Source organism: Sander vitreus, chromosome 23, assembly GCF_031162955.1.
Source record: "Sander vitreus isolate 19-12246 chromosome 23, sanVit1, whole genome shotgun sequence".
Lineage (NCBI taxonomy): Eukaryota > Metazoa > Chordata > Actinopteri > Perciformes > Percidae > Sander > Sander vitreus.
Genome location: NC_135877.1, coordinates 17,270,090 through 17,413,656, shown reverse-complemented (window position 1 = coordinate 17,413,656; position 143,567 = coordinate 17,270,090). Strand labels below are relative to the sequence as shown.

The 143,567-nt window shown below is 40.7% G+C and overlaps 8 protein-coding genes across 11 annotated transcripts; 2 read left to right on the top strand and 6 right to left on the bottom strand.

Annotated features, from left to right (window-relative positions):
• Positions 1-30,518: 30,518 nt before the first annotated feature.
• Positions 30,519-38,665, bottom strand: LOC144512245 (uncharacterized). 2 transcript variants are annotated; one of them, XM_078242863.1, is made up of 9 exons: positions 38,486-38,665; positions 37,790-37,992; positions 37,603-37,704; positions 37,421-37,516; positions 37,229-37,339; positions 37,032-37,149; positions 33,690-34,476; positions 33,146-33,204; positions 30,519-33,041 (listed from the first exon to the last, which is right to left on the bottom strand). In XM_078242863.1, exons 1-9 carry the CDS (start codon positions 38,598-38,600, stop codon positions 31,525-31,527), a joined length of 3,108 nt encoding a protein of 1,035 aa, XP_078098989.1. In that variant the 5' UTR covers positions 38,601-38,665; the 3' UTR covers positions 30,519-31,524. The 2 variants fall into 2 exon arrangements, with proteins under 2 accessions (XP_078098989.1, XP_078098990.1); XM_078242864.1 differs by lacking the exons at positions 37,790-37,992; positions 38,486-38,665 and having other exon boundaries at positions 37,421-37,511; positions 37,603-37,682.
• A 501-nt stretch (positions 38,666-39,166) lies between these two features.
• On the top strand, positions 39,167-46,529 carry washc3 (WASH complex subunit 3). 2 transcript variants are annotated; one of them, XR_013503874.1, is made up of 8 exons: positions 39,167-39,364; positions 39,896-39,994; positions 40,146-40,211; positions 41,715-41,852; positions 42,611-42,727; positions 42,840-42,904; positions 43,000-43,185; positions 46,217-46,529. XR_013503874.1 is itself a non-coding variant. In XM_078281554.1 (7 exons), exons 1-7 carry the CDS (start codon positions 39,314-39,316, stop codon positions 43,097-43,099), a joined length of 636 nt encoding a protein of 211 aa, XP_078137680.1. In that variant the 5' UTR covers positions 39,167-39,313; the 3' UTR covers positions 43,100-46,529. The 2 variants fall into 2 exon arrangements, 1 of the variants encoding a protein (XP_078137680.1); XM_078281554.1 differs by having other exon boundaries at positions 43,000-46,529.
• dram1 (DNA-damage regulated autophagy modulator 1) lies at positions 44,928-50,036 on the bottom strand. The gene is made up of 7 exons (XM_078281552.1): positions 49,570-50,036; positions 47,839-47,906; positions 47,485-47,627; positions 47,212-47,389; positions 46,946-47,004; positions 46,728-46,820; positions 44,928-46,630 (listed from the first exon to the last, which is right to left on the bottom strand). The coding sequence occupies exons 1-7, from the start codon at positions 49,698-49,700 to the stop codon at positions 46,592-46,594; spliced, it is 711 nt and encodes a 236-aa protein (XP_078137678.1). The 5' UTR covers positions 49,701-50,036; the 3' UTR covers positions 44,928-46,591.
• Positions 50,037-55,720: 5,684 nt separating this feature from the next.
• gnptab (N-acetylglucosamine-1-phosphate transferase subunits alpha and beta) lies at positions 55,721-79,709 on the top strand. The gene is made up of 21 exons (XM_078242471.1): positions 55,721-56,025; positions 56,644-56,729; positions 57,142-57,261; positions 57,652-57,702; positions 59,075-59,277; positions 59,823-59,887; positions 60,399-60,533; positions 66,927-67,088; positions 67,639-67,818; positions 68,172-68,342; positions 68,509-68,632; positions 68,721-68,933; positions 70,272-71,359; positions 71,444-71,643; positions 71,753-71,972; positions 72,617-72,730; positions 72,851-72,936; positions 73,043-73,141; positions 73,239-73,406; positions 74,676-74,766; positions 78,080-79,709. The coding sequence occupies exons 1-21, from the start codon at positions 55,864-55,866 to the stop codon at positions 78,149-78,151; spliced, it is 3,810 nt and encodes a 1,269-aa protein (XP_078098597.1). The 5' UTR covers positions 55,721-55,863; the 3' UTR covers positions 78,152-79,709.
• Positions 79,710-81,438: 1,729 nt separating this feature from the next.
• On the bottom strand, positions 81,439-95,153 carry chpt1 (choline phosphotransferase 1). The gene is made up of 8 exons (XM_078242515.1): positions 94,700-95,153; positions 92,210-92,357; positions 91,935-92,076; positions 91,364-91,448; positions 90,771-90,902; positions 90,521-90,679; positions 88,257-88,382; positions 81,439-83,116 (listed from the first exon to the last, which is right to left on the bottom strand). Exons 1-8 carry the CDS (start codon positions 94,937-94,939, stop codon positions 83,000-83,002), a joined length of 1,149 nt encoding a protein of 382 aa, XP_078098641.1. The 5' UTR covers positions 94,940-95,153; the 3' UTR covers positions 81,439-82,999.
• A 999-nt stretch (positions 95,154-96,152) lies between these two features.
• On the bottom strand, positions 96,153-132,193 carry mybpc1 (myosin binding protein C1). The gene is made up of 36 exons (XM_078243226.1): positions 132,048-132,193; positions 131,031-131,226; positions 129,139-129,269; positions 128,970-129,007; positions 126,231-126,257; positions 123,054-123,269; positions 120,610-120,654; positions 118,750-118,791; positions 118,176-118,217; positions 117,313-117,423; positions 116,535-116,683; positions 116,313-116,430; positions 116,170-116,221; positions 115,467-115,523; positions 114,656-114,664; positions 112,512-112,675; positions 112,258-112,390; positions 109,704-109,712; positions 108,901-109,025; positions 108,661-108,766; positions 107,531-107,697; positions 107,244-107,409; positions 107,062-107,168; positions 106,830-106,966; positions 106,347-106,506; positions 106,123-106,227; positions 105,852-106,040; positions 105,135-105,269; positions 103,911-104,078; positions 103,610-103,698; positions 103,336-103,531; positions 102,690-102,829; positions 102,438-102,597; positions 101,910-102,046; positions 101,490-101,676; positions 96,153-96,985 (listed from the first exon to the last, which is right to left on the bottom strand). The coding sequence occupies exons 1-36, from the start codon at positions 132,191-132,193 to the stop codon at positions 96,888-96,890; spliced, it is 4,257 nt and encodes a 1,418-aa protein (XP_078099352.1). The 3' UTR covers positions 96,153-96,887.
• A 2,505-nt stretch (positions 132,194-134,698) lies between these two features.
• Positions 134,699-136,101, bottom strand: spi2 (Spi-2 proto-oncogene). Its single transcript, XM_078242679.1, has 4 exons — positions 136,007-136,101; positions 135,792-135,892; positions 135,559-135,700; positions 134,699-135,179 (listed from the first exon to the last, which is right to left on the bottom strand). The coding sequence occupies exons 2-4, from the start codon at positions 135,882-135,884 to the stop codon at positions 134,851-134,853; spliced, it is 564 nt and encodes a 187-aa protein (XP_078098805.1). The 5' UTR covers positions 135,885-135,892; positions 136,007-136,101; the 3' UTR covers positions 134,699-134,850.
• A 634-nt stretch (positions 136,102-136,735) lies between these two features.
• On the bottom strand, positions 136,736-139,533 carry spic (Spi-C transcription factor (Spi-1/PU.1 related)). 2 transcript variants are annotated; one of them, XM_078242977.1, is made up of 5 exons: positions 139,412-139,533; positions 139,153-139,240; positions 138,818-138,939; positions 138,619-138,718; positions 136,736-138,529 (listed from the first exon to the last, which is right to left on the bottom strand). In XM_078242977.1, the coding sequence occupies exons 1-5, from the start codon at positions 139,448-139,450 to the stop codon at positions 138,048-138,050; spliced, it is 831 nt and encodes a 276-aa protein (XP_078099103.1). In that variant the 5' UTR covers positions 139,451-139,533; the 3' UTR covers positions 136,736-138,047. The 2 variants fall into 2 exon arrangements, with proteins under 2 accessions (XP_078099103.1, XP_078099102.1); XM_078242976.1 differs by having other exon boundaries at positions 138,619-138,721; positions 139,412-139,530.
• Positions 139,534-143,567: the final 4,034 nt, after the last annotated feature.

Genomic DNA, 143,567 nt, shown 5'->3' with positions numbered 1-143,567 from the left:
ACAGGTATCTGGACTCCTGTAAATCCTTTATCTGCCGGGCCCACCCCCTGAGAAAGCAATGTTATTGCACCTGAACTAGAGATGGCCCGATACCATTTTTTGCTTCCTGATACCGATTCTGATACCTGAACTTGCGTATCGACCAATACCGAGTACCGATCCGATACCAATGTGTAATATATTTTATTATGTTTTAACAACTGTATACTACTATCCCTGTATGGATGTGATATTATTGTGATATATTTGTTGTCGGTCTGGCTCAGGTTAAACTCTTTGTGAAACATGAACAAACATGAACAATGAATGCTACAGAACTTTCTTTTATTATCCAGTTTGACAGTCAGTTATAAACGGAATAAGAACATAAATAAACGACTTTAACGTAGATTTACTTTAGGGCTTTATTACGTGGTATTGGATCGGTGCATAAACTCCAGTACTTCCAGATACCGATACCAGTATTTTAGGCAGTATTGGAGCCATAACATCTCGCTCTCCGGAACATCTCTAACCTTAACACACATCTCCTCGGTCTCTAAGCATGAAACACAGAAGTGATATCCCCACGTTAAACAGGGGTAATACTCTTCTTTTTTTAAAGCTTTGGGACAGTGTGGTGAAGGTCTAAATAGGTAGAACTGCTTAACAGTTGAAAGTGCTTCTTACTTTATCCTTAAACTAACCAAACAAGTCATCGATATGGTGCGAAAATTGCTTTTTTGTTGTCCAATCAACAGCCAAAAACCCACAGATATTCAGTTAACAATGATATAAATGAAGAGAAAGCAGCTTATCCTCACATTTCAGAAGTCGCAACCAGAGAATGTTGAACAGTTTTGCATGATAAATGACTAACAGAACCATTTAGTCACACTTTTGCCGATAAATGTCCTGTCGATCGACGCATCGATTAATAACCTAACCCCTGATGTCAGAATATGAGCCGTTTTTCAGGTGAATGAGTTATCAGGGGACATGTGCTGATTTCGGCATTGGAAAAATTGCATAATATTCCTCACAAATTATAAAAGTAATCAGCTTTAACTAGCATATGATTTTAAATGCAAATATTGTATCTGCTTCTCTGTTTTCAGACTACATCCCTGAATGTCTTTATGTTTAAAACATATGAAGCTGTCCGCCTAGAATAAAGATGTAAAGATTCACAAGGTGACTGTTTACAGAGCATCTTTGCTCAAGATTTTATCTCCCACACGCATAAATGAAAACACATGGCACCTTACAGCTGCCAATGATTCATGCCGCATTAAAAGGGATAGTTTGGATTCTTTCAAGTGATAACGTGATATCATGACTGTTTATGCTGTGACATTGCAGACTGCCGTCCGCTGTATAGAGCGTAGACATACACACACGGATAGCTCAAAATGCGTACAGATAACACACCACTTGGCTTTAGGAAAGTGGCGTGTCATCTGTACACATTTTGAGCTATCCGTGTGTGTATGTCTACGCCCTATACAGCGGACGGCAGTCTGCAACGTCACAGCATAAACATACATGCCACGTGGCACTTTCTAAAGCCACGTGGCGTGTTATCGCAAGGCTACGTATTATCGCGAGGCTACGACTGGGTTTAGGAACGTCACACATGGGTTGGGATTAGGAAAAGAAGAAGGGGGTTGGGTTTAGGAAAGCAACAAACGTGGAAAAGAAACATCACACGCGGGACACAAAGTCACCCCAGTCTCCTGGGTGAAAGTCCTGCGTTTTATCCATCCTCCACCCCGACCAACATCCCTACGCGGATTTTCTCCCTTTCATACTCCTCGATACGGCGTCAAATCACACGCAATCGCAAGGTGATGTAAGTCAATGGAGGCCAAACGGCGTTGATAAACACGCTAAAAAACGAGTATGCGTCTTGATAACACGCCAATAGTGGCATACGAATTGGCGTGTCATACATACGCCACTTCATGAGATCAGTCTGCAAGTGGGGTAGTATGAGGTATGAAACACAAGCACTTAACTGCCCAGGAGTTTCTGTACCAGCAGACTGTTTTCCTCCGTCTCTTTTCTCTCTTTTTCAGTGAAATGAAGCTGCCTTCAAGTGCGGTCGCCGTACCAACTGATTTAGTCTGAATGAAGCCGTAAACTGATACAGATTTTTTGGTCTTTTAGGTGGCTAAAATATGTTTTGCTGCTGCCCCCATCCACAGCAGAACATTGCTTAGCTTCTGCGTCGGTAGTCCTGCCTGCTCCTCCAAACTGGGGACGAGTCGACTTGACCCGTGCTCTCTGCTGTATAACAACTCATAACAATTATTTCACTATGACCATATGCTCCTATTTTCTGACTTAGGTTATATGTTTCATCTCATTAGCATTCGCCGTTTATCTAAATGGGAAAGAGCAAAGCTATGGCCAGTCACATTTACTACCCTCATGAGTGGCCTTTTAGTTTTTTTTATGACAAACACTCTTTGTGCTGGGAACAATATAGGAAAATGACTCTCATAGGGATGTTAGGCGTTTTGAATAAAGAGGGGCTATAGTTGGAGAGCACATAAGGATGAATGGTTTGCTGACTAAGCAGGTGAAGTCTCATCCATGCTGTATAGGTGATGCTTGTATTCCCTGTGAGTGTAAGTGAAAGTTTGTTTTTGCATGGGTAAAGATGGGTATTCAAGTATCTGAGTAGATGAAATAATGTGTGTGATTCTATCAGAGAAAGAATGGAAGAATGTAACTAAAGCTAAACTGTTCAGAAAGAGCTTCACATATAAAAGAAATGAGAGGGAGTGAAAGAAACAAATGCAGAAAGAGAACTGGCAGCCTGAGTTAACTAAAGTGTCAGGAAACGGCAGCGTTAGTCGAGGCCTGTTGATAGAGCGCACACATTTAGAATAGACTGATCGGTTACGAAAGGTAATCTTTCACCCTTGAATCAACAATACGTTTCTTTATCTACCTCTACCTTTCACTCAAAACCTCAACCCCACTAGACGTCAACACTGAAAGATGTTTGTCCCTATTCAAAAGCCTATTCAGATGGAAAATGTCACTTAGCCTGTGTGTGTTGAGAGAGGAAAGAGTTGAGTTTTTGTTCCAAAACACAGTGTGAGCATGAGTGTGGTGTGCGTAAAGTCAGAAACTACAGTACTTTCTCAGGTGAAGCAATGGATGATTCACTACTATTCATCAATGACCTTATTAAAGCCCCATAAACATGTTGCACAGCTTTTGAGCTAAATGTCAGCGTGCTAATATGCTCACAGTGTTGCTAATGCGCTAGCTGGATTAGCAGGTGTCAATTTAAACCATATTCACCATCTTAGTTTAGCATCATCGACCGAGGAAAGTATCACCGGCCTGTAGGCTTGCCCTTCTGAACTCTAATGCAAGGTATCGACACTATTCTCTTTAGCCATGAAAAAGAAGAAGGTGGTGGGTGTGTTTTCACTTCTTCTATCCAGCATTTCCACTACAACCAAATCATTTAAAATGATGAAATTAGTAATCAAAGTAGTGTGAAATGATTAGTCTGGCTATCACCAGACCAAGCTCAATCTTTTAAGATTGAACATTAGTTTGGGGAGTCTGCTCTGTATTTTCTTCTGCACAAGAGGCGTGATCAATGGGCATAGTTCAAAATGACTCTGTACGCAATTGGATAGTCTTTCAACCAATCAGACCAACGATCCGGGTGACGTAGCAGCGACAGCAGCATCAACAGGTTGCTGCGCTTTGGTGGCCGGCTTGTTGAATGTAAACAAAAATCTGCTTGGTCTCTTCTCTATCGTCATCGTGTTAAACCCGCCAATAGCGCGCCAGGTGGATAAGCCAGTTTGTGATTGGTCCCCTCAAAATTGTAACGGAAGCAGGATAGATAAACGTACAGGTCTCCAGCCTGAGCTGCAGGGCGAAATCAAATCGTCGGCAGATCGGGCTGGTTTTACCCAGTCTATGAAATGATGGCAAACTTCTACACAATCTAAATACAGAAATTGGAGGGATTTTTTTTTTTTTTTTTCCATATTGTAAAAACAAAAACAAAAAAGTCTATCCCCATAAAAAAAAGTTGTCATGGAACCCAGTTTAAACAGACTCACCCAGACACCTGGTAAAAGTTAAAGATTTTCAACAATCTTTCACTGGCTTTTAGGGCCACCAAAGGGCAGACTGTACAAAAAACACTGTGTCTTAATGACACAACAAATCTAGTATCTGATTGAAGGCTCTGTGAAAAGACAAACAGAGAATGAATACACTTTTTCTTTGTCAACACATAGCTGCCAAGACTGTCCAACACTCCACTGTACACTATCTGGCCACATTAGCATCCCTTCATCCTAGATTTTATTTTATTTTTGACTTCTACTTTATGTCTCTGCCTTTATTCAGCTCAGACCTCACTGAGGCCAAGTGTCAGAGGTCGGCGCACTGTATGTCACTCTCATCATACCTCGCACGGACAGAAAGACAAGCATGCCCTGCTGTAGCCATTAAGTATTAATCGAGTGTGCTCCTCGGCAATTTGAAATCCAATTGACTTTTTGTTGCAGGGTGGCAGGGAGTGGGAGATGGGAGTGCTGGCTGTTAGGGGAGATAACTCTGCGGTGAACTGCAGCAGACATCAGTGGAGCTTTGAGACGACAGCAACCCCTGGCGTGATGTAGTGTTCGCCGGGAGCAATTACAGTCTTATATGCCACCACATTTCTGCTCATACTCTTATCTATTATTAATGCTGCTTGGCTTTCGACGTTGATACAGCGTGTCGATGCGATGAAGTTACTGTTCACATCTACAAAATGCTACAAAGAAGCGGCCGTGAACCACGCGGGGAGCGGTTGTATATCGGAAAAGCAGAGGGCTTCAATGTGGCTTTAAATAACCTTTTGAACGGAATTTTAAAAAGTAATAAAGAACATACTATAAAACTTGGACTTCGGAAGCACTGAACAAATAGAAAATGTAGAAAGAGAGTTGTACAAATGCACCTACAATACAGAAAAAAAGACTTTCAGCATAGACTGTATACTGTTCTGACTGAAGAAGGTCCATGGCCAAGACTTTGTCAGATAAGTGCTGCAGCGATCACGTTTTAAGATTGTCTTTCCCTTTTATTTTTAGAATGAATAAAATGTTTTGTATTTGCAATCTGTTCATCAAGCAGATTATTACACCTCTTGACATCTAATACATCTGTATCTATCGATACAGTTTATGTATATGTTTAAAAGCAATCTCAAACTGGCATGTTGCTGGTTAAATGCTTAAATGCTTGCTGACCGTGAGTCTTGACAAATATTTATTTTAAAAAATACCCTCAACTTAGAAACTATTTACTTGCCTAACCATTCCACAATATAAAATGAAAAAAGCAGATGCAATGATTTATCACAGGCATTTCAGACATGCAGGTAGACCCAGTAAAAAACCTGACAGTCTCTTAGCAACATCAGTGCAGGTAGAAATAAATGAAGATCCATGGGTCTGAAAAGAGCCCCTGTTCTCATGACAGAGAGAGCAACAACACGACAGAGAAGAGAATGTGCTGGATCAATGAATTGAGAGGTCAAGAAAAGCTTAAGAAAAAAAGGTAACAAGGAGAGAGGAATGTATCATGATACTGGTTGTCAGAACGAATTACACTGGCTCCTCCACCTGGGCCTTTAGTTGGTGGCCGTGGTTAGAAATGATTCACCAAGCGCAGGGACAGTTTCTCTAATGGTCGTCCTTACCGTCTTATCTACAGGTGCATTATCTGGAACAAATGGCCCGAGGCGCTTATTTATGACCATAAGTCACAGATGAATACTGCAGGGATGTTTTTGCCCTCTGCCTTCGCTGCTGTGCGTCACATCCCTGATTAAGAGCAGGGCTGCTTATGTGCGTGTCTCACATCCATCTGGTGAGAAACAGGAGTGCGATTTGCAGCTTTTCCTCCCCGCCTTTCAGGACATAGCGGGGCTGTTTCGCTGAGATTTGTTCATAAGGGTTGCAGCAATGCGTGTGACTCTGAAAAATCCCCCCAAAACGGTCCCCCGTTAACACAACTTTGTTCGGCTGACTCGCTTGCTCCACGCAAGAGCCACGCATCTGCTCTGCCCTTCAAGTGAATGACACGGATGCAAAAATCTATTGAATCGGAGGAGAACTCGGTCTCTCTCTCTTTTATGTGTCAAGGAGACAACTCCTGTTGCATCAGGTCCTGATTGGCCAAGCAGGGTCCCAGTTGCCAGGCAACCATCCAGCGGTGTATGGGGCCTTAGCAGATAGACAGCTGCTAATGAAGCCGGGGCGGCGGGTAGAGGGAGCGTGCTGCAGAAAAGGGCTATCTGACCTCCTTTCTCATGCCTCACACGTCTCGGGGTCATGCTACACACACACACACACACACACACACACGTACATGACTGTACACACACACACACACACACACACACTTACTTACTTACTTCCTTCCTGTGTTTCAAGCATCATCCCACAGGGGCCAGAGTCAGCTGCTTGAATGCAATCATGTCTTAGACAGCCCCCACCTCCTACACCATCACCATCCCTCTCATCACCCAATGACTAATATTTACACAGCGAAAGAAGGAACAGCATGCGTAATTACTATTCGTGTTCAGAAGGTTTCAGCAAGCAAAGTTACTTTTTCACTCCACTATGTCAGAGGTTTTGGAAAATGCAGGACTCAGAGGTGTAAAGATACAGATGGCATCCACGCAAACACGACAACCACAGAGCCGAGTGTTGATTGCTGTGCATGAGTCACGCTCAGGTCACACATTACAGTACAGATCCTGCAGCGAGCGACCCACTCAATCTGCTTGGACAGACTGGGAATCCAATAGATTTCTATTGGATATTTCCATTTTATTTTCATAAGTTACAGAATTTCAAATCACAAATATTGGCCAAGTAGGATGTTTCCAGTCATTGTGTGTGTGTGTGTGTGTGTGTGTGTGTGTGTTTTTTTCTGTCTGGTGACTGGAAGACAAAACCATCCCCCCAGTGTTTCATTGCACTTTAAGCTTTGTGACATTTCATGCATGTAATGTTGCTATAATGATGCAGTTTTGTACTTTACTGTTTCTTTATTGTTTGTCGCAATGCTCTAGATGTTGCCGTTACACATTTCAGGGGGATGCCTGATCAAAATACACCGTTCACGAGCTCCTAATGTACCCTTGCTATGTCCCTCTGCAGAGCACTTTAGCAGCCACTGGAACAGCGAGGCTGGGCTGCGGGGCCCCCAGCGACTTGCTGCCTCGCCTGTTCGTGGTGCAAATGGGGCAAAACTCAGATCTCAATTTCCACTTTGCTGAAAAATATTTTTACTGGTTAGTTGGCAAGTTTCCAGATAACGGTGGAAGCACTGAAAAGATGTCTGAACCAGGAGGTATCAGTGTCTATACGAATCTACAATATACATTTAGCTACACAGTAAAGCGGTCATGTGCAATTTTTTTCGGCATCAATGGTCAAACATTCCATAATAATCTTTTAGCATATTGTAAGTCAAGTGTTCTGAGAGAAAACTAGACTTCTGCATCTGCTCTTGGCTCTGGTTTCAGGCTTTAGATAATCTAGCCTGTGACGGGAGACTTTGCCCAACAGGTTATTTCAGTACAGTAGCCACTTATAAAGTCCCATATTATGCTAATTATTAAGTTCATACTTGTATTTTGTGTTTGTACTAGAACATGTTTACATGCTTTAATGTTCAAACAACACATGACTATATCATACTGTCTGTCTAAATATACCTACACACTTAATGTCTGGTAACAAACCCTTTGCTTGTAAGCAGTGGAGTGACAAAGGCATTTATACTGTAAACCAGCTATTCAATGAGAAAGGTATGTTGAGTTCTGAAGACCTAAGAGCTAGTTTTGAGGTCCCCAGGACATCCTTCTTCTTGTATCTGCGCTTAAGAGCAGCCCTAAAATGTTATGGAGTGCCATGGAGAAACAGTCTTGAGCTGCACCCAGTTATTAAATGGTTTGTTGATATTCCTGTGAGAGGATTAGCGTCCAAGATCTACGCTAAACTGATGTAGCCATAGGAGAACTCCAAATAGTAAGGAAATGGGAGCAAGAGCTGAGCCCTGAGGGGAACACAATTAATTGGGAGACAGTTTGGGACAACATTTTCCATTGTTCCAAGAACCCAAATCACCAGCAGATCCACTTCAACATATGTCATAGGACATACTAGACTCCTCAGAAGAGAGATGTTTCTAAAGTCATTCCCACTCCCTATTGCACGGTCTGTCAACCTGAACAAACTTGAACTTTCCTGCACATGGTCTGGGAGTGTGAACAGGTGCATTAGTTCTGGAATAAAACATCATCAATAATATCTGATGTGATAGGATGTTGAATTCCTACTGACCCGATTGTTCGGTTACTTAATGAGGACTCTATATTACACCTGCTTGGGAGACAGAAGAAAGTTTGGCTAGCCGGCTCAACCGCAACCAAGAAAATGATAGCTCAACGCTGGTTCCCCCCACTCGCTTTGTATAAAAAAAATGGTATTTTCTAGACATAGTTATGCTTGAGCTCTCTACAGCAAGGATTAAGAAAGCCAAATCATCAACTATAGATCTATGGAAAAACGCAGCACCACAAGTATCAGTCCTAATGACCTCAGCATCACAAGAATTAGGAGAGTGACTAGGCAAGTTCTGTTTTTGCTTATTTGTTTTCCTCTAGACCACAGACGGTGGGGTGTGGGAGATGGTGTTCAAAAATATATGATCTAAAAAAAATATATATATATATATATTTTTTTTTTTTATAAATTTTTTTTTTATTATTATTTTTTTTATATATATATATATATATATATATATAGCTGGAAAAATGCAGATTTACAATTGAATGCTTTCGATCCATTATATATTCTTGCATGTACCTTCCAGTGCTTGTGTATTTCTGCACATTACCTTTGAAGTGCAAGAAAATAGAGTAATATGTAACTAATAAACATTTTAATGCAATAAAAAAATACATTAATAAATGTGGTTAATACCTTGTCTTATAACAATCCTGGATTCAAATAATGCCTAGGACTTTCACTATATGTCATTCTCGTCTTCTTTTTTCTCTTTTGTTTTAAGTTATTTTATTTTCCTGTCTCTACATAATTGAATAAAAAAATATCTACATCATTGTGTCTGTCGGTCCATCTGCCCAGTCCTCTTCCCCATCTAGAAATCGGTGCCACAGACACCCAGCTTGTCGCATCATGTCCGACATCTTCCACATGCAATGAATCTTGTTATGTGGGATAAACAAGACCGCAGGGTCTCTCTGTGGAGAAGGGCCTCTCCTCAAGGTCTTTCCGCGCTCTCTCCAGGCGACAGCAGATTGATGGCGTCCCCATAAAGGTTTTATGAAGCCAATGTCAAAGGGGCCTTGTACTCTTACCTGCAGTGATTCCTTTATGTTTCGGAGGAATGATGGACCACCTGGCTGGTTTATCATGGGAATATACAGTGAGGGAATATGCAGCTATCCACTAAAGACAACATATATTTTCAGTAACAGGAAGTATTTATTTTTAATCTCAAAGTAATTAAAATACAATCTACAACACGCTACTTCTAAAAATTGTCCCCGTGATTGTCTTTTAACAATAACATAAACCGCTAGTAAGTTTTCTCAAGACTGCTTAAACTGCCCGATTGTTTATCCCTAATTACTTTTTCAACAGATGGCATGTATGAAATGCCCGAGTGGCCTCATCCTACAGTCTTCTGAACAATGCATCATTTCCTCCTGAATGTTGTGTGCTCTCTATTTCAAAGGCAAAGTGTCTTCAGCCGGCTGAGAGGCCAGATAGGCAGCAGACATAAATAATTCAAGCGGTATCAAGGGCAGGATACACACAAAGGGTCCTGAGAGACTGGAAACCAGCAAAATCTCACCAGTGCTAGACTGGTTATTTAGGCTGGTGCGGGGGAAGAAGCTTTGACTTCTTCCTCTGAGACCTTTGAGAGGTTTTGACGCAGCATGGTTCCCCGGCTGAAAATGATACCGTGGAGAATCTCTGGAGTTTATTAATGGAATAAGAGATGCCACTACAGTTGAGCCTGTAATTAGCTGGGGTTAAAGACCTGGATGGAGCACCGGTTGGATACTACAAACAGAAAATGGAGCCTGCAGCGAGGTGATTACCTATGTACCTATGTGAGCGAGAGTGCTGCTTGAGGGAAAAGAGGTGCAATGTTTTAATGAGAAGCTTCTCGTTGCTGAACCTCTGAAATGCCTCTCGTCCTGAGGAACTGTGCAAATAGTTTTAAATGAAGGAAGGTCAGTAACATCAAAACATCCAAATGAGCTGGGCAAAAGCACCAGAGGAAGAAGAAAATAAAGAAAAATCAAGAAGAAAAAAAACAAGGATGGAGTGGTGAGTGAATCACTGAATTAATTAAAGAGCTGATAATTGTGACTCATCCACAACGCCAGGGAAGCATTCCTCGAATCCGCTGCCAAGGAACTTCCATTTCCCTCCAATGGACCTAAAAAGTACATCCCTCCTCCAGCATCAGCCACACTGGACACTTTATATTTAGTACTCTCAGACGAAGTATAAATAACACGCCCAGGCAGGCTGATTAAGTCTTCAGGAGAGTGGAAAAGTTTAGAATTAAACAGAAAGGCTAATTAGCCAAAGCCTTGAGGCATGAAATGAGACTGAAGCTCCTGTACGATCTGTGACTCAGTACATGCATGCATACAAAACTGCTGTCGACATGTAATCAAGAGATATCTCTGCGGATGGTGATCAGCAGTGGCAGTGAGCAAACAAGCAAGTCAGCGCTTATCGATGTTTGGCTTGTACGGCCATGAAGACGCCCGGGGGAAAAAAAAAAATCACACCAATTATTCAATTTCGTTTCATCTGGGTTTGAGAGTTCTTAAAGGGTCAGTTCACCCAAGTGGTAATGTATCTACATGTGTGGACTATGGATAGGTGAGTGGACTTTTTTATATATATATATATATATATATATATATATATATATATATATATATATATATATATATATATATATATATATATATATATATACACACACACACACACACACACTAACACACACACACACACACACACGGCAATTTGCGGCAGCAACAGACCAATCCCCGAAGTGGAACGTCGTGGATATAGACTATGGGATAACAGATGCGAGTACTTGATAGAGATGAACGATATTAAAATAGTTATATAGGATGAATGTGTATGTTTATTTATGTTTAACATTTCATTTAAGCTGATCAGATATTAAGATCCAGAGGTTGAGCTTGTTTGTTTTATATGGGGGTGGGGGTGGGGGGGTAAATGTGTTGCTTTGTTAAGATTGTGTGTCTTTTTTTCTACATTGACGTATTGTCTATGTATTGTATGCGTCATTTACCTTGTATGTCACTGTTGTTACACTGCCTTCACTAATAATAAAAAAAAGAAAAAAAAGATTGTGCGTCTTTGTCTGGTTGATGTCGTAAGTGTATATTGCATATATTGAGAAATCAAAATAAAATCTTATTTAAAAAAAGTAATCAGGGATCAATAAAATAATGCCATGCAGGCCCCAAGGCCCACAGAAAGAGGGACGCACACACTTCAAATCTTTAAAGTTCATCCTCTACCCTGGAAACAGAATTAAAGTGATCAGAAAAAACCACGCTATTTGATTGGGAATAACTCAACTGCAAGGTCAAGAGGGAATTTTTAAACTCAACTTTTCACCCAACATGGTAAACATTTAGAATTCCATGGCAACTGGGCAAACTCCATCTGTTGATGAAGGCCATTTGATCAAAATCTCCTGAACAAGGTGTGCAGGAAAAAAAATCTGAACACTGATTGTTGACACTGCTGCCTCAGTTCTAGACAGAAGGAATAACCATAAATACTCCTTTATAACATAAGACACGTTACGTTTTAAAGATGCTAATGAATATTTTCCTTTTAATAAATCTGGTAAAATCACATGCATTGATAGTGTATGTCTGTGCATGCAGGTAATACATGTTTATATCCTCCATTACACCCCCCGCCCCCCACCCCATTACTGTCTGGCCAACAACTGTGATTCTCTCTCCCCAGCCGCCTCTGAATCTCTCCTTGCCGTCTTTGCCAAGAATCTGACAGATACCCTGGACTCAGATTACTGCCTAGGACTCTATCAGTCACTTCCCAGTAAACCCCAGTGTCCCTTCGCCATCAGCCTGGCCCGGCTCCACGGTAGAATTTCTGAGTTTGATTCAATAAGGGAAATCGCCTTTGAGCCACAATTCCCATCATCGTCACCTAGAAACAACGTGTGATTTTAAACCCTTTAAAACAGATACTCCAAAGGGCATCATTCGAACATGGCTGTGGGTGGTCTAAACCTTAGCTCAAGCCATGTATATCTGACAGCATAACGGAAAACCACAACACAAACCACTGACCCAATGGGTTCAATAACTCAGAGGATAGATGCAATTAAGGAGAGGATGACCGTGACAGCAGCCTGCATCCGATTAGAGCTGGGCGGCATGGAGAAAATCAAACATCATGATATTTTTGAGCAAATGCCTCGATATCTACAGTGGTGTGAAAAAGTGTTTGCCCCCTTCCTCATTTCCTGTTCCTTTGCATGTTTGTCACACTTAAGTGTTTCGGAACATCAAACCAATTTAAACAAAAGTCAAGGACAACACAAGTAAACACAAAATGCAATTTGTAAATGAAGGTGTTTATTATTAAAGGAGAAAAAAAATCCAAACCATCATGGCCCTGTGTGAAAAAGTGATTGCCCCCCTTGTTAAAACATACTATAACTGTGGTTGTCCACACCTGAGTTCAATTTCTCTAGCCACACCCAGGCCTGATTATTGCCACACCTGTTCACAATCAAGGCATCACTTAAATAGGAGCTGCTTGACACAGTAAGGTCCACCAGAAGATCCTTAAAAGCTACACATCATGTTGAGACCCAAAGAAATTCAGGAACAATTGAGAAAGAAAGTAATTGAGATCTATCAGTCTGGAAAGGGTTATAAAGCCATTTCCAAAGCTTTGGGAATCCAGCGAACCACAGTGAGAGCCATTATCCACAAATGGCGAAGACATGGAACAGTGGTGAACCTTCCCAGGAGTGGCCGGCCGCCCAAAATTACCCCAAGAGCGCAGCGACGACTCATCCAAGAGGTCACAAAAGACCCCACAACAACGTCCAAAGAACTGCAGGCCTCACTTGCCTCAGTTAAGGTCAGCGTTCATGCCTCCACCATCAGGAAAAGACTGGGCAAAAAATGGCCTGCATGGCAGAGTTCCAAGGAGAAAACCACTGCTGAGCAAAAAGAACATCAAAGCTTGTCTCAATTTCTCCAGAACACATCTTGATGATCCCCAAGACTTTTGGGACAACATTCTGTGGACCGATGAGACAAAAGTGGAACTCTTTGGAAGGTGTGTGTCCAAGTATATCTGGCGTAGAAGGAACACTGCATTTCATAAAAGAACATTATACCAACTGTAAAATATGGTGGTGGTAGTGTGATGGTCTGGGGCTGTTTTGCTGCTTCAGGACCTGGAAGACTTGCCGTGATAAAAGGAACTATGAATTCTGCTGTCTACCAAGAGATCCTGAAGGAGAATGTCCGACCATCTGTTCGTGTACTCAAGCTGAAAAGCGAACTTGGGTTCTGCAGCAGGACAATGATCCTAAACACACCAGCAAGTCCACCACCGAATGGCTGAAGAAAAAACTAAATGAAGACTTTGGAGTGGCCTAGCCAAAGTCCTGACCTGAATCCTATTGAGATGTTGTGGTATGACCTTAAAAAGGCCGTTCATGCTCGAAAACCCTCTAATGTAACTGAATTAGGACAATTCTGCAAAGATGAGTGGGCCAAAATTCCTCCAGGACGCTGTAAAAGCCTCATTGCACGTTATCGCAAACGCTTGGTTGCAGTTGTTGCTGCTAAGGGTGGCCCAACCAGTTATTAGGTTTAGGGGGCAATCACTTTTTCACACAGGGCCATGATGGTTTGGATTTTTTTTCACCTTTTAATAATTAACACCTTCATTTACAAATTGCATTTTGTGTTTACTTGTGTTGTCCTTGACTATTGTTTAAATTGGTTTGATGTTCCGAAACACTTAAGTGTGACAAACATGCAAAGGAACAGGAAATGAGGAAGGGGGCAAACACTTTTTCACACCACTGTATATTGCGGCGATATTGCAGGGTTAAATAAATAATCAATAATCATCAGTACCATGGATATATTGACTAAGCAGGTAAAGGCAAATAATAGAACAGCTACAACAGTCTGGGAAGTTCAGAAAATGACATCACTTTACTGTAATGCAGTCAATTTAAAGAGCCCAGATGCATTCAAGCAATTTAATATCACATGCCATGGATATTATATGCCATAAGACACACATAAATATAACCTCTTAGTTTTGCTGACTGTTTGTGTGCCTCTGTATCAACACTCTCAGTTCGCTGCATTTAATTTAGTCTCCCTACCACAGAAGACACTATTGTCCTCCCTTTGCCTCCTCTCACCTGTGCGATTAAATGGAGAGGTGGGTACACGAAGGATGATGTGGAAGGAGCCGGAGGCGGCGCTTTAAGAAAAGGTTAAGTTTTGCTTTAAAGAGGCTACAGTCTATTATAATATGGCTGCTTTGAAGATACACAAAAAAGACAATTTAATTAAACAATTAACTCTTAAAGTAGACATTTTGAGAAATATGCTTCTTTGCTTTGTTTTTGCCGGGGGTTACGTGAGAATATCAATACCACTCTGTGCGTTAAGTATAGAGCTACAATGTAGAGTCAGAAGGCAGTTAGCTTAGCTTAGCATAAGGACTGCAAGTAGAGGGAAATAGCTAATCTGGCTCTTCCGAAAGTTTAAAAAAACAAAAAGCCTTTTTTTTTTAAAGCGAATTAGAAACCAGGACAGCTTTCAATGTTGTGATTGTCAATTTCAAATTGAGGGCTTAGCGCTGAATCCTCAAGACAATATGGACTTCAAAGACATCTCCTTCAGATGTGGAAGGTCAGGCTCATTCCAGTGGATTTACAACCTCCCACCCAGTCCCACAGTGACCAGACTACATATATGATTGGATACTGATACAAGGTCTTTTACACGTTTTTGGACGTTAACTATCAAACCTCTTGGGCCCCTGTGCTGGCTGACAGAGAACCCCCGAGTGTGCACTGATCCAAACCACTGGCTGCAGTTCATGCTTTCTGGCCAACATTATGCAGGAATCGCATGCTCTCCTATTTCAAACACCTTGCTCTGGGAATGGGATGAAATCGACTTCCTCCTCATTAACAGCAGAATAACGTATGGAGAAGCAAAGGTCAGCTGCAGTGGCCAAGCTGAATGTCAATAACCCACCGGCGCACTCCGGCCCCACAGCGAAGATCCCAACGAAGCCTGTTGAGCACAATCATACACGCCTGGTGGGATTGCCTCAGAACAAACCTTTAAAAAAAAGGCAACTGCTCTCAATCAACCCCTCATAGACAGATCTGGCCAGGTGATCCCATCGAATCAGGGAGAACAAACCTGCACCAGCCTTCTGGGAAAGTCGTTCTGAGTGTGAACTGTAGAAAAAGAAGTTAGCAGATCTTGTTCACCTTTAAACATTTGGGTCCTCATTTCAATTTTTCTTTCATGCTTTGCTGCCCCATGATTTATTCATGACTACTTTCTGGTCAGGCCTTCCTCACAGGCAGGAGGAGAATCAATAGAGGATGGCAAGAAGAAAAGCTCTCCCCTTTCTCTCCAAAATTTATTCTCGTCTCTTTTCTGTAGAGGACTTGTTCCCTAATGTCAACTACCAGATTAAGAATACCGTATCCCCTACCCGTGAGAGCTGTTTGGCCAGTTTTGTGATAACTTTTATGTTTTAAGTGTGCCGGAGATATACTTTTTTTTTTTTTTCCCCAACTACTCATTTGCGTGCCCGTGATGGCTGTCTTGTATATTCTGCGTCCGTTTGGACCGTGGGTTGTGCATGGAGGCCTGTAACAATTATTACATAATTGTCTAATTGTCAAATTTGTTTACATTATCGCGGTTTCTTTGTTGAACCGCAATTACTAAAAGATGGATCCTGGGATTCATTCACAACTTTAAAATTTGTTTGCAAAAGTAATAAATACTTTGAAAATTTGACTGAAAGAGACAATTATATTGTTAATCGCAATTATTTCTGAGACAAATTATAAAGCAAAATTTGGGATTGTTACAGCTCTATGTCCTCAGAAATTAACAATAAGTGAGTATAAGAGAGTATAGAATAAGTAAACAATTCCATTCACGGCGCAGCCGGTTGTCTATGCGAATGCTTGGTTAAAAAGCACGTATATCTCCGGCCTTACAGTAACTGTTATGATGGAAGATGTGTTTGATGTTAAGTAGTGACATCATTCGAGAATGGCTCAAACAATAATCAAAAATGAATGAAATTGGACTATTTCGGTAATCTTGGTAATTGTGTTAGATTTATCTGTGAAGCTCATCCAGTTTCATCCCAATACGCTGCTTTTGGAAAGGGAGCGTGTTGAGGCAATCACACTTCAAATGTGCTTCATGTGAGGAGAAAAATTAGTGTAACGAAGGCACCATATGCTAATTAAGTTTCTCTTTTCTCCTCTATTAATTATATATTACCGGGCATTTTTTTGCAAAATGTTCAATTTTTTTTGTAAATGACATCTGGCACAGCATTTTTATAACTTCATTTTTATTTTGTGTGACTTATATTTTTTCCACCAGTTTTCTTTTTCAGTACGCACATTCACATATTTATTTTCATGCAAACATAAAAACATCAACTAATGAGAGCTATTTATCTGGCAAAAAGCATTTGTGTAGTTACTGACAGTTACTGATATAAAGCATCTTTCATGGCGTCCCAAAACACGATCTAGTCACATTTCAGAGTGCAATGCTGTGGGAACTGTTGCTGTCAATGGGCATTTAGTTATTTAAACTTACAAATGTCTTTGCCTTTTCACAGAAACTGAAAATGCTGACTTCAGGATGGATTAGCTTGAGGAAATAGGGCATTTCATGAATAACTCAATGTACTGGTTATTTCTTCCTTAATTTAACATGGTTAAAGATCTAAAAGGTCTAAAAGACAAAATATAAATCACATTTTAAAGGGGTGGTTCAGAATTTTGGACATAGGACCTCATTTCCAAGTTAGCCAGTGTGTTATTTATCAGTGGAAACAGTTTAACACTTTTCATCCAGTCCTTCCAGTTGCAGAGTTCACTGGTGCTAGGCTAGCGCAAGTCAACAGTATCTGCTAGCCTGCCACTAAAAACAAGTCCACAGTACACCCGAGGCAAATAAATTATAACGCCAGACTATCGATGTAAATGTCTCCGTTGATAGAATAATGTTAGCGGCGGAATTTTACTTTGCTCGGGTTAGTAGTACTGCACCGAAAAGTAAACAAAGAAGCGCACTACAGTACAGCTAGTAGTAGCCTAGTACGTTGGTATTGAAGCATTGGATTGGAAACTAAGGACTAGGCAACATGGTGATTCAGTGTGCATTTAGAAATTGTTTTAAAAACAGATCCAGAAAGGAACCAACTGTGGTTTCTTGCTGCTAGCTTGGACATCAAGGCGGATACTCTACTCAAGTGGCAAATGTGTAGTGATAATTTTACTAACAGACTAACTGTCTAATTGTAACTAACTTTACATCGATAGTCTGGCGTTATAATTTATTTGCCTCGGGTGTACTGTGGAGTGGGTAAGACTGTTTTTAGTGGCAGGCTAGCAAATACTATTGACTTGTGCTAGCCTAGCACCAGCGAACTCTGCAACTGGAAGGACTGGATGAAAAGTGTTGAAAATGGTCTCCACTGATAAATAACACCCTGGCTAACTTGGAAATGAGGTCCTATGTCCAAAATTCTGAACTATATATATATATATATATATATACATATATATATATATGTTCAGGCACCGGCACCGTTTTAAAAGTATCGATTTAGCACCGGTATCGGAAAAAAAACAAACGATACCCAACCCTAGTCCTGAGGAACATGACATGCTATATCTGAAAACAATAATGACTCTTCTCAATAAGACAATTTTAACTACCTCTGCCTCACATTAAGTATTAATAGTGGACACATCTCGCCATCCGTCTGCCAAGCTGTGTGTGCTTTTCCCAGACTGACACTTCGACACAGTAAAGATGGGACAGGTAGACAGAGCCTCCATCAACAAAAGGCGGGGCAGACAGAGATGGAGCTCAAATAGCTGTGTTATTGATCTGAGACTACGGGTTTGGTGACAGCTTGTCAACTTGTGAGACCAAATCTGAGATGGGCAGTGAGAACCCTGTATTTCAGAATCCATTCATCTTTTGACTCCGTGTGTGACTTCCTGTCTTGCCTTGGTAAAAAAAAAGATGACCTTGGCGTTTTTTATTTTACTGCCTCCCCTGTCAAGAAAAAAAACTATTTTCCAACATCAGTGGCACATTAGTCACAATACAACATGTTAGCTAATGATGGGAAATGCTAGCAATGCGTTAAGAGTTTAGCTTGATTCTTAACTGCTCTATTTTGTTAACTAATCTGGCAAACTTTCAGTTTACAGTCCCATTTTCTATGTGCAGAAAGTGGCGATTTAGTAACAAAGAGGCTCTGTGAAAGAGTGAGTCAGCAGCACATGGGGTCACCGTGAGAAAGTAGGTTTTAATCTGCGTAGGCTCAGAGGAAGGCAGAAAGAATTGGAGAGACGTGACAAAACGGGAATTAGGAATGAGCTCTTGGTTGGATCACACCCAGTTTTACACAAATGTAATGAAACGGTTTAATCTCTGGTGCTGCAAAGGAGGATTGAATATACAAGAAATATTTCATTACTCAATCCCATTGATTGAAATGCTCCACTATGTTCCCTAGCTCGGCGCTAACTTTGCTTGTCTGCCATTAGGTGCTGGGCAGCGTACAGTGGGCTTTTATTGAAAAGGCTGCCTGCAGTGGCTGGAAACGATGATGATGAGAGCGGTGAGAGTGAACCAAAACAGTTAGGGCAGAAACATTGTCCACGCAAGTATGCAAATGACAACGCCTGGCCCAGCTCTGCCCTACAAAAGGCAAAAGACCTTAACTCGCCAGAGTGTGAAACTGAGAAAAATGACTTTAAAGTTATCTTAATGTCCTGACAATTGAGTTATAGGTATAATGTTGTAATTTTCAGTTTATACCTGTATTAATCTATCTCCAAAAAGAATTTGAACTCAAAGTTGACCTTTGACCCTTTTTCGGAAGTTACTGCATTCTGCCTTAGCATTGCCCACAAATGCATGCGTGCGTGCAGCGCGGGCAGCGCATTTACAGAGTACCTTAACTCAATTTGAGCATTCTGAAGCGCCATGAAACAAAGACAAAGAACCGTAACTGATGTTACGGTATTCTGCCTTGGCTTCTCTACGGCTTTTGAAGTTACAGCAAAGACAACACACAATTTTCTCCCCAAAACAATAAAATTGACTCAAGATATTTGTCCACACGATAAAGCAGATCTTTAATATTCCAAAAATGACAATAACTCATTTTCGACCAAAACTGAGTTATGGTCTTTTCGCTTTGCACGGCAGAGCTGGCCCGGTGAACATACCCAACATGCGCTCTGACACACCTTTGGGGGATACACATGTCAGTCCTTAAGGGGGCAATTCAGGAGGCGATATAGAGCTAAAACAGAGCGTTTCTATGACTACAGTAGTAAGCAAACATCTGTGAAGGAATGTGTTAGGGAGAGAGACTGATTATCGGCCCTATCCGATTATCGGGCCGTTTTTTGGCAGTTTGCAGATTATCTGTATTGGCGTTTTATTTGCCTGATAACCCTCTGCTTCGGTTTCACTCATCACTGAGTATGTCTTAATGTCCTGCCCACAACACTATCTAACTATCTCTTACTGTGTATTATGTTGAAAGTTTCTAATTTAATAAATTATTGTTTAAAGCATTTAAACAACGTTTTGTGTTGGAATTTGTAACATTCCAAAATGTTAATTTTGACTTAAAGATTTTCATTTTCACTGTAAATGTATACCGGTTCCAAATATCGGTTACCTTACCTACTAATAATCGGTATCGGCCTTGAAAAAACAGTATTGGTCGATCCCTAGAATGTGTACCGCTCTACTTACTGAGCAGAAGGAAGAACAAAAGAAGACAGACGATGAGATGTGTGTCTGACCGCGGTTGTTCTGAGCGGAAGTGAAAACAACCAGTAGGGGTCCGCTTTCTCAGGTTGTTCCATGCTACAGCGCCCCAAGCGACAACGATCAGACCGCAGCTCACGTTGGCGTTGCGTTACGATTTTTAGGTGACACAGCCCATGTTTCTGCCTTTAAGTTGTGGGTCATTAACCAAAACAATGAGCTAAAAGATGCTAAAAAGAGGAGGCCAGGGGAACTCTTACTACTACTACTACTACTACTACTACTTATCCTACATTTTGATTCATTTGATTCATTGTTAATAAAAATAGATTATAGCAGCTTTAAAAAATAAATGCTCTGTAAATGTGCAGAACGTAACCCGTCTTATTATAGTTTATGAGCACATCAGGCTTTTCAGTTTGACAGGAAGACAACAAACCCGAAGGCAAAAATGTTGTTGTGATTAATTGATAATATATCTGCGTGTAAGCGAAGGTGAGCTGGATAACTTCGACTGAGTGTAATCAGTGTTTTTGTTGCTGCAAGCTTCACCATAGATACAGTGATTGTATCTCTGTTATGAGGTGTGTGTTAGATAATGGTGCTCTCTGGCTTTTATGAGCTGAGACCTCTACATCACAAACATATTTCATAAATACTCTCTGCTGTGTCTCGTCTAAGCAACAACCCCCCGTCGCCTGTCAATGTAATGAAGATAAGGGGCTACGGTGGGAATATAGTGGAAATAAATATGACCTCTACCGCAGACCATGTTCAACGATCAACTGTTTGTCTTGTTTCACTCTGATATGCGGTTGGATGTCATTTGATCTGCACTGTGAGCCCCACACAGAAATATAACTGTGGTTGAGTATTTAAAACCAAAACATTTCCGTTTAATTACCTGAAAGCCAGAGAGGAAGTGCGCTGATGGGAAACATCAGGTTCTTTGTAGTGTAAGATTGAATCAGGAAGTCACATACAGTACATGACAACAACAGCCCACACACACACACACACACACACACACACCTCCTCCTACCCATATGTACTCTTTGGGCAAGTTGACTTCAGACCACGCAAACTGCAGGAAAAGCTTTTACTGTAGTTAATCCAGCAGAGACCATTTGTTAGAGTAAACTAACTCCTGCTTCACAACGCAGCATGGCAACAGAAGAAACTGAATGCGCGCACACACACACACAAGGGATAAGGATCAAGTTCAACGGGCAGAAAAAAAGTCACAAGAGATACATGTGTGACTGTATGAAGACAACGGTGAACAAAACGGTGAGAATTGTACACTTTCTCAATGCAGCTTTGACATATTTTGTTCAGCAGAAAACCAGGTAAATATTTCTATTAACAAATCATTCAGTGGTGAGCCATTCACATATGTCCTATGCTGTTTGATAACAATCTGCCCTTCACCTTAACCAAGTAAACCTATTATAATGGAAGAAGTATCACATCATTTAAAAAGTGAAGAAAAAGTTGGCACATCTCAAGTTCCCAAGTTACGGAGGACATAATACTCTCATTTCGCTAATTTAATTAGGCTCACATCATCACAACAAATCAACACTGACGTGTTGCGGCACATAGCCTTCTTCAGAGCGTTTGAAATAATCAGGTTCGATTCAGTGATATACACACAACGGCAGAGTCACCACAGCCGGGAGTTCACTGAAGTAAAAGCAGCAATACCACAGAATACTATACAAGTAAAAGTCATGCATTCAAAATGTTACTTAAGTAAAAATACTAGCGTCAAAATACACTTAAAAGTAGCAAAAGTAATAGTAATCATGCCCATTTCAGAATAACGTAAATTATTGGATTATAATTATTGCTAGATCAATGCCTGTTATCACTTTAATGTTGCAGTTGGTAAATGTGGAGCTAATTTGAATTACTTTATATACTGCTGGGTAGTTAATCAATAATAATTAGTATATACTTAATAAACTCAATATATAAATGAACAACAGTAATTGAATAAATTTAGCAGAGTAAAAAGTACAGTATTTCCCTCTGAAATGTAGTGGGGTGTAAAGTAACATAAAATGGAATTACTCAAATACCTCAAAATTGTACTGTGTCTGCCCGTACCTATCTCTCTGTATATTGTGTTACCATGCAGGCTGCATTTGGGAGACTTGTGGCAAGATGAATCGCCAGTTGATAATAAAACAAGAAAACAGCGCCCCCCCCTTTCATGAGAGTCAAATTTATGTAATACAAGTTAGATTTTCTTGATTTAATGTTACTAAGTAACCAAGGTCGAAGTCACTGAAAAGTCTCTTGAATGATACCCAACAAGGCAATGAAGTCAGGTTGTGCACATTGTGTATACACCACAGATTTTGGGTTCTTACTCCCTGGTTGGGGTTTTTCTTCGCCACCGGGTCAGCTGAGCAGAGATCGAACTTCCAGAAAAAAAAACATTTACCTATTTTGGATGTCTTGCTTGCAATGGATTTATTTATTTATTTTTTTTACAAATGAAGAAAAGGGTAGTGTTTGAAGCTAAATCTGTCACACAACCAAAACTAACTCCTGTGAGACCGATATAATCTCTCTCTCTCTCTCTCTCTCTCCCCCCCTACCCAGAGATCCGCTGGGCAGGGAGGAGGTGTCTCCTAGCAACTGGTTCCCAGCTTAAGCATTTTGGTCAGCCGGCTTTTTCTAAAGAGGAGTACACTGGCACAGCACTGTGGTGGGTGTGAGGAACTGACACAAGGTTAGACATGAATTCAACAAATGGGAGTGGGCAAAGAAAATAAATGAAAATGAATACTGTAATGTTAGGAGACACGAGTAACTCAGAGTTCTAAAAATAGACACAGAAAGACTGGACAAATGAGAGTGTATTTGTATGACTTATGTCTCACTTATTATTCTTGGCAACGAGTGAAAATGGTGTCATTGACTGCATCACAAGCCCGTCAAATTAATGCAGCACAGAAAAGCAAAGCACTTCATCACGTCGGACGTAAATTCCCTGGCCGGACAGATTTACATTGATTGAGCACACTAAGATGAGCTGAACACGCCCCTTTGGGTAATAAAGTGCCACAGTCGATCACCCATCAGACTCTCATCACAGCTGTATCCCTGCCACCCCAGCCCATCAGGCAGGTTTCTCTACAAGCTGTCCAGCAATATGTGGAGCCTGTGTCAACTGAGAGGAATACAAAGACGGGGTGCACAACAGAGAATATGATCAGGGTGCAATTTGCCGTGGGGGGGGGGGAGAGAGAAGAGAGAGCGATTTCACCCTTTCTGGTCTACATATCCCTGCTGAATTATTTTTATTTCCGATGGGAACAAAATGTATCCCCCCATCAAAGTGATCAATGCTACTTCACCAAGAGACCATATATTATATACCTAAAATAGAAGTATTTCAAACTAAATAAAGCGCTGTAACGTGAACAGTCTATAGTGCCATAGAACCAAGGGTGTAATTTTAGTTTGAAAAGTGTGTGTGTGTGTGGGGGGGGGGGGATAATAAATTGATAATGCACAAAACAAACATGCAAGAATGAAAGTGCTCATATTATGCTCCGTTTCAGGTTCATAATTGTATTTAGAGGTTATATCAGAATAGGTTTACATGGTTTAATTTTCAAAAAACACCACATTTTTGTTGTACTGCTCATTGCTGCAGCTCCTCTTTTCACCCTGTGTGTTGAGCTCTCTGTTTTAGCTACAGAGTGAGGCATCTCACTTCTGTTCCATCTTTGTTGGGAGTCGCACATACGCAGTACCTAGGTCAGCACTGCTAGCCAGTCAGAAGCAGAGTATGAGGGCGTGCCACGCTAGCAGCTAGGCGAACATTATAACGTGTGTTAGAAAGTGACGCACGTTCGTCACGGAAGTAAAGGCTGGACTACAACAGAGCTGTTTGGAGCAGTTTCTGAACAGGGGTTTCTGTTGGAGATGGTAAGTCCCTTTGGGGTGGACTTTGGGCTTTTTCACTTTGTAAACCTAGAACATGCACAAAAAAGATATATAACACGATAAAGGACAGGGAAAAAGCCAAAAAGCATAATATGAGCACTTTAAATCCCCCTTCCAATACCATGGATATGGTGCCACTCGGCCAGCCATGCCAAAACACTTATTTATGAGCTTCAATAGTCAATGGAAAGTGATGTCAACATGAAATAGCACAAAGTGGTGTCAACATAAAACACATCGCTTTTAAGCCGGAGAGCGAAGTTCAGTTCACGGCGAAAACAAAATACTTTTCACCCCATCTTGCCCCATCAGCTTTCCCTCTCTCAGGTTAACTCATCCCGACTACAGAGAACCAATCAGTAAGGGCATCCCTTGTCACGTTGCTTAATTGACAAGTGATCCCTGGGAAATGCAGTGCAAAGACACCACAGTAATAAAAGCCACGACGATGAAGATGCCAGAATCACAAAAAAAGTATTTTGTGGTCTATTGTCTGCCTCTCCGTGTGGTCTTGCAGTGAATCAGCCTACTTCTGAGACAAATTACAAAGCAAATAAAACAATATGAGAGGAAATGAAAACTGCTTCTGTACTAAAAGCTAGAAGTCTGAACTAAGTTTAAGGTTTGTTTGGACAGCCAGATTTTATTTCCCTTTGCTAACAAAGAGCTTATCACTGCACGTTTTTAATTGCAGTATTTTACAGTGCACATGTACACCTTGAAATCAAGCCAGATAGCGAACATGATATATAGCTCAATCACCGTAGCTTGGCAGTGGCAGCATGAGAAGAGGTTAGCAGAGATAAGTCTGCCACCCCACAGTCCATCACAGTGGAAGTAATACGATGTAATTACAGTTTTATTCAGACCAAATCAATATCTGTTGAATCAGAATTAGCTTTAACGAGCAATTTATTATGTTGCAATGAAACGGACACTGCGGGTTATTCTCGCTTTCATGCGCTCGTTAATTCATAAAGGAGTCCTCTGAGGAACACACTGCATGATGGGAACATTTCCTTCACATACGGGAGTGCTAAAATTAAATTAGATCATATCTATTTTAAGTATATTTCACATCACATGTAAGCAGTGTCACATCGTCATGAAAGAAATACTAAAGGAATGCCACTTTGACAAAACAATCCCAACTCAAGGTCCACTTCCAGAACTTTTTTTCAACCATATTACACGTTCTTCATGAATGCATGGAGTGTTGTGATAAAAAAATTAAAAAAAATGGATCTGTTAACATGCTGATTACATCCATAACAACTTTTAGGACTTCTCATCTGGGTTTCCGACAGCAGTTGATGAATTGTTTTTAATGTTATTACACATGTACAGGCCATTAACTAGATGTTTGAACTATTTATAAATGTGTTTAGGTATTAGTGTTTGATGCTTCATAGGAAGAGTTATAGTTGAAAAATACACTAATACACACCAACATGTATACAATATTTATGTCTGCTTACAACCAAATTAAAGTGTTTTATATTGATTGTATACATAGTGCTTATGTATGGTAAATAGGAAGGGTTAAAGTGTAACCAAATTCAACAACTCAATTTAGGAAGGGAAAAAGAGGGATGCAAAAATTGTCTTAATGGTTCCGTATCATGCTCATTTTTTTTAGGTTCATACTTGTATTTGGGTTTCTACTAGAAGGTTTACATGCTTTAATGTTCAAAAAACACATTTTTCTCATACTGTGTCTAAATATCCCTGTCTGTTTAAATGCTCCGTTTTAGCGCCTGTCTCTTTAAGCCCCCCCCTCTCGAAAAAGCAGTCTGCTCTGATTGGTCAGCGTTTCCGGGACTTCAGCATCTGCGCTCTCAGCGTCTGTGCACCGTCATTGCAGCCGGGGAATAACTGTAGTGGCACTGTAGCGACACTTTCTAACCATACATAGTATAGTTGTGACATCACAACCGTACAGAAGTCTTGACGGCTCGTTTAAAGGCACCACTTCTGAAAAAACGGGCTGTGTGCATTTCACAGTACAGTATTTATATAGCACCTCAACTTGCTTTATAATCAAAAAATAGGAGACCTTTACTATGTCAATAATAGACTAAAATATAATAATTTAAAAGGTCATGTTAATAGCAGAATGACTTATAGTCACAACAGAGCTGTCAGGAAAAATGGACATGATAAGAGGACACAAATCATCCGCAGGGCAACACATAGTACAAAACATTGAGACTGTAGTTGATTTCTTAGATGACAACATAGTAGTATTGATATGAAGAGCTTGTAGTAATATATAAAGAACATAGATCAGGTAGATGTATCAGTGCCATGCTAAGGTTATATAATTACTGATATAAGTCAAAATAGTGCAAACATTTAGATATAACAATTACAGCCATAACTCAGGGTGCCATTCATGACAGCAAAGTACATTCACGACAAATGAGTGTCGTCAACGACAGCCGTTGCGTAGTGAAAGCGATTCATTATTAATTCTATTCATTCTTTTTGAAGAACACTGACTTGTGCACTTGAATCACATTTTTCATGGTGATAGTTGTATGACTTACTGATACAGTTCTGAAACATCTTTAAGACAAAAGTTGCTATTTTTTTTAAAAAATATTAACCCGAATAAGGTCAGATGCATAATCATAATCAAACCGAGCTATGACTCTCTGTCAGAGATTTCATCGCATTGTGAGACACATGGGGAAATCTAGCTGCCTGTTGACATACACTCTACTGTCTGAGTCACCTCTCATTGGATGAAGAGTATTTCACAGTAGCAACACGACAGAAAGATTTAGATTGAGAATACTGGGCTTTGAGGAAGAGTCAATCAGAACTAAAAGGAATCAAGAGATTTGTTGAAATAAAACACAAAGCAAAGAAAGTGTGTTATTTGCTCCTAACTTTATTTTTAAAGATCACATTGGTGTCGGTCTATATAACAATGGAGACACATGAATTTCATTTTGCACTATTGGGCAGGAAAAATCTAACTTTTTGTCCCTCTGTATACCTAAAATAGAGCCGGATGTGTCAGTGAATTATCTGAGGACGAAATACAAACTAATTACTAATTGGTGAATAAATTGACCAATTTCTTTTAAGGCTTACCTTACCTAAACAACATAGTCTCGCTTTGTCAGACCTTCCTCCACAGCGCTGCAAAGGAGGGTCTGGCTAGTCCACACAGCATTCCGGGATGGGAGAAAAACCTGCTCTGGTTAATTGGCATTTCTTTAAACCAATCACAATAGTCTTGTGAGGCGCTTAGCACCGTGCAGTGCCACGGCGCTGCAAAATAGCCTCTGGAAGGAACTTGTTTTGGTGGAACGTGTGTATGTTCAAAGGTTGTTTTAGTCATGCAACAGAAAACTCAGATTGGACAGATAGTCTAGCTAGCTGTCTGGATTTACCCTGCAGAGATCTGAGGAGCAGTTAACCATAGTCCTCAGAAATCAACCGGAGTTTAAAATTCCAACACAAAGAAAGCGGAAGGTAACGGACATTCGGGCCAAAAAGAGTGAAATCCGGCGGCAAAGAAACAATCCTGGAAGTGGAACGTCGTGGATATAGACTATAAACAACATAACCTGAAATTGGGTTGGTCATTCCCTAGTATTTAGGCCAGTCTTTCATAAAAGAGAAACACACTGTACTGTCACAGAGCCAGATTTCAAAATAATCTACCACACATCCTACAGACGGTATGTCCAGGATGCCAAACACCCAGGATGTGTGTGTCGAAGTGGAGAGAAAAAGGAGAGCATGAAACAGAAAGAAAAAGAGATTAGAGAAAGAGAGATTCTTTTGGGAGTCAGACGAGGATGATGTATTGTTCTCGTTTCTATTTTTTGTTTTTAAACCGGGTTTTTTGCGTCTTAGCTTCTGGACATTGGGGGTCTGTATCACCATGCTACAGAGTCGGTGGTGTTTATTTACACTTCAGATAGACAGAAGACCTCAAAATCCCAAAGAAGGCTTTGAATCGCAGCCTTTGAGCTAAAACCAACCCATGCCGTCAAAATCTGCAGTGAAGCATACCCCCAAAATGCAACAACATGGCTTCTTTTACAGTTCTGTCTCTTTTCTCTGTACGTCTCTCTCGGGCAGAACTGTTATTTCAGAATGTGCTACTTAATTAAACAGAACGCTCCAGTGCTCTGCTGTTACCTGTCGATTGGTTTTACCTATTAAGTATCGCTCAACCCCATCCATCATGTGTAATGCATACCATCTAATGTAATGATCCTCTTCCCCACACACCACGCAATTCATATTTGAAACATTCTGCAAGTGTGAGGTGTGTCGTTGTGGGCTGACGGGCATGGCCTGACTGTACAACATCCTGAGTGCCAATTCAAATCTCACATTGATGTTTTGATGTTTTTGATCATTGGATTTTGATTTATGAAAGCCTAACTTTGACTAAACTTTGTTTGGCAATTTCAGGAGAAAAAAAAAATCAGCACTAAAGCATATTGGTGCTTTATTACCTGATGTGTCATTTTAGAAACAGGATGACATTTAAAAGCCATGCAGTCACATTGAGGAATTATGTAACTCCCATTAAATCTGGATCAAGACTTTCCCTCCGTGCTTATTTTGCAGAAAGTGTAAATCATACTCTTGACATATGTAAATGTCAGAAGTGACACTTAGATATGTCACTTCTGACATTAATATCAATCAATAGGCCTATGTAATTCATTGAACTGGCCTTTACTCCTCTGCAAAAGATTGTTTACTCTGTCCTGCTAAGATGGCAGTGCCTGGTGTGTGTGTGTGTGTGTGTGTGTGTGTGTGTGTTAGTATATACAGTAACTGAATGCTCACGAGTGCTGTCTGTGTATGAATGTACAGTAGGAGTAGTAGTGCAGGGATGGAAAGAAGACTACAAAAATTGTACTATTAGTTTAAAAGACATATAGCCTACCTCAAATGTTATATAAAGATATATGATACTGTTAAATTAAAGAACACTTTTTTGGCTACAAGCTTAATTGCATTAAATGTCTAGTATACACTAGTGGAACAACATCACACAACAGAGCCCAAAAGGTCCAAACCAAAAAAAAAAACATTTCCATAGAGGGCAATGTGTAGCCTGTGCACCCAACTGGTAATCAATTACAAATATGCAACCGCATTCCTCTGTAGCCTCACTAGAATTAACCAGAAAAGAGACAAAACTCAGACAATTAAACAAAAATCACGACTACTCTACACAGACATCACAGCGGGTACAACAGACAATATTAAGCCACCTAAATGAAAGAGCGTGACACTTATAAAATCAACAGCAGAATAAAACATCACCAAAAAAAAAAAAAACGGAGGTGAAAAGGAGAAACTGCAGTTTATCTACGTGTAGAAAACACACGCACGCACCCACACACACACACACACACACACACACACACACACACACACACACACACACACACACACACTACGTTGCTAGCGTGTTGCTGTACTCACCTGTTTGAACCGGTTCTCTTAATACAGCCATGGTTTGAACGCCATTATCGTCAGTCAGCTCTGCTCCAGGTTTGACTTCTCTGCTCGTTCATTCTCAGAGCATAACATAAGCCGTCCACTCGGCCTCGCTGTCGCACTGTGGTTCCCACAAAGTTTTCAAACATTTCGAGCTGGATGAGGCTCTGCTAGAGGATCCACATGTTAGCATGTTAGCCAGACCCAGCCTGCACCTGTTTGTTTGGGTGTGTTTGATTTGGTTCACTTAGCTTGCTGGCCGGGTGGTGCATTACATCAGTGATTAATTAAGGTAATTAAGGTAGATGCAACCATTTGTAAACGATGCCCTGGTACAATAATGGTTAGCATATATCATACCCAATGACTGAATGATTTGGAAAGTAGGCTACTTTTTATTTTTCATAGTTTAAAAATGGTTGCATCTACCTGAATTACCTTCTTTTTTATTTTTATAAATACTCAAAACAATACAACACCACTGTTACAGTAATGAGAATAAATGTTACTTCCACTCCTGGTAATATTGTGTGTGTGTGTGTGTGTGAGAGGGTAATTAATTCCCAGGACAGCTGCACACACACATTCTATGTGATAATAGGGCTCGTAATTGGGGGTTTCAAGACGTATTCCATGCATGTGAAGACCTCAGCTGGCTGCCAAGGGCAATGTCTCAATGAGGACAGTATAGAGGATGACGTTTCTCTCCTTGTTTACCTTGAGAGGGATAATCCATAAGGGGAGAGATGAGCAATGATGTTTTATTTTATTATAGATTCCCAACCAGGGTTCCAACATGTTTTCAAATCTAGCTCTTAAAATCCCAATTTAATCAGAGAGCCATATGTTCAGATTTCAGCTGTTGTTAATATTTAATTATGTATCAAAAGCGTGATGAAACAGATTCTGTGATTAACATGATCATTCCTATACATTGTCTTCTTTGGGATGTTTACTGAGGGAAATCATATTGAATGAAAATTAAACAGTTCCTCGTTTTTCTGTGAAGCCTTCATGTACGTTTACATCCTCAAACTGCACTTTGACCACCAGTGATTTACAAAATGGAAAAGAAATCTCAGGGACCTTCCTGTGAAAGGCTCATGGGGAATGTCAGAGCATATTCCCGTTGTATTCTATGCGAGATGAGCCTATGGGAGAAACAGTGGGGAGTGAGAGCTTGAGGCTGGTTTGCCCTCCACATGACTGGACAGGGATCTTGGGAGGTCAGGTGGAAAACAGCGGAGGAGTTAGGCTCACATCTCCTGGGGCCGGTGTGTGAGCACGAGGCAGGCTTACCTGCTGAGAGAGGGGCTACATTCAGACCTGCCCTGGGATTTCACAGTGCAATGCTCAATATGTCCCAGGGCCTCACCTGGGAGAGATAGGTAATAAGTAACTCAGTGGGACATAATAAATATCTAGTGTGAGATTAGGTCGCCGTCTTCTGGAAGGAAAGCAAAGTGCATCCAGCTTTGAGTAAATGGAATCCTTTAAGAAGTCAAATAGTTTAGTTCCTTCTGCTCGTCAAAGGGATTCCATTTCAAACAAACAATTGCACATGACTTCAAACATATTTTTAACTTACGTGTTGCAAACTTGAGAACTGGAGATGAGAGAGAAAAGTTACAAATGAAAGACTGATATGTCAAAATGTTTGGAACTTTCAGAGTAGTTGACTCAAAGGTTGAAGGATGCAACAGTACCAAACACTCCTTGTCCAAACATGATAGTGAAGTCAGTATAGTCCAGGGCTGTGGACTCGCGTTTCTCTCCTGATCAAAACTATCTGAACTCAAGCATCCTAAAAAAGTGCCACGTATTTAACTACTGAGATCGTCTACATTATTCGTTTAATGATTTGATTCCTCAGGCTGTATAGAGTCCACAGACTGTGCAGCTTCTCCCTCTTCTGTGTGTTTCTTCATGTGTTTCTTCAGCGTGGCCTTGGATGGGAACGTCTTCATGCACTGCTCACAGTACGGCTTCAGCGGCTTCAACCCCGAATGGCTTCGCTTGTGTCGCGCCAGCTCCGACGAGCTCTTGAACTTGAGCTCGCAGATGTTGCAGGGGTACGGCCTCTCCCCCGTGTGAATGCGCTGGTGCAGCTGAGCCTCGCCGAGGGTGAGGAAGGACTTCTCGCAGTGTCCACAGGGGAACGGCCTCTCTCCCGTGTGGATGAGATTGTGTCTGGTGAGTGCGTATGGTTTGGTGAAGCCCTTCCCGCAGTAGGCGCAGGGGTATGGGCGGGCGCCGGTGTGCGAGACGATGTGTTCCTGCTGGGTTTTCTTGCTCTTGAAACGCTTGTCACACTGAGGGCAGGAGTAGGGCCTGTCGTCCACATGGGACCTGTGATGTTTTGAAAGCTCTCCCTGCGATAAAAAGCCCTTCCCACACTGAGAGCAGAGGAAAGGTTTCTCCCCGGTGTGCATCCGCTCATGTCTGGCCAGCACAGACACCAGGGTGAACCTCTTGGGGCAGTGGGAGCACTGGAACGGCCGCTCCCCTGTGTGAACACGGAGGTGTTTCATGAGCATAAAGCGGAGCGAGAAGCGTTTGCTGCACTGGTTACACTGGTAGGGTCGTTCCCCAGTGTGGGTGGATAGATGCCTCTTTACGTCAGATCTCCGAGTGTACGTCTTCTCACAATGCGGACACTTAAATTGACTCTTCACTTGATGCATCTGCCGGTGCTGGGAGCGAGCGAGCAGGGAGTCGAAGCCCTCGTCGCACTGCTGGCAGATGTAGCGTTTGGCGGCGACGTGAGACTTCCTGTGCTCGTGCAGCTCAGAGGAAGTGGGGAAGCTGTGGCTGCAGATGGAGCAGATCTGAGGAAGCTGGCTCTCCTCTGAGTGAGACTTCTTATGGTGGACGGTGAGCGCGCGGAGGTTAGCGAAGGAGCTCCCGCACAGCTCGCAGGCGAAAGAAATGGCCACGCCGTGATGTTTGCTCTCATGTTTGGCCAGATCCCACGAGTGCTGGAAGGTCCGGTCACACCGCGAGCAACAAAACGGTCTCTCTCCGGTGTGCGTGAGCTGGTGTCTCCTCACGTCTGACGACCGGGTGAACGTCTTACCGCACGTTTCGCACGCGAGGGCCTTCGGTCTGCTTTGTGACTGTGGCGCATTGCTTCGATTGTCAGACTGTTCTGCTTTGCTCACCTCCGTGTTTCTTTTGGGGAACAGTTTAATGGATGTAAAAATCTCATCTGTGCTAGAAGGAGACGGTGTAAATTTGGCTCCTGAGAGAGTACTGTACACTTCAGTGCGAACACTCTGCATGTGGAAGTGAGGCGGGCTGCTTTCGTCCGAGTTGTGGAAGGGACACTGTGAGCAGGTGAAGATGATGGAGGTCATCTCGTCCGAATCACCTGCAAATAAAAAAAATAAATAAAATGCATAAGTGTGGGTTAAATAAGTGGATTTTATTTGAAAAGGTCCAAGATCTTTCTCTTTTTTCATGTCAACCTATTACCTTTGTCGATTCCTTTGATGGCTATAACCGAGGGGGCGACTGATACATCGGCTTTACTCCTGGTGAAAATAAAAATGTTGTTGTTGAATCTTTAAATGTAGATTTGACATTTTGGGAAATAATTGTATATATAGTCTCATAATTGTGTTTTGGGAAATGGTACTGTATGTAAAGTATTGATGAAGTATTGATTTTCTCATCTTATTAACTCATTTCCCCAAAACTGATCAACTTATTCCTTTAAAGAAATATTCTTAATGGAAAAAAACGGACACATATCTTGAGACCACAAAAATCACGAGTGAAGCAAAAATGTGAAAAATTGACATCATTCTAGTTTCAAAACAGCAGAACAACAAATTAATTCACCAACAGGAGAGCATGAATGACAAGAAATAGCACCATAACTGTATTTCCCAGACTGTTTTTGTTACTGTAATCATGTAACGTGGCAAATCTCTTGCTAATAAAAATGTGAGTGAGAAATAAAATTACTATCTCAAAAGAGGAAGCAGTTATAATATTACAGTATAAGTTTTTGTACATTTTTGGTTCTTCGCTACTTTCTCTGGATGACCTCTGGATCTGACAGGTCTCCTGCCGACTGGGTGGGGTCTTCATTTGTAGACGAGTGGATCGGCGCACATTAGCCGAACTGGGAGACTGTTGAGTTTCAGAGACTGGGTCCTCACTGGGGACATCTGTCATTTCTTCATGGACAGAAAAGGATTCACAATCACCCTTCAAATCTGCCCAAGAGTCCATATTGCTCTCTACGCCTTCAGGTTGGAAATCCTCCTTCACCTCTTCGACGTTTCCTCGTTTCTCATCAGTTGGGTCACTTGTTTCTTGTCCGTCATGTGTTTTTCCTTCATCTGGTGCATTTCCAAGCTCACCTTTTAGAGACGAATCATTACTCCTTCCTGTCGGAACATCTTGACCGAGGCTCTCCTTCCTTAGTGCAAACGTTTTTGTCAGCGTCTCCAGAGCTTTAGCCACATCCACAGTTTCACTTGTTTCTTCTGCCCTCGAGCTGGTAGCCTCCTCACAGCCGGCGTTATCGGCGCTAACTATCTCCTCTTCATAGAAATCAGTCTGAAGTTGCACTTCGGCTGACTCGATCATTTCTTGATCTACTTCAGACGCTCCAACTTCCACTTCGGTGTAGACGGCAACAACGCTGTACTGGTCCGTCCCAACTAAAGTGACGGGGTTTAGGACATTAGCATAGTTGTGGATTGATTCCAGGCCGACAGAGATGTTTGTTTTTTGCGAGGGAGGAATGGATAAAGCAGACATGATGCAGCTACCGATGGTGGATGAAGGGCCACCTAAAAAAAAAAAAAAAAAAAAAACAGTCACTGGTGGAAAAACTGCACTTTCAAAAGGCACTTACTGGAAACTATACTTAAAAATACCAAAACAAATGCAGTGCTGTACCTAATATATACTTTTATTTTTCTTATTACTTTTATCAATTAATCAGAAATCAGAAAATCATCAGAAAATAGTAATTAATGCTCGTCACACTTTTTTTCAGAACCCAGGTGACATCTTCAAATAGTTTATTAAGACCAAAAGTCTAAAACCCAAAGATACTTAACTAACTGATCTTTAGATTAGATTTTGATTAAGAAGCTCTCCATTTAATGCGGTTCCAAAGGATTCAGTTGCATATGACAAATACAAATATTGCATGAATATAAACACGCTTTTCAGATTGTAATCTGGGAATTTCAGTGTCTTTTTATTCCACAAGTAAGCAACACAGGTGAATATATTACTGCTTAATGTGCCAATTGTAAGCTAAATTGTAACACATTTCCCTATTATAGAAGTGTGGGTCAAAACTGGCAGCCAAGTACATAATACTCTTAATATGTAGTAACCAAGTAAGTAACCAAGTGTACACACAACATTTTGTGCATATTTACACATATTCTCTGAGAAAAGACACGGATGCAACAATCGATTTTGTAATTTTAAGACTCAATATTGGATCGTACAACTGAAAATCTGTGTGTGTGTTTTTTTTTACTCCCGATGATATAACAAAGAAAAAATATCCTTACATTTAAGAAGCTTAAAGGTCCCATGACATGGTGCTCTTTGGATGCTTTTATATAGACCTTAGTGGTCCCCTAATACTGTATCTGAAGTCTCTTTTATATAGACCTTAGTGGTCCCCTAATACTGTATCTGAAGTCTCTTTTATATAGACCTTAGTGGTCCCCTAATACTGTATCTGAAGTCTCTTTTATATAGACCTTAGTGGTCCCCTAATACTGTATCTGAAGTCTCTTTTATATAGACCTTAGTGGTCCCCTAATACTGTATCTGAAGTCTCTTATATATAGGCCTTAGTGGTCCCCTAATACTGTATCTGAAGTCTCTTTTATATAGACCTTAGTGGTCCCCTAATACTATATCTGAAGTCTCTTTTATATAGGCCTTAGTGGTCCCCTAATACTGTATCTGAAGTCTCTTTTATATAGACCTTAGTGGTCCCCTAATACTGTATCTGAAGTCTCTTTTATATAGGCCTTAGTGGTCCCCTAATACTGTATCTGAATTCTCTTTTATATAGGCCTTAGTGGTCCCCTAATGCTGTATCTGAAGTCTCTTTTATATAGGCCTTAGTGGTCCCCTAATACTGTATCTGAAGTCTCTTTTATATAGACCTTAGTGGTCCCTTAATGCTGTATCTGAAGTCTCTTTTATATAGACCTTAGTGGTCCCCTAATACTGTATCTGAAGTCTCTTTTATATAGACCTTAGTGGTCCCCCTAATACTGTATCTGAAGTCTCTTTTATATAGGCCTTAGTGGTCCCCTAATACTGTATCTGAAGTCTCTTTTATATAGGCCTTAGTGGTCCCCCTAATACTGTATCTGAATTCTCTTTTATATAGGCCTTAGTGGTCCCCTAATACTGTATCTGAAGTCTCTTTTATATAGGCCTTAGTGGTCCCCTAATACTGTATCTGAAGTCTCTTTTATATAGGCCTTAGTGGTCCCCTAATACTGTATCTGAAGTCTCTTTTATATAGGCCTTAGTGGTCCCCTAATACTGTATCTGAAGTCTCTTTTATATAGGCCTTAGTGGTCCCCTAATACTGTATCTGAAGTCTCTTTTATATAGACCTTAGTGGTCCCCTAATGCTGTATCTGAAGTCTCTTTTATATAGACCTTAGTGGTCCCCTAATACTGTATCTGAAGTCTCTTTTATATAGACCTTAGTGGTCCCCTAATACTGTATCTGAAGTCTCTTTTATATAGACCTTAGTGGTCCCCTAATACTGTATCTGAAGTCTCTTTTATATAGGCCTTAGTGGTCCCCTAATACTGTATCTGAAGTCTCTTTCCCGAAATTCAGCCTTGGTGCAGAATTACAGCCACTAGAGCCAGTCCCACAATGAGCTTTCCTTAGTATGTGCCATTTCTGTGTCTGTAGCTATTGAGGAGGAGAGAGGGGGGCAAGGTGGAGGGTGGGGGTGTGGCCTTGACCAACTGCCACTTTGCTCGTTTGAAAGCTAAGATGTCGCTCTCTCATGGGCGGGCCAAATTCTCTGGGTGGGCAAAGCAGAGAAAGAGAGGTAACCTTCCTCCTTATGACCTCATAAGGAGAAAGATTCCAGATCAGCCCATCTGAGCTTTCATTTTCTCAAAGGCAGAGCAGGATACCCAGGGCTCAGTTTACACCTATCGCCATTTCTAGCCACTGGGGGACCATAGGCAGGCTGGGGGAACTCATATTAATGTTAAAAAACCTCATAAAGTGACATTTTCATGCCATGGGACCTTTAAACCAGAGCATGTTTGACATGTTTTGTTAATAATTGAGTAATGGAGGGACTAATGGACTAATTATTTCAGTTCTACTCACATGGCATTTTCAGTAGTCCTAAACTTTTGTAGTGTTGGAAGATTAAGCTCAGGTCTTCAGGTGAGGACTGAACACATTCCTCCCACACAGAAGGAGCAGAGCCGAGCCAGGCTGCAGTCTGTAATCACAGTTTGTGGTAAATGGTGCACGTTTTGGAGAAGAAAAACAACCTGAGACATCTGGATAGACAGACTGACCTGTTTTAAGTCCGGTACTGGAAGCAGCTTTACCAGTTTTGAGAGCAGCTCCCACAATAACACGTGCAGAGCAGCATCATATTGTGGCCCATATTCCACTGGGAATACCTCCTGTAAGAGATTATTAAATGTTACTATAGGACTTTATTAAGAGTAGGCTCAGACTAAGAAATTATTTTTAATCCGTCTGACCTGGTAGAAATATGCTCTCTCAACTGGATCTTTCAGCAGGCTCTGAACAAGTGCAATGAAGGTGGACTCTGTCGTTTTTACCTCAGCATCCCTGTACTGCCACAGAAAGGACGTGTCATTTATGGATAGATATATATGTATCATTATTTGTTTTCAAAAAGGTATTCCTTTTCTGCACTTACATCTGTGTTTGCAGAGGCTATTGGGAGTCTATCCAAATAGCTCTGGATCACTTGAGAATCAACAGAACCCCGAGCCGAGCCTTTGCAAAGCTCCAGAATCAACTGAAATATCAACAAATGGTTACTGGACAAAAAATTATTAAAGCGAAATTAGCATATATTGTTACAATACACAACTTCTGCTCACCCTTGCTTTTAGACCCAGAATGAGCTGGGCTCTCTGTCTGTGGTTGATCAGTCCAGGGAATGCCTCTGTCACCATGAACACAAACTCCTGAAGCTTCTCATAATTCATCACATCTTTCTGCTTCGCCAGCTGCCACATGGCAGCAGACAGAAGCTGCAGTGGGGGCACCAGGAGGCGAAGAGACGAAAGAGCTAGGCTCGGGTCTGTAACATAAAGGTGTAATGTGAAAGATGGTCTGTTGAGGGCATCAATTAGCTTTTAATGAATGAGAGCACTTGCAAATACACTCATCTTTAACTTAAACTATTATAACAAACATTTTTTTTTAAATTAGCTCTTTCCCAATGGAAATATCAGAGGCTGGCAAAATTACTGATAAATCTACATTTTATGTGTAAACTACTACCCCCAATAGAACCTGTCATAAGCCTATGAACCAGTGTAATAGCTGGACAAACCTATTAAATGTGAGTTTTAAGACTTGCAACCTAGTATCTGCAGCTGTGCTTTAGGTCTCGGAACACAATGAACTGTATTACATGACATTATTATTTAGAATCGGACTATAACAAGTTCATTTCTAATGCAACAGCTCCAGCTTCTGACTGTTATGATTCCTATAGATAGACGGGTCCCGCTAACTGCCTTACTAGCCTGCTTTAAATTACAGCATGAGCAATTTATGAATATACGTACCGTTTATTTTCTCTATTGACCCGATAACCTCCATTAGAGTTATGTTTCCTGTAGCGTTGCGAAATAAATGTAAAATAATGTTGTTAGATTTATTTTTATTTTTTTTAGCTAACATGCGCTGTTAGTACGCAAGCATCCGTTTCCTCAACTCTTCTCTAGCGTTTCCTCTTTCCAAAATAAAAGTCTCCGCTGTGACTGCCCTTACATTATAATCCAATTTTCTCTCCTATCTTAAAGTTTAAAAATATTACATGCACTTTAATTATACGCGTTGACTTCATTTTACACGTATACACTTTTCCCAGATAGAGTAATTCGTGAATTTGCAAAAGCAGATAGATCCTTCCAAAAACATCTGCAGCACTGACTTTAATAACAGCCCCAAAACACAAGTTTGATCTAAGTTTAAACATTTTTTAATTAATTTAAAGAAAATCTCTGGAAAATAACACTAATAAATGTCTTGTATGTACGTTTAAAAACCACACTGTTGAGATAAACTGTTATTTTAAAACATAATGAAATCTTGTGTAATGTAATCATCAGAAATGTCAAACCAGAGACGCAGCCCATGGATGTATTGACGCAGCCACAAGACATATCCGGATGTTGTTGTTTTCCACAGACTGAAGACTTCAGAATAAAAGCTCAAATCAAACATTCCCCTTTGGCTAACGTCGTGACGTCAAGACACGATCACACAGTCCGGAGTCACATGAAACGTTTCACTGCAGGTTTATGCACCCCTTTCCTGTCATTTTGCAGTGAAAATACTTGGCATTAGTACTGAAGCTGCTCTATAATCTGCAGGAAGTTTAAAAATCCAACATGGACGAGGACGGGCTGCCGATTGTGGGTTCTGGCGTCGATCTTACCAAGGTTGGTAACTGTTATCTAGCTATATCACGTTATATTAGCTAGCGTAAACGTTAGCTAGCTAGCTAAAACAGGCCAAAACAGTGCTCAAAGACAGTTGTCATTCTGTTTAACAAGTCACATGGTAATAGTGACTTTAGTTTACCAAATACTATTAAGCTGTAATCGAAACAAGCCGACCGTTTCATTATGATTAACAAACATCACTGTAATATCCTATAGTAAACTGCCTTTCACATCTAGCTAGCTATATGACAGGCATCTATAGCTTGGAACAAATAATAGTAGGGTGAAGGGAAATGATCTGAGGTGATTTTCAAAAGTATTTAGCCATTGTAAAACCTTACAAGGTGGCTCAGCTGTGGTTGTAATATTTTGCATTCAGCATGTATTCCATAGTTACACTTCTACTATGTCTAATTTAAATGAATTCAATGGGTTATAGTAAACTAGGAGCGTGGAGGCATTGCTGTATGTGTATAACTTCATTTCTTCAATACATCACATCCTGGGTTCTGTCTGGGTTTCCTTCAGGTCCCTGCTATTCAACAGAGAAGAGTTGTTGCCTATCTCAATCAGTTTGTTGTGCACACGGTCCGGTTCCTTAACCGTTTCTCTACAGTTTGTGAAGAGGTTTGTACATCTTCTTGTACTCTTATAATTTGATCTTTTAACTTGATTCTGTTGTCCTGATGAGTTCACACAAACAACTTCTGTAACACGCAGATGATACGTCTGTCTGTGATATGTCTGCTGATATAACTGTCAAACTTCTTTCCTACAGAAACTTGCAAACATATCTCTTCGCATACAGCAGATTGAAACAACCCTGTGCATTCTGGAAGCCAAGGTGAGTCTGTGAGCCTCTCCAGTCTGTAGTAGTATTACACTCTATATACATGCCATCAGTGGTGGAGTGTAACTAAGTACATTTAGTGTACTTTAGTACAAATTTGAGGTACTTGTACTTTACTTGAGTCTTTTCTTTTCATGCCACTTTCTACTTCTACTTCACTACATTTCAGAGGGAAAACTTGTACTTTTTACTCCACTACATTAATCTGACAGTTTTAGTTACTTTACAAATTTAAGATTTTTGCACACAAAACACATAAAATACGATGTTTTATTATAAATGTAACTACACAACAATATATAGGCCTACAAGTACAGCTGAAATGATTAGCAGATTAAACACAGAACTGTTTGGAACGTTTCCAGTTTGTAAAATGTGAGGAATTTTCTGCATTGAGTACTTTTAATTTGAATACTTTAAGTACATTTTTCTGATGATACTTACATACTTTTACCTAAGTAACATTTTCAATGCAGGACTTTTACTTGTAACAGAGTATTTCTACAGTGTATAGTATTAGTACTTTTACCAGAGAATTTCTAATAAGGGGAGAAGTTCCACTCTCGTGATACTTCCGGCTTCTGAACTGGATGCGGTTCCACTCTGGTTCCATATGAGGGCGCTCACAGGCCAGTGCAGAATGAATGGAGGTCTATGGAGCTATACCCCTCAAAATCCACTTTTCTCAGGATATAATTTTTTGTCTAGTAATTTGAATGTTGCATTTGAAAGGGGAGGCTAAGAAAATACACACTGCTGGGTGTTAGATTTTTTTTTAAAAGTCGCTTATTTTGTTCTAAAAAGCCTTTTTTAAAGGTCAATGACGTCATACACATATACGGCCAGAGATACTGCTTTACGGCAAGCTCCGAGTCGCTTCCTTTGTTCTCTCGAGACATCGACAACACAGCTGACAGGTTACGCTCTCCCTGTTAATACACGTGCTAGAAAGAGGTTTGCTAATATTTTAAAGACCACGCCGAAATATTCACTCTGACATTCTGGTTCCGCTTCGGATGCCGTCAAGCGGGATCTCCAGTCGTAATCAGTCCTTCACTGACCAATCAGCATTCATTAGCAGAATGCTAGCGTGTTGTGGGCAACAACGACTCAACCTGTAAGAAATCGAAAGGACACAAGTACTCGTTCATTCAGCTTTCGACCTATAATCCACGTTGAACTTGCAAAAACTACAATAAAATCTGAGATTTCTCAACGGCAATCGGGCGAAAGAGACAAAGTTAGCCGTCTAGCGTCTAGAGTCTAGCGTCTAGAGTCCCATTCATTTTGCACTGGACCGTGATCACCCCCAGTGGAACTCTGGTGGAATTGCAACCAAATTCGGTACAATGGGGCTAAATAGGGAGTGAACAGGCTCTTCGTAGATGGGCTCTGCTTTTACTTAAGTAAAGGATCTGAATACTTCTTCCACCACTGCATGCCATGCCATGCCCATGCACTGATCATATATCAAATGTTATGTTATGATCTGAGCAGCTGTCCTCCATTCCCGGGCTGGAGGACGTCACAATAGATGGACTCAGTCAGCGGCAACCTGCTCAGGCCAATGGACCCACTACTGCCAGTCAGAACCAAACCGATGGTCCACCAGCAGGGACCCTGCCTCCCCCACAGGTCAATACACTGACATGACACAAACAAATATATGGTATTTTTTCAGCGTAAGGGAACAGTTTGAAATTGAGATGTTATGAAATATACTTATACACTTTCTTGCCTATGAGAAGATTGATACCACACTCATGTCTGTGTGTTAATTATAAAGCTAAAGGCAGAAAATGGTAAGCTTAGCCTTGCATTAAGACCTGGGCCACGTTCAGCCCCGACAAAAACGTAGCAACACGTTTTTTTTAAAAGTGAAACGGGTGCTTGAAACTTGACTTGGCTTGACTGAGTCTGATGGAAGCTACCATGCCCAGACACAAGTAGCTCCACCACATAACTCCCTGTAAAACCACAGCTTTACATTTCTGTTTATGCACATATAAACAAATCAGACACAGTGTGCTAATTAGTGGGCTTTAGAGGTGCTGGTAAGTAAGTTATTTTGGAGTTTTGGAATGAGTGAACCAGGCTAGTTGTTTACATTCTTTATGATAAGTTAAGATAAGCAGCTGCAGGATGTGGCTTCATATTTAGCATACAGATACTAACACTCTGCAAGTAAGCACATTTCCCCAAATGTCGCACTATTACTATTCCATAAACATTACACAAGCAACACAAGCCACAAACTCTGCAAGTCTAAAACCTACCAAAGACTACCACCTACTAAAAATTCAAAATAAGGTACCACATTTGATATCCTGTGCCGCCTAAACCACTTGCTACTTCATGCTGTTTTTAGTAATTTCTATATTTCAATGTTGCAGCCCACTCAGACTGCACCAGAGCATGCAACGACACCAACAGCAGAAGCAGCTGCAGAGAATGTCATGACAGTGGCCAAGGACCCACGTTATGCCCGATACCTGAAAATGGTTCAAGTGGTAAATCATCACTAACACCTGCTCATGGACTATAGAGATTTAAAAAAAAAAAAAAATAATAAAAACATAATCTGTATTTTCTGTATCTCAATGCATGTTTTATCTGTCACAGGGAGTTCCAGTTATGGCTATAAAGAATAAAATGGTCCTGGAGGGTTTGGATCCTAACTTGCTTGAGTGAGTGTTTTACCGTTACTGGTGATGATCATATATTAATCTTTCTTTTTTTTTATGAAACTGACCAATGACATTTCCTTCACTGCTGATGACAGCACACCAGATGCCCCCGTGCCTGATAGAGGAGCGAGGAGCACTGAGGATCAAGACGTTGATGTCACCAGCTCTGACAGCGAATCATCTTTCAGTGACTGACATCCGTCCCCATCACCCACAAAGGTTCCTGTAAAGGCCATCCATCGCTACTCTGAGCTTCTGTTGGCCTGTACTGAGAAGGCAAGGTAGGTTGCGGTGTGCCTGTAAGTGGGTGCCAGCGAGAAGGTGCAAATATAAGTGCCTGAAACAGGAAACTCCAAGCAGAGTGATTGTAATTTCAGTGTAAAAGTGTTGAAATAGTTTTGCTTACAATCGGTCAGTGACCTCCTCTGTTTTGATACATTTAGCATTTTTGACTAATTCAAAAAGAGGGAATAATTATCCCTGTTGATTATGTTAGTCATCAGAACATGGCAGTAGCAAGTTGGGTTTTTTTTTGTACAGAAAAATGTAGAACGTATTGCTCTTCTCTTTGGTTGTCACACTACTATCTCAGTCTAATGCCTTTAAGAGATGCACTCGTCAGTTGAAAGTTATTCAAAAATGTATGTTGGATACTTTGAATGTTTAACATATACATTGTAATTCTGTGTGTTAAGACCAGGGAGAAAAATATCACAATAGTCTTTTCAGTGACGATGTATTGTATATCATAATACCAGTTGAATAGGAAGGAAATACACAATGACAACACAATAATGTTGAAGCAAAAACATTTTATAACTCTGATTCTCACCGGGCGCGTCGGTGCTGCGCTGCGGTTTAGTTCCGTCCTCCGCCACGCGCCATACCACACCGGGAGCGTCTCAGAAGCGGAGCGTCTTGCTGCCCGACTCTCAGATTTTATTGTATCTACATGTACTTTACCGAACAATCGCGTGTTTATTAAGCTAGATCTACCTTCCACTCCAAGTACTCCTGCAGTTAAAGTGCTCATATTATGCTCATTTTCAGGTTCATAATTGTATTTAGAGGTTATATCAGAATAGGTTTATATGGTTTAATAAAAAAAAAAAAAAAAACACCATATTTTTGTTGTATTGCTCATTGCTGCAGCTCCTCTTTTCACCCTGTGTGTTGAGCTCTCTGTTTTAGCTACAGAGTGAGGCATCTCACTTCTGTTCCATCTTTGTTGGGAGTCGCACATGCGCAGTACCTAGGTCAGCACTGCTAGCCAGTCAGAAGCAGAGTATGAGGGCGTGCCATGCTAGCAGCTAGGCGAGCATTATAACGTGTGTTACAAAGTGACGCACGTTCGTCACAGAAGTAAAGGCTGGACTACAACAGAGCTGTTGGGAGCAGTTTGTGAACAGTGTTTTCTGTTGGAGATGGTAAGTCCCTTTGGGGTGGACTTTGGGCTTTTTCACTTTGTAAACCTATTACATGCACAAAAAAGATATATAACACGATAAAGGAAAGGGAAAAAGCCAAAAAGCATAATATGAGCACTTTAAACTCCATGCCTTCTCTTTTCTGGAACAAAAAAATGAAATCTGAATAATTCCCTTGTCTTATACAGAAAAAAAAACTGTCACGAATGAAAGATAAATGATGAATAGTAATGTATTCACTGGTTGTTTTGCCAGGAATATCTATATATATATTACACACTAACCTCAGCTGGAATGAAGAATAACAAACTTGCACTAAGAGGTAAATCCGTGATAAACACCACTTGTCAGAACATGTAAACTGCAGGGGTTTTGTGTTGCTATGTCGGTTGTATCAACTTATCATTACATTGATCAGGACTTGTGACTACATGCCCAAAAAATGTAAAATAATAATAAATGTAAAAAATAAGTATTCATAAGATTTCTATGACCGAATATTACACTATAATGACTGTGAAAAATCTGTGGAGAAGTCTGGAAAGCACTTTGTGTACAAAAGCAAGACATTTTGGATCTGTAATAAACTCAAACAGTTTGCTTCAATAAAAAGTGTATCTTTATTTTTCAGCTCAGCAGTCAAGCAAAACAATACCAATACATAGTAATTGAATAAAACCAAAATCTCCCTTGTAAATACAGTATCTGTAGTGGAGGAGTTAATAACCGGTGTTCATGTGATCATTACAGCACAGGACTTTCTCTTTGGAATACTGTATGTCAGTCCCGTCTACTAATCACCACTTATAGACAAAGATCTATAAACGAATGCTCCAATGGTACTGGCTAGTGAAATCTATCAGCTGATATTAAAATGTGATCTTTAACTTGGCAAATAGCAAGAGCCAACACTATGCCACAAACCTTCTCAGCATGTAAGAGGAACACATTAAAGGTAGTTATAAACATCTCAAGCAGCCTGAAACTATGTCAGAGTATTTATTTACTTTCCCATGTGTCAAGTCTATTTTATTTATTAATCACAAAACAACAAATCTGTCTCAGAGCTCAGGCGTAACAGCCTCTACTCTTGTGCCCTTGGTTTTTTTTACTCATTGATATCACTTAGTAAATAAATAACTAGAAGAGCGCTTCCTTCCTTCCGTTCTTCCGTTGCCCATGCTACACCCTTCCACCTCCCAAGTTTCATAAAAATCAGGACAGTATTTTTTTTTTATATGTGAAATGCTGGAAACCTTTGCATCTTCAGGCCGCTGACAATTCTACAAATTAAACCATTTAATTTCTATGGTCGAACCGCTTCAAACTGTTCGCTGCTCTGAGGCAGAGAGAAAAAGGCTTTATTTATCTGACTGAAAGCACATTGAAAACTTGTCTTTAATTTTAATAAGCTTCAATTCCTTGTTTACTTTATTACAGCAATTTAATTTGGCAGTTACTGAGCAAACTAATAAATGAAATTACCTAATTCCCATCATATTATATGTCTACAGGCTGTGGACCTATGCAAAACCTCATCCAAAGCTGCACTGTAGACCCATGTAGCATTATCAGCTGAAACCATTTAGTATATGAGCACCATATAGTATATCAATAGAAAAAGTTGTTTCTACCTAATTGGTAGAGAAAACTGCTAAAACATGGAATACAACTTTGGTTAAGGAACTGGCAGCATTTGAATGATAATCCCTTAAAGTTCATATTTCAGGTTTGTGTTTACTTACATACAGTAACCGTATCGGTGTAGTTTAACATCAGCCACCATGTGGCCACACACTAACGTGTTAGACTGGTATTCTCATTTAACCATGTGTAGCTATCATGTGTTCACTGTGTGACAAACGTCTCTTATTACTGGTCACAGGTCTGACAGGACGTGTCATGCTGGTGTGGAAACAGTCAAGAGCAAAGTGCAAAGTGTGAACACCGGATGCAAAGAGTACACTTATAAAAATGATTTGAGTTTGCATAAAAAGTATAAAGATACAGTCTGTGATCAGCTTTTTCTTGTATAACTTTACAACTGACAGCCAGTTATTTAAGATGTATAAATACTACTGTAATCTACCAATACATTCAGTCAAGTGATACAAAACACAAAATCTTATAAAAAGCTTTGCAGTGCAAATTGCAAATGTACAAAATATGTGCATAAAAGCTCCACAAAAACAAATGCAGCACATTTTTAAAATGCTTATATTCGTACAAGGTTTCGCTGGCAGTTTCAGATCCATCAAGGCTACTGATCATATTCAGTTTTCACCCGTAAGGTAAACAGCTGTAGGAAATTTTAAAAAAGGGAGAGAAATAAGAACCTCTTTTCAGCCGGAAACTAAAACAAAGAGTTTTATGTTTGATGGTGTGATGATACTCACTTTGAAATCTTCGATGTAAGTGAGGAAGAAGCAGATGAAGCTGAAGGCAACGATCCACTCGCATACAGCGCTGGCTACATGGAAGGGATAGTCCTGAAAGAGGGACACAGACGATCAGTACACATTTATCATGTTAGCGTTGATGTCAAATGACGCACTACAATTCAAAAAGACAAATGATTAATCAATTATCAAAATAGTGAACAACGATAGCCCACCTTGTCTCCTGTGTCTCTGTGCAATGTAGTTTGTTTCACAAAGTACGCACAGATGACAGCTGAATTATCCATGAAGGAAAATGGCATTCATCAATGGCTGTCACTTGTGCATGTAACCGTTAATGACTCCGAGGACAAGAGAATAATGTTGCAATCATAAAGCGAAGTTCCTGGTTAAACGCATGTCATGTTGGCACCGCAGGAAACCAAACATATAGATGTTTTTTTTCTGTATTTTAACAGATTAGACCTCTGTGAAAGGATACTGGGGAAAAATGCCAAAACAGCCAGGAGGGCGATAGCCAAACGTGCTCGACACACACCCAAGGAGGACCCAAATGGATAGACATGATAAGATATAAAGGACTGGAGGATTATGTATAAGACACCAGAGACAAAGAACAGCAGAGCTCCTATATCATGAACTACTGTCACTATTGTTTCCTGCAATCAGAAAGTAGAAAAATACGCCATTAAACATGACACATAAACATGTCATTTCATGTGATCAAAACGTGCACCACGTGTAAAAGACATACCTGGAACGTTGCAACAACACACATGCCCAAACAGGAGAACATCCCAACCACAAGAGCAGTTTTATTAAGATGTGGGCTCACCACCCGTGTGTCCGCACTCAGTTTCTCCACCAACTTGTACCTGGCATATATGGTGGCTATTCCTGTGTAAAGGTAAAATTGTGCATTCACCACAACGTCTTGTGAGACTCTCACATTACACCGACTACATTCTGCTTTCATTTTCGTGAAAAAAGGGAAACGTGACTAATATTTACTTCTTAAATCTTGGTTCCTCCCTTTGGAAAGCCCAAAATTGCCTAAAAGAGTCAGAAGTGACATTGCAGATGTTCATACTGATGGGAGTGAAAATACCTGCGCATGCAGAAATGAATGTCATCAGGCCAAAGATGCAGCTCTCTGGGGGGTTTGCACCTGTGTCACTGAAAAGGGAAAAGAGAGATCTGCATTTTAGTTCTCACATTACAGACGTGTGTTGATGGTCAGTGGTAGAAAGAAGTAGATTTACTCAAGTTGGTACTTTACTCAAGTAAGGTACTTGTAGCCTTCTATGTATTTCCATTTTCTGCTACTTTATACTTGGAGGCAAATATTGTACTTTTTACTCCACTTTATTTGTTATCTTTTTTTTTATAAAGTTACTTTGTAGATTCAGATTAATAATACAAAATAAAATCAACAAATAAATGATGATGTTGTATTATACAGTAGGTCAAGTGGGTTTTATTGTCATTTCAGCCATATACACTGTATATAGTGAAACAAAACAACGTTTCACCGTGGATCAAGTGGTGTTACACATTTAAAATATATAAAAACGACATTATATAAGATAGATAGATAGGCTTTATTATTAGACTCATGGTCCATTTAGAAAAAAAACAAAAAACAACACAATTAAAAAGGACAGATACAAAAGAACAGACACCAGTTAAACAAGACAGCTATACCAGTAATCCCATAAGGGTGACTGGTATCGCACAGCACTGAACCTCTGGTCAATCAGTTGTAAAATGACAGAGTTACAAGAAGACCAAAACATTTATACATTAGATTCCTCAGTAAAGCAAAGAATGTAATAACTCCTGCTTGACAAAACAATTTACTTGCACTACACCACCTTGGTTTTCTGAGTAGTATGCTCAAACAATCATTATAAGCAACCTGCAGCTTATTGAAGCTTAAATAAACGACATTTGAGACAGGCTACATTTTGTGCACACACAGTATTGACCCCTTGGTGAAATTGACAAGCTCCCCTGGCAGTATAGTACAACATAAGATCCACCTTTACCAGATGTAATGTTACAAAGGGACATTTTAATCCACTAATGTAACATATTAGGGGTAGGGATCACCAGAGGCCTCACAATACGATATCAGCACAATACTTATGTCTAGTTATGATATTATTGCCATTTTACATTCAACATTCTGCGATTATTTTTTATTTTGTATATATATATATTTATTCTATATATTTATTCAAATTTTGCCCAATTTCAAATGATGTCCACAAAAGGAACCTTTGTCAACTTCTGTTTTATCTAAAAATATACATTTCTGTTTGCTCATCTCACTTCAATTGTATTGCTGCAAAATGGGATTGTCAAGCAGACAAGCTGACCAACACACAGATAATAATAGATACCGCGATGCTATGCTGTATCGACTTCTTCCCCCCACCCCTAGAATATATACTGTTCTAGTATGAGCCATTCTGCATAATGAGTATTTTGGATCTTAGGCCAGTTTTTGTTATGCTAATACTTTCGTACTTTTACTTGGGTCAAATTTTAATTTAATTTAATTCGTCTCTTCTTCACATAATGGTCTAACTAACACAAGGGAGAAGTGAAAAGAAGAGGTCTCAAGCTGCACAAATAACAGATGTGTATACGTGCAGCTGGAGTTTGGGTGGCAGCTCGGTTACGGAGGAAAACGAAACTAAACTCACTTAGGTTCTCAGAAATCACTGGAAACAAAAGAAATCGACATGCGCTTTTTTATACACCTCACATTTTAACTGAAGATTAATAATAACTTTACAAAAAAAAACAACAACATATGTAGAATACAACTTACCTTATATATGGAAATATGATGTCGACGTCATGTCTGAAAAGCGCAATAAGGTATGAAATAATGAAAGTGCTGGAGGACCAGATGACCAAAAACGCTGGTAGAAAGCACAGTCCTTGCGTGAACCAAAACATCTCCGAGAGTTAACGGCGGAACTTCCAGAAAGGACTTTTCACAGTGATGAGTAGTCAAATAGTGCCATGCAATATAGCATCCACGTTGAAATGCTAGTCCAGGATCAGTGTTGAGTCTGCTGCTGACCGTGGTTGCTGAAGTCTGTCTGATGAAGTTACCGACAGTCACATGGTGGTGTGTTAACAATAATGAGCTTAGCCTTTGCCAATCAGTCGATATACAGTATACAGTAACCTCTTCCCCAAAATCGACTCCCCTTGTGCCGGCCCACGCAAATAAAACCAACCGCTATGATTATCTGGTGCTTCCTTCTTTCCTCCCTTCATCTTTTTTTTTCTTCTGTTCACACACAAAAAACTCGATTTCTATTGTATTCCTACAAGTCACTGCCAGTAATCACCAGCTATATGGAAATATTCAGATCTTTCACTGACATATGAGTAGCAATAATAATAATAAATAATACATTTAATTGATATAGAGCTTTTCATGGTACTCAAAGACACTTTACAGTAAAACCAGCACATATACACACATTAAAAACAGAAAAGCAATAAAACCAACACATAAAACATAGTAAAAGCAATTAAAAAACAATAAACTGTAACTATCAAGTGAGAAATGTAAGACTATTGTATGTGGAAAGCTAATCTGAAGAGGTGTGTTTTGATAAGTGATTTGAATGTGTCCAGGTCAGTACAGTCACAGATGTGTATATGGGTAGGGAGTTCCAGTACCACAGTATAAAAGCAGTGGTGTTGTGGCTTAAGTAAAAGTACTAATACCACTCTGTTACAAGTAAAAGTCCTGCATTTAAAATGTTACTTAAGGAAAAGTATGTAAGTTTCATCAGGAAAATGTACTTAAAGTATTAAAAGTAAAAGTACTCAATGAGTACTTTAACTATCAAAAGTATTGGTCAGAATGTTTATATTAGCCTGTTTTCATATTATTAGATTCTTCTTATTAATAATTTTTAGATGCATTGCCATGTAAGCAGCATTTTTTTGGAGATGCTATATGATGTTGGGTAGTTTATCTGTCACAGTGCATTACATAGAAAATCGAGTAAAAATACAATATTTACTTCTGAAATGCAGTGGAGATCAGGTCATTTGTAAAATAGAAGTACCTGAAAGTTGTAATTAAGTACAGTGCTTAAGTAATTGCCTTCCACTTGCAATACTGACCTTATAGAACTTTATTGTCATTTTTGTTTTCAGTCTTTTATTTACTTTTTACAATGTATACACTGATTTCTTAGCCCAGAAATCTAGATGCACCCTAGCGGCAGCAAATATAATTCGCAGCCATGGGGGTCTAGGCACTCTCCGTTGGCTTGCGAGCTGGAAAAACCAAACTCTGGTCAGGCCAATCACATCGTGTATAGAGTCGGAGCGTCAAAAGGAGCCAGTTGAGGTGGTTTGGGCATCTGGTAAGGATACCCCATGGGCGCCTCCCTAGGGAGGTGTTCCAGGCACGTCCAGCTGGGAGGAGGCCTCGGGGAAGACCCAGGACTAGGTGGAGGGATTATATCTCTAACCTGGCCTGGGAACGCCTCGGGATCTCCCAGTCGGAGCTGGTTAATGTGGCCCGGGAAAGGGAAGTTTGGGGTCCCCTGCTGGAGCTGCTGCCCCCGCGACCCGACCCCGGATAAGCGGACGAAGATGGATGGATGAATGGCTTATGGCTGCTGCTGCTGCTGGGAACAGCGGTCTTCTGGAATACTTGGAGTTAAGCTTTTCTTTGAGAAAAGAACAAAGAACAAAGAATGTAAAAAGGAAGATGTGTTCGGAGTTTTGCCGACCGGATACGGCAAAAGTTTAATATATCAACTAGCTCCGCTACCTTCTTCGTTGCGCTATCCTATTGTATGCAGAGGGAATTTGAAAGACAACCGTTTATCCCGCCCCTCGGATTGAGCCCTGCCAATGGTGAGTTCCCAGACCAACATCTTGATGTGGGTGTGGCTTGTCAGGCTACTGATTTCTAGGTCAGTACCTGGATTGTTACCTCTCTGGCGGGAGTGAAACGTCAGTACAGTTTAGAAGTACTAAGCCTATATTTCCATTTTATGATACTTCATACATCTACTGCACATTTTAGAGGGATATATTATAGTTTTTACTCAACTACACTTTTTTTTTTACAGCTGTATTTAGTGCTTACTTTGCTTCATACATAACACATTGTTATAGATTAACACCCAGAATGTATTCCACCTGACCCACTACAACAGGGAAATGCTAATACACTGTATTAATACACAGCATTAACAATCCCAAAAAATATAATAATATAATACTTACAGTGACCATTTTACTGCATTTTAAGCTCTTTTGATACTTATACACGATGCTGCCAATACTTCTGTGCTTTTACATAAATAAGATTTTGAATGCATGACTTTCACTTTAAATTGAGTATTTTTACTACATTTTGGTATTGGGACTTGAGACTTGAAAAATACAAATAAACACTAAATAAAGAGGCAAGAAACCGTCATTTGCTCAAATTATTACAAAGTCATTGCCACACAGTAAGTCTTGGGCTTTTTCGGGTCCCTGATACTTTGGATAAGTGGCTGTGCGTTTTGAATACTTGGGTAAATGGGGGGTAAAGCCAGATACATTGTGGGTGAACCTGGAACATCTGGTGGAGGCTCACGTCCAGATGTCTTTTGGCTCAAACCTCTGTAGAACTTTTCTTATATTTTAAGAAAAGCGTAGGGACACAGAATCCAAGTGGAGCCAGTTCAGAGCTTTACTTGTTGATGTGGCTATTAAGGCTTGCCAGTCCCTGATTTGGCAGCAACCTTAAGAAATTGTTGGTTGAAAAGGCCTTTTTTTCACTGGCTTGGTGGGACTCATCATGACTCAGCAGAAAAGAAAGGCTACTGCAACCTGCCTGGTCTCAGAAGAGAAAACCATAGAGAAGCACTTTTTTAGGCCTTTATTCGATAGGACAGCTTAGACATGAAAGGAGAGAGAGAGGGGGAATGACATGCAGCAAAGGGCCGCAGGTCGCAACCAAATTGAGATGTTGATTGTGGGATTTTAGAAGAGATTTTGAAGGGAACAGCGTTCAACCTGAGAGGATAAACGTATCTTTCGAAAGTGTCAAGACGGCTTCTTTATATTGAGAATCTCAAAGTAAATGTTTAGGCTATTCTTTTTTTCTCTTTAACTTTGTAATTAGAAATCTTAAAGCTGCAGCTTGAAAGATAATGATTAGGTGAAGGGATTATATCTCTAACCTGGCCTGGGAACGCCTCGGGATCCCCCAGTCGGAGCTGGTTAATGTGGCTCGGGAAAGGGAAGTTTGGGGTCCCCTGCTGGAGCTGCTGCCCCCGCGACCCGACCCCGGATAAACAGACGAATATGGATGGATGGATGGAGGGCGGGCTTATGGCTGCTGCTGCTGCTGGGAACAGCGGTCTTCTGGAAAACTTGGAGTTGAGCTTTTCCAGCAGTACCTGGATTGTTACCTCTCTGGCGGGAGTGAAACGTCAGTACAGTTTTAAAGTACTAAGCCTATATTTCCATTTTATGATACTTCATACATCTACTGCACATTTTAAAGGGATATATTATAGTTTTTACTCAACTACACTTTTTTTTTTTTTTACAGCTGTAGTTAGTGCTTACTTTGCATCATACATAACACATTGTTATAGATTAACACCCAGAATGTATTCCACCTGAACCCACTACAACAGGGAAATGCTAATACGTTATTAGGGACTGGTCTTTATTTACTTAAGGGGCCACCAGAGGAGTTTTGGGACCCTCCCCTCACAAGTAAAAAAGTTTCTATGACCCTCCAAAACAATTTAGAATAAAGACATGACCCTCCCCCAGCAATTTACCAATACCTGCTGTACTGGCGTGCGTTTGGCAAATATGCAGATCCACATTGTTTTTTAACAGCTAAAATGTATGTTCCTAAACCTCTGCATTCTTATCTGACGCATCCCACTCCTCTGTTATGGTGTGGTGGCCATTTCAGTATTTTTACTCACTAACACTGTTGTGGAAACACAATAAGCATGGAAACTAATGCACACTTCCTGCATTACTGCATTACTTCAAATACTAAGTTACTCCTCTAGTAAACTAGTATTCACTTGAAATAAAACAATAACATATTGAGACCATACAGCAAGGCACTCTGGGTAATAGTCAACACACAAACTGGTTGCTATGGACTCGTCACTAGGCTTCATCCACTTCGCCGTTTAAACAAAGTGGAATAAACGTATAAAAGTCCAAATCTACACAAAACCCGCAATCAATTAGTAAGCTGACATCAAATGTGGCATTTGGGAAACCTTTATTGCAACCTTGGCACGGTAAGATGTCCAGACTAGCAACAGTCATTTTCGTTTTATACGTCCTGCTGCTGCCATCGTCAGCCAGGAAATACTTTTTTTTACTAAAGCAGTATATGAAATCTGATGTATTACCTACCACCATTTAGTTGTTTTGTGTTATTTAAGATATTTATAAAATATCTGATCATGTCAGACGTAATTATTCCACTCATTTTTTAAACAATTCCTCCGGTGGTCCATTCCATAAATACCGAACGGTCCCTAACAATCAAATAATTCAAAAATATATTTTTTGGTTTTACTGCCCATAGCTTTACTGTTTTGATTCACACACGCTCATCTACCTCTTTTCAATGAAAAAGACCTGTCCAGTAACAAACAGCACACAGACAAAGTTAACAACTAATCCCTCCCGCTGGGGGATCATCCCTATGTTCCCAGGGCCCTATGTTCCCACGGTCCTATGTTCTCAGGGCCCTATGTTCCCAGGGCCCTATGTTCCCACAGTCCTATGTTCCCAGGGCCCTATGTTGCCAGGGCCTTATGTTCCCAGGGTTATATGTTCCCAGGGTCCTATGTTCCCAGGGCCCTATGTTCCCAGGGTCCCATGTTCCCCATGGTCCTATGTTCCTAGTGTCATATGTTGCCAGGGTCCTATGCTCCCAGGGTCCTATGTTCCTAGTGTCCTATGTTTCCAGAGTCCTATGCTCCCAGAGCCCTATGTTCCCAGGGTCCCATGTTCCCCATGGCCCTATGTTCCCAGGGCCCTATGTTCCCAGGGTCCCATGTTCCCCATGGCCCTATGTTGCCAGGGTCCTATGCCCCCAGGGTCCTATGTTCCTAGTGTCATATGTTGCCAGGGTCCTATGCTCCCAGGGTCCTATGTTCCCAGGGCCCTATGTTGCCACGCCAGGGTCCTTTGTTCCCAGGAAACGTGTGTCTTTCATATACGCTAACATTGTAAGTGATTGGTAAGGGCTATCTTCGCTATTCAATTTGCAAAAGAACAAAGGGAGATGAATGTTTCAAATGCAGTTTGTTTCAACATATTAAACGTGGGAAATATACATTGAACTTTTGACCGAGGGAGAGACATTGCCGGGAACATAAAACCGTTGGAAATGTCTCCTTAATGTGTCACATTAAAAGAGGATTGAGCTGGGGAACATGGTCCTGGGAACATCGATACGCTCCCCTAGTGGGCAAACTAAGTCAAGTCAAGTAATAGCACGTTTCGCAGCACAATGTGCTGACACAGTAATAAAACAAGTGCAAGTGCAAAAAGTGCAGAGTATACAAATGCCAAGAGTTTGCAACTAAGCTAGCTAGCTGGTGAACATAGCTAACGTGAGTAACGTTTGCTAACGTTAGGGCATTTAGCAGCTAAAGACCCAGCTATTTTTCTCAAGAGTTGGTAAGTTAAAGAGCAAAAGAGCTGACAAGAGAATTAATATTGGACTTTATACTATTAATATATTAATAGTTGTCAGCAGGACACAAACACGACACACGACTTTAAATGAATGATTACGTGGCTCTATGTCTTCTGGATGTGTAACCCTAAATAGGCAACTGTTGTTGACCCTGAAGGCACCACGGACCCTGCTCCTCCCCACCAGAGGGCGACAGCCAATTCGAAGCGAACAAGAAGAAGCGGCGGGGGCGGCAGCATGGATGAAGAACAGCAGCGTCACCACCACAGAAGAAGCGTGAAATGTATGATTGTTAAGTGTCATGCAGTCTGGCTGGTGGTCAGCTGACAGATCCGAGTCTCCTGTGATGTTTACTTTCTTCTTTAGTGCGTTAAACCTGCGTTTTTTTCTGAATGAATGAAACGGTATGCTTCGATAAGGAGAACCATGGTAGTCGTCAACTCGGTGCTCAAGCTGTTGCAGAGGCAGACGTACACCTGTCTGTCCCATCGATACGGGCTGTACCTCTGCTTTGGGGGGATCGTCCTCATGATAGTTTCCGCCTTTCAGTTTGGAGAGGTGAGCTTCTTCTATGTTCTTAACTCCAGTGCACTTAATGGCAACCATGTTTGTTTAGCTAACGTTTGTTGCTCGACAGCTGTGAAACAAACGAGGCATCGTCCCACCAGGTTCCACTCAAAAAATCGGCTCTTTTAAAGCGATCTAGCTTATCAGCAAACCTACATTTCCTTAGATATTTAATCCAGACGTGTTATGATTCTTTAGGGTGTTCATGCTACTTCGGCGCTATACATACTCACTTCATTTTACCTATTTAAAAGAACTGATTCCCATGGCTTGCTAAGTGACAGCTCTCCACGTTTTAGCCATTTTTGTTGAGGATGATTTGTGAATATCACGCAATGCTTTTATCGAACTTGGGATTATTTTATTACATGGTTTATTGAAATTAGAATATTTGTTAAATTTAATAGCTAAAGATCCCCTCAGATAGTGTATTAAGTATTATTGTACAGGGTGTATACCTGTGCAGAAAATGACTGAACAAGGAGCACTCCCTGTTTTTCAGTGTGGTTTGGTTTGGCCTTGGCTGTGTGTGATATTGGGGATGTAGCAACATTAGCAACTCCTTTTCCTAAAGTGTTGTATTACTAGTGTCTCCTCCTCTCCATACAGGTTGTGGTTGAGTGGAGTCGGGACCAGTATCATGTGCTGTTTGACTCCTACAGAGACAATGTAGGTGGGAAATCATTCCAAAGCAGGTGAGCAAAGGACAGCATGTATGCTTCCCAATGAAGGGTGATTTAAACACATCAACAAACACAAAAGAAATACATACATTTCACTATTGTGTCACCCCATCATTATGTCCTGTACTCATACACATCATGCTGTCTACAGCTGACCTTGTTCTCTTTGCACTTACAGTAATAGTGCAAAATCTTCTTGGGTGGGCTTTAGAAGTAAAAGATCTTATCATATTTACAAATGTCGATGTGAAAAGTGTGCCCACTTTCTCCAAAAACCTTCCTTTGTGCCACACAGGACTGTTTGTACCCTTTCCTTGAGATAATCTGAAAGAAGGGTGCTGAGGTGTAACCATGCATGAGCAGAAACTAATTCCGACTCGGTAGAGGAAAGTGTCATGAGTGATTTGAGTGTTTCTTTTTGCAGGCTCTGTCTGCCCATGCCTATTGATGTGGTGTACACATGGGTGAACGGCACAGACATGGCTCTGCTGAAGGAACTGAAGACGGTCAAAGAGCAACTGGAGGAGGAACAAAGGGCTCTGAGGTAGCTGTGACTCCACTGTCTGTGCAAATACAGTGGTGCAATGAACCTTGATGGTTAGGTAGAATTAATGTAATGTAGGCGTTTTTATTTTTCTGCAGAAAGCCTTGCCCTGCAGTATATAGTGATATGGTGCAAACACACTCCAGTGCATTCCCATTTTCACCTGAATACAGTCAGAATTGGCATACAAGCTGAGCTGTAGCATTATCATTGTTTTACTCTGATTGGCCTGTTCAGACATTGCCCCGGAGGAAGAGTGAATCTTAGATCAAAGGTTAGAAGGTTATTGGCTCCTACTGACCACTGTAAATAATACAGTGCTGTGCAATGTGGCTGTTCTAGGTTTTATATGTAGACAATCGTATGAATTCACTGTTTTATGGCACACAGGGAACGCCTGGGGAAAAATGCAAGTGAGACAACTGAAGTGCCAAAAGAGAGGTGAGTCTGAAGATATGTCCATGGTGTAGGATGGACCTCATAGGTCACAAAGTTAGAACACGTACTCGAGAAGGGGTGGGAGTATATCCATGAAATCCTCTATCATAGTTTGACATTTTGTATCGCAATTTTGATATATAGACTCAGTTGCCAGTTTATTTTGTCCATTGAATGTCAGTGAAGGTAGGCTAAATAACAGAAACACCTTTCTGTACAGTGCAATACAGTTCAACAGCACCACAACCAGACTGCATGTTTTAGCTTGCCTAATAAAATGGTAACTCTGTATTTATCGTGATATAGTAAATTTCCCAGGAAATAAACAGAGAAACAGTTTTTCAGATGAAGTTGCCATTTGAAATGTCTGATTGTGGTTCATTCGGAAAACTAAATCCCTAACAAAAATCATATGCAAATCCAATATTCCCATTAAGAATTCATATTCTTTGACTTACAAACATTGCCCCACAGAGGCAAGAGATATGAAATGGATAGCTACCACTGTATACAAAGTATTGCAAAATCTATATCGTCTCATTGTATACAACTTATTAGGTACACCTATACAACATAATAAAATCCAGCTCTGCCACATATTCTACCTTTTTATGAAGCTTATAATGACCAGTTTTTGTTTAAACGTATTTAAATATATGTTTTTAGAAGTAATTCTCGGACTCATTGGCATTTCAAAACACTAGGTAATGGCTGTTAAAGACACAATGAAACAGCAGTGTGAGAATTTGATGTTGAAACAGGAAGTTGGGGTGGGTTAAACCACAAGGAGACAGAACTAAAGTGTAAACCGTCTGGATATCAGTTATTTGATGGAGGCAAAAGAGTGCCAGCATTGTTAATAACTGATTGTCAATGATTGCTTGGGATTGTCATATGCAGTATTCTTCCCAGGAAAGTAAAAGCAATGGGATATGAATATAAAATGTACATCATTTTTGGCTTCTTTTTTTTTGCGTGACATATCGAACACGTCCTCGTACATATTGCACTGACTCAAATGGTCAACTTTGGTGGCAATGGGAATTTTAAAAGCTGAAACACAATGAAGACTCGAGTTCAGGCTAGGGATTTCCTGTGTTCACCGCCAAAATGTTAGGTGGACAAAGGGGCCCCATCTCTCTCGTCTGCTCCCTCCCCTCTTTCTGTCGTGATTTGAAACGTTTTAACCACAGACACAAAGAGGAGCCGCGATGCAACATTTCCACAAAAGGAAGCTGTTTGCTGAACGTGTGAACATGACTAATTTCACATCTACGTTTGACCATTTAGTGCAAAACCACAAAGTTAGAGGAGGGGGGTTATCTGAGTGAGAGCACAAGGTGAAAAATGTAAGTCTTGTTTTTTGTTTTTTTAGTGTTAAGCCAGAATGCCTGCTGTCCCACTGCATCATAGCGCCCATGCTGGCCCTGGACCCGGCTCTGCCAGCCAACATCACGCTCAAAGAGCTGCCGTCACTCTCGCCGTCCTTCTCCGCTGCCAAAGAGCTGCTGCTGATGAACAAACCCTTCCACCCGTCCACCACCGTCTCTGTCGTTGTCTTCCATTCGCAGGCTGAAGGTAAAAACGCACAAAAGAATTCCGAAGCACGCGTTTTAAAGAGATCAGAAAATGTCCACACCTTTTTATTTTTTACAGGCAAGTCATTATTAACAGGTTCTTATTTACAATGGTGGCCTGCCAAGTGGCAAAGCCACTTAAGGAAAGGCAAAGAGGGCTAGAAAATGAGTACATTAGAAATGCATATATACAGTTTCCAGCAACAAACAAGGGCAGAATTTATCAGGAAAGGATAAATGATTCCAAGCAGCGTGTGAGTGATTTTCCAAATAATTAAATTAAATAATGAATAGAGTGAAACTGTGAGCTAGGGTTGGACGATTGGATTTTGTTTTATTTGCATAGGCATTTAAACACATGATCTGCTGCTTAATACTGAACCCTGTGAGCAGTGTTTAACCATTTTAATGATCTAAAATGTCCAATACACAGAGCAAAAAATAAGATTATTTTCTTTTTTAAATCTTAAGACCAGCATTAGATTTCTGGACTGATGGTCCTGAAGATTTAGTTTTGCCCACTATTTATTCTTTTTTTTTTTACAGCTGATAAAGCCTATACAGATGTGTTAAGGGATGACCAGAAAGTCTCTGTGTCCAGATGTTACCTGGTGAGTTTATACCTATTGTATTAACTGTTAAATGCATGTTGAACTGTATTAAAATATGCCTGATAGCCTTAACATATCCTCCTATCCTCTTTTGTACATGTCAATTGCTTGATTACAAAAGAAGGCGATTGATGTTCAATTTGCAATGCCGATTTGTCTCGTGGTGGCAAGGACCCTAAACAATACCCAACGTCGCCGCTGTTAAAACATTTGCGTATGAAACAGCTGAAAGAATATGAGTTGTGCATGACAGACAGCAGGTACGGCAAAGGAAGGACAGAAAAGGACAAAAATACACTGCTGTGGACGTTGTTGACTTTATTAATGTGTTTACTGTGTTAATGCACTGAGGATGGGAGTAGGATTCGGTATTCAGTTTCGGATTCGGCAGAATCTTAGCCAGTGGATTCGGTATTCGGCCGAACCCCAAAAATCTGGATTCGGTGCATCCTCACTTTTTTTGGAACATTGAAATGTATCTCTTTGTCATGTGTTTTTTTTTTTTTTGCAGACAACAGATAAAGAGGCTCCAGGTCTGATCCGCATGCAGTCTCTGGCCTACCTCAGCGGCTTCCCGGCATCCTTTAAGGAAACGGAGCAGCTGAGAGTCAAACTGCCCTCTGTCATAACCAGTAAGATCAAACAGGTAAAACAATTTTCTTTATCATAACTTGCGATTCAATTTGACTTATTACTAAGGATTTCCCGGTCCGAGTCCGTCAGTATCGGCCGATCCGATACTTATGTTTTCCTAAATGTTGATTAAATATCCGACACATTAAAATAACAGTTTTAGCCTGCTCAATACTGCCTGATTTTTCACGAGCTACTTGATCCAAATACTGAAATACTGAAAGACTGAAAGAGGAAAAGGGAGGAAAAATGTAAAAGAAGTTGTCGAGGGGGAAACTGTGGCAAGTAGTTGATTATTTTGTTATTCAGAGGAACTGTAAATCTGAAGCGCAGTAGAAGTGACATTCTTGCAGAGACTTTGAGCGTATGAATCTCCTTTTTGTATTTAACATCTACAAGATTCATGCATTGTCTTTTGTTTTTTTGTTGATACTTTTATTTTTTTATAATTTTTTGGGGGCTTTTCCCTTTATTATCTAGTGACAGTGGATAGACAGGAAAGGGGGAGAGAGATGGGGAATGACACGCAGCAAAGGGCAGCAGGTCGGATTCAAACCCGCACCGCTGCAGGACTCAGCCAACGTGGGTGACTGGGTGAGCTAGAGGCCGCCCCTTGATACTTTTATTTTGAAATCATCTTATTTTTTACATCTTCTGCATTTTGGTAAAATACCAGGAAATATAAGAATACGTTGTTTTTTTTCTTCTTTTCTTGTTAGTTTTTCTAATATTATCAATTTAAAGATCTTTTTTTCCCCAAATTTCAACCTCAGACAAATCGAAAATCCACTACGCGTAGGCATCGGACAAGGGGGATACATTGGTTTCAAAACAGCAGGTGGCCGAGTTGCACATTTGAAAGATGTATAGTAGACACTTTTGACATTTAGCTTTCTTTTATTTATTATAATAATAACTAAGTAGATGCATCATTTCACTGACGAGATAAAAGGCACCTTTAACATAACTGAACTTTGCCACCAGATGTCACTCTTACAGTGTGCTATCACAGTGCTGAACATGCTGCTTACTACAGACCTATACTGTATTTCTGTGTGTGCACAAATTAAGATATTTTTATACATCACGGCAGCAGCGTAATCTAAGAAAGGGCTAAACACAAATACCTAACTCACCTTGGAGAGGAGGTTGCGGTGTCCTGCTAAATATGGGCTTCTTCTATTTTAAACAGTTATGTTGCGATGCGGATAAAGGGCCTCTGTTTAGCTCGGCGGCTTGTGTATCTAATAATTTTCTCTAATCAGGAGTCTGCTCTATATTTTGAGAGCGAGGAATGCCACTAACGAGCGTGGATTACTCTGAAATAATCAAAGAAAACAAAACAGCCTGGAGCTGAGTGACCGTGTCAAACCAGCAGACAGGCAGGACAGGCGTGAGTCAACGGTTTGTCCCGCCTTCCCATAATATACTCACATGGCTGATTAGAATGAATGGGTTAGACAACATCTTTTGTAACTTCCTTTTGTGTATTTGAAATGCAAAACGGAGTTGTTATACAACAGCTCTACACTCAGAGGACTCTTCAGAAGCATGAAAAAAACTCCCATTACTGTATCTTAATAGAAATGAAACAATCAGTCAATTCATCGATCAGTGAATACATTTTTATGCAAACATTGTTCTAGCTTCTTAAATGTGAATATTTGCTTGATTTTTAGTCTTACAAGAGAGTGAACTGAACATCTGTATGTCTTGGACTGCAGGTCAGACCAAACATGCAATGTAAATAGTTCAACTTTGACTACTTTCTGACATTTTATAGACCAAATGATCAATTAAAAAAAATATCAGCATATTAATTAATAATGATAATAATAATAACTGTTTGTTGCAGCTAATAGGAATAAGAATATGATCAAAAAGACAGCAGACAAATGTGTAAAAATTGAACTGAACAACTCAAATAACAATAAAAAAAAGTTTAAATACTGAGGGTGCACAGTTTATTCATATCTTTATGTAAGTAATTTCATTGTATTTTAAAACTGATACAGTTCTTGTCTCCATGGGGTAAGTTTATGAATGGTCCTATCATATTTTTAAGGTTTTGGGTTGTTGTTTTTTTATTGCAAATGTATCCATAGAAAGTAGGCTTGGTCATTCTTTTAACCACTGTTGTAAAGTTGGTTATTGTATGCTAATGTTAGGCATGCACTATACAAGAATATACCGTCTTTTTTTTACCCCCTTACACCAGGAAACACATAGGGCATAACAGAAGATCCTAATCAACAAAACATTTCTTCATTTCTTCCAAAAAACGAATGAATTAGACTTTCTTTATTTTAATGGGTCTTCATCTCAATTGCAAATAGCACTAAAAAGATCTCCAAAACAAACTTGCAGATACCCTGATTATTATGACTATGTACTGTACGTAATAACACTGTTATAAACAATGTTTATAATAGTCAAACATTTATAACTGCTTGTGAGCACAGACGGGTGAAGAAGCAGCTTCAAACTCTTACACATATCATCACCAAACCCAGTTGTCCCATCATTCCCTGCATTTGTCTCCAGGTTTTTGGTCGCGGTGTAGCCTGGTAGTTTCATGTGATAATAGCCGGCGGCATTCGGGCTGTAACCTTAGCTGGCGGTGCGGGGGGGTTAAGAACAACTGTTTGGAGTGGCACGGCGCCAGCCAGCACGCTGAAAGGTCACAAGGATTTTACCGTCCTTTTCCTGCACTCTTGGACACACCCTGTCATCTCCATACATGCTTATGTATGCCTGGTTTTACCTGTTTGGAGTCCAGTTTTTTATCTTTTATGAGTGGAACAAGCTGGAAAAGGTGCTGCAGGATTAAAAATGGGAGGGTTTGTGGTGGAAGTAGAGGTGATGGGACATGGGAACTGCAGTCGCACAGAGTCCAGGATGGAAAGTGTGTTTGATGTAAGGTTGGAAGGATTTTAGCTACACAGGCCACCACACAATACACAGTTTGGGTTTCAAGGTGTTTCCTGGTGTCGCCGGGCCGATTCTGTGAAAGAGGGATGGTGTGCATAGTGTGGATGGAGAGGTTCAGCAGTGAGAGACGGCGGGTATTTATAGCTGGTGTGAGACCGAGTGCTATAGTGATGAAAGCTGCCCCACAACCCCGATCATCTGCCCCCAGTATTTGTGGGCAAGCCTGCTGATGTGTTTGCATTAACGTGTATTCTTATGTTTGCGGTTGTCCACGCGGTGTCTCATAGAAAAATGTGCATTTAGCAAAATGAAATGTTTAAGAAAGGGCTGAAACTAGCGATTATTTTCAGTATCAGTTAATCTGATAAATAGAGGGTTACACCTATGCCAAAGTAACCTAGTTTGTCTTAAGATCTTCAGTATAAGCATAATAATGTGACTGAATTGTCATTTTGTGTCACTTCATTGATTCTTTTAATTTGAATTGCTGAACAAATCTGATATGTATCTGATTCAGATATGCGGGACCGTAGTTGTTTTGTCAGGTCTGTCTGATGCCCGCCACTGCTTTTTTGCTATTTAGTTCTGTTAGTTTGCGTTTTGTGGCTCTATAATATTAGAGAAACATGTAATTGTCAAACAAAGTTCCTTATTGGATGAAAATGTTTCGAAATAAATATATTTGAAACAGATATGTGGGACCAGGCTATTTCAATATGATTTTCATCTAGAGTTCTAGAGAGACAAGACAGAAGTGTAATATGTGGATGTTATGGTTGTACACACTCATATCCCACACATCTGTCAACCAAAAACTAGATGGCTTATGGCTTATTTCAAGACTCAGACCAACCTTATAACAACAGGTGACGCAGGAGGCCGCAGCTCTGATGTAACGGCCTATTGTGCTGCACGCCATTACAACATGTCAATCCACCTGCTTAAACAGATCACTCACCACGAGGTTAATTGGTTTGCCCAGTGTCAACTCAGTTTTTTTCTAGACTAATTACATTTGCTGTTGCCTCTGCAGTGACATACAGGCCACAGTGATCAGTTTATAATATGTGGAGACTAAAACTCACACGAGACATGTTAATACTGTGGTGAGGAGTAACTTTAGCTGCATTCAACTTAAATTAATTTGTGGGCCAGACGTAAAAATAAATTCTAAACATGTTGGGGTCTTATGAAATTGTCTCGCAGTCCAGATCTTGCCCCCAGGCTGGCAGTTTGAGGCCCTTGATATAGACAATAAAATGTTGGAAAAATGTCCATCACAATGTCCCAGAGCTGAGGGTAAACCGTCTAAAGCCCAGATATATTCAGTTTACAATGATTATAATACAGAACAAAGCAGCACATCCTCTCATTTGAGAAGCTAGAACCAGAAAACGTTATAAATGATAAATGAACTCGATAAATGATTACTTGTTTTGTCAAGAAGAGAAGTTCATTTCAGTTTTAATTTACATTGTGACCTAGTAAACAAATCATGTGCCATGGGTTATGTATAGAATAGTTTACACATGCAGGCCACCACACGCCTCAGCTTTGTGTGCGTGTGTTAGGGCATTATCAGGACAATAAAGAGAGCTATAATAAAGATGGCAATGTGATCCTGAGGCTTGCTGTCTACTGGCTGCTCCCCGCTGGGTTTATAAGACACAGCTAATCCTCACCTAAAAACAGGAGCAGGGAGAAAAACAAAAGGAGTTGAGGTCATGTGAGATGTTTGGGTTCAGTGTGGGATGATGGAGTGAGATGCGGTGAGTCTTTTTCCTGGCAAGCTTAGAGTTTAAAGAGATGAGAGAGGCGAGACAGATTGTTTGTTTGTGTGAAATGGGGGTATCACACGCATGCACGCACGCGCGCGCATAGAGAGTCCTCCGATGCCTCGCATAGCTCTCCTGAGATCAGACGGAGAGCCACCTTTTATGACCCGCATGGAGAAGATGACATCACAGAATTTTCCGAACTCTCACCTCTTTAAAAACTCAAACACACACACACACGTCATTCTGACTGCAGCAGCCCGCAGATGCCCCCACACAGGCATTATAGCAAAGATTACTCTATAACTTAAGAGAGTGCATTACACACTGCACTGTGGTATGAAAACGTTACACACTTTCTGTCTCCTAAGTGGGCGTGGCCTCGTATGTAAGTGTAGTGAACGTTATAGCTGCATTATTTTTTATAATTTTTGTGCTCACATTAGATATGTTCACAGCCAAAAGCCTTATAGCATTATGAATATTAGTTTTGTTAGGGCGTCCGCGAACAAGAGTTGACGTTAGCTTATCTGTGTTGCCAGATCTCACAAGAGTTTGTTGCTGAGACAGAAACCGATCTCGAACAAAGTAAATTTTCTCCTGAGGTGCCCGTCAGTGTCAGGTGTCAGAATGTTTGGGAGATATGTGGCTTTTTAAAAAAAAAAAAAAGGGTCCAATATTTACTTTGGTGACTATGGGGCAAAAATAATCTGTCATAAAATGTGTTCATGTTCACTTCTCCCATCGGATTCAATACACACAGGCCCTGCCGCTAGTCTCCTAAAGAGGCGGGGCAGTGGCGAAACCGAAATGACTGAGTTGAGCAGTTCTGTCAGAGGTCACCCGGTCAGTCATTTTGATTCCCAGACTTCCAGAAAACTTCCTGTCCCCTTGACAGACTGATAAAGGTCTCTGTCACAAGATGAAGGTCTCTGTCACAAGACTGGCTCAACTGGGGCTAAACCACATTGCTGAGCATGTGACTTTAACTCTGAGAAATTGCTGTTTAGGATGTTCCCACTGTGTTTTGTGGTGATTCAACTTGAAGGGACACTCCTCTGATTTTACATTTGACAGTGAAGTTACTAGACACAGACTCTGGAGGGAACTCTGTCAACTCTTGAGAGCTTTTGAGTTTGGAAACAATATTTAACTAAAAGCAGTCTGGTTCATACTCAAAGTCAAAAGTAGTACTTTGAAATTCTCATTTGTCAGTGGAGGGCAATAACTGAAACACTTGAGCTTGTTATTCTTCTGCACTGTAAACTAATAACAGAGTCTGCAGCCATGCTAGGGGCCCTCTGAACTGTACATTGGTGCTTTGAGCTAAATGCTAACATGCTGATTAGCAGGTAATATTCACCACGTTCATAGTATGTTGGCATGCTAGCATTTGCTAATAAGCAGTAAGTTTAGAGGTATCGGGTAAATAGACAAATGTATTTTTTTGCTAACATGCTGATTAGCAGGTAATATTCACCAGGTTCATAGCATGTTAGCATGCTAGCATTTGCTAATTAGCACTAAGTTTACAGGTATCTGGTAATAAACAAAAGTATTACCAAAGTATTTTTAACCATTCTTGTTATTTAGTCCGCATCTAGTAAGTCCCATCTACTTTATGATAATGCAATTAGAAATCACTGCAGTACTCTTTCAAGCAATTAACACGTTACGGTTTATGTTTATTTGTCCCTCAGTTTGAGTTATACTCTGAGGCCAGCATCGTCCTGCTCCACCTGAAAAGCCCGCAGGATTTCACTGATCTGACCCAGCAGGCTAAAAAGAACCTGACCCTGGATGGAAAAGAGTTAACCATCAGCCCTGGCTACTTGTTCTGGGACCTCACTGCCATCTCACAGGTACGACCGCTTCTTCCTGAAACCCTGTTAGCTGTTCATAATGAGCAATAATAACCCCTGAGATTAAGGGGTTAAGATTAAGCTTTAGTGCGTAACTTTTTTATATTAATGAACGTCCGTTACATTCAAGCCATTGCCAAATGAGTTGATACAAAGCGAACAAAACTCTTCGATTCCCACTGCGATACATCAACCAATGTGTCCCTGAGCAAGACACTTAACCCCTAGTTGCTCCAGAGATGTGTGACCTCTGACATATATAGCAATTGTAGGTCGCTTTGGATAAAAGCATCAGCTAAATGACATGTAATGTAAAGATAATTACCTCTTCTGAAGAGTCCATCATGTTTTTTTTTTTTAATCCTCTGTGTCCTCCTTGGCTACTAGCAATTGCGTGGAGGAGGGGTGGGTGCGCATGCGTGATCACGTAAGGCTTGTATCATGTGTACGTGCCGACAGTGTTGTTGTCATTACTTAGAATTCCTCATGGGAGAATCAGACACAACGCACTATAGCTTTAAGGCTACATATTTATGTTTTTCCTTTCCAGTCCAAACAGGATGAAGATGTTTCAGCCAGCAGATTTGAGGACAATGAGGAGCTCCGCTATTCGCTACGCTCTGTGGAGAGACACGCCCCCTGGGTGCGACACATCTTCATAGTTACTAACGGGCAGATTCCCTCCTGGCTTAACCTGGATAACCCCAGAGTTACAGTTGTCACACATCAGGTAAATTCTAAGGCTCGACCTCTCCAGGTCAGCCTTTTTTTACTGACTCCTAACCCTATGCAATGTCTTAAAAAACAAACAGAAAAACTTTCTAACTTTTTAAATAGGAAATAATCTGGCCTGAACACCCCTGCTAAAACCTAATGGCTAAATTGAACTGATTATGTTTATATTAACAAACTTAATCTAGCACATACAATTATGGATTTATACAGTCAAATCAGCAAACTGATTTCCTGAAGTCTCTTTTCGCGGGACTTAGATAAACTATGCTTTGTATCTGTTGGAACATGTTGGTTACATGTTTAGTTTATATATTAAATGAATGTAAATATGTTTTCTTTGACTTTCAGGATATCTTCCTGAACGACAGCCACCTTCCCACTTTCAGCTCCCCTGCCATAGAGACCCACATGCACCGCATCCCAGGGCTCTCCCAAAAGTTCATTTACCTCAATGATGATGTGATGTTTGGAAGAGATGTCTGGCCAGACGACTTCTACAGCCACTCAAAAGGACAGAAGGTGTGAATGCAACATGTCAAAGTGCTCATTTGGGAGTTCATTTTGAAATGTGTGCTGCAGTTTGCTGGATAAATACAGTGTGCAGACTTCCAAGCAAAATTGAGATGGCTGTTTTTTTTTGACTACACACTGGCCTGTAATCTTTTCTTTCCTCACCTCCATGCAGGTGTATCTCACCTGGCCTGTCCCCAACTGTGCTGAGGGCTGCCCAGGATCTTGGATCAAAGATGGGTACTGTGACAAAGCCTGCAACAACTCTGCCTGTGACTGGGATGGAGGAGACTGCCTCGGTAAGGGGATCAACTCTATCATCTCTCCTGTGTAAACAAGCTATTTGGTTTAATTCATGTCTAATATGTTGTCCCTTATCTCTGATAGGTGCAGCGGGGAGCAGTCGGTTTGTGCCTGGGGTCGGTGGTGGCGGGCCTGGAGCTGCTGCACAGATGTGGCAGTTTGCAGGTGGCCTCGGAGGTCTAGGGGGGACGTCGTACTGTAATCAAGGCTGTGCCAACTCCTGGCTGGCAGACAAGTTCTGTGACCAGGCCTGCAATGTTCTCTCTTGTGGTTTTGATGTAGGAGACTGTGGCCAAGGTGAGTCAAACTATGTTAATAAAAAGACCAACAAGAAAGGCCAAAAAAAAGTAGGGCTGCACGATATTTTGACTGATATTTCAATATGATTCGCGATATTGCAAAGAATCTTTCATTTTTTTGTATCATTATACTACTTTTCATTGAAAATATTAAAAATAAAATAAATTATACTGTAGTGTGATTTTTGCAAGGATCTGTACCAAACAAAAACAATTCCGTTTGTTTGAAGCTGGAGCCTATTTTCCTATGTTTTTGTGTCTAAGTGACTGATGGGAACAACAATCTTTGACATTGGTCCGGTATTAAGCGAGATCGCTGCAGTCGGCAGCGGCGAAACAAGCTACAATGTAAGTTAATAAGTTGTATTTACCTTCACAAAAGTGCTCGTTTTGCCGCTGCCAGGCTCAGATTAATATTCTAAGTGTCTGACAACATTATGGAAAGGATCCCTTCAGAGATATACCTTTAAAACCTCTTTGAGACCTTTTGTGTTTAACCAGAAACGGCTCTGAAGTTGCTAGCGCTAAACCCACCAGACTCCATTTATAAAAGCAATGCTTTTAGCGTGTATAGAGCCAACATATTTTCACATGTAAATCGGTGAACTATGTGTTTATTTCAACCAAAACTAGAGTTGTGATGGTTGGAAAAGTGGAAAGACGACCCAAAACATTACATGGAGTCTGGTGGGTTTAGCGAATGCAATTTCGCGGATGTTTTTATGTTTAAAAAAAAACAGAAAGGTCGACCTCCTTAGGAATCCTTTCCATAATGTTGTCAGACACTTAGAATATTAATCTGAGCCTGTCAGCGGCAAAACGAACACTTCGTGAAGGTAAATACAAGCTGGATAATTGCCCTATTAACTTACATTGTAGCTTGTTTCGCCGCTGCCAACTGCAGCGATCTCGCTTAATACTGGACCAATGTCAAAGATTGTTGTTCCCATCAGTCACTTAGACACAAAAACATAGGAAAATAGGATCCAGGTTGAAAAACAAACAGTAGTTACCTTTTAGATTGTAGGATATGATTTGTGGGCTGGGACATCTCTGCAGCACCACAATATTAATTCAGAATGGTTTGATACATATTTTGCCTTTAACCAATATGGTGTGCCCCCCCCCCAATATGGATATTGCACTAATCCATATTGCGATTTCAATAAAATTGTGATTAATTGTGCAGCCCTACCAAAAAGAAGGAGGCTATAGAGTATTTAGGGACAGACTATTGCAATTTTTGTTTTGGTCTTATCATGGGATTTGCTGCTTATAACTAAAATCTAGAATACCACCAGCCTTATCCTTTTAAATGCATTCATTTCTGTTGTAGAGCACTTTGGTGAGCTGCACCACGTGACCCTGCTGAGGGATCGGAGCCTGTACACCCTCCCAGTGGGTGAAACCAGGCCATATTTCAGCTTCGACGGACTGGCTCGCAGAGTCTCCGAGGCCCACGTCAGCGACAACCCAGCGATTCGCCACACATCCGTCGCCAACAAGTGGAAGACCATTCACCTGCTGCTCCATCCGGGCCACAACGCCACCCAGATCCAGTACAATCTCACTTTCCAGAGAGAAGACCAAACAGAGTTCATAATGACCTTCAGCGTAGCTGTCGACACCCGCGAGGTGCCTCAGAATAATGTGTCCCAGTCCGCTAGCAAAGACGCCGGCAAAGAGCCGAAGCCAACCCCGACTCCAGAGCCACTGGTCCCATTCTCAGACATTCCTGAGGACAAACGGGGCCCTAAGATCCAGAAGAGGCCGCCTGGTGAACCTCAGGTTGTCATAGAAGTGCCTTCACTTAATGTGTCACTTCTACCAGCCGCTGTGCAAAGTGAGCTGCAAAAGCTGGAGGAGAAGCTTCTGATCGGTGACATTACCATGAAGGGCTATAACCTCACAAAGGCTGAACTTCTAAAACGTTACATGACACTGGCTCAAAAGCAGCAGGTTGTCAATTCACATCCAGCTAATGAGGGGGCAGCCAAGGGCCAGGGAAAGACCTATAAAGACTTGGAGGGAGAGCAGTTGGAAGGGAAAGCACCCGTGGAAGAGAAAGCTGGAAATATCGTTCAGAAAAATCCAAACTCAAAAGAAGTAATGTCCATGTCCAAATGGAAAGACACGGCTGTGCAGGAAAAACCTGTCACTCCTCTAATCGCAGTCCACGTTGATGATAAGCACGAGAAAGACTTTGTAACTCCCAAACATTATAATTTGAATGCTGCGATCGAGAGGCCTATGACTTCCAAACTGCTAAGCAGCATTTCCAAAACCAAGAGCGCCAAGAGTGAGGCAGAGCCAGCAGACGCTGCAGGACGAGCTCCAGTCGGGAGGAGGCTCCAACACTTCATCTCCGCAGACAGAGGCTTCCTGCCGTGGGAGAGGAGGAAATACTTCCAGGAAGTGCTTGAGGTAAGACGGGGCAAACAACTTCCACTTTTCTAGTCACGCCTTTCGGTTTCTTAAACTATTAGTCTTGCTGTGTTGACTCTACAGGAAGAAGAACGTCTGCAGAGAGAGTTGTCGTATGAGACTGACGGTGCCGCCACTGGCCGAAGGCTGCAGGACACTTTTGCTGACTCGCTGCGCTACGTCAACAAGCTGCTCAACGGCGAGTTTGGATTCACGTCGCGCAAAGTACCTGCACACATGCCTCACATGATCGACCGTCTCATCATGCAGGAGCTGCAGGACACGTGAGTGTGCTACAGATTGTGTGTGTGTGTGTGTGTGTGTGTGTGTGTGTGTTTTTTAGGTATTCCTGAAGAGGCAACATCTTAAACCGCTCCGCGCTCTTTTCTTCAGATTCCCAGAGGAGTTTGACAAGACATCAGGCCATCGTGTTCGTCACCCAGAGGACATGCAGTTTGCCTTTTCGTACTTCTACTTTCTGATGAGTGCTCAGCAGCAGCTCAACGTGTCCGAGGTGTTTGACCAGATCGACACAGACCACTCAGGCGTCCTGTCCGACCGGGAGATTCGAACCCTCGCTACAAGGATCCACGAGCTGCCCCTCAGCCTCCAGGTCGGTCCTCGCTTCGATATATCTTCTCTCCCTAACATAACTCTGATTCTCCACCGGGCACGTCTGTGCTGCGTTCCGGTTTAGTTCCGTCCTCCGCCACGCGCCATACCACACCGGGAGCGTCTCAGAAGCGGGGCGTCTTGCTGCCCGACTTGCAGATTATGTTGTCTCTACAAGTACTTTACCGAACAATCGCGTGTTTATTAAACTAGTATCTACCTTCCACTCCAAGTACTCCTGCAATGAAACTCCATGCCTTCTCTTTTCTGTGATGTCGTATTATGTTTTTCAATCTCCAAGATGAATCTCCCGTTGTCCGCGGTGTTGTAAAGGAGACATAAAAGATATTGGGGGGGGGGGTTGTCTTTTAGTGAATTGACTGGATAGTCTCGCTGTTTCACTTCCTGCACGGCTGTCTGAACGGCCCACGTGAAAATAGACGTGGAGCGTATCTTTAGCGGAGCGGAGAGCCGCTTCAGGCACACTTCTGGGACGCACCGTGGCCCGGCTGGTGGAATATCGAGCATTGACTTGAATGGCAGCGGTTGCTCGCGGGGGTCGCAGCGCAGACGCGCCCGGTGGAAAATAGGGGTAAGGCTTTGAGACTTGTCAGATACTAGTATACAATATTTCTTGTGGTTTAGGACCTGACAGGCCTGGAGCAGATGTTTATAAACTGCTCTAAGACTCTCCCGACTAACCTGACCCATCTCCACCTGGTGAACCCGACTCAGGAGGCCTACTATGACCCCAGCATGGTGAGCCACACTTGAAGTAAAGAGGAAACCTCAAGTTGATGTTTTATAGCACGTTTTATAGCACGTTTCCTTTCATATGCCTTATTTGACTGATATTCTGTACTTTTTTTCAATCCACAGCCTCCTGTCACAAAAGGCCTTGTCCTCCACTGCAAGCCCATCACAGAACGTATCCAGAAAGCCTTCAGAGACCAGAATAAGTACAAGTGAGATCTTAAGTGCCATTATTCAGTCTGAAAATGTATTAAAATTCAGATAGTCTCCCTGCTTAGCTTCACGGTCGCTGCTGCTAACATGTGCTCTGTTGGACAGGTTTGAGATCATGGGAGAGGAGGAGATAGCTTTCAAGATGGTGCGGACAAATGTGTCCCATGTGGTCGGCCAGTTAGATGACATTAGGAAGAATCCCAGGTGGGAAAGGCTGTAAAATGTGGTGCAAGCAAAGTTCCCCTCTTTACCATACTGGTTAAACTATACTAACATCTGTGTTTTCCTGAATCCCTGACAGGAAGTTCATCTGTCTGAATGATAACATCGACCACAGCCATAAGGACGCTGCCACAGTGAAAGCCGTGCTGAGAGATTTTTATGAGTCCATGTTCCCGCTGCCGTCCCAATTTGAACTGCCAAGAGAGTATCGCAACAGATTCCTGCATATGGAAGAGCTCCAGGAATGGTATGGTGTGAAGTTTAGAGACAGTTTTGATCAGTTGAAATTTGAACGAAAGTTGCTACTGAGGCCGCAACTATTATTAGCCCCAATAGCAATGTATTGTGTGTTTAGTGCTAATTAACAAACGTTAGCATGGTGAACATGGTAAACATTCTACCTGCTAAACATCAGCACGTTAGCATTGTCATTGTGAGCATGTTAGCATGCTGATGTTAGCATTCAGCTCAAAGCATCGCTGTTCCTTAGTACAGCCTGGGGCTGAAGGATTTGGGGGGGAAAAATTGAATTGTGATGTTTCTGCCAGATATCACGATTTGATTTTTTAATAAAAAAAAAAAAATTAAGTTTAGCTTAAGCTCAATATTCACTGTCATGGAGCATTATAACATCATAATGTTAACCATCAAAACTGCTCCCTATTCTTATGTAAGCATGAGAACATGCAACAGCAAAAATAATGCCCATCACAAGTTCCCCGAGACCAAGGGGACATCTTCAGCATGCTTATTTTGTCCGACCAGTAGTCCAAAAGCCCAAAGAGATTCAGTTTACAATGATATAAAACAGAGAAAAGCTGTAAATCCTAACATTGAAGAACCATTTCTGCTTGATAAGTGTCTTCAACAATTTGTAGATCATCAGTATTGTTGCCCATTCATTTTCTGAGTCGTTTCATAAATCAATTGCAGACAGTATAGCTCTAATGGTTGGAAATGACAAATACCAGCACTGTACCAGAGTCCTTGTTGCACGTGACCTGGGAATGTATCAAGCTTCCCCCCCCCCCCGAACAGCCTGAGATAAGAATGTGTGGCTGTCACCACATTGGGCTGAGTGTTGCCAGGTTGGAACAGTGGGAATCCCTCAGGGGCTTTAGAGGGTTTTTGTCAGGGATCCAGCCTCACATAGAGGCTTTAAAATTAGACCAAGCCGCTTCAGATCAGTCACTAGCTGTAAGATACTTGCAAGATCATCACACAGCTGAGCCTCCCGTCTCCACCCCTGACTCCCCACCTCCCATTCTGTCTTTGAGTTAGTGAAATAGTGGGAAGATGGCGTTGGGTGATGTCACCTTGTCACCCTGTTACCCTGCCGCCCTCTGCATACTGTATGTTTCCTTCTTGTTACATCTCAGCACAACTAGCCTCCCCTCCAGTGCCAAATTTAGTTTCTGCAGCTGTACCAGCTGCTGTCTGATGGAGTGACGAAAGTTCCGTTTCTTTATTTAAAACTAACTGAAATGTGTGTTTGTTTGTTTGTTTTTTTTCCCAGGAGAGTGTATCGGGACAAGCTGAAGTTCTGGACTCACTGTGTCCTCGTGACACTCGTCGTCTTCACCATCATGTCCTTCTTTGCCGAACAGGTAGTGTGTCCATCTCGGACCCCACACCGTTTATTTACACATTCAGATGTAGACACACAGGACATTCACTCACACACACCTCTCCGTTTCCATGATTCACACTTGAGCTATGATTCAGGCACTCCCTACCAAAGTTCCACTCTGCGGTGCATCCATCTCATGTGTCGTGCCAGTATAAAGGTTCAGCCAGGACCTGACTTTACACAAATGATGCCGAGCAGTCCTCTTGTCTATCTTTGTGGACTTGGATCAGACAGTACTTGTGTCTGCTTTAACCTTTTGTTGCCAGATAAGTGGGATTTCTATCTGGAAGAACGTTCTAACATTATAGTGAAGAATTGAATCAGGATAGTGGTTTTGGACACTATTCCTGTCAAATTCTTCCCATTTGGTACTTGAAAGAGATTAAAACAAATACCAGGAAATGTTTAACAAATGCTACTCTGCCACGGTTTGACATTGAGCTGTTTTCAGGCGCTTCCCTAATCCAAAGGTTTCCAGTTTCTCCTCAGCGAACCTAAAGAAAGGTTAATAGTTGCAGTGGCCTTAGGAGAATTTCCCCCATAGCAACCCGTGGGACCAGTGATCCCAGTTAAGAATATGTCAGACTTGTCCAGTGTCTCCGTCAGCACACACAAACAGACTTTTGATGTCTTTTTGGCACCAGGTGAGCCTGGCTGTCTTGCTGTTCAAGGTATTAAGATAGAGACCTTTGAGTCAGCTTTGCAGAGTTTAGATTAGAGAGATCAAAAGTGTCTTCTCTCCAGAGGGAGGTGGTTTTATTCTGCTGCCCTACTTCTAAGATTATCTTTCTTGGGTTACAAAAGGTCTGAGGGGAATTTGGTGTCAAAGTCCGTTTGAGTAACCAAATCTTGATCGTCTGAATAGTTTTGGTAAATAGGTTTATTTGACAATGTCAATACCACTTACAGAGGCTTGCAAAAGTATTCATACCCATTGAACTTTTCCACATTTTGTCACGTTGCAACCACAAAACGTAAATGTATTTCATTGGGATTTTATGTGATAGACCAACACAAAGTGCCGCATAATTGTGAAGTGGAAAGAAAATGATACACGGTTTTACATTTTACAAATAAAAAAAACTGAAAAGTGTGGCATGCAAAAGTATTCAGCCCTCCCTGAGTCAATACTTTGTAGAACCACCTTTCTCTGCAATTACAGCTGCAAGTCTTTTGGGGTATTTCTCTACCAGCTTTGCACATCTAGAGACATTTTTGCCCAATCTTCTTTGCAAAATAGCTCAAGCTCAGTCAGATTGGATGGAAAGCGTCTGTGAACAGCAATTTTTAAGTCTTGCCAGAGATTCTCAATTGGATTTAGGTCTGGACTTTGACCGGGCCATTCTAACACATGAATATGCTTTGATCTAAACCATTCCATTGTAGCTCTGGCTGTATGTTTAGGGTTGTTGTCCTGCTGGAAGGTGAACCTCCGCCCCAGTCTCAAGTCTTTTGCAGACTATAACAGGTTTTCTTCTAAGATTGCCCTGTATGTGTTCAGGGTGATTCAGGTTTTCCACCACACACAGCGTTTTGCATTTAGGCCAAAAAACTTCAAATTTGTTCTCATCTGACCAGAGCACCTTCCTCCACATGTTTGCTGTGTCCCCCACATGGCTTGTGGCGAACTGCAAACGGGACTTCTTATGGCTTTGTTTCAACAATGGCTTTCTTCTTGCCACTCTTCCATAAAGACCCGCTTTGTGGAGTGCACGACTAATAGTTGTCCTGTGGACAGATTCTCCCACCTGAGCTGTGGATCTCTGCAGCTCCTCCAGAGTTACCACGGGCCTCTTGGCTGCTTCTCTGATCAATGCTCTCCTTGCCCGGCCTGTCAGTTTAGGTGGACGGCCACGTCTTGGTAGGTTTGCAGTCGTGCCATACTCTTTCCGTTTTCGGATGATGGATTGAACAGTGCTCCGTGAGATGTTCAAAGCTTGGGATATTTTTTTTATAACCTAACTTTGCTTTAAACTTCTCCACAACCTTATCCCTGACCTGTCTGGTATGTTCCTTGGGCTTCATGATGCCGTTTATTCACTAATGTGAGAACAGCTGTATTTATACTGAGATTAGATTACACACAGATGGACTCTATTTACTAATTGGGGGACTTCTGAAGGCAATTGGTTACACTGGATTTCATTTAGGGGTATGAGAGTAAAGGGGGCTAAATACTTTTGCACGCCACACTTTTCAGTTTTTTATTTGTAAAAGAATTTGAAAACCGTGTATCATTTTCCTTCTACTTCACAAGATTTTATGTGTTGGTCTATCACATAAAATCCCAATGAAATACATTGACATTTGTGGTTGTAATGTAACAAAATGTGGAAAAGTTCAATGGGTATGAATACTTTTGCAAGCCTCTGTATAAAGCCGTTTAAATATGAAGCTACACTTCACACATGGTTAGCTTAGCATAAAGACTGGAAAGAGGGGGGGGGGGGGAACTGCTATCCTGGCCCTGTCTGAAGGGAAATGCATCTAAATGTGTTTGTTTAATTTGTACAAAAAACAAAGTGAAAAATGACTGGTTGGTTATGTGCCGGTGTTGCACAGTATTCTACAACAGGGTCATTTCTTGGCTCTGAGCAGTTGCTGGGCAACAACAGAGACTCCTGGAAGCTACAACTGGTCACGTTTTTATTTTATTTTTTATTTTTAAAGGAATATTCCAACGAGGTATCTTTCAAATTAAGGCTGAAGACCTTTCTTTTTGATGTTGCCTTTCTTTAAATAATTATTAATTTCTTATACTGCACTGTCACTTTTATTCTTGTCTTTTATCTAATGGTATTTTTTTATTTTTATTTATTTATTTTTTATTGTTTTTAAATGCTCTTTAATGTTTTATGTAAAGCACTTTGAATTGCCCTGTTGCTGAAATGTGCTATACAAATAAAGCTGCCTTGCCTTGCCTTTAACACTAATTAGTAAGCTTTAGAGGCGCTGTTAGGCAGATTTTGTTACCATTGGACAGAGCCAAGCTAGCTTTTTCAAGTCTTTATACTGAGCTAAGCAAACAGCTACTGGCTATAGCTTTATATTTAACGGTCATATGATTGGTATTGGTCTTTCATATAATGAACTCGCTGCCAGAAAGTGAATAAGTGTTATTTCTCAAAATGTTGAACAACAGCTTGAGGTATAAACATCCCCACCCTTCTATTCGTAGATGAGTCATCCTCTTGTTGACAAACGGCACAAAGCTTTTTTTTGTCTTCCTATCCTTCCCAGTTGCATGCGGTTTCTAATTATGCCATTTTCCCACTTCTGCCTCCTTGCAGCTGATTCTGCTAAAGCGAAAGCTGTTCCCGAGACGCAGGGTGAACACGGACAGCAACCCTGAGCGGGTGTGAAAGAAAGAAAAGTCTTCCCTCTCCTCTCTGCACTTCAGCAACCTCCAACCCTTTCTCTCCTGCTCAGTAGAGAGGATTCAGACCGGGGGACTGGGTGGAAACGGGAATCGGCAGTCCTCTGTGCTTGTGTTGCATCAGCAGCACAGACACAGGATAGAGACTCATGTGAGATGGTGATGAAACATTTTTCATAAGATGATGGATGGGGCTGGCCGGTGAAAGGAATGGCAGCCAGAAAGAAGAAGCCAGTAATTCTTCTATTCCTCCACTGGGGGCATCTGAGACTTTTGTACAACACACACACTTAAACTTACACGTACACAAACACTCCCTCCATACTGCACCACCCTCACCATGTCATTGATTGATGTCCCGTTAAAGTGTAAAGCATTTGACAGCAGCAGGCCCGGAGTGTGTGTGTGTGTGTGTGTGTGTGAGTGTGAGTGTGAGTGTGAGTGTGAGTGTGAGTGTGAGTGTGTGTGTGTGTGTGTGTGTGTGTGTGGGTTTTACCATAACGTCCACAAACTGTTGTGTTTAATGCTCAAATGTTTAGCAGATTAATCAATTTGTAATTAATTTCATAATCAATTATTTGTTTGAGTCAAATTAGCTGTTACCAGCTTCTTTCATGTGAGTATTTCCTCTCTTTTATATCATCGAAAGTTGATTATCTTTGGGTTTTGGACTGTTGGTCAAACAAAAAAGTAAATTAGCAATAAAATACAATTTTATAGACAAAACAATTGACTAATTGAAGAAGAAAAAAGGTCAGTAGATGAAAAGAATCAGTACTTGCAGCTCTGGTTGTGTTTGGCTTTTATCGCTATGGCTTCATTTGAAAGAAATGAAAGAAAAAAGTACATATAGGATGAATAAAATAATTCATTAAGTGTTGGCTGTTATATCTTTGCTGTCTTTAAAAACATGAAACTTGAAGTGCCTTCATTGTTCATTCCTGCCTGTTTGAACATTTTGTTTTATTTTTTTTACATGTCTTCCTATAAATGTTGGCCACATCACACCCTGATCTAGGGATTTACAGTGAGAACGAATGGGATGTAAAATAATTTATATCTTAATATGGTACACATGTAAGTGATTGTTGTAGCTACATGTAAGTGATACTACAGCTTTCATAGCCACCTGTATGCGTGTCCCTGTGGGACTCAACAGGCTTGCTACTGTCTGAAATTCAGACCCCCCCTCAGCATGTTCTGTAACTTATTTTGATTGTATTATTGTAACAGTGAGCCCAGTGACTGATGCATCTGAAGTTGAATGCCGCAGATTGTAAACATAGCCTCAGACAATGCTCGCCAAGACAACTGCTCCAACATTTCCCTCTGAATGTCAGTTTTACAAAGTTCTTTATTATAATGAGAAAATTGGAAGTGACTTCTAGATGCTGTCAGCATTTTACCAGCTGCCATTAAAAGTCATATGACGTACGATGTCAGCAGACGAGGCGATGAGTAACATATCTGTAAAATGGGATTCTTTTAGATTGCATCATTTCTGTGGCTCCTCTGACTAAAATAAAATGTGCTTTGGTTCATCATCTTGGTGTTTTTGTCATAGTGAATGTAGCATTGTACATATACTCAAGTACTGTACTTACAGTAAGTACAATTTTGAGGTACTTAAGTTGAGTCCATTTTGTGCTACTTCATACTTACACTCCATTACACTTCCAAGAGAAATATTGTATTTTTTTACTCCACTACATTTATTTGACCCATTATAGTTACTTTTCATATTAAGGTTGTGATTAAAAATGAGAATCTTGTAGGGACCCCTCGTTACGTTTCAGACGTCTATGAGTTGTTAGCAGTTCCACAAAAGAGACATTAGTTTGATAGAATTCCTACACTGTTTTATGAAAACATTACTGGATTCCCAAACCGGTAAATTCATCCAAAAATCCACGACGTTCCTCCGTTGCCGCCGGATTTCACGGATGCCCGTTACCTAACGCTTTCTTTGTGTTGGAATTTTAAACTATGGTGGATTTCTGAGGACTATGGTTAACTGCTCCTCAGATCTCTGCAGGGTAAATCCAGACAGCTAGCTAGACTATCTGTCCAATCTGAGTTTTCTGTTGCACAACTAAAACAACTTGAACGTACACGTTCCACCAAAACAAGTTCCTTCCCAAGGCTATTTTGCAGCGGCTCCGTGGCTCTGCCTGGTGCTCAGCGCCGGCCATGCCAATAGTGATTGGTTTAAAGAAATGCCAAAAAACCAGAGCACGTTATTCTCTCATCCCGGAATGCTGTGCGGACTAGCCAGACCCTCCTCTACAGCGCTGTGGAGGAAGGTCTGGCAAAGCGAGACAAGCACAACAGTGCTTTGAGCCAAATGCTAACATGAGCATGCTAACAGGCTCACAATATGCTAACATGTTGATGGTAAACCGGTGTAATGTTTACAATGTTCACCATCTTAGTTAGTCATTACATCATTGGTTTTGCAGTATTTTGTCAAATTTGGCATCATTTTTGATACTATGAACATTTTGCTACATCTGTGCTAAATTAAAGGGATAGTTTGGATATTTAGAAGTGGATTGTATTACCTACAGTAGATGGCGGTCGGCACACCCTCTGTTTGGAGAAGCAGGCAGGAGTACCGACGCAGAAGCTAAGCAATGTAGGCCTACTGCTGTTGATGGGGGCAGCAGCAACATGTAAAAAAGCCCACCTTGGGGTGGCCTCTGGCTCGCTTGGTGTTGGCTCTGTCCTTGCCAGCGACCCAGGTTCGAATCCGAACCGAGGCCCTTTGATTCATGTCATACCCCCCCCCCATTTCCTGTCTCTCTTCAGCTGCTCTACATAAAGGAAAGAACCCTAAAAAATATCTTGAAAAAAAAATAAAAGCCCAGCAAAAAATAAAAAATAAATATCCGTTTAAGAACAGAGCATTGATGGATATAACGGCTACAGTTCCCTGTCAGAAAGGGCTGTCTGACAGGAAGGTAAAACGGTGAAAATATTCTAAACATAGCGTACACTTAAACCAATATAAATTTTAGTTTTGCTGCTTCCCCCGCTTAGCTTTTGTGCCAAGACTTATGCCTGCTTCTCAATCTTGGGGCGTGCCGACCGCCACCTACGGTGACTATTGATAAGTACATTACACAACAAAAAATATCCATACTATCCCTTTAAGTAACTTTTTTTAATGCAGGAGTTTTACCCTTAATGGAGTATTTTACACGGTGGTATTGGAACTTTTACTAGTAAAGTACTGAGTACTTCTTTCACCACTGACAATAACAACGCATCGCATGAAAAATATTTTCTTTATTACAATTTTTTCCACTCCGACATTATCTGTTAGTACAAATGTGTTTAACTGTATTATTGAACAGTGCAACATGGTGTTGAAATCAAGGTGGTACATGTCAATGCATAGTTCTAAAGTCCATTGTAAATCAAAAAAAAAATCATCTTTTTAGGACATGCCCGTCTTTAATTTCCTAAAATCCTGCAGTAAGCAGAATCTAAGCGAAGATCATTTTCATTTTTCCAAATAAAATTCAAGAGTACAATTGTCTTTTACCCTTATAATAGTTTATCGGCACTACAGAAATATCCCTTTTGATCCAAATGAACCTGAATAATGAGTCAGTCGGATGACGACTGATAATCCAACAAATCTTCAAGAACCAAATGAATCGCTCACCTTTACATAATATACATTTGTATAAGTGAAAAAACGTTATGAGTGAACAGTTCCAGTAGCGTATTATTCCTATGGTTGCATCTGGTTTGATGACTGTAGTGGAAAACAAAAAAACATACAAAGCTGTTTTAAATATTCACAAGTTAAACAATAATTACAACAAAAATACTTAAGGCGTTTTCAGTAGAATTCTGTACAATCACAAATAATTAACTATTAGCCCTTCAGGGAGAAGAACAGAGAAAGCAGAACAAGTCATGTGTTAATGCTTCATCAGTCGACGGCGCTCTAAAAGGCCAGAGTTGAGGTGTTTATTTTTTATTTTCCAGGACTGAGGATGAGGATGAGATGAATAACAGAATAAGAACATAAATAGAAAGTTATTTGTAAGAGAAGCCTGATAGAAATCCAGTCGTCGTTTTCAGCACTAACACAGACCGTTACCCCGTCACGTCGCGCGTTGACAACTTGCCAGTCCACATTGCAAAATTCATTGGGAATTATTTGAGGTTTTAAAGGTCATCTAAAAATGTTTAATCTGCATTTTCAAGCCCTGATTCATGTCAGATTGGGTCACATTCATTTAATAAATAAAAGCAAAATCATTAAGAGAACTTTCAACAGGTTTAATTTGGGCATATATTAAAGAGATTCACCTTATTGAGCAGTTAGGACTGTGGTATATTTATGCATCTTAATTATATGACAATCCCACAAATTTAAAGCAGATAAAATGCTCTGATATTTGCCCAAATTATAAAGTACCCGTTGAAGAAAACATTTTGGTATTTGAGTTGAATAAGCAGGAAGTAGATGTAAAAATCGAAACTATTTTCTGACAACATGCAATGATGTCTAAATTAAAACATATTGGCTACAACAGCCAATTAAGAATCCAAGGGAATTTTCCATTCAGTAGATCCATGCTTTTCAAAACCTTTTTTCTTCCTTTTTTTTTGGGGGGGGGGGGTTATAGTGTTGAGTTGTTTTTTGTTTTTTTTTGTATTTTTCCATCTTGTGGGAGAGGCAGTTTTAATCAGAAGTGGTCACTTTGTCAAGGCTGCAGTGGCTCGGGGTTGAGGAGGGTCTCTCCTCTTCATCGTCTGCTTTCAGGAGCGGGGAGAGGTCTGCGTCCCCCCCCGCCTCCTCCCGCCGGGCAAGCCTTCAGTCGCGGTGGCCGTGGCTCGGTGGCGTGATGCTGAAGACCCGGATGCGCAGGTGGGAGGCGATCTGGAGGCACACGCCCGTACAGTAGCGCGTTAGATCCAGAAGAGAGAAGACCTGAAGAAAGATGGCAAGGATCAAACATCAAATAATAATAATAAAAAAGTATAAACAGCCGAAAGATTCCGCAGGATGACTCTCTTTTTAGGCCGGATGTCCGTTACCTTCCGCTTTCTTTGTGTTGGCATTCTAAACTTGGTTGATTTGGTTGATCGGTCCAATCTGAGTTTTCTGTTGCATGACTGAAACAACCTTTCAACGTAATCATGTTCCACCAAAACAAGTTCCTTCCCGAGGCTATTTTGCAGCGGCACCGGGGCTCCGTCCGGCGCTTAGCACCGCCCAAGACGATTGCGAATGGTTTAAAGAAATGCCAATGAACCACAGCACGTTTTTCTACCATCCCGGATTGCTGTGTGGACTAGCCAGACAATCCTCCACAGCGCTGGGGAGGAAGGTCTGGCAATGTGAGACTAAGGGCGGAGACTTTCGGACTTTTCAGTTTCATCCGAACCAAAATTACAGGTGTGAAACCTCCGCCGGACCACGGTCCAAATCAAAAGACACAATTTTGGTCCGATAAAAAGAGGTGGTCTCGGTCCGGACCAAACTTGGTCCGGTTCGTTTATAGCGTGAAAGCATTTTTTGGATGGTTCGGACTTTCGGACCAAATACAAGAAGCTCTGGCAGGCTCTCCTCGTGCGACAAGACTGGGGAAAGGTCCTTTAAAGCGTAACTCTCACCAAAATGGAACCTAGGGTCTTTTTGTGAATGTACCCGAGTCAAACTTTCATTTAAAAGCATATTTAAGACGGAATCGCCACTTTTAAGATTTACCGTATTTTTGTTTTTCGGTCAAATGGCCTTTTGAATGGGAGTGCTAGGGGCACTTTTATGCTAGCCTCAAAATAGCTATTTTTAAAACACTAAGAAGGCTCGACACAACATGGAACTTTGCTCGAAGTATGACCAGGGTCTCTACACCTTAACAAAAGCATTGACAACATTGTTTGTGTACCCAGAGTTTACTAAAAAGAAAGGTTTTGAACAACTCACCATAGGTCTTGTTGTTTCCGGCCTTAAATCTTAAAAGTGGCGATTCCGTCCTAAATATGCTTTTAAACGAAAGTTTGACTTGGGTACATTCACAAAAAGTGGTAGTAAATGTACAGTGTAGGTTTCCGTTTGTCTCTGAATCAGCAGTCAGTTGAAAAAACTCCGACACAGAGAGAGGAGACGAGAGGACAGGGAAGCCCGTCTACAAACCAATCAATAGGCTCGTTCGAGATGAGCCAGATCTGCGCAGAATCGATCACCGGCGATCGCCGCCCAATGCATGCTGGTTAGATTTGTGTCCGACTTGATCCCGACTTGCTCGGACGTCATGCACACGTGGGCAGCGATAACCTCATGAGATCAAGGCGGCCGCGGCTGCTCTCCACCGACTGCAAGACCCAGGCGGACCCAGGGCATGCTGGGAAACGCCGGCCTCTCAGCGGATTGGTTGAGAATCGACTCAACATGATGACGTTTTATATCAACTTTTTATTGATTTTGAATTGGAGGGATTTTAACTGCCATTTGTCTGATTTAAAGGCTTATTCTGTACAGAACACATGTTCTGTGGCTGATAGTGACTTTTAGAAGTCAGAGAAACTCAATCTGTTGAGATTACAGATCATCTACAATGTGTTGTTAATTAAAATCAGCAACAGATCACATGTATGTAGAGCATTTTGACAGCTACTCTGTCATAATTAAAACAACTGGAGACTGTGTACAAGCTGATATATGGGTCTGATAACATTTTATTAAAATCGGACCACAGTGTCACTTCCTGTTCAGCCTGAAGGCTGCTGGAAACTTTCCGACTTGACAGCAGATTTTTAATCACCACCCCCGGTGGCTCCCGCCTGCTCTCGTCTACTTTACAGGCGAGGTGCAGTTCATCTCGAACAAGCCTAATTATAAGTATCTGGAGATGCAGCTCACTTATGTGATGACGGCAGGACGTAGTTTTGTCACGTATAGATCTTTAGTGCGCTTGCATAACTGCAGTGTGAAACCAAAGCTTTCCGGATCAAATGTATACAATGTAACAAAAACATGAACCTTGGTCCGGACCTTGGTTCGGATTTTCAGGTATGAAAACGCCCTAAGAGAAATACAACTACAAATCTTTCAGTAAACAAATCTATGTAAACTAGTGACTTTAGGCTTTTATACATTGCTCATTCAAAAAAACAGAGTACACCAGGGTTTGAGCTCATTGGCCAACTTACCTAAAAACACATTTTTATCCACTAATACATTTTAGTTGTAAACCAAAACGCCACCTACACTCCACTAAGCAGCACAGGCATTAATTGTGGCAGTTATTTTATTATCACTTACACTCTTATCTTGTTGTGGGATATTTTATGTAATTCTCTGTACTTCTGTTTGCCTGATTTTCTTTAATGGCAGTGAGGAATGGTTCTTTAGATTTTCCCACGATCCCCTGGGTCCACCCACACAGGTGTTTTCACTTTCCTTACAACTTTAGTCAGGACTGTGTGCACGGCCCGGACACCTCTCTCGACTTTCACCTTTATCATTCTTATACACCTTTTCTGCAGCTGACATTTTGACTTGTCTTAGCAGGAAAGCCAGCACGCACAGTACCAGGTGTAATTAATGTCATTAGTGACACCTGTGGTTTTCCTGCTCTGACTTGAGGTCTCATCAGCCAGAATAACTGGAAACACCTGTGTGGGTGTGCAGGGCCTTTTAGGCCTGCAACACAACCGTAGCTTTTTTTAAATTTTTTATACAAACTGTTCAATAAATCCCTAGTTGTTGGTCCTGCTCCCCCTGACACTATTGCTACGTTTACACGTGGCCGGCTATTTTCATAAACGGACATATCAACCTCTCCGTTTTCAAAAATAACATCGTGCACACCTGTCAGTTTTCAGAAAAGTGTTTGTTTACACGAACCCGTGTATATATGCCGTCAAGAGCATATATATGCCAAACATGCATGCCAAACCTGTAGGTGGCAGTGTAACGAGAAGCTCAAGCCCACGTTAGCCAATCAGAATCCCAAAAATAGCAACCAATCACTTCCTCTCTCTTCTCTTCCTCGGCTGCCTAAACCTCCGTTTGTCTCAGTTTACATGCAAACGTGCAAACAAAGTTTTCCAAAATCTCCACTGTGGCCGGAGTTTTTAGAAAGAATCATTTTCAGAGGCAAATTCTCCGTTTGCGTGTAAACGAAGGGAAATGTCTCCGTTTTTTCAAATAACCATGTATGTGTAAACAGGGTATGAGAACTGCTTATTTCATGCTTATTTTTTCCCTGATGAGCCAGATGAAGGCCACAAGCGGCATCGGTCTAGTAATTAAGTCCTTGCTGGAGTTTTATCTCGTCACACTTTTTACTCTTATATAATACCAGACATATGAATCTGTTTAAAGCTTGCAAATGGTACAAATAGTTGTGGACTTTGTGGTTAAAATGTTTATGAGGTGCCCCCTAAAGCACGTATAGAGTTGTAATAGTTTTATGTTATCCTATGTCAAAGCTGAGCAGTATTAGACCAAAGCCAGCGATAACATGTGTCATGGATGTCAAAGGAACTTTGAACTACAGCTGGAATGAGTGCCTGATGATAAGAAGGCTAAAGTGAAAGTCACACAACTGAGAACCCCACTGTGCTTACGTGTACATAGACTTAGGGCCCTATCTTGCACCAGGTGCAGCGCGGCTCAAAGCCTGTGTGTTTTTGCTAGTTTAAGACCGACGCAGTTGTCAGTTTCCCGTCTGTGCGCCCATGGGTGTGCTGGTCTTACAGGGAGGTGTGTTCAGGTGAATTCTTAAAATAAAACTATTACGGTGCAAATTGGCCATCATAATATGGCTTTTAAAGGGAATGGGAGATGACACTCTGATTGGTTTATTGCATGTTACGCCCAAAACACACCTATGAATTAATGAAGACACTAAGTACAACCCTTTTTAACCATGCGCCTGGCTCATGGACCCTTCTTTCCGCCGTCAAACTGGCAAAAGGGATTTGGACACGCCATAAACGCACCTGTGTCAGGCGCTTCACGGCGTGCGATAAGATCGTTAAAATAGGGCCCTTAATGTTGCTGGTTCAATGAAGTTGTCATGACAATGTAAAGATCGTAATTGAAGCATGTATGCAAAGAAAAGAAGGTATTCATTAATGAAACTGGTTGGTTTTTTCTAGTTGAACGATACTTTTCTCTGCAACAGCCTTAAGGCCTGGACACACAGAGCCGATAATCGGCCGTTGGACAGTCTGGCGAGGTCAGTGACTCGAGTTTGTTCCGTGTGTTCCGTGCCGTCGTCCGTCTGAGGGGCCGTCGGCCTTCATTTTGGCCGATTTGACATGTATAATCGGGAGGGCGGGAACGGCCGGCAGTTGGACTCAAATGACCAATCTGATTGGTAGAGTACCGGAAACGAGGAGCGGAATGAGCGTGACTAGAGTCTCTCAAAATCTGACGAAAATCTTTTAAACTGACCTTTGTTGATCTGAAATGAAGACAGATTTAGCAACTGCACGGCCTATTTCTCGCTTAAAATGTTTTCAGTAAAACACGTTTCGGTGAACTATTTTAGTACAATATGAGATCGTATTCTGAACAAGCCGCCATGACAGTCTGTCTTTGAATTTCCGGAGAAACCAGAACCATGTGACGCGTTTGTCCAATCGGCTGCCGGTTTTCATTTTTGGGCGACAATACAGATTAGCGCCGCCTGCTGTTATGGAGACGCATTATGTCTCGTCGCTTTGGTGTGTTCTGAGGCACACTCGGGGACACTGATCAGTCCAACTGCCTTTTCTGCCGAGGGTCGGCTGTCTGGTCTGTACGTCTGCAGCTTTAAAGGCACGTTCGCTTTGTTTGTTGGGTGAGTCGTGGGTGCAGCTTTATGAAGCATAAATGTACAGTTTGTATTACATCACAGTATCCAAACAGACACCATGGAGAGCATTTTACACCATCAAATAGGGCCTTTTCTGCATTTTGGGCAGCTTTGAATGCAAATCTGCTGTATATTTTCATCACTTTACACATGGTGATTGGTAGTCTACGGGGTTATTTAGCAATATTAAATCTTTGGATAACACCCTTTACGAAAGAAGGAACCGTTAATACTACCATAAATGTGTCAAACACTGACCATGGCGATCCAGAGGACTATGTGCTCATCGATGAAGCTGTTGAAGTACTGGTTGAGGAAGAGGAGGCCGGGGCCTATGAAGGCTGTGTCCGGGAGGTGCAACTCACTCTTGGTCATGTGTGCGACCTACAGAGAAACAGAGAAAACGCTTATTTAAATACATTCTGTACTAAATGACAAACAGAGGGAACATGAGAAAACAACAAGCCTAAAAATGGGTTCACACAGATGCAACAATGGGAGCATCATTTAGGGCGTTTTCACACCGACAGCCCTTAGTTCGGTTGAATCGAACTAGAGTTTGTTTGCCCCGCTGGTGCGGTTCATTTGGGCAGGTGAGAACACGGCAATCAAACTCTGGTGCGCATCAAAAGCGGAACCAAACAAGCGTACCAAGACCAGTTTGAAGAGGTGGTCTCGGTACATTTTCAATCAAACTCTGGAGCGGTTCGTTTGTGGTGAGAACGTGATCCGTACTCGAACCGCACCATCTATATGTACTCCGCAAGTCTGAGCTAAATGTCTCCTGTAGTCAGGTGTGTTTAGCAATCTGCGATGCAGCAGGGCAGCAAACTGTAGCAGCTTGCAGTGTTTCTATCACAGAAATAGACTGCAGTCAAGCTTGCCGTCCGTCACTCGTATCTCCGTGGTCAAACCATGGATGTATTAAGAGAACCAGCTGCCGCTGAAATTGGAGACGGACGCCGGCAGAGCAGAGCGAAGTCTCGGTGACCAGAGCAGACGTAGTCACGTCTCTCGCGAAACAATGTCTGATCATTTTAATGAAATGAGCTGGTTTGACCACTAGACCAGAACACAGGACCTTCTTCCTGTATTTACTTTCTTGCTCCCGCCCCCAGACATATCCGACCAATAAGAGGGCTGGACGTTCTTGCCTGATTTGTAATGACGCATTTTGGTACGCTTGGATTTTTTTCAGGTGTGAAACCAAACCAAACCAAACCGACCGAGGGCAAATCACTCCAAGTTTCCTAACTCACCAACTGATTCGGACCAAAGCAAACAAACTACAGGTGTGAAAACGCCCTTAATGTTAGGACAATTCATTTAAAAAGGTGAATAAAGTTATAATTCTAAAGATAGCCATGAAATCAAACCCCCGTTTTTGATACCATTTATGGTCAAAATGTATTTGTATGTGTGATTAATGTATTGACATTCTGTAATTGCCTCTGTATATAGTTGTTTCCATTGCTGTTGGCGGAGTCCGCCATTCCTGCACTAGATTCAAATTGCCTTCACACGCAGGAGGGATTCACAGGAAATGGTGCAGCGTGTACTCTAGCGTTGCGGTTTTTAATTTTTATCTCAATGATATCAGACTCACTGTTGACTGTCCTACAACTGCATCAGAGCTGAATTAAGATACTGCTGATGCAAAACAAACATTTCAACTGCTGCTTCAAATTAAAAGTGTTTTTTATTGTGAAGCAGTCACAGACTGACGCAATGTATTTATCACAGAGGTTAGTGCGTCCACAAAATAAAACACTTAAAAGAACTTGAGTTTGTTAAGGCTGTTTTATGCTTCTGCGTCAACTCAACGCTGTAGCTACGGCGTCGCTCCTACGGCGTCGTGACCCTTTCGGAGTTCTGCGTCGAGAGTGGCTTTGCATCGCGGTGCACTTCACCACCATAACGCTAGGGGGTGATAAGTCTGAGGTTATTTGCGAGGTGTCTGCCAGAGCCAGTTTGTGTTATGTTATGTTAGCAAGCAAACTTTAGCACAACTGCCCACAAAGTACTGCTTGCTGGCAAAGTGCCAATTTCAAAACGTTACTGACATATAGACACTTTACAAACAGATAACCCCGTCATTGTAAGCAAAATATGTCTGAGTTTATTGGCAAAGCTTGTGTCAGTGAACTAGCATGTTGCTACTCCCCACAGTAGGTCGCTTGAAACACCGACTATCAACACACAGGACCAGCTGACCAATCACAGTCCTTGCGGTCTGCGTCGCCTCGACGCAAAGTTACACATCTTTGGAGGTGCACGTCGAGCTACGGCGGAGGGCTCGCGGTGACGCAGAGGGGTCTGCGGGGGTACGCCGTCGATTCAACGCAGAAGCATAAATCAGCCTTTAGGCTGCACTGTTAACAGATCCACCCCAAAGTAGCTACCCGACAAGTGTTACTGTAGTGTTGATCCACACCTGCGGTTACCAATGTAACCACGGATGTTGCTATATCACCCAGGAGTTAAATCGTAAGCATTACAACTTAAAGACAATATAAACGTACCACGAGCTTGTTGGAGATCTTGGCCATGACCATGCCAAAGGTGAGCAGGTACAGACAGGGGTGGAGCTCGAACAGCTGGCTGGACGACTTCTTGAAAATGATGAAGGCCAAGGTGAGGATGAGGCCGACGTGCAAACCAGGACTCAGCACACTGGTGTCCTAAAGAGAGGGAATTTTATTAAGTATGCCTCACAACATAGCATCTGCTATATAAGTTATACTGTATCTCCAGACTTGTTTGTTGACCTACAGCCACAGTTGAGCCGTTTTTGCCAACGCCTCCATTCAAAATGACATAGAAGTAGTTGTAGCAGGAGTAGAGGGCCCCGCCGATGATGCCAATGATAGGGAAGACGTACAGCTTCAGTCCAACGATGGGCAACTACAGAAACACATACACGTAAAGATTAAAAATGAATGCAAAGACACAAAGCATTCCCCTATATTAAGAAGAAATGTGCTTATATGAAAGCTGCAGGCATGCCGAGGCGTGATGGGAGGGCAAAGCAAAAAAAATAAATACAAAAGGCATCATCAGCTTTTTGAGCCAGATCATGTCCAATAGATGACATGTTGCCATTGCATTAGCTAGCCATATTTACCTTCTCACTTTTCTCATGTGATGTTAAGTCAAGCCTCCAAAGGCAGCACAGAGTAAAAGTAAAACACACATTCTATTTAAGACTAGAATGACGACTAAAAACTAGGAACTGAGTAGATAATTAGTTTGGTGCAAAAACTAATGGAGAAGAAAACTTGTACTATACAAGGTGAAATGAAAATGTTCCTGTGTGTGTGTGCTTCTGTACATATGACTGTACGACATATATCATTCTTAGTTACCGTGCTTTGCCAAAGGCTCACGCCTCCGAAAGCCGACATCACATACATGATCGTGATGGCGACCTGCACCTCTGTGACGTCAATCCTGTGAAGAAAGTAACAGGAAAGAGTGAGATTTATTAAATTTAAGTGACAATATAACAGTTTCATAGTTATATAGGAGCAGAACGGTATCCGTTTTATTACTTGACGCTAGGGCTGGGCGATCAAATATCATGATATTTTTGACCAAGTACCTCGATATCGATACCGCAACGATATTGTAGTGTTGATTATTGGTGCTTTCACAAAATATTTACACAATGAGATTTTTGATAAATAATCATCAGTAATGTGGATATAATGACTAAGTGGGTAAAGACAAATAATAGAACAGTTACAATAGTCTGGTAAGTTCAGAAAATGACATCACTTTACTGTAATGCAGCCTTTAAAACCAGGAAAAGACAACACTGATGTCATATTACGATATCCAAAATCTAAGACGATATCTAGTCTCATATCACAATATCGATATAATATTGATATATTGCCCAGCTCTACTGGACACTACTGAACGTGTGTAACTTACAGGCCAAAGCGGAGGGTCCCGGACACGTAGGTCTGCCAGTGGGCGCAGAAGAACATGAACATCCCGATAAAACCACAGAAGAAGATCCAGTCTGGGAGTCTTCCTATTCCGCACGAAATGCATGTTCCCACAGCAACGAAGACTGAAGGAAGAAAAACACACAAATAATGAATATCTCGTCCTGATCGAATAATGCACTGCAGTGGATTCTTAATAGATTGCAAAACAAAAAGAATAATAGCTTGGGTTCAGGTGTCCAGTGAGCAGTACAGTACCTGTGGATACGGCATCGCAGCCGTGGTCGAAGAGCTCCCCCAGAGCTGAGCTGGTGTTTGTCCTCCTGGCCTGCTTCCCGTCAATGGCGTCCAGAGACTGGTAGATGAACAGACCCAGAGCGCTCATGATGAAGGCCCATGCTGGAGCCTGGAGGTGGGGAGGGGAGGGGGAGATTTTTTTTAGGGATCCCTGCTCACAAGAAGGACCACAGCCTTGTCATCATTTGTTGAAGCAACACACATTTAGGAGAAGCAAGATAGAGCTTAAAGCAATTGGTTGAATAATCAATTATTCAATGGAAAGAAAAACAATGCGACTATTTTGATGATTGATTGATCGTTGACGTCATTTTTTAAAGTTAAAAAACATTTTAAAAATTCCCTAGTTCCAGCTTCTCAATTGTGAATCTTTTGTTGCTTTTCTCCATGTTATGTCATTGTAAATTGAATATTTTGGGTTTTTTTGACGGTTGGTCGGACAAAGCAAGACATTTGAAGATGTCACCTTGGAATCTGGGAAAGTGGGATGGACATATTTCACTGTGTTCTCACATTTTATAGACCAGATGCAATATAATAAAAGGTTGAATAAAATTAAATATATATCTAAGAGTGTGGTTACTTTTTAGGATGCAGAATTATTGTCAAGCAATGGAAATCAGGCTGTACCTGTTTGATAAAACCTACCATCAATGTATGCACAATATTATTTAACTACTACAATAGGTAGTCACCAGATTTTTCTTGTTTTTCTGTACTAACTTGTTTAACTGTATCTTACCACTTTTAACATCTTTTATATTATTTATATAGATATAGAGGTTGGGGGGGGGCTGGTTGAGGGGGGTAATGACAACATTTTGTAATTCTGTTGTAATTGGTCTAAATATAGAAAGAAATTGAGAAATTGCTCATGAAACATGACTAATGACATGGCAACAATGTGCAGGCCCTACTTGTATGGCAGATTGCAGCCCCTCATAACTTACAGTAAAACAGCAACTTATGAGTACTATTACAAGTGTTAGGAAAGTATATTTCAGTTTCTCACTAGTCACCATCCATTCACACCATATGCATCTGTGTGTGTTCTGTAAGTATGGAGAATGAAGGATTTCAGCTGAATAGAGCAGCTCAGTTCCTCTCACTGGGGTGGAGGTTATAGACCATCTGGACACGAGAGCCGGCCAACACTGTGTTTACCACTACAATGTGTGTATGTTTGTGAGTGTGTGTGTGTGTGTGTGTGTGTGTGTGTGTGTGTGTGTGTGTGTGTGTGTGTGAGAGAGAGAGAGGGAGACAAAGATTGTCTGTGTTTTCAGAGAAATCAAGAATCTCATGCTGTCCTAAATATTCAGAGATCCTGCGGTTTTCTTCAAAATCCATGTCCTAAATGCCTCATGGACTGGTGGGGACAGAGTCTGCTTGTTTAGGGTTTAGGGAGCTATAAACTGTGTCTATTGGGTCATATCAATTCCTCTAATATAGGTTTGTTTGCACAGGCATGGGACTTTCATACATTTACAAGTCCATGCCGAAGAGTGGCCAGGTTTTCCTTATGCAATACTAAATAATGAATAGGGAATAATGCACATGTGGAATTTGACAGAAACAGCATGCTGCATGATCTGTGGACTTAGTTGCAAGGTTCTTATAGGTTGGATTGGAAAAGGGTGTAACACACATCTATGGATTTCCTGCTTGGGTCATTGCTTCACAGTAAACCTGCTGACAAGTTAAATGGATCATAGGTCACGGTGTGTTGCAAGGCCTATTAGTGTATTTGAAGTTTTAGGAAGCTGAGACTAGAAATGCATCTGGAGCCATTTCAAGCAAGCACTAACATTAGTGTTAGTAACCATAGTTAGCCTCCTCTCTTATGGCTAAATGAACAAGAACAGCCTAATTCCCTTCATATTACTGTGTTTTACCACCAACAACACCGCATCCTCGGCAGACAGCAACACACAACAACGGCACGTAAAGAACGTGAAAGACCACATGACGGAAACGTTTACACCCGATACAGTTTTTCTGTAGGGGAGCGATATCACACCTAATCAGATTTTTTTTTTTTATCAGACAATATATGTAAGATCTTTCCAGAATCATTAGAAGACGGTCTCTAATTCGGCTTACACTGACATACATAAAACGGGGCATCAACTGTCCGAAGGGATTCTTTGATATTGCCCGAACCTTCTGCTAAAACACAGGGTGACCCCATAAATTAAGTAGACATGTTATTAAAATTTGAGTAGCTGTGAACCTAAAATGTATGCCGAATTAACAAGTTCCCTCTGCTGATTCAGTAAATATCTTCAATTGCGGCTTTTCAGGCATGCGAAGTTTGCGTAAGTGGTCACGCACTTTCATTTACGCAATTCCTGAATGGAGGATCCGCGTTCCTTTTTATACCAGAGGAAGGAACGTAATTGGGGCTAGTCTCTGTGTAGAAACTTTGGCCAAGGTCGCTGTTACAGTACTCACCTCCTCTGTTGCAGTGGGACAATAATACACAAGCACCACCGTGGTGAGGATATTGACCATCAGTCCAACAATAGTCAGAGTGTTTGGTGCGATCCATATCGGAGTTTGCTGGACGAGCCAGTTCCAGTAGATTTGACACGGTGGCTCAAACAGGGATCGACCGGAGGCGCTGTATTTATGCTCCTCCAACCGCTTGAGTTGTGCAGGTGACAGCGGTTCTGGCCACAGGAAATGTGGCATTGTTTTTCTGCCTAGTCACTCGAATTACCGTAACAAACTTTCCAATACTCCCGGGTAGTGGTTCAGACGGGGCTATCTTCTTTCGGCCGACTCCAAAAAACAGCAGCTCATTTAGCATTTATAGGTAGGTGACTAGACGAGAGGCCATTTCCACAGCGGAACCCATGAGATGTCGATACTCACATTTCTGAGCGAGTTGCGTCTCGGCAGGAAGCAAGGATCCGGAAGGGAATAATATGGCTGCGCACCGGGAAGTTTAAATAAAAAATGTGTATATGGCAACTGCTGTTATTACATTCATGGTTATAATACATCCATCCATGCAACTGCGAGGTTAATTAAACCATATATGCTGCATTAAATGTCAAAATTAAGTAAAACTACAAGTAAGCAAACTCGGATGAGAATCCATCAATTCCATAGCTATTCAAATGACAGTAAGTATAACATTTTCACATATCCATGTTTTAATGCCACTCATCCTGGTTTGTAGCGTTAGTACTATTTAGGTTGAAGATGGAATAACGTTATGGTTCCACTCGCAAGATGTAACGTTAGTGATTTTGACAGTTAAGCTGAAATATTTTATGTGCATTTTTTATTTTTTTTAAAAATACATCCATGACATTATTACAGTACATTCTAAATCCACACTCCTTGTTCTAATTCGGTGGATACGGATTCCTCAATTTCTTTCTTTATTGGCTGGAAATACATAAAATGTAAGTCTAAATATAGTCTACTAGAATCAGTATTTCTGTTTATTTTATTTATTAAGGCTATTATTATTAATAATATATATATTGATTTATGTAGTTTATTTTTATGTGTCCCTGCATACATTTCAAGTTAAGTGGAATTTAAAATGGTATAGCCATTGTCAAATTCAGTGTCCAATATGTCCTAAACTTAGCCTATTTTTGAAATTATAAAGATACATATTTGGGAACCAGTTTGCCTAAAATTACAATTACATTCTGTGCATGAAAGTAACATTTACAAATGTAGGTTATACTCTTATCAAAAGTCCATGTTTTGGTACATCATGAAAAATCTGTCAGGTAATTTTCCACAAAAATGAATCTCTCTTTGCAAGCTTCAATTCTTCTTCTTTTGTAGACAGATAGACATACTCTTATAATCCAAACAAAAAGAGTACTCGAAGCAAAAACACATTTTAATTTTTTTTTTTTTATTGTAATCCATGGGTCATAATTACAAAGGTAAAGGCATGCGCACATGACTGAGCATCAATCAAGCATCAAGTCCAATATGAATCCAAAAACATAATGTGTCACGCAGAATATGGAGTGTAAACCTCTACATTTTCTCACTTATTAAACATAAATGACCTACACAGAAAAAGTGAAATGACCAAATATTAATGTGAATCTTAATAATAATTAGGTCTGCACATTCATTTATCCAACATTACTCTATTTTCATTTTTCTTGCCATATAGAAGTTCTGACACAATGTACTAACACCAAACCATTCTTTATACATTCCATTTCCTCTTTCAGACCCTGGAAATAAATTATCACCTTCAACAGACACTCCCAACCAGAATCAACATGTGAATACTGTAAGTGTGTCACTGGCTATATATGTGTTTTGTATATGATTTTTTTTTTTTTTTTTTTACACACTACATGTACTTAACAAAGTTTGAACCAAAACACTGCTGGCATGCATCTGAGCTGAAACCGAGTCTTTTGAACACAAGAGGGTGACAAAGAAGTGAGCTGGTTTATTTTTATGGTAACTATCTCCAAATCTGCACACAGCATGCGACACCACAGACCAGTACACCCTCCCCCACACTCCTCCACCTATCTCGCCATCCATCCAACCTTCAGGCCGCTGACCTCAGTAGGTGTGATGAGAGGATCACTACTGGCGGCAGATGTCTGCAAAGCTAAAGTGTCTCATTGCACTCTGTCCGATTTTACTTCTCCTGCTCGACAATCTTCGTCTCGTTCAAGTACTTGTCAATCAGGTGTAGTGGCACTCCTCGTTGCATGAGTTCACAGAAGGTGAAGCCTCCTGAGGGAGGAGAGGAAAAACTCTCTTATAATATTCTTGGGAAGGACAGAGGTAGATGTGGAGAGTGAAAAACAGAGAGAGGATGAACAAGAAGAAGACGAAAAAGCACAAGAGGAGGAAAGAGCAAGAAGCTGACCAAGCAGAACAAACAGAATGCAAAGAAGTTCACAACACTGGGTAAAGAGTGAGAGGAGAGAAGACAAATTGTCAGAATAGCTCATGTACTCAATGCACACTCAGTTTGTAAATCTGTGCCACTGCTCAGGCGTGCAGAACCAGAAGCATAGTTGATACCACTGAAATAAAATGCAGGTCAAACATCTCTAGAAAATTCCAGATTAATGAAGCAGACACTGTCTTTAGTCATCCACAATATACTAACAGTGGTGGAATTACTGAGATCCTTTACTTAAGTAAATAATTAATACTACAGTGCAATTTTACTCATTCAAGTTTTTACTTAAGTAAAGGAGTATTATAAGCTAAATGTACTTAAAAGTACCAACATTAATTTAAAGTATTTACTTTAAAGGTCCAATTTGTAATACTGACAGCTAGAGTTTAAAATGGTTGCTGCAGTCCAAATTCAAAATATTGGAGAGAGCCTTCTCCCCCGGCCCCATAGAACTGGTTTTGGTGGAACGTGTGTACGTTCAAAAGTTGTTTTAGTCGTGCAACAGAAAACTCAGATTAGACAAATAGTCTAGCTAGCTGTCTGGATTTACCCTGCAGAGATCTGAGCAGCAGTTAACCATAGTCCTCAGAAATCAACCGGAGTTTAAATTTATATGCTCATACTGCCCAACATATCATAACCTTGAAGCTGGCGATCATTACATTATCAACAAGAATATAACATAACATATACATAAATTAATTAATCTGTATAGTAACTACTATATCAGTCAGATAAACGTCCAAGAGTAAAAAATATACAAAACAAAAATAAGCACAATAACTCTGAAATGTACTAGAGTTATAAGTACGTGTATAAGTTTGAAGATGCATGAAGCAGAAATACTCAAAACTTACTTAAAGGAATAGTTAGACATTTTTTTGAAATACGCTTATTCGCTTTCTATTGTAACTTCTAGGATTTTCCTCTAGTTGCCTAGCAACCTCGTGGCAACAAGACAGCAGGAAGTTACTGTGCCCAGCCAAGAGATAGTCCGACATTTAACCACTCATAAAACTTCAGTGTGTTTTTAGCTTTCGTATGGATTAAATAGACATTTGTGTTAATCACTGAGTTTTAAAGGGTGCTGGTAGGTGGATTTTGATACCTTTGGACTGAGCCAGTCTAACTGTTCTCCCTTTTCCAGTCTTTGTGCTAAGCTAAGCTAACTGGCTGTAGCTACATGTCTAATGGACAGACACAAGAGTGGTATCAATTTTCTCTTCTCTCTGCAAGAAAGCAAAGAAGCATACTTACCCAAAATGTCAAAATAGTCCTTTAATTACCAATACTTTCCATCACTGTGAGCTAAGGAATACAAGAGGGACTGCATCTCATCACTCAGTTCCAAACAGAACGTGGAATACCCAGTGTTAGTATGCTTTGTTTGGATCCTGTATGATGTTATTTAACAGCAGAAAAAAGCTATGTAGATGTCAAGTCAACATTACATGAAACTCAAGAGTCCCAGCTCTGAATTTCTCTGTAAATGTTAGCAAGTTTCCAAAAGTTTTACTCACCTTGTTTGTGGCACACAATACATGAGAGGTCTTTGAATTCACTCCATTTCACACCAATGACTATGGCAATCAATTAAAATATTCAAAACAGGGCTGTTAAATTCAGCCAGCAAAGCACAACTGGGGAATAATTTGGCAAAAAGTTGTCATGCAAACCTTGTTTCATTAATGCCTGATTTCTGGGTCCTGCTTTCATGGGAAGGAAAAGCTGCTACAGTCCCACCGACTAAGATAAGCAATGTTACAGGCTGGCTGACAGATGCATAATGAATGACATAAGCTTCATATGCCAAAACCATATGAAAGCTTACCTTATATGAGAACATACATTCACAATTCTTGAGTTTGGACTGGGGGAGAGAGAAGAGAAGAGGGGTTAACAAAATGTTTACATGGAGTTATATGTGTGCACCAGGGAATACTGTTGAGTTATTACTGAACTCTTTTATATGAGGAGTTAACTGTGTGGCATAAAGGGATCACTGGAATCTGGGCAGAATAGTTTTAGGCCTAGTCCACACGTACACAGGGTTTTTAAAAACTGGGTTTTTCCTCATTCATTCTAAAAATCCCGTCCATGCATGCACTGTTTAGAAAAGGGTCCATCCACGTGAAAACGCAAAAAACATAATTGCAGCGGTGTCACGACGAGCATACCAAGCCAACAGGCGGCGACATAACCCCAGTCGCGCAAAGAAGAAGAAGATGTTGGCCAATCAGAAGCCTGAAAAAAAGGTGTTGCCAGAAGACTAACCACCACCTACAAGTCTGACGGTCTCGTCCAACACCGGCCATGTTGGCGGCGGGTTCTGTGTCGTGGCAGTGTTGGATTATGTAGCAGTGAACCTCCGTAGCGCATTCTGATGCCTCTGTTCCAAAATAGAATGGAAAAGTAACTGTACATTCATGTGTAAACATGTTAAAGTCCTGTTAGCAAGCCTAATACCACCACTGGTTTGGCCACTTCTTGCCTAATTTGTGACGCCTCACAAATGAGATACAGGTGCACCAACCTGTTCTCACTCCCAACTCGTAAAATACGGACGCTTGGTCATTGGCTGTCAGCGTCAGATACGACGCAAGCAGGGTGGTTGGGGTGGTGGATGGGTCAAACAACACAGGACTTTCACCCCGGAACTCGGGGTTCGTGTCCAGCGTGTCACAGAAACGTGTATTTTATAACCCCACCCACGATCTTTTCCTAAACCCAACTGTCGTGTTTTGTTTTTCCTAAACCCAACTGTCCTGTTTTTCTCCCGCGTGTCACGTAAACTTTTATTATTATTTTAATTTATTAAACTTTTATAAGCCACCCACGATCTTTCCCTAAACCTAACTGCATCAAAAGCGACAACAATAGTCCTGATCCAGCACGTTTAGATAAAGCGCGTTTAGATCTGACGCTAAAGGAGACTTTTAGCATCAATAACAACGCCAGAGGGACCTGACCAAGCGATGGGAGTGAGAATGTGTTGGCCGCACACTCCGAAGTTACAGTGTTTCTATAAATCTTCACCCTGGCTGGAGTTTACTGTACCAAAAGCTCTGTTTACAGTGACCTAAAATTCCGCTTGTGTGTGGACGAAAGGCCAAAACGCATAGAAAAAGCGAAGTTTTTAAAAATACCCGTGTACGTGTGGACTAGGCCTAGGACAACACAAAAACGTCACAGCACTTTATGTTATGGCTACTGAGGTGTGACTGGTGACAGACTGTGTGTTGTGATGATGAACAAGATGACTGGATGGACTGGACTGAATTGTGTGACAACACAGGGGATAAACCTATACATGTGGTGGTGATGGGAAAGTGTCTGGCCAGATATTATGTGCATTGCACACAAATGAACGGATTATTAATATGTCATTATTTGTCTGTATTTTGAAAATGGTGTCCAGGAGCTGGTTGCACCAACTGTTCACAAGTTCAAACAGCGATTACTAAGTGGAGATTGGCCATCACTAAATTAAAACAGGTTGCACCACACAAACTAGTTCTTATGCCAGGTGTAACTGTAAAATTTTAAATTTCAAAATATTATGCTAATTAAGTCTAAATGACCAAATAACGTAAGCTAACTTAGATCTCCCACCCGCACTTTAAACAAAATGAATGCTTCTAACTCTGACACATATTTCTACATCAATGCATATATGAATAATGTCAAACCTACATTTACTTATGATTGGCAGGTAAGTTTAATATATTGTTTGGCCTCCTAAAACTGTTATTTTCGGCATTTGTTATGTTACAGCTTGTGATGCTTTAGTGACTTTAGATTGCATGGCGCTACAGATGTTTCCTAGCAACCATTTACACATTACTAATGGCTCTACTAGCTAAGACATTCTTTAAGTTTTAATGGTGCAACCCGATTTAGTATATCGCCAGAAACTAGCTTACAGTTTCTAAGAAATTCGAAAGGACTTTATACACAACCATAGCCATGAATTAACGAAGAGCTGGTGCAACCCAATCCAGATACTTACATGTCCACCGCCTACGTAGTCAGCCCTTTGGTAGACTGCAACACACAGTTCAAACACTACGGTACGGAGTTGGTTTCCCAAAGCCACCTTCCTTATACTCGTTAAAGAGTGACCATATGGTTAAAAATGATTCATTTGTTTGTATTTTTTAGAGAAAGAAAGAAAGATTCTTGAATTTATTTTCAGCAGAGGCACTGCTCAGAGGCAGTAGCAATTAAGAAATAAAATTAGAAAGGCAAAAGGCTTTGAGAAGCTAGACTCTCTGATACAGACACGTACCCAGGGAGGCAAACTGAGCTCCCCTCTTGGTCCACACTGACCTTTGACCTCCAGCTTGCAGTCCACTTGGGCCTCTCCCAGGTCGTTGATGGCCTTGCAGGAGTACATGCCGCCATCATAGGGGCTGGGCTTCCTGATCTCCAGAGTACATACTCCCTGGTTGCTAAACATGCGGTAGCGCGGGTCGTCGAGGATGGCGATCTTATTCTTCATCCAGATCACTTTGGCCTGCATTCAGACAACATAAACGTACAATAGTATTATTACCAATAGGAATGACAGCCCAAACCACAACAAATTGATAGATCCAAGTTGAAAATTAACTGGACCCATCCTCTTTTTTTTTGGCACACTAGAACGAGAATCTGTGCTATAATACAACATGATGAACTTGTATATTTACCTGAGTGTAATGCGTAATCTGTTTGTACACTACTTTAACCTGTGGTTCTCCCACCTACCTTTGGGTTGGCACGGACACTACAGTTGAGAGTAGCGTTGTAGCCGGCGATGGCAAAAGTGTTGATCAGCGGCTGCGTGAACTTTGGCGCCTCCTTGAAGTCGTGGTCATTGTAATCGTGCGTTTTTATCTGCAAGCCTGTTGGGGTAAGGGTAAAGGAATGGGGTTGTGCATGATACTGGCGCTGAGCGGTATCATGTGGGAAATTCCCTAAGTGATGAGGGTAAGACAATATTTTTTTGTTTATCATCGGCTGAGTCTACAACACCACTGATAAAGGGCCTGTCAGTCATAGTTTTTTTAAAGTGAGGCTGTAAATAAATTCAGGCTCACTTTAGGGTGGAAAACATCACTGACAGTACCTTTCAGATAACCGCTGTGAAAAAAATAGTCAGCAAATGAAGCAACAACTATTGACATTTTCCACACATGAAATACATGTGATTTGGTTCTGACTTTGGAAGCATTTCCCCCCCACCAGAAATGATTAGTAACCATTCACATTTGCTTATATGACAGTCAGTGTTACCTTCTTTGACGATGAGGGCGCTTTTTTTGGTTTGGGTGGCAGTTTCGCTGAGGCCACACATGTTCTCCGCGAAGATCCTGAAGAAGTACTCGTTCCCTACCACCAGCTCTGTGATTGTGATGCAGGTGCGATGGTAGTGCTCAATGCATGTGAACCATTCCTATAAAGCAGACCGAAGGATGCCAATGTAAATATCAAATACACGTCATTTGCAATTTCAGTTTTGTATATTTTGTAAAATTGATCTTCTACCATTGTCTTCTTGTCTGCTTTTTGAATGGTGTAGCCTGTTATGGGAGCGTTGCCGTTGTCTTTTGGAGGAGTCCAGACCAGAGCCACATTTCCTCCCCAAACATCTTCAATCGTCACACACATAGGAGGCCCAGGTAGGTCTAACAATCAGAGGAATAAATGTGAGCATACACTGTGGTCCTATTATCATTTCAGGTCGTAGTAGCAATAATAATGTTAGTAGAATGGTAACTTTGTTTAAGACTGGGTTGCTGCAGGGTTCACCAAGTTTAGGACTGTTTAAGAACTTAAAGACCTGTTTTACCAGATAGATTTCAATTGAATCCCTTTTTTACGAGCATACCGTCCAAAGTATTAAATTATGGAAACAGTAATTCCTAATTGTATAATTAATTAAATGAATGCAACTTGGTCCTGTAATAATGACATAAAATGGATGGCTAGATTAACCAATTAAAAGTGATTTAAGCTATGAGATGATGAGCGTCCTACAGTAGCTACTGTGGCTATCAGTAGGGATAGTGTTCGCTACAGCCTGCTACGCCCACAATCTACAGTTGCAACAATTCCACTTGTAGTTTATAGGTGTGTAATGTCTCCTGATAGCCCGCAGATACCCTGTAATAGCTGGTATTTGTTCACTCACCCACGATTTGTATGTCAAGAATGGCAGTGTCCACATGATTTTCAACCTGCACACTCATCTCATACTTTCCAGAGTGGCTGCGTTCTGCTTTACGGATAAAGATGATGCTGTCACAATCTGTGTTGCGGATGCTGACGTCGGTAGGCTCTATGGTCTTGCCCTCTTTCAGCCAGGTGACCTTTGGTCTGGGTTTGCCCTGCAGACATCACACACAGAGTTTATTATTCTGCTCAGAGATACAGCGAATATTGATCGATTGGGAGGTTTGCTATACCATAAATGGCACTACAAGGTTGACAGCTTCTCCAACTCTGCGAGTGTATGTCTGCTTCAAGTGTCGGGGGACGCGGATCTTGGGTGGTTCTGAGGAGGAAACAGACCATAAGGGGTGTGATGTAGGAATTATTCTAGATATGCTTTAATTAAGTAAATATCTAAGTGTGTTTCAATCTTTTCCTTCAAAACAGTCAACGTTTAAGTCATGTAACAGCAGAAAGGTGTGTGTTCAAATGTATTAGTAGAGCACAAGCTCATACAACAGCAGTTAGAGTTTCACAGCATTTTTCCGAGCTCACCAATAACCTCTTTGACCAGGATAGAGTGCTGAAGGGTCCGTGGACTGCTGGCTCCGGCAGCATTTAGGGCTTTGACTCGAACTAAGATTTTACACCCTGGAGTCAGCCCAGTGATGGTGTACCTGGTCTTCTCTGTTATTTCAGTGTTGGATACTATCCAATCATCAGCTGTAAGAAAAACTATTTGTTAACAGCCTTCACTGAAATTTTGGTGGGCTATGACAAACATGAACAAACAATGTGAAGCCCCTACAAAAATATGTGACAGCGGTGATACAAGTTCATGGGATGTCACACTGTGCAAGATGGGTGTAATAAAATCTTGTTTACAATCTGAGTCAGACTGTATGATGAGGCATTTCAGATTGTGCCATGAATGCCTGGTAATTTGTAGCACTACAATGTACATTTTATATATGATATATATTTTATATATACTATGTAGGCAGCATGATAAATACACAGCATATATTATGTAAGCAGCATGATAGATTCAAGGCAATTTGGTATTTATGTGTAAATCTATCTATCTATGGGCTCTCACGATGTTGCACTGGCCAGTGTATTTTGTGTCATTTAATGCCGTATTCTGATTCATTTGTAGAAATGGTTCGTAGCAGCCGTCGCATTGTGAAAATTAAGTCCTAAAGGTGCCAGTATACTTCAACCGAAGTACTTTACAGATTGTCCAATGTTTTATGAAACCCCCTGTCTCAATACCTTTCCAACATGAATATTTGGGGGGTTGTGTCCAACAATTTGCCTCTTTTTTCATTCTGTACACAACTACTTCTGTTATTTTTTGTCTGTCTTCCAGAAAATATTGTTGTTAGAGTGTGTATTATCCCCATATTTCAATGAGTATTGTGTCTCACCCTGCTCTATGATGGCAGATTTTTCACCCTGCATTCGAGTGTGGCAGTTAGGAATAGCTATAAAGACTTTTGTCTTTAGACGTGGTCGGACCACATGTATAAACTAGTTCTTTTCAGGCATAGCTATGCATAAAATTTCTTAAAACTTTTACAATTTGAATGCAGGCTATGTTCGGGTGCTAAAGCACTAAATCAGCTGTTGGTGGACGTGTTTCACAGTGTGATGTAGGACCAATAGTTTGGTTGACAGCAAAAGGTTTCACCACGTTTCTCTCATAATTGTCAACTTTTGTCTGGAATAGCCCAAATGTGACACAGTTTGTCTTTAGAAGATTTGAGATTGTCTCACTTCCTTCTATGCAGTACTCCACTAAGTATCCATCCAGACCGGCAGCTCCGATGGTTTCAGGAGGACGCCACTTCACGGTCACTGTGGTGTCTGTCACATCGTCCACAACCAGCATGGTGGGTTCACTGGTCACAGCTGAGTGGAGATAAAGGTTTTGGAGATCAGAAGAGTAATTGCTACCATTTCCTCATTTGTTTTCCAAATATGGGTATGGGTAAAAATCCATTTTGGCAAGTCATGAAGACGTGAGCAAGGCGCCTCTGTCTCTTGCTGGTATTCTATCAATCTGCATGTCAGATCTCATTAGTCCCTGCTCTTTCCATCTATTCTTGTATTCTGAATCATATTTAACTCCTATTGAACCCTCTGACAGACCTGATCTCCTAAACCGCTAATCCACAGATGATTTGGCAGCCATTATAAAGACATATTTAATATCTTCTAAAGCTCCTGCATGTCCAGTGGAGGTCACAGCCAGAATGCTTGGGGTGGTGTCGTATGGGGAGGAACAGCTGCGTCGTCGGGGTACCAAGGGCAGATCACACATGCACTATCACTGGCCCAGTCTTTGAAATTTCCTCCATTATTATGAAACGGTTGTTAGAGAATCTGAAGCCTCTTGTAATACTTTCCTGGACATATTATTGGCAGTAACAGCTCAAAGGCAAGTGTTTATACTGCTAAGTGGATATTCATGGAGACATTTGGGCTGCTCACCAAGGGGAGTAAAGGCTTTGGATGGTTCACTGGGCTTGGACACACCAATAGCATTGACTGCAAAGATCCGCACTTCATATGGCACTCCTTCAATCATCTTCTTGGGTTCGAACGATGTTTCTTTGATCAGGTCAAAGTTCAGTCTCATCCATCTGGAGCTTTGTTTCTTTTTTCTCTCGACGAAGTAGCCTTTAGAGGATGGTCAGAAACTCGTCATTTAACCACCAACACTTACATTACAGCTGCGTAATAAGTAACATGCAATGTTTACCTAATATTGGTGAACTTCCATCATATTTTGGTGGTTCCCATGTCATGGAGCACCAATCACCTCCCACCACTGGGACCAAAGGAGCCTCTGGAGGGTCAGGGATGTCTGCAGACAACACAAAGCCATATTAAGGATTCAATAAACAAATTATTTCCACATGGTCTTTTGAATTTAAGTAAAATAAAACAAAAGCTGTCTTGCCTAAGTGCTTTGTGATTACTTACCTACAACCTTGATTTTGACGCAGGCTGTGGCTTCACCAGCCTCATTCTGCAGGACTATCTTGTAGTTGCCTGTGTCCTCCCGCTCTGTGACCTCAATTGTCAGGCTTGTGTGGTCGCCGTACGTTTCAGCTCGGACACGTTGGCCTGACTCCAGAATCACCTTGAACAAACGAGCAGCAAGTGAGTATTAATCTGCGGCTGGAAATAGTCCCCAACAAATGCACTTGTTTATTCCTGTTTGAGTAACCTTTGATCTACAGTGTGCAGCTGTGTTAGGAAATTACTGAGCCATTCTTTAAAAAATGAAAGTGCATATTTGTGATCAGTTTTTAAAGATTTCTGTCTTTAGTAGGACCCAGTGGGTTTGATTACTGGAGATAGGATAGGGAAGTGGGGAAGTTCTTTGGTTTCAGTCTTTTCCTGGGAATTGTTGACCAGACTTATGCTTTAAAAGAGTTTCAGACTAAAAAGATTGAAGCTCACCCTTTCCCCCTTCATCCACACCACCCTGGGTGCTGGTTCTCCACTGATGGGGATCTCCAAGCGAAGTTTGTTTCCTGCCACAATTGTCACCGTGTTGTCTGGGAAGTTCATGCTCTCCAAGTGCACCCTTGGTGGGTCTAAAGAAAATTAAATCACATCTTGATAGATAATTTTTTTCTGTATGATGTCAACATACAAAATTGTCCAATCCAGTAAATAATAGGTTGTGTACCAATGATGTGAAGTTTCGCGGAGAGGCTCTGTGAATAGCCCTCAGGTACAAAAGTGTAATCTCCTGCATCGTGAAGGGAGCTGCTGGTAATTTCAAGACGATGGACCCTGAAAAACCAAAATGACGTTAGCATTTGTGTGGAATTGGTTTTGATTGAACAGAGCTTAACAGAGGTTACATACTTATTTCTGTGTATGATGTTGATGCGGTCATTGGGCTGGACCAGCTGTCCATTCCTGTACCAACGACCTGGGACATTGCCGGGGGAAATCTCACATTGCAGCTTGATGGGTTGACCCAGCATCACAGTCGTATCCTGCAGGTCTTGATGCACCTTTAGCGGTTTCACTAATTAAACAAATGAGAAGGGTATAGAACAGAATATAATGAATACTGATTCCTTTGAAGAGCATGCAAAATAACAGACAAAGGCCGAAAAAGAAAAGAAAAAGGCCAGGATACTACATACAGTCAACCTGTATACGAGCCTCAGATGTGCCACCGGTAGCCATGACTGAGTATGTCCCAGTGTCCTCCCTGGAGGCATCATCAATCACCAAGAAGTGTTTTGTTCCTTCACACTTAACTCGGTATCTGGAGCGCACTCCTGTTGGAACCTCAACACCGTTCTTCATCCTGAAGGAGGAAGAAGCATTTGAAATTAGTCACATACACACGTCATGGATAAACGAGCAGCTAAACATAGATGTGAATGTCTCATTGTTACATTAACAGTGTTATATTAAAGTGGCTATATGTAACTTTCAGTTTGTGTTGATTCTTGCGGCCGCTTTGGACATTAGCAGTATTCTTCGCAGGAAAAATCAGACCCGGGCAGAGGCATTAATAAAAACTATATTAAAATAGAGTTCTTTTCACTCTAAGTCTCGTTTGCTGTTACAGGTCATTTATGATCATCAGATGAAAAATTACACACTTTCACAAAAATTTAAAAATTACATATAATCACTGTAAGTGTGTCACACTAAGTCTCGTCAGGATCATATGTAAATCTTTATCTTATGGGTTCATTATTTCCCAATCATTTCATGAGCGTTTCCTGTAAAGAACTTTTTAATTTGGTACTAATTGCAGTAGAGAGAAAATAGAGACAAAATCCTGAGATAATTATCAGAGTTTAGTGAGTTGTGTTGAGTTCAGCAGTTGTTGATTCCCAGAAGGACTTCCTTAAAAGAACAGCACAGTTTAAGCCCAAGCAAATATTGATTAATTCGTCATTTATTATTGGAAACTTCATTCCTCATATATGTTGAATTGTATGCTTACCTGTGGACAAAGTTTAAGAAAAAACAACATTATGCTCAGTTGACCTGCAGTGCACTGACTAAAGAAATCTCTAGGTTGCACAATAGTTAACTGAAATCAACTAATTTACAATTTGACTTATTATGAGCACCAAATTACACAGGAAACATCCTAGGAAATTATTTGGAATTTACGAACCTGCAAAATAAAGCTTAATTTAATAACAATCTGTGGTGGCATTGTTAGTGGTAATGTAGAAACCAGTGGCCCCTTCTTTTATTCTGCCAGTCTAGGTTAAGTTTGATATGTAATTTTGCAACACATGAGTCTTACCATTTGACTTGAGCACCTTCCTCTGACACCTCGCACTCCAGCTCAATCCTCTCATTCACCGTGGTCTTCACTGCCTCAATACCTTTAACTATCTTAACTGGCAACTCTATAAGACACGAAAGGAAGAAAAACACTGAACAAGTTTCTTACTGATTGGCACACTAAAACATCTGCAGTATGTCATATGTCATATTCAGTTCTTTATTTAGTTAAATAAACGTAAACAGGTAATCAAGATACCTTTGACAAACAGCTCTGTGGCACATTTCTCGTCTCCCGCAGCTACAGAATAAGCTGCGTCATCATTCATGCTGCAGTTGTTGATGACCATTATCCTTTGTGTGCCTTTATGCTCAAAAATATACCTAAACAGGAAGTCCATTAGTCACTTCACTGGTCAGCAGCAGAAATTGTGCCAATATACAGTAGTTCTAAAATAAGAATGGATGTTATTCCAAGATATTAACTAAAAGAAAGACAAAATTTGCAACAGAAACCAAAAATCATTTATAAAGGGGCTGTACTCGACATTCGGAACAGCAGCAAACAAATATTTGCTATGTATAAATATAGTGGCGTCCTGAGCAGAGAATGAAGTCACACTCCCTCTGTGTGTGTGGTAGTCCCAGCTTCTCTGTTCTTTGTTTTGGTAGCCGTCCAGCTGCGCATGCATCTTAGTGCATGTGGCCATTGTAGAAATATTGGCAGTTAAAAGTTGCTGACAGTTAAAGTTGCATTGTGCTTGTTGCAAAAGGGCTGTGTCATTGAGTAAGTGGTTGTACTCCGTGTGGCAGGTGTATCACATATTGGGGAATGGTCTGTGTGGAGGCAACAACAGTTTTTTCCAGTATTTCAAGTACAGCCCCTTTCAAAATCAAAATGTACAGCAGTGTTGACAAAATAAACAATATACAACATCATTATTATACTCAACATGCAACAAGTGCACTTCACAAACCCAAGGGTCAGTGGTGATAGAGGGGCGGGCTCACACCAAAACACTGACATGGAGAAGGGAGAATAGACTGGACGTATGGACTTACTTCCGTTGACTTAAGGTCAGCAGTGGAGCCAGAATGGGGCCGGATCACAGAGAGTGTACAGGAAGTGATTATGGCAGACAGGAAAGGGCGTCATGATATGACACACAGATAGATAGATAGACAAACAAAGACAGAGAAACGTCATGCCTGGAGGGGTTTATGTTGTCGGCAAATAGTTTCAAAAGAGAGTGTTTTTTTTATAGGTCTTCGGAGCAGGGAGCCCTGGAGAAAATGCAACAGGAGTAGACCAAAACCAGAAAACAGCAATAACCTCCTAGATGGCTTTAACTTTGCATGGCTTTGAACAGAAGTTTCATCTAATGTATGTAAAGTTATCTGTAATCCTAACATCTATTCTAGGATTCTCTAAACTCTGATTCTCTAAAAACTGTCTCTCAGTTCTGTATCACATCCTATTATTAGCCCTATCAGCAAGGGTAATATGCTACCCTATTATGAGATATTATTTTTTATTATAAATTTTTAGACATACGATCAGAAATATTTAAATGGCATAACATTAATATGAGTTCCCCCAGCCTGCCTATGGTCCCCCAGTGGCTAGAAATGGCGATAGATGTAAACCAAGCCCTGGGTATTCTGCTCTGCCTTTGAGAAAATGAAAGCTCAGATGGGCCGATCTGGAATCTTCTCCTTATGATGTCATAAGTAGCAAGGTTACCTCCCCTTTCTCTGCTTTGCCCACCCAGAGAATTTGGCCCACCCATGAGAAAGAGAGAGACATCATGGCTTGCAAACAAGCAAAGCATGGCAGTTGGTCAAGGCCACACCCCCACCCTCCACCTTGCCCCCCCTCTCTCCTCCTCAATAGCATTTAAAGCTACAGACACATAAATGACACATCCTAAGGAAAGCTCATTGTGGGACTGGCTCTAGTGGCTGTAATTCTGCACCAAGGCTGAATTTCGGGAAAGAGACTTCAGATACAGTATTAGGGGACCACTAAGGCCTATATAAAAGAGACTTCAGATACAGTATTTGGGGACCACTAAGGTCTATATAAAAGATACTTCAGATACAGTATTAGGGGACCACTAAGGTCTATATAAAAGAGACTTCAGATACAGTATTAGGGGACCACTAAGGTCTATATAAAAGAGACTTCAGATACAGCATTAGGGGACCACTAAGGTCTATATAAAAGAGACTTCAGATACAGTATTAGGGGACCACTAAGGTCTATATAAAAGAGACTTCAGATACAGTATTAGGGGACCACTAAGGTCTATATAAAAGAGACTCAGATACAGATGGGGGGACACTAAGGTCTATATAAAAGAGACTTCAGATACAGTATTAGGGGACCACTAAGGTCTATATAAAAGAGACTTCAGATACAGTATTAGGGGACCACTAAGGTCTATATAAAAGCATCCAAAGAGCAGCATGTCATGGGACCTTTAATGAAGGCACAAAAACTTGTTATCACGTTTGACCTTAAACCCTGCATCAGATGATTGTTGGGCTACTTGGAGGCAGTGAAAAAAAAAAAGCAGAGTTTCAGTACATACGTTATTGTCGTAAAACAATAGTTATAGCAGTTTTAAAGGTTTAGGCTGTTTGAAGAATATATTAATTTCTGACGGGATATATAAAAATTTGTCTTTGACAAAAGTTTTGTCAAACCACTATTACCAAGGTCAAGAATACATTTCACTCTGACTCACTCTGTCTAGTATTGTTACACCCGTCTTCACATTTATTTAATAAATACCTGATGCACTAAAAAAAAGATTTGCAAAACGTGTAAAACCATTGCTCATAGGCCTATCAAAAACTAAATCATGACGGCTACATAATAATAGGAGTGTTGTTGTTAAGGTTACAGTGGTAATCGCTTCATTAAAGTACATGATCAACATTTACTGCTGTATGTGATTTAGTATGTATTAACTTTGTTCCAAAGCCAGACTTGGTTAAAGACCTGTGAAGGAGGTACCACCTTTTTCCTGTACGGAGGAGGACATATACAGTAGTTAATAGCAATTAACTACAACAGTTTACAGACATGATACACTGCATTTACACCCAAATGTAGCTCTGGGGCCTTTTATATAGCCTTGTGAATCCATAATGTACCTACTATGTGTGTGAGAGATTGTGTGGAAACTGCCTAGAGCCACATTAGAGTCAAGTTATTTGTTCACTAGCAATGGTTCACAGTAGAATGGGCTGTAGGTGGAGTTGACGTAGGTTACAACAGTCTTATTAAGCCACTTTTAGGTTTTAATATATTTCTATATGGGTATTTGTAAAAATGTAGGTCTTTGTGGCACATATGTTTTTAAACTTAAGAAAATTAGTGAAAAGAGGACAAAGACTGAATGTATATGTGTAGTGTAAAACATGTGAACCATTGTTCTTTTGAGTGATGACTGAACATTATGCGGAAACACATAATATCAGAAAACCGGTAAAAAAAAAAGGGCAATGCCACCAAATGAAACCCAATGGTAAAAACATGTGTTTCATTTGTGCCGTGTTGAAGGGGAGAAGACAGAGAAGATAGACTGAAGAAAATGTCATTACATACTTGGGAGAGGGTCTGATTTCCTGTCCGTTCTTGTACCACTTCAGCTCAACTGTGGGGTCGGCCAGATCGACCACCAAGCGGATCTTTCCACCTTTATCCACCTGATATGCTGGTTCCAGCTTCTTTGCAAAAGCTTTGAAAAGACGAAACAAAGGTCACAAAGGAGACACCAAGATGGAGATTCCCTTTTAACCAGACATGAAGACTGATATTCACCCAGGAGCATATCCAAAATTTGGAAAACACTTATTTACCTTCGCTTTTCTTCTCCTCTTTTGGGATCTTCTTCATCCTCTTCAGCAGACCCCTCAGATCTGTGATGCCGTACATGAAGGCAATCTTTTCGTACTGATCTGGACGGGCGTTCTTCAGGATCTCCCACACATCCACCTCTGGAGTGTCATCCTGTTTCGGCTCCCTAGTGGTGCCGGATACGAGGGAACGATGTGAGGGTAGGGGTCATAGGCTGGTGTTTGCAACATGTCCTGAGGAACTACTCATTAACCTCTAGATTAGGGGTCTTTGAGGGATTGGTAGGGTCTCCCTTAAGCTTTAACATCACTGCTTATTTTACTTGGTTCCTGCCCTGTCAGTTTTGGTTTGCTTATCCTATTCCATTCCTCAGAACATGTCACACAAAGGAATGGGCATGGTGAGCTGTCTACCTGTGTGTTGACAACAGCTCTGGGGTCAAATGTTAACTGTAACACAAAACACAGAGGTGTTCTCTAATCTGCTTTGAATCCAAAATCAGGAAGGAAGGAAAGGAAGACTTCTTGTGAGGTGTAATGCACAGTTTCTTTCCAGCTAACCTAAAATAGTTTGATTAGATCTTTTTCATTTATGAAAAAAGGGGAGGAAAGGCCAAGTTATTACAAAAAAAGAAACAAATCTAAATAAAAAGTCCGAAAATAAACAGTGGGTTAGTGTAATATAACTTAGTTTTTCTTACTTACAGTTCTGTGATGATAATTTACTGAATTAAATGCAAAATACTATCTTGAAAGTCATCAGCACGTCATCTATCACAAAGTGACTTTAATTCAAAGCAGGTTTCCTTTACTGTTAACCTTTCGGTCCGGTGATCATTTCCAATATTTATCTCTCGGGGACTAGCTGTCGTTCTGAGGTCAGTGACTTGGTTAAATGCAACGGCAGGAGTATTTCTAACATCTATCAAATGTGTGTGTTTTTCCAGTTGGACGAATCCAGAGAACCCAGAGGGACACACGTGGCCAAAATGTGAGCTATTTTAAGATCTTCCACTCAGCCGCTGTACCACACAAATGGCCACTTAGAAGATTTTCTTAATGTTATAATATTCTAACATTTAGGGTTGCCATTGAATCCACAATAATGATTTTAAAATGGCTTTTTAGGGTTTCTAGTATGCATTGAGGGATAAAGGGGAAACATTAAGAGGGAGCTGAATTATGGCGGAAATTTGAGTTGGGTTCTTTTAGTTTGGACACAAGACACAAGAGTAAGTGTGGGAGATGAAACAAGGGTTTATCAGTGTTGTAGGATCAAATTAGCACACAAGAGCAGACACAGATCAATAAAGGAGAGTTTTGTTTCCATTTTGTCATACCACTTATTGTAATGCTACGCATTTGTGTAATAACATGATATATAGCATGCAGCAAGGGGAAACCTGCAACAAAGATTTGTAATGCTGATTTTAATGTCTTTCATATTGCTCTGGCCCATCCCTTTGTTTGTTGTTGGTTTGAGTGATCACTTCAGAAATGATCCGACACGGTTAAATAATGATATTAAAGATGTTAGATTTGTGAGATCCAAGTTAATAAAAACACTGGCCTCGACATGAGTGTATTCATTAGTTTGCATAAAGAACATTCAGACAGCCCTTTCTTTCATAGACATTTTCCCAAATGTCCGAAAGAGTGGAGGTGAATAGCGTCAAACATTATTCCATTCTACGTTTGTAATTCTCATCTGTTTATTTTCAGGCAGTTATGAAGACAGCTGAAATAAACATGGGGGTATTTGCCTTGTATTTCTAAGCTGAAATAAAACGACAATGTAGAGATAACACTATTTTACAGCATCATTTCTCCATGGCCCACTAGCACATCATTAACGATCCAAAATGGCGCACTCTGCCTCATAAAGGTGGCGTTTGACTCACGGCTTGATGAAAAGCTGTCACCTCAGAGTGTTTATGATGCAAGGCCCATTTCCATCATTACTGATTGCTGACAGAGCGGTTAGGAATGTTGCCTTCAAATGAAGTGTTACCATACTACAGTAGGCCAACACTCTTGCTCGTCCAATTCCTAGAGCTACATGTCATGCTGGGGACTCTACAGGATTACAGTACTCACCCGCAGTAAGGTATAATCGTTTTAAAACCTATGATTTTCTCTCTACTAACCTTTGATTTCTGAATATGTAGGGGAGAAGAAGAGACAAGCCCAAAATAAAAATGTATAATATTGCCAGTGAACAGTGTCACTGCCTAGGACTATTTGTACTCACATTTAAATGTTGCACTGTATCATCTGGAATATGCATCATGGTATTTATTCTGAATCACCCCAATAGCTTTGGTAAACCAGAGGTTTTCAAACTGTGAGGCGCCCCTCCCAAAATTCACACCCCTTCTCAGGGTCATAACTCAAATCTGACTACACATGATACACATATTTTTAGATTCAGTGTGACTTACACTGTCAGGGGATATGATTATCGCTTCCATTGTCGCGAATAAACGTCAATTAACCCGCTTAGAAATCATAGAATAAAGACACTCCTATATAACTCCAGAACTTGCCTGAGAATCAACACTATCAAATCCAGTGATAGCAGTCTGTACATCCATCAGTACATTGCACACAGAAACTGCTAATAGCTAATTTGGCATAATTTTAATGGTGCCAATTTACCAAAATCTAAACAAATATAGACTAAAAATAACTGGTTAACCAGGTTCATTTTTTTTTTGCCATTAGACGGGGATGTTGCGCAGTTGTCACAACTTGTCTGAGGCGGGGACCACAGACTTTGAAAACACCTGGTGTATCATGTATCATCTGTAGAAATGTACTTGCCACTCATATGGTAGCCTAATACAAATCAAATTTACAAAAGATTTGAAAGAAAGCAAAAAGAAGCACATAAAAAAAGCGCTAAAAAATAAAAGGACAAAAATCAAAATCCACTCGGGGTTGGGATGTGATTCTCACCTATGTTTAAGGAGACCACTAAAGTCAAGCTCCCCTGCATCGTCTTGTCCTTCACTGCTGTTGTTAACAAGGAGAGATTAATACAAATGGAATCAGAGTTGAAACAGTTACAGGCACTAGAAAACAATGCTTAAAGGGCAACGCAAAGCAAAGGCTCTGATGTCAATCAATGCATTAGCTCCTAGCTAACACACGATTAATACACAAAACCACTTTTTTTTTTTTTTTTTTTAATCTTTTCTGGATAAAAGCTTGAAACAAGGTGTTTTGTGTAAGAGCGGTCCCAGGCAATATTGCCACAGTGTTTCTGCAATGTTGAAGCAACGTTACTGAGCAGCAACATTTTGAAACTGGGATGCTTTGCATTGCTTTCCAGACACATTGTTTGGAGGGGAGATTTAAAATGCAAGAGTTGGCCTTTAATTACACATTGAGTCGGCTGGTTGATTTGTAATTGCCTTTGAGAAAGGTCAATGACATTATTGCAACCATCTTGTTACACTTAAATGTCCTAAAAAAATAATATTACTAGAAGGTGAAATGTTTATCGCACTTGTTCTTTTCTTCACTTCTCGCATTTATTAGTATTAATCCTATTTTCTGAAATAAATGCCTCGGTTTGTTCAGTTGAAGTGAAAAAAGGATACACTGTACTGTTGCATTCTGAATTCATAATGGTTGCTGTTTACAGTTCTTTCGTTACCTTCTTTTGAAAGCTGATCGAATATCAACATTCTGTGAGCCTTGTTCAACTTCTGTAAGAAAGTAATGACAAATACCGCATGATAGTCTGAATTTAGTTGACATATTAGAGTAAATATAATGCACTTTGATGCTTTAACAAACCTTTAACCTCCAAGTCAAAGGAACAGCTGTCAAACTTGTCCTTGTAGGTGACTTCACACCTGTAGTTTCCAGCATAGTTGTCTTTGGCCTTGATGATGTGCATCTCAAATGTGTGGATCTGCCAGGAAGTGATACTGTATATAAGAATTGGTTTAACAGCACCTACTGCAAGGTGGTGCTCACGTAGGAGCTCGGATAGGTTGGGGCCTTGCTGTACAGTACCTTGGTCAATCGTTCAAAGGTCTCTTTCAGCTGTAAGTGCTTTCCTGTCTTGCTGGCCAGATCCATCCATTTTCCTTTAAACCACTTGATGGTGGGTTTGCGGAGGAGATCTTTGGCCTCCACCTTGGCAACAAAGGTGATGTCTCCACCTTTAGACACAGAAAATACAATGTGATCACAGAGAAAAAGCGCAAATGTGCACGTCACACTGAAAGCTGATTTAAAACAACATAAAACTATAGAGCCACTATGCTCTCAATGCCACTCCGGAAGTTTTCTAGTTAAACATTTTAGGTGATGTGCTTGTGGTCTTTATTACAGAGATTAATAACACTCTCATATCTTCTTCTCATGTAATGATGATAATGGGCTGGTTAGCTTAGCTTAGCAAAAAGACTGGAAACAGGGAAAATAGCTAGATTGGCTCTGTCCAGAGGTAACAAAAAATGTTGTTAATCCGTAAAAAGAATTAGTGAAAAAGGGTTTTACACGGGGTTACAAGACATACCGTGTTTTGTACTTTGTTACCTTGAGACAGAGCTAGGCTAGCTCTTTCCCCCTGTTTCCAGTCTTTATGCTTAGCTAAGCTAAGTCTCCTGGTTGTGGCTTCATATTTAATGGACAGGTACTAAATCTCGGCAAGCAAGTGAATATCTATTTCCCAAAATGTATAACTATTTCTTTAAGGCTTAGAAGAGTCAATGTACCACCCTCATAAAAATCTAGAATTTTAGTTTTACCATCTTCAACTCTTCTTTAACTCCTCTTTGTTACTCACCCACAGGGACAGAAGCACTTTGGGGGCTCTCTATCAGTAGGGTGGACCGTGGTGGGCTGTCAATGGGCTTGTCCAGGTCTTCTGGGCCCTGGCCGTCTCCCAGAGACCACACTGGTCAGTCAGGAGAAACACATACATGACACAGTGCTCTCCACTGTCATTGTGCAAGGAAAAATATATCAATACACTTGAGGAATCCATACACCCACCTCACTTTTGATCTGAAGTTTTTAGTCGTACCAGAGGAGAGTTATCGAGACAGACAGACAGACGGACACATTTTCTCACTTTCAGTCATCACACCACATACAGCTGCATAATGTAAGCTCTTGGCAACATGGAAAGCATGAAACAGACAATATGAAACACAGAAATATATATAAATATTTCTTTTAGCAAAATCAAAAAAAAAGAAGTAAATTCTTCATTTTCCTGATGCGCCGGTCTTCTTTGCAATGGAAGGTCTGAATGTGGATGAATCACACTGTTGCCATGTAGCTATTATCCTGGGCCTGTCTTTAAATCTTTTGCAGGTTCACCATTGACAAAATTGTGCATCAAATGTTGCCTGCTAAGTTTTATCCTATGCAAATGAAAACAATTTAATTTTCCAGCCCCATCATGTCCTACATGCAGCGATGAAGGACAGAGTTGGGGGTATGCCCAGGAAAACAATCTTTTTCATGTTGCACACCATATTGTTGGAGCAAATTAACCTGGGTTATGCTAAACTGCTAGCAAGCCTCCATTTCACCAGTTATGGCAGTTTCTGATTTTCTGGATACTGGTTTTAATTCCTCTTGGAGTGTATGAAAAAATGACCATATATTATCATAGAGTTTTTTTGGCTACCACTTTATTACCTGAGTCTTTTCTCCCCATGGCTGGCACAGGGACGCTATCATCTAAACAAAGACAGAGAGAAATTTACAGCATATTGTAAGGAATAGTACTGTAAAGTCCACTGAAGCAAGCACACACTCACAAATTGTAAAACCAACAAGCAATTACAGATTTGCAAGCATTGACCCGAGGAATTCTGAAGATCTGATTTTATAAAAAATGCTATGCTCTTTGTTTCGCTTTCAAGCTGTATCTTGAATATTGATTGATTACTGATTGCAAAACCTAAATAGGACTGTTGTGTTCAGAATTCCAAATGTATTCACATAAATGGCAATTTATGTGTACAGAAAAGAAAATACATGATCATGTAACACCCCAAAAGTCTTATCAACATAAAGAAAAAATGTCTGTTATTAAATTTATGTTAATATGTTAGCAAAGACATTTTGACCATTTTTACAATCTTGTATTGAAAAGCTAACTTCCTTCAACATGTTTCCTACATTCAGACAGTGGGGGATTCTGATTTAGAATAGGCTACTGGTTTCAGAGGTACTAAAATGGTGGTAGGATTTAACAGAGTGATCTTACTAGGCAGCTCAATTGAGAGTTTCTTGAGTGAATTGGCATCCTCTGTGAAAAAAAGCACAGTTATCATTGAAATGAATGAGGATAAACTCAACTACTTGGATGTTTTCCATTGAAAAGCTCAGGGAAGCACCTGTGTACTCGTCTTTCGTTTGGAAGTTAACCCAACCGACCATATATCCATCATCCTTGAAGCCTTTTCTCTTGTTAAACCGAAAAACAGTGTTTGAAACCACTTACAGTAACGCAACAATGTCTGGCTTTGTGCACCAGAAAGAAAAAGAAAAAAAGTTTTTTTCTTTCGGACAAGCCACACAAAACGGAAATGTGTGCTTTATCAGAAGTTTATTTTTCTTAGTTTGTAAGTTTTTGGTTTTACAAGACAGAAGGCTTCAATCATAAGGTCTTACTAGTTAGTTTGGTATGTCTGGTTAACTTCCCCAAATGCCCAGCAACTTTATCAAGCTTTTTTAATGGAAAGTATCCAGGATTGTCTCTAAGATAGTCCAAAATGGTTACATATAATAAAATAAAAATATAAGCAAGATAATTTTGAATAAAATAATTAACTTATTTGCTGCCTTACCAATGTACCAATGTACGTTCAGTACAGTGGTGGCAGAGTATTTAGCCTAGCTTAGCATGGAGACTAAGGCTACAGCCAAAGTAATATGTTTTCTTTTTAAAACGCATAACTTTTGCTATGTCCCGTCACATTTTAGACGTCCTAAACAATCCTCGACGTTTGAAAATGCTGGTAACCCCATTTTAGTTTGAAAACTCCTGGGTTGCAATTTAGACGGGCGGAAACGGAGACTTTTGAAAACGATGACGCAGACACCCACTTTCGCTTCCTGATTGGGTCTTATATCAATCACGATGCATCCTTCCTTCCTTCCTGATTCGTCACGTCCCTATCATGTGAGCCTTTTCCTAAAGAATACCAACGACATCAGCCTTGACTACCGGTGGTTAATTTAACATGGATGACGAATTACAGTTGTGTTGACCTTGTTGTCGAAGCTAGCAACTGTTGAAGAGAAGAGTTTTTTTCCCCCTGCTCATGCTTCCAGTTCTTAAGCTAGGCTAAATACATACATCTCTACTAACTAGCTAAACTTGGTTACACAGAAAAGAAATTGATATTAAGACAGCAAGTAAATTAATATCCCTCTATAGTCTATGTATTTTACAAAAGAAATAAAGTAAGTGTATCAACAAAAAAGGGAATGCCAACGCCCAGACAAGTTTGTAACGTAATGTTAGCTGTTTGTAATATTTAGTTTTCATTCTGAAGCTTGGATAATAATTTATTATTATTATTATTATTATTATTATTATTATTATTATAATAATAATAATAATAATAATAAATGGCAATGGTTTAATGGTAACACTTTATATTAAGGTCCTTTGTTATAAGCGTTAGTAAATAGGTAATCAGGTCCTTATGAATCCTTATAAAATGATTATTAACATTATTATGTTTTTATAAGACTATGTAAGTGTTAATAATAGCATCTTAAACAGATGTATTGTTATAATGTCTTATAATCTAACACTAAATGTTTATGATACTATTATTAACCATTGTAGTTTCACTAACACATAGAAATGTTAATAAGTATTTTATAATGACTTATAAAGCCCTCATTACCTATTAACTAACGCTTATTACAAGGACCTTAATATAAAGCGTTACCCTTAATTTTTTGCTATTCTTAGATTGCCACAATATAACTGATCAAATTGTGATTCAACTTTAGAGTACTTTAGCGCCCGTGATGGGAGTTGATTGAACCTTAAAGGGTGAGGTGAAGAGGAATAAATTAGGAAGCAGTAAGGGTTGTTATTGGTACCAACCTGCTTGGGGTGTTGGGGATGGGGTAGTGGCTGCAGCATCATCATCTGCAATAAAGGTGTCATTGACAAATAGACCCACCTATCAAAAAGCTCCAAGTCCATCACTGGCAAGCCAACAAGACACATGACTGGCAGGCCAACAAGGCCATCGATCACATGCGGGACAAGACTTTAAATGGAGCATGACATGCAGCTCTTGGAGACGAAGAATGAGATCAAAATATCAACCGATGATTTGACCCTAATCACCCTGCTGTACAGTATGTCTGAGAGATAAACTACTGTGGGATCTTGAATTCTTATTACTGAAAGCTTCTCAAGCCGCCAAAACAAAAGCACAAGCGCTCTAGCACCATGGCAATATATATATATATATATATATATATATATATATATATATATATATATATATATATATATATAATATGCAACCCATATTTGCAAAAATTGCTCATGACCAAGTCAACAAAAGCATGAAATTCTTCAACTTCAAAAAATCTCATCTTTTTAACTTGAGCTGTATCTTCTCTCTCAAAATCAATTCATTTCAACTCACCTTGAGATACTACATAAACAAAGCTGATAGAAGAAACCAGCCAGCCACTATATTTAGTGTATGTGTGTTTGTTCTGCTTATACATTCATGTTTTTGGATTATAGAATTAAGAGTTAAATTAATCACCTTGCACACAAATTGCATTACCTTTAGTTTACCATTTCAGGTATTTAAAGGGATACTTCACCGATTAGCATTAAGCTTTGTATCAGTAGAAACCCGGTAGTATTTTCGAATGGCCGTGCTTCCCTCCCTCATGTCCCCCTGAGACTAGATTTCTCTGTCTTTTGGGTCTGGAAAAAAGCCTCCGCAAAAATCGTCATTTAGCGTCATCGGAGGCATTTTTGCCCAGAGACTATGGACTACAGTCAGCTAGTTCCACATGTTTTCAACCCGCCCATAGGGGTTGGGACTGTCACTACCCGAAGCGAGTCGAGTGTCAGCCATCTTGAAGCTAGGCTAACAGAGCTCTCTCTTTTCAGCAACAAACTTGCAATTATGTACATTCAAACTACCGCACATGTGTACCACCGGGATACGTTGGTACAGATCGGAGAATATGCAGGAAACTTTATTACAGATGGACTACTCAACACACTACGAGCTTCGCCTCTCGATGCTGCTAGCTGGGGAAAGGGACCTCGAAAGCAGTGTGCAGGAGTTCGAGCTAGGTGGAAAGCTAACGCTAGCTGGCCACCTGTCCCAGCTATCCTGCTTGCAAGCGTCCGCTCATTACACAACAAACTGGACTGCATCCAACTTCAACGAAACTCCCAACGCAAGTTCAGAGACTGCTGTGTTTTTGTTTTTGTGGAAACATGGCTGACCAACAGTGTACCGGACTCCGCTATCCAGCTATCAGGCCTGCTAGCCTTCAGAGCAGATATAGATGCTGCTCTGTCGCTAGGTAAGACTCGTGGAGGTGTGCTGTGTTAACGCGGACTGGTGCAGAAATGGGGTGCTTGTATCCAACTACTGCTCACCGCTAGTGGAGTTTGTGACTGTTAAATGCCGACCATTCTACGTGAATTCCAGGCTGTGTTTATACTCGGTGTTTACATCCAATCAAGTGCTAATGCTACCAATGCGTTAGCTGAACTTTACGGAGCCTATAATGTGTGTGCACTAAATGTAGCCTGTTTTGTATGTCGTTTTTATACTATGTCGTTTTTATATATTTTAAATGTGTAACACCACTTGAGCCACGGTGAAACGTTTCGTGTATATGGTTGAAATGACAATAAAACACACTTGACTTGACTCCCTCTCTGTAACCAATGACATGTCTATGTCTGGGAGTGGTCTCGTAGGGAAGCGAAGCAAGTGCATTCTGGGAGTTGTTGTCTTTCATCCACATGAGCCGAAAATACATTTTCTGGCTTTTCTCGGTCTAGAAGGCGCCAACTTCTAAAAAAAATTCTACTACATAAATGACCCAATTTAATACATATTCATCTTTCCAGCAGTGAAATATCCCTTTCTATTTGTCCTCATTTATTAGTCTATATTAGTTCTTATTTCTTTAGACATATGGAAACTCAGACACTGCACCATAAAGTCCTCAAGTATATGTTTTTATTTCTTTATATTCTGCATGCAATTAAAGTTATGTAGGAATCAGAGCACTGTTTTAACAAACAATTAATGCATGGCTCCAACCAATAAGAGTGAAGTCCATAGCATTCTGAGCAAGGAAGTAAAGGTAATCTATTAGCTTTCAACTGAGAGTAAATCTAGGTTTTAGATCATTTTGCCATGCTGCTGAGCTGTATATTGTGCAACTGAAATGACTTCCAGGGCTTGTTTCAGTAGCATTTTAAGTGGAAGAGCTAGAGCATGCATTTTGAGAGAGAAATGGGACTGATTCATGTTAAGGAGGTATACTTACCTGTTGGTGGGGGAGAGCAAGGGCTCTCTTCCTTAACAGTAGAGTCACCGGACTCTGCTTGATATTTTACCGCAACCCCACCAGCCTCTGGTTGGTTTGAGCCATTCTCGGCGGGTCTCGGCTCCTGAGCCACCACAGCCTGTAATGGCTCAGACTCTGTGGGCTCTGGTTTCTTCACATCAGTCTCTATTGGCTCTTTTCCCTCTGCTACCGCCTCTGTACAGCAGACAAAGCGCCAGGCTGGAGCAGCAAGCATCGGGCACAACTACTGGTAGCCTTGCAAGACAATGCTTGCTCAAATGAAGTGGGTATAAATAGCTAATGACCAGATATCCACTATCTTAATTGGTGACATTTAGGTAAGGAAGGTAATTTAAAACAAGATTATGATTCTTCAACCATGCTAGCAGCTCTGCAAGGCCAAGACACAGCGGTTCCTTGAGCTAAATGCTAACACCAGCATGCTAACATGCTGATGTTGAGCTGGTATAGTTTACCATGTTTACCATCTTAATTGATAACATATTTTGACCTGATGCTGGCACTAGAGGGAAAATCACCAAAATCAGCTGGATTCATCCTCTTCGCACCATGAATGTCTGTACAAAGTTTCATTGAAATCCATCCAATAGTGGTTGAGATATCTGTCTGTACTAAAATGGTGGAGTGACTGACTGACATTGCGTTCCATAGAGCCAGGCTGCTAGTCAATCATTCAAACTCAACTTTATTTATTTTTACTATATTTAAGCAAAAATATGGTATGCCATTGTGTCTAATGTTTTGATCAGTTGCACCAGTGGAGCATCTATCTGGTCATTGCATATCTATACTGTAAAGTGATCAAGGAGCGATGGATTTACTGACTCACACAGTACTGTATTATTGAAATGTTCTCATTGCTTGTACCATTACATTTAGAAAGCTGGCCTTTCACTAGAGGCAACAGAGTCAGTAAAACCCAACATCCCCAATCCCTCTATACCTCCTGTGTGCTGACACAGTTACACAAGCACAGCACGAGTTACTGACAGCAACAAGCGTCAAGACAACAGCAGGTAGAGCAGTGCAGGCATGTGGATATGTAAACAGTGAGTGGGGTGGTGGTCTTGCAGCTAACCTAATTAACTTTTTGTGTGAACATACAGTGTGTTGAGCAAGCATACCTACACAGAAAAAGTGCACCTATAGGCCTCTCAGAGTGAATTAATTGGGGGAAAAAATCGTGATGGCACACACCAAACGAACACGTGATGTAAATATGATGTGCAAAAGAACGAAACAAGGTTCAAGTGAAGGGGGCATCAGGGTTACCCACCTGGGGGTGGAGAAATCTCCAGGGAAATCTCAGGTAGGGGCAGGGCACCGTTACTGTCTGGTGCAACACTTTCTGAGCATGTGACAAATATAGTGGTGGATGGAACAGCTGCTTTTTATAAGCACAAAGCTTCAGCATCTGCAATGCCTCTCTCAGTCTCACATTCGAACATACACACCAAAACAAAGACACACACACAAGCAGACATACAAACACCCAAAGGTGTACCAACTCACCCATCTACACCCACCTGCCTGCATGTAGTCATTCACACTTTATCGCAATAAATCGCTTTTTTTTTTTCAGACCATTCTCACATTTCATACAACACAGGAAAAACTTATTGTGGGGCTATTTTCCTGCCTATAAATATACAAGATGTACTGTTAATATGTCAAGATTAGGATTATTCCAATGGGATTGAGGTTCATAATTTAAATGCACAATAATAAACACACTATGTTCAAATAATACCAAGACTGAAAGCTGAATCATACTTTGTACTGATGTTGTGGTGGTTTTGCTGTAGATGCCTTATGGCGTAGGCTGTGTAGGATTTGCCCGTGGTAGCACCTCCGCAACACTCGCTGGAAGTGTCGAGCATTGTCACGCTGTGTTGTGCATTGGTTATGTACCTAAAGTGTTATAATCTCTTTAAGATAAAGACATGCGTTTATTGGAAATTAGAGAAACTGCACTGGAAATGGCTTCCCTGGATCATGAAATGCAAGTTACCACTACGCTTATCTGTCCATGTGTTGTTGGACAGTAATGCATTATTTAGTACTGTGTTACAGCAAAGTGATTTCCTGTTTTTGTTTTACGTGGATTACATCTCTTGTTTGCTGTCTTAACAGAAGTTTGATTGAGGGATGTAGTCAGTTTGATCTCATCCCGTCCTTGGTACAGGACTGAGATGTGGAGGGAGACGATTAGCCTCTACCAAAAGGGGAGAAATGCGACCCTCTGTAACTCCAAAGATGTCTTAATTACTTTGTGTCTTCTTAGCTGGCTTGCTAACATTAGCCGCAGCTCAGGACTCACCTTGCTTTTTGTGTTAGTGTTGTGTAGTGTGTAGGAGTAACTAAGGTGATGTAACAAGTAATGCTACTCATTACTTTGGATGTAGTGAAGTAATTAATAAAGTAACATAATTACTTTTTCTGTGAGTAATATCTAACGAGTACATTTTTCAAGTTACTTGCCCAACACTGGTTACTGGAAATCTTGAGCTAGTGCACCACTAAGATTCGACTGGCATTTTTAAATAACACTGAGGAAATTATTTATCTGACAAATCATAGTTTTCCCCAGGAAAAACTTTAGTTAGACCCTAAAAAGCTGAGCTCTCTCCCCTGACCATATTGGAGCCTCAAGATGCTGCAGCTCCAAGGTCAAACCCCAGCGCCAGCAAAAAGCCAATGGCATGCCACCACCTTGCTCACATGGGGCGGCCGGGGCGTCAGCTGAATCAACAGAGAGGGATCAGCTGGGTGGTGAGAGGAATGTCAGAGATGCTGACAGCTTGGTCGTCGCCACAGATTACTCTGGAGCACAGCAGCACATCCATACTGCCGACTATTTGCTTCACATTTACACTCCTATGCGACTGTGTTTGCACATCCATGCCAGGTTCAGAGCTGCAATCCTCACAGTATGTGAGATGTGCTAAGTTTTGCCCAGTGCCTGAACTCCTTTGATGTGTACACTTTGACAGAGATATTCACTTTGTCCTTTTTTCACTTACGCAACTACCCTTGTTTTGATGAATATATATGTCTGTTCTTGTGCATACATTGTTCTGCTATAAGCTGTTGGACTGTAAAGTGACGGGAGATTAGATATCGCCGTCCACTCACCTTCTGGCTGGCCGTTTGGCATCTTATCTAAAGAAAGAAAAGAAAAACACATCACTGTCAAATTGTCAAGTCCATGCACATTGACTTATTTTTTATTAATATCCATTCACCACTAAGCCATATCATCTTTGAGTCGGATGACTGGCTCCTCGTGCTTAGACACTATGTTGTCTTAACTGGTTATGAAAGAGGGTCCCATGACACGCCATTTGTTTGCCCTCTGCCTCGTCTAGACTCATGAAAGTAATGGTGATGGTGGTGGTGTAACTAAAACATGTTTGGATACAGCATTTAAAAACTGTAACAGGACTCAATGCAGGGCATCAACAGATCTAAGCATCTATACAGCACTTGACATGCAATGACGGGGTTAGAGAATCAACCTCTTCTTATTAGTGGGTCAGTGGCGCACACAGCCACTAAGGTTGTTGTAGTACTCATGGGAGCTTTAGACAAGTCATAAAACATCTGGGGTGGCTTGTTCTTTTTATTGTTCTTGCTCAGATTAGTTTAAATTATCTGTGATGATAATAAGAACAAGCAAGTTGTATAAGGCTAATCCTCTCCACTGGAAACCTTCTGCTCACCTTGATCATCACTCCATCACAGTGAACGAAAAACATAAACACTGTGATTGCATGGCAGTCTCCTACTCAGTACTGAGACAAGGGAAACCTTCCCATTAGCTGTGTTTGTGTATATTTGACTGGTACTGTATTTGTATGTAGTATTGCATTAGAAAAGCAGTACAATATGAAAATGGCAAAATTCGATAAAACTTTCTCAATTTGATGTAACCTTTTTTTTTTGCCTTTGACAAAAAACAGTTGACGCACTAAACGCTTAGAATAAGTTCTGATGTAGCGGACATTTAATTTACATGTCTGATCAGCTGTTTCCGCTGTCGCCATCTTCCTGGATATATTTCCATAACCCGCCATAACATAGCTGGTAGTAGCAACAATAGGTACATGAGGAGACCAATGTATTTCTCTGTCTCATCCATGACAAATCAGGACAAATTCCTGAAGACTTCATTCCATTTTTCTTTCGTAGATGAACTAGATGGCCATAGTGACTGTTTTATTTTTTTCGTTTGCAACCTCTACTTCTTCTACTCTGTACACAGGCGCTTTACGGCCATGTGTAAAGGGAAGCCTATACCGCCAACTTCTGTTGAAACTACACAAAGTGTAGAATAGTTTATTTGCTGCAAACCAGTTGATGGAAATGTGCCTAATTCGCATTTCTTTTTTGCAACATTTCAAATGTTTGCTTACAATTCGCTTGACAAATAAATGGAAACATGACTAGAGTCTCTCATTTTCACAAAGTAAATGAAAGCCTGTACACACAGTTGGGGAATATGATTAAAGCACAATACGGCCTGCTCAAGTATGATACACGTGTTTAGTGTTTGGGTAAAGTCCAACGCTGAACTATAAATCAAAAAACTTACACTGGTTTAGTGTGTATTTGTAAACCTAAATGAACAACAGTGACTGGCCCGACATGTGGACGACTGGAGCATTATTGGAAAACTAGTCAAGCACACTAAAGTGGGGCCTCCGTCCTTTTCTTGTGTTGGCAGTCAAGGCACTCACTGTATGTTGGCCTGTTGTGGGTATAGTGGTAATTGAATCCCCTAGATCTAACAACGATGTTATTTTACCAGTACTACCTGTGCCATGACAGCATCTATGTTGGTACAGCTCAACCCCTTAGTCCCAGTGTAAATCCAGCTTTGGATGATAACGTCTGGGAAAAATTATGATGTAACCAGACTGGTCGCAGTATGTGGTACAGTTTGAATCCTTGAGACTGAATTTGATAACTGTTAGTGTGACTTAAATCAGGCTGTCATCCAAAGGCAGTGCCTCATTCAACCATTCATTTGGGGTTTTGCATGTGTGAGAAGAAAGGGAATGGTAAGAAAGATGTGGGTATGGAGATTAGTGATACATATTTGGAGTGACCACAGTTGACGTCTGTTGCCATCACGTAAGACAACCAGCCTGATGTTTCTTTGAAATCCTGTTACATAACACAGCCAATACTCAGACTTGAACTATTCTTTGATCATCTGTAGCTTTAGATAAAACCTTTGTTCCCTTCATAGAGAGTCTCAGTTTCTCACAGCCAGCTGTTTGCAGTCAGTCTATGAATACTGCAACTCTTATTCCATGTATGTCCATTGACTATGCACCATTATTAACAGGCATTTTCCACCCATCGCTTCTTAGCTTCTGATATCCCTCCATTTGTCACGATTCCCTCTGAGCATTCCTTGTCAAAATTAGCCGCACTCCCACCTCACTTCAAAACAATGTATCGCTGGTCACCATGCCACAATCCTACAGGGTCGCATCATACACCCGAGAATGAGCCTCTCTGTCTCATCTCCATTGAGATAATGAGAGTGGAGAAAGGTTTTGTTTTACCTCTGAGGATTCCCAGTGCAGCTGACAGGGCTGCAGGTATTTTCAGCTGTTGCCCATGCTGGCGTGCAGACAGAAGGGCTCATACAGGCTCCGATGTGAGCCAAACCGTCGGCAGCTTCATTTTTCCTAATATAGACCTTTATTGCTCTAATAAGCCTACACTAATGATACTGTTTACCCTTGTTGTGGTTCTTTATTTTAATTCTGGTTAGACAAGAACTTCTATGATACTTCAGGAGTCTGAGGAGACATGAGAGCTGTTCTTGGGTGGCAATTAGCTGCTGAGAGGCTTTCCCACCTGTATCTGACAGTGGGTTTGATTTACGATGTGGTATTCTGTAACACAAAGTGACAGAGGACAGAGCCCAGGGAGAGTGACAGACTTTAGGGACAGTAAATATCATGAGGTGAAGACAAGGGCTTGTTCACGACTGAAACCCAAAACTGAGTGGCAGCGAGGACAGTACTGTAAGGGCTCTGGGCACCGGGCCAGAGGTTTACTGGCAAAGTGTCTGACCTCTGAGTGATCCAACCTGCGGGAGGCAGTTAGATGTCTGTGTTGGTGTGTTGCACAGGAAGAGGATGAGGGGTTTGGTGGCTGCGGAGGGAGATGGCAGGGAACAAGGGATGGGGATTAAAAGTGTGCTCATTCTGAACTATTCCAGGGACAAGAATCCAAGTCCCAAGAGCTCTTCGGGCGACTCAGCCAGTCCGTCATCTCTGATTCGAACTTTTTAAAGGCTTGAGAGTGGGGTGAGAGTGGGGTGTCTAAAGCAACAGCGCTGGCGCTCCTCTTCAGCTGTTCAGACTCATTTAAAGAACAATAGTTTTCTTCTCTTACTTATCTGCTGCTTTTGGCTATGCAGCTATTTATGGGTAGTGTTTGTAGCAGACTGGAATCTGCTTTCTCTATTTCCCCACAGCTTTGTCTCTGACGGGATCAGGGATGTTTTTGGCAGTGGGTGAACACTGTGGGGGCAACTGCACTGTACACAATCAACAGACAAAGGTGCGTAAAGATAAAGGCCAAGCTTATCTTCACATTATTTCAGGACCTTGGTTTTTCTCTGGCTGTTGCGAATGCCTTCACTTTCTTGACCGCAAATGACCCAACAAGAGATTAGGATAAGATTTAGATGTGCGGAATGGGATTCTGGTGCTTGCAGCTGGCTGTTAAAAGTTGTCATCTCTCCAAACATATCAGTATCTGTAAAAGAGCTCTCATGAACCATATCTTGAAAGTGCAATGTTAACATTCCAAAATGTAGCAAACTGTTCAAGTCAATTTTATTGCTATAGCCCCAAATCACAGATTTGCCTCAAAGGGCACCCTCTATCAGTAGACCCTCAGTCCAGATAAGAAAAACTTGCCCCAAGAAACTATAACTCGGGCAAAAACAAAGCAAGAAATCTCTGGAAGAGCAAAAAAGGAGGGATCTCTCTTCCAGGACAGACAAGAAATAGATGTCCAGTGTACAGAGGATTCAGGGTGTCAAATCATGCCAGCCACAGGCAGATCAATTGTCACTTGGAGGATAACAAGTTTATTAAAAACTTGTATCAGCTCTCATCAGGAGGCTTCCAAGAACCAAACAAAATGTTCTACATCCTCTACATGGGCATGTCTGGGTTGACGGCAGACCCCTAAAAGAGCTGGGCTAATGGGAGGGTGGGAGAAATACCATATCCTAATGACAGACAAGAGCGGATTAAAAGGGAATGTTGATGGACATGATGGTACAGATGAGTGAAGTTATGGTGTGGAGGAGAGAGGATGGGTTGAGATGCTATGTGTGGTTGAATAAGGAGTTGAATTATGTGCATGGGGCAAGTCTGAGGGGTCAGCTTCCATCAATCAAAACAAAGACAAACACAATCAGGTTGTTATTTATCCTTTATCCAGCCCTGCCCTTGCTCAAATTGCATCATCCTTCACAGGTCTTTGTTTGTGTACAGCTCATCACTCATCAACATTCCTCCACTGCGCTTCATCATTGTTCCCCCCCCAGCCCCGCAACAACAGTATCTGCTCATAAACCTCAAATCTTTTCTTGCCCCCTGGGATGATAGAAACATGCATGCATCAGTAACACTATACCACTGTCAAAGTCACTTTGAAGATTCCTATGAACAAGCTGTCAGGCGTGATGGAGTCGCCTGACTATGCTCCCCTCAAACAATGACAGTAAATATAAATATAACAAGCCAATCATAAAAAAATACAACAAAAACACAAAATGACCTTAAATGTATGCATTTTTGCTATCAAATGAATTAAAACATGCAGCAGGCTCATTTTGGATCTCATTTCAGTTTTGAGGCAACATGCAATTCCCATCCTCACTATCAAAACTCCTACCTTTCTTTGTTGGCTCTGGCATCTTGAGCCGCGTCCCAAGAAAATAAGTGTCAAGGAATCAAAAGGCACAGGCAGGTCGGTGGGTGCCCTCAGAGTAATGTGACTGTACAGGAGGCCAGGTGAGGCGTGGTAGCCCTCTCGTCCAGGAGGGAGAGAGATAACGATAGGAGAGTAGAAGAAAAAACCTCTGGGACCCCTTGGACCAGAGTGATGGGAGATGAGGAGGGCACAGGGACACGGTTTGGAAATCTCAGTGGGGGAGGACCAGTGACAGATCCAGGAGGGACAGGCTTTCAGGCCTTATATAGCGAAGTGGCATGCTCCTCCTCTCCGTAGCGGATGCTGTATCACTGTCCCCTAACCACTGGCTGCTGTGCCAGCTTTTTTAGATAAGAAGTAAATGTGAAGTGTATGTTTTTTTTATGCTACCTTGTGCAGAGAAATGACATCAAAATTATGCATCTGACTTTGTATTGGCTTACTGGATTAAAGTCCAATATATTAGTTTTGAAGTTGGAGCAATACAACTTCATTTTCAAATATTATGAGTTCTACAGAGCCCACATTTTCACAGAATGTCAACATTTTCATGGCTGCGTATTCCTGTGAAATTACTCAAAATGGCCAGTTTGACTTAAAGGAATAGTTTGACATTTTGGTAACACACTTTCACACTTTCTTGAGAGTTAAATGAGAAGATACCACTGCAACAGCTGGTCATCTTAGCTTACCACAAAGACTGGAAACGGGGAAATGTTTAAAAGGTAACAAATTCTGCCAGTACCAGCACCTCTAAAGCTAGTTAACATGTTTCTAATTTGTTTAATTCATAGAAATCTGTACCTGCCAGACAAAACATAGTGCGGCACATAACTCTCCGTGAAACCACAATGTATGTATTTTTATGACAGTGGTATCAATCTTCTGATCTAACCCTTGGCAAGAAAGCAACTAAGTGAGTAAGTAAGCATTGCTCAAAATGTCGGTGTCATTTAAGACTAGATTTGTCATCATTACATCCAGATTTCCCCCTCAGGATCAGGGTGAGGGCTGTCAGTGGGGGCATCAGAGGTGAGTACCCTCTGAGCACTACAGAAGTAGGTGAAGAAGGAGGAGACTGGGAAATCAGAAGGTGGGATATAAAAAGGGAGAGGTGTCGTCATTGTCACAGGTCTGAGGCTGATGTAATACTCTCCGACAATCCCAGGTGATATGCAGCACATTCAGAGAGTCTGTGGATTTATTATAAAATAAAAGACATGCAGCAACTTGATGCCAGGTGGCAGATATCTGTCTAATCCAGGGTGAGTGCTGTCCAACAACAGAAGGCTTTCCAAACTGGCGAATAAATACTTCGGAGATGCCTGGGCGGTGGTTATAGGGCCTATACTTAGAAAGTTGTCATAAACCTTGACATTTGACATCTGGATCTGACATGAAAAGAGGGTTTCATTATGAATTCTGTCATCAATGTGGCGCCTTTGGTCCTAGTTAATCTTTTTAGCACGTCAAACACGTGATAAATCAGACGTAGTCTGTTGTCAAAGGACACAAAGATTTAACAAGAAGGCTGAAAGCTGCCGGATTTACGAGCAACAGCACACCTTGTGCTGAAGCTTCTTTACATGTACAGTACCAAGCACCTACGGAGAATCTAACAATATCACAACCACAGGATGTTAATGATCTCAACAAGGAAGGGCACTTAAAGCATGCACAAATAATTCCTCAGACAACCCAATAGGACAGTCAAGGCAAGGCACAGCTCTATTTTAGGGGCTATAGATACTGTCTGTGCACAGGAAGGCAATTTATATCCACTGTCAGAAATTTGCTTACAGGAAGAACCTCTAAAACGAATCCTAAATTGTATCTATACTGCAAGCTAACACACATCATATGATGTGGAAGCTTTTAATTAAGAACTTTCCTTAAATGACTGTTTTCATAATTCAGTTCAAAGTACAGCATGTGGCCTTTCTTGGTATCGGACACCCATAGCTCAGTTAGCCCATTTATAACCCGCAGAGGGCTCCAGCAGTAAATACTGGGCTTAAGGAAGTATCATGTGGGTCCGCTACAAACAGCACAAAACCATTTGGTAATGCCCGGGGCGGCCGAGGGTTCACATCACAGAGGCGATTTAGCCATGAGGTCACACCACACAGGAAAGGCGGGGGAAAAAAAAGAGTCTGAGTGGCTTTGAGATGGACTACACTGACACCCTCTGGTTCTTAACAGCCAGCAAAAGCTATTGCATGAAGGAAAACACACTTGTCAACAGGTGAAGAGGCACATTAGGCTGCTGCATGATTCTTTTCTCTCAGGGGAAAGATAGTATTCTTGTTATATTAGAAAATGTCAGTGTAAGTCTCAGGAAATCTACTCAATGAGAAAACTAACCTGCCTTTTGAGAGGTTATGTTACTGGTTATGTTGGCCAGCAAGAATATACCAAGTGTCTGGTTGGAAAATAACTGATGAATTGTTGCTTTTTAATGATGTTTAGATTACTAACATATATACTCCCTAGATGGGAGCTTGTATTGTCTTTCTTTTTCTTCTAATTGTAATATTAATGTTTTATCAAGACTGTTTTCTTTTGTTTCTGTTTTTGTTGAATGTATTTCAGAAGTCATTATTTTTACAAATATCTCATCACTACTTTCATGTATTTTTTACAAATATATAAGTACAAACTGTAAAGAAGAAAGAGAAAGCACAATTAAAATTAAACATAAAAAATAGGATACACAAGCAAACTATACAAAAGGAAAGAAGAAGAAAAAAACATTTAAAAAATAAAATAATAAAAACAGGTAAGGAGACGTTGGGCACAGGATTGAGTAAAAACATCTTGATTTCACCACACACACAAAACATCACATTCATTTCCTTTAGATGACAATGATAAGGGAATTATTTTTTATTACGTCCTAAAGCTAGCCAAGTTCAATTATTAAATCCATTTATCCCATTGTGACTCAGATCAGCTTACTTGTAGCTTTAAAGTAAAGGTCAATTTCACAATTAGCTTACTGTATAGGTATCCTTCTTGATTTCAATAAAGTCTTCTAATACAGGTGGTTCAGGCTGTAACCATTTTCTTGTTATAGTTTTCTTACTTGCAGTCAAAATTATTTTTAAATTACAAATACTTACTGGCTAACTGAAATAAAACCATCCCAATCTCTAGGTATGGTGAAGGGGATGTTATGATGTGGGGCTATTTTAATTCCAAAGGCCAAGGGAACTTTATCAGGATGCATAGTATCCTGGATCCATGAAATAACTGACCTTTAAAAATAAAAATCTGCCTGCCTCTATGGGAATTTAACACAGGGGTGTACTTACTTATGCCCCCTGTATTTTAAGGAAGAACATTTATTTATTTACGATACATTATTCATTCACAAACAAAATTGCTGTCCTTGGACTTGGATTTTTCCTCATTTTTTTAATTAAGGCATTAAGATCAATTTCCAAAAGATGATTTTTTTATTCCTCTTTTTAGTCAACTTTAGCGTGGGTGTCCTAATTTTTTCACATGACTGTATGTCTATAAGAGAAGTCATGTTTGCAGGAGTTGGCCTATCGTGTCTGTTTTCAAAGTCCAATGATTTAGTTATCTTTAGATAACAAAAATACAATAAAATAATGACAGCACTGTAAGAGTTAAAATATGTTTATTTCTGTTTAAGTATTTACACCACAACTCAATGCATGTACTAACTTCAAGATGACCAAACTGATTTGTGAATTTGTCACATTCATAATGTAAAGATAAAGCTCATTTAGAGTTGTATATGACATGATATGAGCTACACAAAATCTCGTCCACGTAACAAATCTCCTTGTTGAAACTTATGCAGTGACATCAGTGTCTCTCGGCTGAACTGGTAGGTGAGCTTCTTCTTCACCTTGAAGATCTCTCCGGACCGGGCGTAGTTCCTGAGGGCGCGGGACATCTTCTGGTAAGTCATGGGCCTCTTGTTGCCCTTTCTCTGCCCCCACAGTGCTGCCACCTGGTCCTTGTTCGTGGAGGAAAAGCGGAAAACGCCGGCGGCTGCTGGCACCCAGGACACACAGTGGGCCATGGTCGGATCCTCCAACATCTCAAACAGAAAGTGAAAGAGTCGCACCTTTCCACCTGCAAACATTGAGCAAACAGTAAGTGGCAGAATGAAGACTTGACAGGGATTTAAAAGGGGGGGATAGATTTAGAGAATATCATGGCAGCTGTGCCCCAAACAGTTAGTGCTGGTTACAGTTAATTATTTCTTAAATACAGCAATTTCCAGAAAATGTCATCACGGATGGGATGCCATTTAGTGGAGAGGGTAAAGCTGTAAACACTACGTTATCTGATAGATATGTAAAAACAGCTATTGAGCTAAGCTGAACACAGCGCCATTGTTTTTTTACAGTAAAGGGAAGGTCTCTTATTTACTTTTGTGGTAATGTTTCCCTCAGGCTGCTAGAAACCGAGGCAATAACAATATCTAGTAACCCAAAAAAGGAGAACTCACCACACCCCGCTGTGTGTTTAGTAGGTTGTCTTGTTGATACAAAGTTTGGCAGTGATCCACGCTCAGACAGTGTTGCTGTTGTATTATGGCTGAGAGCTGGCAGGTCGCGTGCCAGCAAAGGCTGAAGTGCAGGTTTGATAATCTTTGATACAGGAAACACAGCTTTAAAGGCTTATATGGACACATTTAACTACACATGGTAGCTATACCAGTGCCAAACACTATATGCTTACGGGCTGCTCATAGCACGTCCAGCGCCACTCGCATGAGTCATCATCCACAGGTGCACTTCTTTCATCTACAGGCACACCTGCAGTCCAGTACATCTTGTCCACTGTAAAAAAAAAAAAAATACATATATATATATATATATATATATATTTTAAAAAGACATGGTTCAAATTCATCTTTGAGTATTACAATTTATTTTATAAGACTTTCCTCTTACCATTGTCTCCAGTGTTTTGTCTGTAGTACTCCTCTAAGAACTCTAAGATCACCTCCAAATCAGATTGAGTCTCCTGGAAAGAATTCTGATGAAGATAAATAATTCAAAATCAGCCTTGAATACTGCATACTTTGTTAACAATTAATTTGTTGCCCTGAAGATATTTTTAGTAAATTCTCATGTCATTCTTGCAATAAGTCTGTTCTTTACCATCACTGATGAGACTGAATCTGATGCAGTACAGTCCTTTCAGTTTGGGAGAATATCACAAGACTGACTTTGAGACGCTCATGTGCCCGGGCTCTTATTATACCCCCCGCAGAAGCGGGGCTTTCTGCATAACACCAGACGTTTTCTACCCCAAGGCTCACAGGAACAATGACCACCATCCCACAAAGCCCTAACACCAGCACCAGTCAACCCATCAACAAAGCCTCCCAGCACTGACCACATCCTCCCCGCTGAAGCAGATAAGACCTGGCCTGAAGGCAGCATCTACACAACGCTCTCTTTTCAGGAAAAACACACTTGCTGCCATATTTTTCCTCACAGGATGTGTCTTAATTTCAGATTTTGCAGTGCGCTTGTTGTAATATTTTACTACAATGGAGACAGTGCCAAATCTTTCAACACTGTGATAATGCCTGTGTTTTCCTTTTTTTTATACAACAATAGACAAGAGCGTGGCTGCAGTTTGGTGTTATCAAGTCAGTAAAAACCAAACACAAGTGAGAGTTCACAGATTGATTTATTGGTTGTATTCGAAAGACTCCAACAACAAATTGTGAAAAAAGTTCAATACAAAAATGATTTATAATATTAGGAACAAACATGTATTAATACACAATAAATATAATAAGTCTACAAAACATTGTTTTATTAAGAAAAGTATCAGGATTTACATTTCATCAGACACAATGCTTTTTACTGGTTGCTTGTTGTAACAACAGGAGCCGTAGACTTAAACTTTTAAATTGTTATTATTGGTATAAAATAATCTTTATGACCTCTTCCACTGTCTTGTAGAGTCAAAACAGTGTGTCTGCAGTAGAATATATTGGTACATGATTATGATTTGTATTTAATTGTATTGCAAATGGTCTTAATTGTTCAATTTCATTTAACTTTTTTCATATTTTATTTCTAAATGCCTTTTAGTAATGTAACCCACAATACATATTACTTACTACGATAGTTTTAATATATATATATATATATATATATATATATATATATATATATATATATTTTTTTACTGTTCTTTGTAGGAATATAGGAGGACCTTTTAATTCTTCAGACTCCCTAAACCCTAAAAAAATGAAATCCTGCCTGTTAGGTGGCATATGTTTTTTTTTAATTAGTGCTTTATTAAATGCAGGTGTGCGGAGTGGAAAGGTGCACAAGTCCACAATATATATGTTAGCATCAGCGTCAGCTACATGTCGAATGGAACTGTATTTAGATAAGTAATTAAAAGATGTCTAAATGATAACATGTTTTAAGTAATATCCAGGGCATTATCATTTAAATGTTGGCGTTTTGTAAAGAAAGAAAACACTTTTCTTGATGAACTTAGAGAATTTTCTCATTGATATGTTGGAGTTTAAATGTATTTACAATTCATTTACAGTGATACACTTGACTGGCAGTGTATAAATCCACAAAAAAATAGTTTACTTTAAATGACCAAAATAGTCCAATTATGACATAAAATAACATTTTCAAGGATTTTCTAAAATAAGCAGTCATATTTTTAAGTATTTACAAATACATTTACAGTAATACTCCTTTACATGAAACAAAAAATTATATAAAAAGGGTATTTAAGCACTTTTGACTGAAAAGTGTTACTGTTCATGACAGTAATAGTCCCACTAAAAGCTGTAATTACATGCAAGGACTGAATGTGGGCCCAAAAAGGTTTGAGAGTAGAAAAACCAAAGTCTTTGAAAACCTTTTCAGACTATTAAAAGGATTTTGCCCCTCTGTGATTAAACCATCCTCCAGCTTTTGCCCTTCTGTGATTAAAACGTCCTCCAGTTCATAGTTTGGTTATGCTGTGTGAAGTGAAGCTGGAGGCCAGCTCATAGTCTTCCTGCAGCTGGTAGTTTGCATACCAGCTGTGCCAGTCCACCGCCGCAGAGTCGCTGTAACGCTGTTCAGTGGGGTTTAGCTGCCGGGTGTGGGCCTCCTCTTGTGCAGGGCGGCCGGGCAGGTGCACGGACGCCTGCACAGAGCCGAGCCTGTGCAGGATGTCTGGGTTGAACTGGTAAGTGAGTTTGCGCCGCACCTTGATGATCTCACCTGTGCGGCTGTAATTTCTCAGAGCTCTCGCCATCTTCTGATAGGTCATGGTCTTGCGGTTGCCCTTGCGTTGGCCCCAGCACTCAGCCAGCTTCTCCTTGTTCTTGGAGATGAAGTGGAAGATGCCGCTGCCGTTGTCGGTCCACTGGATTGAGTCGCCCATGTTGGGGTCATTCAGAGCCTCATGGAGGTATTCATAAAGTCTGAGCTTCTTACGACCTGAGGACATTCAGTTGGTCTTGTTTTAGTCACAGGAAATTGCTAATGCCAAGCTTACTGAGTAAAAAACAGAATCTTAATCGTATTACCTTTGCTGGTTCTCTGTGGTGGTAAGATTGAGTAGAAATTAGGTGATTCATTTTGCACAGAGTGACCCAAGGAGACATCAGGGATGACCTGAGGCCAAGACTGCTGTTGAGAGAGAAACCTTAAGTCAAAAACCTTCCATCTCTTCTCCTGCTTGTCAAACACACAAATAAATACTTTTTTTTGTTTTGCACAACTTACAGCCATGCCATTCCAGTCATATTGTGGAGCTGGTACTTCAGACTGACGTGTGACGAGGCAGCAGGAGATCTGACACTGCAGTGATGGCTGCTGGGTACCCAGAGTCTCATAATATGTGTACTCTGAAATTCAAACACACATTAATTGTCATTCTATCCAGATTAGATATAAATACATTGATTAAAGTAATGCAAACAACTGAAATTGCTGTCTTTACGTGATAAAAGAGATGGGAAAAGTGTCGATTTTTAAGCATAAAAAAATGCATTTGATCATCTATTCAGTGTATGGTCATGTATTTATGCAGCAAATCATCTAAGAGATTTTTACTGTACCTGAATCGTAATGTGAATTACTTGAATGCTGTTGAATCACATCAATTGCATCCTGGAAGTGTTGGTTGATGTCATTGTCAAAAGAGGTCTACAGTGAATAGAAAACCTTAATTTCACCCACAGAAATCTATACTTTAATCAGTTTTTTTCCCCCCTTCAAATAAGTATATTAATTGAAAGCATGAGATTATGAAACTCTATGAGACTAATTCTTCCAAATAACTGTAATGAAAATGTATATAGCATCCTTACAACTCACCAGCTTGTACGTCTGAGTGTTTCCCTCCGTTGAGGCCATTTCTGTCCTAATAGGTGAACACTGCTACACTAGTGCAGGTGTATTTGGACAGGTACATATATATGTTGCAGACCTCCAATACCTTTTCACCATTCAACCACATGAATAGTTAGAGAGGCTGGTCAATTTAAATGTGTTAACGTCACGATGCACTGCAGCCTCACACTTCTTCTTTTTTGGAAGCACAGATTAGATAGACATCCGAGCATCACACAGTCTGTCATTATGGAGATCACAATCTACGAACAACAAAAACCTCTTTTATTGCACCCATCGACCAGGAATATTACCATTTCTCAGCCTGACCTGAGAATTTGCATACTGGGCAAAATATGTTTACATGTCTATGGTAGCTGCTGTTCAGTACAACACTTTTCTGTAAATTAAAATCGGAGACTAAAGACTTGCAGGAAATTATCTCTCTGTTGTCCTTTGTTTTCTGGCAATGAATCCAAGTGTACGAATGAATATTTGCATAAAAAGTGCTCATGATATGAGCTTGTGGTAGGGCAACACAAAACACAAACAATGGCTACCACTAATTTACAACAAATCAAAGGGCATTACTGTAGTCACTGGTCACTGGTAATACAAATACATAAATGTTTCCACTTTAATCCAAAAGCTAAAATGCCAAGACTATCTCATAATATAATTTCTTTCAGTATTTTTCATTTGATATATTAAAAAGTTAATAATTGCGTATATTTCTCAGAAAATCCAATACAATGCAGGTTTTATTTTGCAATTCTACCATTACATTGCATAAAAAGTGATAAACTGACGAACATATAGTAAAGAATTAATTGAAAAGCAAAAGTAAAAAGCACTGGCGTTCCTCACAAAGCAACAGCCACTTTTTTTAGAAAACAAACAAACTTCCTCCGCTTACTTTTTTATTTCTTCATGACACTTTTATCACTCATGATCATTAAAGATACATCATTTACCAATTATTGCTTTATTACTGCTTGCTTGTCCTTAAAAGTTCCTATGAAAATGAAGATACATCTGCTGCAGTTTTAATAGAGTGTCATCAAATCCCCATGTCACTGAAAACCAGCTGAATACTCTGCACTCCACTGGTGTATAAAGGCTCACTGTGAAGCTGAAGCCAAATTAAAATTAAAGACGTGACTACTTGAATTTTCAATTGACCAAAATGCCATAAATACAGCTTCAGGTAAATGATTGTAAAGGTTAATGGTTAATAATGTGGTGATCACTGTTAAACTCAGCCTCTGCTGTTTTCCCCCACAAAGCCAACCCCTTGTTTAAATAAACACAGGGCTATTTGAGAAGTTCATTTATCTCAGGCGTGCAGTTTTAAATATCAACTGACTTGCTCCTGAAGTTCCCCTTTCAGCCCGGTAAGTGTGGAGGCAGTCAGGCCTAAACGCCGAGCAGGAAACATCATGGACACAAAGAAATAAAAATGCACAGGTTAGGCCAGAAAAACTATGTTTTCTCCACGCTGTGTGTGTGTGTGTGTGTGTGTGTGTGTGTGTGTGTGTGTGTGTGTGTGTGTGTGTGTGTGTGTGTGTGCTTGTGTGTGCAAGCATCCAAATACTGTATGTGTGCATGTGAGAGTGTGGCACGTGGGTGTTTGTGTGTTTCCTGCCTGTGCAGCCTGCTGATAAAAACAAAGAACCACAAACCTCGTCCTTTCAGCCACTCCATCTTTCCCTCTTTCCAGTCAGGTTGTAACTTCTGTCAAATCAGCTCCGTAAATTAAAGACCACAACCTGTTGGGCTGCAGTTGAAGCCTGCCACATGCATGCTGGTGTTGAGACAGTTTGAAGCAGAGTTGGCTACCTCGTGCTACATTAGGACAATCCTTGTTTTGTTTTTTTTTTATGTTATGTTCTTTACAATTCTAAAGACATTATTTACTGCACTCATTTGCAACAAGGACGTAATGTGGGATGCTTTTTTTTCATTACCTTTTAAGTTCATCCTTTTCTTTTCTGTGCTATCAATTCTAAACAGGTAAAAGTACACGTAGAGTAGAACACAGCATTCGGTTGTGTTTTACTTTATATAAACAAAAAAACTTTTTTTTCAAAGCTGATATAGTTTGAAGATGTTAAGAATAAGTTGAAAATGCAACAACCTCCAAATTAAACAATATAATTTCATATTTTTTTGTGTATCTAAGCAATTTAAAGAATACTTTTCTCACATTTTGACAAGCCAACCAAGCAAATGGTAATGTAAGTACATTATGTGGTTGTGTGTGTGTGTGTGTGTGTGTGTGTGTGTGTGTGTGTGTGAGTGTGCGTGTGTGTGTGTGCGTGTGCGTGTGTGCGTGTGCGTGTGCGTGTGTGCGTGTGCGTGTGCGTGTGTGTGCGTGTGTGTTGAGAGGGAAGGGAGAGAGAGAGAGATTCATGTTTCTATATGGTGCCGTCGTATCCCATTCTGCAGCTTTATCTTTCCAAACAAAGAAGCACTTTCCTTCCTCTTCTCAATTCAATAGCTGCGTGCATGTTTGCACCGATGTGGGAACGGCAGCCTGACCGCAGAACAGTTAACCCCATTGTTCTTATTTATTTACTGGCACTCGATGAAAATCAAGAAGTGTCAAAGCCACTGGAACATAATTATCTGTCTATCTGGTTGAATGCTGGTGTGACCACAGAGTTATCATCACTATCTAATGTCCGTGTCCTGGTGAGAGACTCAAAAAAAGCTTATGTACACTAGATTCAGAACACTATGTTCTGTTGTTTTATTTTTATTTTTTTGCAGTGAAAACAAAGTTGCATACATAACTTTTTCTTAATTCAGCAGGTTCATTTTTCTCATCCACAAGTATACATACAGTATGGTTTATGTTTTAAAGAATATATACATTACAAAGATCGCATGATTGTTTCTAAAAGGACAACTGATTTAGCAGAATAGGGGTTGCTTAATTGATTTATTGTTTGATAAAAATGTATGGATCTGTTGTCCTACATAGTTGATATTTGTTTGGTTTGCTTCATGACATGACAAAATGAAATGGGGCAGACTGACCAGCAGACGGCAGGACAGAGCTTTGAACCAAACACATATATCAAGTATCTTACAAATTTCTGCCCCAAGGAGCAGGTCCAGTGGCAGATGTAAGTGTTGTAGAGAGATTTTTTCCCCCAATATCTCTGCAGTCCAAAGTACTAGTTTCCATCTAGTTTTAAATCTGTCAGATTCTCTGCTGTCTGTACCATCAGTACTCTTTCTTCCCTAAGGTGACTCTCTAACACTGAAGGAGATTTTCTTCTTTTGCTCTCCTTCCTCAGAAGACATAACACAGGAGATTGTAGTTTTGGAAAGTCCCTAAGTAGGCCTGCATTTACTCAATTACTTTACTTAAGCACACTTCATTTGGAGTAACTTGTACTTTACTTGAGTATTTCTATTTTCTGTTACTTTCTTCTTCTACTCCACAACAATTCAGAGGCAAATATAGTACTTTTTACTCCCCAACATTTACCTGATAAATTACTCTGCAGCTTCAGATTAATAATACAAAATATAATCACCAAATAAATTATGATGTAATTAGGTTAAGATAAGGTAACTTTATTGTTCTTTAGAGGGAAGTTCACAAGCTAGCAGTTTATATAAGTAATTCAAATGAACTCCACCTTTACCAGCTGCAACATTAAAATGATGAACAACTTCATGTGTCCATAATTATAAACCGATAATAACTTTTTCTAAATGGACCATTCTGCACAATGAGTAGGCCTACATTTACTTCTGGTACTTTAAGTATATTGTGATGCTAATACTGTTGTACTTTTACTTAAGTAAACAACTCACCAGTGGTGGTACTTATTCCACCACTGGTGATTGTAATAAATGTGTTAAGTTCAACATATATTAAATTGAATTAATAATGTTTATCCTGCTATAACATTAGCAATACAAGTGTGATGTGGCAGTACTGGAGAAATCACATTGTGTTTTCTTGTTCAAGGCCCTTTAAGACTGAATTCTGTGGTGTCTATGATCATATATTTTTAAATTATGATGTACTGCACAGAGGTTTATAATGCAATGGGACAGGTTTTTTTTTTTTTTACAACTATGAAAGGTTATCATGATGACAATTATTTTATCTACGGTGGTG

Coding starts and splice junctions, on each gene's coding strand:
- LOC144512245 (XM_078242863.1), bottom strand. CDS start 38,600: ATGTTAGCTAAAAAAAATAAAAATAAATCTAACAACATTATTTTACAT. Junction 37,705..37,789: donor TTCTGGGTCTAAAAGCAAGG/GTGAGCAGAAGT, acceptor TTGATATTTCAG/TTGATTCTGGAGCTTTGCAA. Junction 34,477..37,031: donor AGGACTACTGAAAATGCCAT/GTGAGTAGAACT, acceptor TTTTTTTTTTAG/GTGGCCCTTCATCCACCATC.
- washc3 (XM_078281554.1), top strand. CDS start 39,314: ATGGACGAGGACGGGCTGCCGATTGTGGGTTCTGGCGTCGATCTTACC. Junction 41,853..42,610: donor GGACCCTGCCTCCCCCACAG/GTCAATACACTG, acceptor TCAATGTTGCAG/CCCACTCAGACTGCACCAGA. Junction 42,905..42,999: donor TTGGATCCTAACTTGCTTGA/GTGAGTGTTTTA, acceptor TGCTGATGACAG/CACACCAGATGCCCCCGTGC.
- dram1 (XM_078281552.1), bottom strand. CDS start 49,700: ATGTTTTGGTTCACGCAAGGACTGTGCTTTCTACCAGCGTTTTTGGTC. Junction 47,907..49,569: donor ATCATATTTCCATATATAAG/GTAAGTTGTATT, acceptor TTCCCTTTTCAG/TGACACAGGTGCAAACCCCC. Junction 46,821..46,945: donor ACAGAGACACAGGAGACAAG/GTGGGCTATCGT, acceptor TCCCTCTTTCAG/GACTATCCCTTCCATGTAGC.
- gnptab (XM_078242471.1), top strand. CDS start 55,864: ATGAAACGGTATGCTTCGATAAGGAGAACCATGGTAGTCGTCAACTCG. Junction 71,973..72,616: donor AGCTGCCCCTCAGCCTCCAG/GTCGGTCCTCGC, acceptor CTTGTGGTTTAG/GACCTGACAGGCCTGGAGCA. Junction 73,407..74,675: donor ATGGAAGAGCTCCAGGAATG/GTATGGTGTGAA, acceptor TTTTTTTCCCAG/GAGAGTGTATCGGGACAAGC.
- chpt1 (XM_078242515.1), bottom strand. CDS start 94,939: ATGCCACATTTCCTGTGGCCAGAACCGCTGTCACCTGCACAACTCAAG. Junction 92,077..92,209: donor CTGCGATGCCGTATCCACAG/GTACTGTACTGC, acceptor TTCTTCCTTCAG/TCTTCGTTGCTGTGGGAACA. Junction 90,680..90,770: donor AAAACGGCTCAACTGTGGCT/GTAGGTCAACAA, acceptor CCCTCTCTTTAG/GACACCAGTGTGCTGAGTCC.
- mybpc1 (XM_078243226.1), bottom strand. CDS start 132,193: ATGACGACACCTCTCCCTTTTTATATCCCACCTTCTGATTTCCCAGTC. Junction 107,410..107,530: donor GGCTCGTATACAGGTTGACT/GTATGTAGTATC, acceptor TTGTTTAATTAG/TGAAACCGCTAAAGGTGCAT. Junction 102,830..103,335: donor TCTTGACATACAAATCGTGG/GTGAGTGAACAA, acceptor TCTGATTGTTAG/ACCTACCTGGGCCTCCTATG.
- spi2 (XM_078242679.1), bottom strand. CDS start 135,884: ATGTACTGGACTGCAGGTGTGCCTGTAGATGAAAGAAGTGCACCTGTG. Junction 135,701..135,791: donor GGACGTGCTATGAGCAGCCC/GTAAGCATATAG, acceptor CCTGTATCAAAG/ATTATCAAACCTGCACTTCA. Junction 135,180..135,558: donor TAAACACACAGCGGGGTGTG/GTGAGTTCTCCT, acceptor CAATGTTTGCAG/GTGGAAAGGTGCGACTCTTT.
- spic (XM_078242976.1), bottom strand. CDS start 139,450: ATGGCCTCAACGGAGGGAAACACTCAGACGTACAAGCTG. Junction 138,722..138,817: donor ATGACTGGAATGGCATGGCT/GTAAGTTGTGCA, acceptor CTCTCTCAACAG/CAGTCTTGGCCTCAGGTCAT. Junction 138,530..138,618: donor ACCACAGAGAACCAGCAAAG/GTAATACGATTA, acceptor GAATGTCCTCAG/GTCGTAAGAAGCTCAGACTT.